Genomic DNA, 128326 nt, shown 5'->3' with positions numbered 1-128326 from the left:
TTAAGAATCGAGCGAATACTGTAGAAAATTGTGTTTCTTGGTGCCAAAGAATAAAGAATAATGTCTTTCAGCATTATAAATCCAAAATGTGAGTATCTTTAAGCATTATTAAACCTTAGCATTATTATCAGGCTGTATAATTATGAACTTTCCTTTGTCATAACTGGTTCACATGTAATAAATAAGGTCCATAAAAGAAAGTAACAGTGTTAATGCTTAATAGGCTACGAAAGTGATGACATCACATTCTAAGCGGGTAACCATGAGAAAGGGGATTACTTTCCAAACAACCGGTGTCAGGTTATAACGTCGAAAAAAGTTATTTTGTTTCCGTGTAAACGCTGTAACTAACTGGTTTAATAGGTAAGTGAGTGTGTGTTACTAATCGGTGACCCTTTAAGCAGTGAAAAGACATGTTGGGATGGCTGCAATGTGGTTTAAATTGCCAACCATGTGGTATGTCAGCCATCCTTAATGCTATAATGCTTGCAGTCGGGAGCACAGTACGTAACAATATTCAAATGCCCCATGGACGGACAAACCGAATAATTAAGCCTCTGTTTAAAAAAAACGCTTAAAAAACATTAAAGGGAAAAAAGGGGCAAAATGTTTCCCAGTTTACCCAAAACCTCAGCCTAGATCTGCCCTTGGGATTTGGTGGAGCCGATTGCATGATTTGCGTAGGACACCAGTTGCTGGCAGCTAGTCTAGGGCCGCCCCTGCATAGGTAATCCACCTCCCCGAGAGGCAGAGAAGAATTCTTCTGTCAACCTAGCGCTGTCTACAAAGGGACTTAGGTTGGCTTAACAATGCCGCTCAGGGGGGTGGATTTTTCACACCCCTAACCGACGTGATTTTCTAGTGTAGACAAAGCCAGAACCTCCACTCTGCCCCACAAATGAAAGATGTTAAAGCCACAATCTGGTGTGCAAAGCTTTGGCTTAGTCTACACTTAAAACTTATACTAGCATAGCTATGTTGGTCAGGGCTATGAAAACCATACACTTTAGCAACCTAGCTCTGTCCACAAAACCCCCAGGGTAACCACAGCTGTGTGACAGAAGAGTAGTGCTTCTGTCGGCCCAGCCAATGTCATTTGGGGAGGGGGTGTTCTTACACTGGCAGAATGCCTCCTTCTGTCCACATATCTGTGTCTACACCCGGGGCTATGCTGGCATAGGGTCTGTAGCAGGCTGTGTCCACACTACAGCGCCACAGCTGTGCTTCGGTAGTGAGGACACTTCCCCCGTCAACAGAAGGGGTTTTCCATCAACGTAGTTAATCCATCTCTTCAAGAGGCAAGTATTGTTTCATCGACCTAGCCACATCTACACATCTAACTACGGTGGTCAGGGGGTGACATTTTTCAAAGCCCTGAGCAACATAGCTAGGTGAATTTTAATTTTTAAGTGTAGACCAGGCCTTAGGCATCACCCTAACTATACCGATATAAGCTCTATGTATCTCGTTCAGGTGGGTTTATTATGTCAGCATAGCAGGGGAGTTACATCGGCAGGAGGAGCATTTCAGTATCTACATTTCCACTGTTTTGTTGACAAAAGCTGACCCTTGTTGACAAAACTGTGTAGTGTAGACAAGGCCTTAGAGTATGTCTACACTACGGAGGCTATACCAGCATAGTTATGCCGGCATTGTCTGCTAGCGTAGACACAGCCTACACTGGGCTTTTTCTGTAGGGTCATGTCTACATTACAAACCTTGGTCAATGCAAGTTACATTGTTGTATAGCATATGCATACTTGCCTGCTTGCATCGGTGCTCAGCGTAGTCACCAGTAGTGCTTGTGTCAGTGCACAGTGTGGTGCACCACCGGTAAGTATCCTAGTATGCCACGTGCCACCATCTGGCGCAATGTCTTCTGGGAAGATTTCACTACATGTTGTAGGATAGAAATAACTCACCAGGGATCTCTGGGAGCTAGGGTTCAAGTTCCCAGCATGCACCTTCATCCATCCCATAATGCCATCCTTATGCCATAATTGTTGTGCTTTTTTTTTTTAAATCCCACAAACCCAGCCCGCACTGTTTTGTGTCCACCATCTCTGGGGGGAAGTGTGGAGCCTGCACAGCTATGTACTATTCTCATGAACGTTGCAAATACAGAACATACAATCCTCTGGTACTATCAGAGCTGCAGGAAGAACCGAACAGTTTCTTCAAAGACAGTTTGTTGAGGGACATCGCGAAAAACATTTCAAGGTTGTTGGTGGCATTTATGGCGCAGCTGCAATAGAGGGCCCGAGAAACAAGCAGTGACTGGGGGGATCACGTCATAATGCAGGTTATAGCACCATAAGGTTTTGTTCAGATGCGAATATTTCAGAGTTACGAACAACCTCCCTTCTCGAGGTGTTTGTAACTCTGAGGTTCTACTGTACAATACAAACTCCTAACATAAATTAACCAAATGGAACTTGAAATTTAGAAAGGCAGCAAACAATTCTGTCCATTTCAGGGCACAGCTGCAGTCCATTTTGGCTACACATACATGAACTATGAGAGGCATGGTTGGCGTATGTGAAGCTGTGGTTGTCCTTCCTGTGCGCCATTGATGGATCTAATAGCCATTGATGGACCTATTCTCCATGAATTTATCTAGTTCTTTTTTGAACCTTGTTATGGTCTTGGCCTTCACAATATCCTCCAGCAAGGAGTTCCACAAGTTGACTGCGCATTGTGTGAAGAAATACTTCCTTTTGTTTTAAACCTGCTGCCTATTAATTTCATTTGGTGACCCCTAGTTCTTGTGTTATGAGAAGTAGTAAACAACACTTCCTTATCTACTTTATACCAGTCATGATTTTATAGACCTCAATCATATCTCCCCTTAGCCCTCTCTTTTCCAAGCTGAAAAGTCCCAGTCTTATTAATCTCTCCTCATACGGAAGCCGTTCCATATCCCTCATCATTTTTGTTGCCCTCTTCTGAACCTTTTCCAATTCCAATATATATTTTTTGAGATGGGGTGACCACATCTGCACATAGTATTCAAGATGTGGGCGTACCGTGGATTTATATAGAGACAACATGATATTTTCTGTCCTATTATCTATCCCTTTCTTAATTATTCCCAGCATTCTGTTAGCTTTTTGGACTGCCCCTGCATATTGAGTGGATGTTTTCAGAGAACTATCCACAAGGACTCCAAGATCTCTTTCTTGAGTAGTAACAGCTCATTTAGACCCCGTCATTTTATACCTGTAGTTGGGATTATGCTTTCCAATGTGCATTACTTTGCATTTATCAACATTAAATTTCATCTGCGATTTTGTTGCCCAGTCACCCAATTCTGAGAGATCCTTTTGTAGCTCTTCACAGTCTGCCTGGGTCTTAACTATCTTTAGTAATTTTGTATCATCTGAAAATTTTGCCACTTCACTGTTTACTCCTTTTTCCAGATCATTTATGAATATGTTGAATAGGACTGGTCCCAGAACAGACCCCTGGGGGACACCACTATTTACCTCTCTCCACTCTGAAAACTGACCATTCATACCTACCCTTTGTTTCCTATCTTTTAACCAGTTACCAATCCATGAGAGCACATTCCCTCTTAACTCGTGGCAGCTTACTTTGCATAAGAGCCTTTGGTAAGGGACCTTGTCAAAGGCTTTCTGAAAATCTAAGTACACTATATCCACTGGATCCGCTTGGTCCACATGCTTGTTTACCCCCCTCAAAGAATTGTAGTAGATTGGTGGGGCATGATTTCCTTTTACTAAAACCATGTTGACTCTTCCTCAACAAATTATGTTCATCTATGTTCTTTATTATACTTTCAACCAGTTTGCCCAGTACTGAAGTCAGGCTTACAGGCCTGTAATTGCTGGGATCACCTCTGGAGCCCTTTTTAAAAATTGACATCACATTAGCTATCCTCCAGTCATCTGGTACAGAAGCTGATTTAAATGATAGGTTACAGACTACAGTTAGTAGTTCTGCAATTTCATGTTTGAGTTCCTCCAGAACTCTTGGGTGAATACCATCCAGTCCTGGTGACTTATTGCTGTTTAATTTACCAATTTGTTCCAAAACCTCCTCTAATGATACCTCAATCTGGGACAGTTCCTCAGATCTGTCACCTAAAAAGAATGGCTCAGGTTTGGGAATCTCCCTCACATCCTCAGCTGTGAAAACTGATGCAAAGAATTCATTCAGTTTCTCCGCAATGGCCTTATTGTCCTCGAGTACTCCTTTAGCACCTCGATCGTCCAGTGGCCCCACTGGTTGTTTAGCAGGCTTCCTGCTTCTGATGTACTTAAAAATTTTTTTGCTATTACTTTTTCAGTCTTTGGCTAACTGTTCCACAAATTTTTTTTTGGCCTTCCTAATTGTATTTTTACACTTCATTTGCCAGTGTTTATGCTCCTTTCTATTTTCCTCACTAGGATTTAATTTCCACTTTTTAAAGGATGCCTTTTTGCCTCTCACTGCTTCTTTTACTTTGTTGTTTAGCCACGGTGGCTCTTTTTTGGTTCTCTTACTATGTTTTTTAATTTGGGGTATACATTTAAGTTGAGCCTCTATTATGGCGACTTTAAAAAGTTTCCACGCAGCTTGCAGGGATTTCACTTTTGGCACTGTACGCTTTAATTTCTGTTTAACTAACCTCCTCATTTTTGTGTAGTTCCCCTTTCTGAAATTAAATGCTACAGTGTTGGGCAGCTATGGTGTTTTTCCTGCCACAGGGATATTAAATTTAATTATATTATGGTCACTATTACCAAGCGGTCCAGCTATATTCACCTCTTGGACCAGATCCTGTGCTCCATTTAGGATTAAATCAAGGCATCTGCCTCTCCTGCTGGGATTCATGCCTCTTTCTCCATTTTCTCCTGTCCTTTCTGTCCCGCTCCCACCAGGCCCTTTGTTCATGGTCGGATGCAGCACGAGCTGGTGGGATCCCGCTCAGCGTGTTCTTCTTAGTCCTCTTTTTTTCTCCTCCGCATCAGGCTCCGGCATGCTGCAGGTGTGGAGGGGACACCCCTCAAGGATGCAACAGCAGCAGCTACAGATAAAACAGACCCAGGTACCGTTGTAGTTATTGTCGGTTGTTGGCTGCACGTGTGTCCTCTCTCTGTGCTGTCGCGGCTCTGGCCAGGTAGCCGACCTAGCCGAACTCAATCGAACTGCCCAGAAAGACCACAGACTCAGTTTAGTGGCGAAGGCACTCGGCCAATTTTATTGATGAGAAAGGACAGTACTAGCACCCCAGAGCTTCTACAGGGACACTAATACATGTATGACCATGACCAAGGACCGGATTAGTCAGTGGCAGGACTTTCCACTGCCCCCTAGGCCAGATAAACGGTTAAGGCGAGGCATGTCAACATTTATAGACTGAGACCAGCAATCTGGGATAAACAATTTACGTACCACCTTACGTGTTTCATGACGCATTTGTAACCTCCCTTTTTACCTTTCTCCAGTTTCAGACAAAACGTCCCTACTCACCCCCTGTCTTTGTACTTTACTCCTGAGGTTTCAGACAAAATATCCCTCTTCATCCCTTCTGTTAAACCAGCTTATCATGTGCCAGGTGGGGGTGTTCTCGTGCTGGAAGCTGGTTACCGACTCGGTGTGGTTTGGCAATGCTAGCAATACCAGTTCCGACTTCATGAACCAGACGCTGATTTGCAGGCAAGCGTCTGCTTTTGTCAGGGCCTGACTTTTGCTGATTTTGGTTCAGGCCTCAGGTCTTGTACCAGGCCCATGCTTCAGGCTCTCTTTCTACTACGTTAAGTTATAATCACAGCAGAAAGTGCAAGTTTCAAAACTCCCCTCCCTTATTCCCATAAAATGTTGTACTCAGACATGATGCTGATTGTGATGATCCGCTTTGGAGCGCCTCTCTCCAGTCCCTGCCATGGCAAGTACAGCCTTCCAGGGGCCAGGCTGCAGGGAAAAGGAAGAGGGCAGTATGATTTTTGGTTGTATGAAACAATAACATTTTGGTCCCTATTTCTGCACTGAAACTTGGCACGGTTTTCCACAGGCAGTGGTGATTTTAGCTGATAGCTCGCTCCTGAGGTAACAAAGGCGCAGCTTTTTCTCCAAACTGCCTGGGTTTGTGTGTCACTAGCCTGTTCACTGCAATGGTGCCAGCTGAATTCATGGCCGAGTGGCATGGGAAAGTGTCCTACTGCAGAGGAAGAAATAAGGCTGCTACCCTAGAAACCTGTGGGAGAGGATCACAGATTACTTCAGTGAAAGTTTCATCAAGATCTGTCAGGAGGCTGCATGGGACATCCCTGTGTACATAAACAACCCCTCCCCTGCCTCCCCTAGCCCAGCAGAAGGAAAAGCTGACGCCAACTCTCTTTTGTTGTACCTCTTCCTCTTCTCATACAAGTAAAATGATGAAAAGTTGATACCTGTATCTTGGTGACTTGGAGCTGGGCTGGGCACCATCTTTACATTGAAACATTGCTAGGGAAAATGCATGCACACACTTACACAAGGTTTCTTCCCCTTCAGCAAGCTCATTCATGCTTGCCTGATGGGACTGACTAGACCAGTGGTTCTCAAACTTTTGTACTGGTGACCCCTTTCACATAGCAAGCCTCTGAGTGTGACCCCCCACACCTTATAAATTAAAAACACTTTTAAATCTATTTAACACCGTTATAAATGCTGGAGGCAAAGCAGGGTTTGGTCTGGAGGCTGACAGCTAACGACCCCCCATGTAATAACCTCGTGACCCCCTGAGGGGTCCCGACCCCCAGTTTGAGAACCCCTGCGCTAGACTGTGGCAGCGTCTCACAGTGGTGCTGGCTCACAGCAAAGCTGCCTTCCCACTGGGTCTCCCCCTCTTCCTCCCACAGCGGGTGTCTCTGTCTCAGGCTCCTCCAAGGTATTTATGATGGCCTGCGGGTTGCAAATAGAGCACGCAGCTCATTGTAAAAACTGCAGGTCTGCGGCTCACCACCAGGTCGATTGTTGGCCGCCCTGGGCACAGGGTCTGCCCTCTGCAGTTCCTTTGCTTTCATCCGGCACTGCTACAGGTCCCTGTTGTACTCCTCTGTCTGCATCCCCCATGCAATCTGCCCACAGATATCCACAGTTCCATAGCTCTGCTTGCACCCCACAGGCCCAGGAGATCCAATAGCTCCAGTCTGCTCTAGACCAGAGTGTGTTTGGAGAACGTAGCCAGCATGCTCAGATGGGCAATTGCACACAAAAAGGGTGAGCTGCTAGGTATGCTCGCCCAGCTGGGCAATCAGGAAAAGGCATTTCAAAAATATGTGGGGTGTTTTAAAGGGACGGGGCACAGGGGGAGTTGCTTCCAGTTTCTGTGGGCTGGGCTATGGAATTCACAATTGTGACCAGAGCAGCCACTGTTGGACATTGTGAGACAGCTCCTGGAGGACTGTGCCTTTTTGCACTTAACTTAAACCTGACTTAAGCTAAATCAAAATAAGTTGCTCTTAAACTGAAATAAAAGCGTCCACAGAGAGGTCTGCAGCGATTTAACTCAATCAGTTTCAGACAAAGCCTTAAGTTTTCTTGTGTAGACAAGACCTTAAACCGTAGCTTAAAAAGAACCAACTTCTCTGGGCCCTGGAGTTGACTGTTCCCCACGGCCACTTGAGCAGAGCCTCCGAGTTGCTGCGATCAGCTGCCAGGTGCCACCCGTTGGTTGCATTCCACTTCCCATGATTGCCAGGATGTGACAACACACGTGGATTATTCAGAACAACTCCAGGGGATGCTTGTCATGCTCTAGACGAGGGTTTTTCAATGGGTGGGTCACGACTGTCCTGGGAGGTCAGGAAAGGCCAGCAGTGGGGTCATGAGGCATTGAAAATGTTACTACAGTCTAAACCAAAGAAAAGTCTCGCTCCCCTGATCCCGGCCCTTCAAGATCAAGTATTCTCCACCCTCCCACACATCAGTTCTATATGCTAACGGTAGGTCTATGCTTAAAACCCTGCAGCAGTATCACTTCAGTGTAAATACTCACGACAGCACTGGGAGGGGTTCTCTCCACGCTGGATAATCCACCTCCCCGAGAGGCGGTAGCTCGGTCAACAGAAGAATTCTTCCATCCATCTAGCCCTGTCTGCACTGGGGGTTGGGCTGGCATAGCTACATCTCTCGGGGGTATGGATTATCTCTAGCGTGGAGAGAAACCCTCCCACCCTGCCAAAGAGACCTAGTTTTGCCAATGCATGTTCTGCATGCAGGCCAGCCCTAAGCATGGTCAGAAATGAGACATTTTTTATTGTTATTGGGGAGGTTGTGCAATTTGTTTAATGTGAAGAGGCTGAGAAACACAGCTCCGTACAAAGACTTTAAACATGTTTAATATAATATCAGACCTGAACAATTTCCTTTGTTGTCTTGCTGCCATCACATATGTCCCCACCCCTTATCAGAGCCAGGTACTACAGCGGAGGAAAAGCCAGGGAGCTCTCTTTTCCAAGCGTAGCCCCAGAGAAAATCTCCCGTGCAGAGGTGGCTGAGGGGCACCCAGCATGCTATAGAAATAGCAGGCTACAGATGGAAGTGGCAGATGCTGGTGGAGAATGAAGTGGGGTAGCAAAATGACCATCACATCCTTGAGAGCTGAGGACTTACCCATGGGAAGCATATGGATGGGGTCCCAGATTCCCAGGAGAGGTGGGGAAGATGGAGTGAATAGGGGGGTTCAGATATCTCCCCACCCCCAATAAAGTGCCTGAACCCCCCAAGGGCAGGGGAGTGACTACATTTGGAGCAGGTGAGACACTGTTATACCAATAAAATAAAAACAAGCAGGATCTTATTAAAGGGAATAAGGCAAAATGCCACATTTATTGTGAATACAGAAAGAATCATAGTAAGCAGTTAGTTATAGCTATAACATTCCATTCAATTTCGTATTTATTCACACATTCATTCATACACACACACACACACACACACACACACACACAGAGGTTCTGCAAGGTTGTTATCATAGTTACCAGCCTTAGAGTTGCTCGTGCCAAGCCACTGGCCAGGTGGCCTGGACACAAGGAGGGAGCAGGGCCTTGTCAGATGCTCATCTGATGCTCCTGGAAGTTGGTTTGCAGAATCAGATCCCAAAGTTCTCAGTTTCTAGAGTCCATTTTTATAGGAATTTACTTATTCCTATTCATTCCTATGGGAATTGCTTCATCATAGAATCATAGAATATCAGGGTTGGAAGGGACCTCAGGAGGTCATCTAGTCCAACCCCCTGCTCAAAGCAGGACCGATCCCCAATTAAATCATCCCAGCCAGGGCTTTGTCAAGCCTTTGTCAAGTCAGCAGATGGCACATTCCTGACAGCTCCGTGCTGCCAGATGTTATCTTGTTCTTGACTTCTCCCATCCTTGAGGCTGTTGGGTGGATTCCAGTCTGCCCTCCGGGGGTCCTCGGGTTATTTCCACTTGACACCTTCTTCGGCCCATCGACACTGGATTCTTAGGCTGACACCTCCCTGATAATTCATTTATTATCCACACCAAGCATCCATCCACATACATCCTCTATCTCTATTTTAATCACAATTGTTAAAAAAGCGAAATGAATACAACAAAAGGGCGGGGAGTCTCTGTGTGCTGTTTCTGTTGTTAGTTGTTACAAATTATCGCTTTGAGTCTCTCTGTGTGAGTAGTTGTTGTTACAAAGTATTGCTTTGAGAACAGACTCTGTCTTAGAATGTACTAACACAATTAGCAGCTTGCAAGTTTCACACAGAGAGGGAGAGAAACAGTAAAAATAAAAGACCAAAACCCAAGAGACCTCTTAATTAGTAATACCCTGGAATTTAAACTATGGGGAATCAAACTCATTTGTGATTTTAATATAGAACTTTAATATGCTCCAACATAACAAGTGGTCTGGAAAGTGAGACAGAAAGCAGAGTGGCAGCTTCTCAGACAGGTGCCTTAGCCGAGAGCCCACCAGGACCCAGAGCGTTCCCATCCCAGCATCAGGTGTCAGCAGCAATGGGATGACGTTGCAGCAAGGAAGTGAAGGAAGAGTCCTCAGGGCAAAGCAGCTGCTAGGCGTGGAGGGACAGACACCAGCCCTCGGGGAGTCGTTCCCACTTCACTTCCCTTCCTTCTCAGACCATTCCTTGTAGCCACCTGCATAGTTACGGGCCCTGCAGAGACAGGAGGTGACATGTGGCTTCAGAATAGGAGATGGGAGGGACTATCCACAGCTAGACGGACCCACTGCCTCTGGAGTGGAAGAGTCAGACCCAGCCCAGCTGTGACTGCCCAGGGGCCAGAAACCCAAGTGGGACCAGAACATCAGAGCAGGAGCTGTGCCCAGAACTTTGAGAAATAACCTGCCCCCGCACAGGGTCATATGGATGAATTTGAAGGGTCCCTGAGGAACCAAGGTAGCTGTGGAAACATCCCCTATGGGGTTAGCTAGGAATTATTCTGTCCTCTCTCTCGGTAGCTAACCAAAACTTTGTCTCTCTGGCCCTGGTGAGAATCTGGAGTATCACCATCCCCTCCAGGGGGTTTAATCTGGAATACACCAGTATAAGCAAGATCGGTGCTGAGGGATATCTGAGCCCTCTCCTTCTCCCCCAGACCCAATGATTTCTCCATTAATAACGCTATACGTGAGAGTTTAGGGGGGCACTCAGAAGGGCTGGAGTCCATAGGACCCAGGGCATTTTAAGCACCCTACAGCCCTTGCCTCCAAACCCACAGAGTCCGTGGTACGCTCACAATCTCCCTGAGGGTCTGGTGACCCATGATAGAAGAGCCCGGGGGGAGGGGCAGGCTCACTTGGCGTAGCCGAGGGTCATGGCGATCTCTGTGGCCTGAGCCCCTCTCCTGCCCATCTGGCAGTGGAAGATCAAGTTCTCGTCATCCATCCGTGGCTTGTCCACACCATACTTCATCTTAAACGTCTCAGGGTCCATCTTCAGGGCTTCCTCGACTTCTGCCACTGGGTGGGGAAAAGAGAGAGAGATGATTGCGATCAGCAGTGCTGGTGTATCACCCTGGGAAAGGGTGTGTCACATCCCCACTAGATGGGGATGTGACACTAGCTAGTCCGCTAGAGGATAAAAGCCTACTGCTGCTACTAGCTGATGGAGTTACTCCTTTAGCTCAAGTGGTAGAGGTCTGTATCTTGATGCTGAAGTTGCGGAGTTAACCCCTGCTGATGATGATTGTGGGTGATTGCTACACTGCTCCATCAATATAGGCGATGATGCTCTTATGCAAGTCCCACATGCTTTACAAAGGGATACAAGCTATCACTTTTCGCACTTCTGAAATGCAGCACCCTCTGTGGTGGAACACAGCAACTGACCAAGACATGGAAACACTGCACGTCCATTTAGGACAAGAAGTGAAGTAGAAGCCTGCATCCGTTTAAAACCATCAAGGTAGTTTAAGGAAGGCGAGAACTCTCCGAGGTGGAATTTGGCACAGGTTACATCCTGTTTAGGAGTGCTAGTAATAATGTAGAATTCAGGCCTGTATTTTTACCTGAGATACTTTGCCCACTTAATTTTTGATACATTTATATTCTTATTAATATGTGTAAACAAAGGACAAAGACACTATGCATGTTGCTTCTGCCTAGCTAGTTAGGTTTGTTAGTATAATGGGAACAGATAAGAACAGATAAGAACAGTTAAAGTGTTACTGGGTATAATGAAAGTATAATATACGAGCACACACGTAAGACTGTCTCAACTTCTATCTTAAGGCAAGGTCAAACAACCAATCGGGAGGGGCAAGAGGGGATTGGGGGAAAAAGGTATAAAACACTAAAAGACTAAAAAAATAAAATGCCTGTCCCTGACCGTAGCACAACCTCACTCCTTATCCCTCCCATTGAATACAAAAGAGGTGGGACAAAAACCCCAGACTCATGGCCCCCAAAACAGAACATGACCATAAACTGTAAGGGGTGGGACCCAAAGCGTGCAGTTCAGGTATAATTCTGTCTGCTAAAGTGGGGAGAGAACGGGACACTGGGAAACGAGGCTCTGCAGTGTCAAAGTTATTGACATGCTGGCTTAAAACTAACCCCAATAAACATTACATTGCCTGCACTTCTGGTCTGCTGCTTTCTGTCTGCGTGACAAGAACCAGGGGAGGGGGTGAAGGGAAAGCCCTCTAACACACCCATCTCCTTGTGCACACATAGGGTCTTTAATGATCCAGCTTTGGCCTCATGTCACTTCCCCAGCACAGCACCCCTGGCACGCTGGAGAGCAGGGAGGAAAGAGCGCCCCCTGCTGAGTTACTAGTTCCACTTTCTCCAGCGCTCTAGTGCTACGGATCAGGAACGATGGGCCTGAGTCCTTGCAGCTGACCTGGGGCTGGCTGGCTCAGCCCTCAGGCAGGCTAATGAGCCCAGCTGAGCTGTGGCAGAATCACCTGATTGGCTGGCTCTTCCATTGGCTGCAAGGAGACTACGGATCTGCATTTAAACTCAGGGGCAGGTCACTGACTCCTCCATGCTTCTGCCCACAGCTGCGATCACTTCTGTGCACACCTTGTTTCCAGTCCTGCTTGGTTCCTGACTCCAGCTTTGACCCTGGGCTCTGACTCCTGGTTCCTGACTCTGGCTCTGACCGCTAGGCCTGACCGCTCACGGTCTGTGAAACTACGCTTTGCCCTCTGCAGTGGGGGGCACTCCCTCTACATGCAATCGAAGCCCTGGCTGCTGGCACCCACAGCAACCCCTCACCTGGAATATTGACTGAGTTGGCGATATGGCCGTTCGCCACCTCTCCCGGCAACCGCACATCGATAATCCGAGCCTTCCCGCCGGTGACCAGTGCTTTCATGTCCTTGTGGGAAATGACATTTCCTTTGTGGAAAACAGAAACCAGCAGTCACTTCCTTCGCTCCCCTCGCAAGGCTCCTCCCCCAGCAACCAGGGCAAACCCCTCTGCTCCCCCCATCACAGGGAAGAAGAGTCAGCGGGTCATCCACAGGCTGCAGCAGACCAGCCCCTCACATGATCTAGTCTTCTCCCCGTGTGAGATGATTCCTAGCTACACCAAGGCCTGTACAATGCTCTCTGTGAGAAACTGCCCTTTATACTCCTTTACACCACCAGGGCCACTGCTGTGTAAAAGGGGCTTTGTGTAAATATTGTGACAGATATGACAATCTCTTCGGCAAAGCTGGAATTACGTTAAACCCGACCGATTTAAGCTTAAGTATTTGGGGAGTCCAGGGTATTGACAATGCCATTGTTTGTGTGCTATTGTGGGATTGTACGGCACTTCTCTGGGAGGATAGCCTTGACTAATGCAATTTCTGGAAGATATTAGAAACTTAGGGGACCTTTGGGACAATACATGGGAAGTGGATTTCGCAGGAAACACTTGGAGGCTTAGGGAAATGTAAATGATCCACCTCCATCTATCCTTTAGAAGCTGGACTTTGAGCAGAGATCTGTTGTCTGGTGCATTTCCTCTTCCAGGTCATTTCAAATAACTCAACTGGATAAAGGAGTGACTCTCAATGTTCTCTTCTGAACAAAGAGCGTGATGAACTTGACACAGTAGGGAAACCCCTGGGTGGGGCTAGGAAGGGCTGCTCCTATCAGAGCCTACATTGGAGGGGGTAATCTCTGATAAGTTTATTAGCAGGTCTGTAGGTTTTTTTAGTTGTTTTTTCATATGTTTTCTCTGCAATGCTTTTACCTTAATTAATAGGCTCGTGTAGGAAGAACTGCAGTTCCTAATTCATGGCAGCGCTGAGCCCCGGCACCTCCGGGCTTGGCAATTCAGGGCCCCGGCACCTCCGGGGTTGCTGCATTAGTTACTAAAGTAAAAAAAATTGCTCGAGCTCCAGCATCTAATTGCTTCAGCCCTGGCATCTCTTTCATTACAAATTAAGCACTAAAGAACCAGGCGGTAACTTACACTTGAAGCAAATACATTGTTATTAGTCTCTGAGGGAAAAGCCAGCAGGCCTGCTTGGACAGACTAACACAACACAGGGAAGGCAGGGAGCTACAGCAGCCTGGAGAGACCCCAGCCAGCAAGGAGGGAGACCTGTGTCTCCACCGAAGAGAGATAACAAGATAACAACCGGGGGAGCTGGAAGTCAGAGCAGGCGCCCTTGCTGAGCCAGTGAGGTGCAGGTGCCCTGAACCGTGACAAGATTCAGGCCCCTTGTCTTTAGTAGGAGTCACTTCTGGGCAAAGTCCGGCCCCTGCAAGGCAATGGCAGAGTCGGGTTGTTCCTTTAACCATTGATTTTCCAGACACAGGATTCATTTGCTCCTGACATGATGGAGCAGGGTTCAGGCTGTGCAAGACACCGGGGGGGTTGGGGGGATGTGCCAAATTCTGCTCTTGTTCACACACTGTAAAGCTGGGTGCAACCCCTCTGACTGCTGCGGGCTGTGTCCAAGGGCAGAGAGAGAGAGGTGCTAGAGATGGGCCTAGATACAGAGCATGGAGGTGAATTTTCCCCACAGCTGGCCCTGGGCCTGTAGACACGGCCTCGGCCAGCACTGAGGGTTATTACGGGGGGATCTCCCAGCATTGCTCCAGCACCTGTGGCTTTGTCTTGACAAGGGGGAAAGGTTTAAAAAAAGCAAGGTGGTAGCTCAGCCCATTTGAAACCCCACCCAGTGTGGATGCAGCTTACTACCTCCACAGTCACATCAGCAGGTCGTGCTGTAGTGTAGACCTTGTCTAGTCAAGGGGCTCTGTCTACCCACACGAGTTGTCCCAGTTTAATGATGTCAGTCCAGGAAAGGGAATAAGTCACCCCAGTATGAGGCACCCTCACACCAGTATAACTGCACCCGCAACTGGGATTGTGCCAGTATGACTATCTGTAAAAATAAAAATCACACCCCCACTCCCGCACCACCTCACAGCAGTTATACCAGGACGTACACTGCATAGATAGGAAAAAAACACTGTTTTCCCTATTGAGTTTAGCTCAACAGAAAACCCCATTTAGCACCAATGTAGACACAGTCTAAAGCCTTCAGCTCAGTTTGAATAGGTCAAGTTACAGCCTCAGCGTAACGCTCCGTATCTCAGGGGACACCCTATACCCCCATGTTCATCTTTATAAAATGATTGTGTGGTATCCAATGCAAAGTTTGTTTGCAGAAGGCTTATGATGCACTGAGCATGGATGTTATAGTCATTGTTACAGTAATGTTATAGTGAGGTTATAATTTCATGTATATAGTTATGAGGCTGAAAATTTATCCTCATGGCTTAAAGTAAGCCCAGGCAAAAAGTCTCCAAGAACAGAAAGACAGTTCACACCTCATCAGGGCACGTATGGGACAAACCCAGCCCAGCCTCACAGGAACAAAGGATGTTGGACTAAGCAACAACAAAAGGATCTATTAGACTCTCCAGTGAGTCACCCCTCCTTCCTTTGGTCAGTTTGGGACTGCAATGAGGTAATGCTCACCTGACTGGCGCTGGGGGAAGCAAAGGGAAGAGGGAAGAAAGAACGTGATAAAAGGGAGACATGTTTGCCATGCTCTCTCTCTTCCACCTACAGACATCACACCAAGCAACTGAAGCACTGATCAAAGGGGAGAGCCTGGCTGAAGAGCAACCAGCCAGCCTGTGATGAGAAGCATCTAAGTTTGTAAGGGCCCTGAAAGTGTTAAGATCATCTTAGAATGCGTTTTGCTTTTATTTAATCTGACCAAATCTGAGTTGTTATTCTTTGATTTATAATCACTTAAAATTTATCTTTGTAGTTAATAAATCTGTTTATTTTATCTGAAGCAATGCATTTGGTTTGCAGCATGTCAGAGACTCCCCTTGGGATAACAAGCCTAGTACATATCAATTTCTTTATTAAATTGACAAACTCATATAAGCTTGCAGCATCAGTGGGCATAACTGGACACTGCAAAAAGGAGGTTTCTGGGGTTGTGTCTGGGACCACAGATATTGGCTAGTGTCATTCAGCTGCACAATCCAAGGAGCAGCTTACATGCCAGAGGCTGTGCGTGAACAGCCCAGGAGTGGGGGTTCTCACAGCAGAGCAGGGTGAGGCTGGCTCCCAGAGTCAAGGATTGGAGTGACCTAGCAGATCACCGGTCCAGATAACACCAGAGGAGATCGTCACACTCAGCTTTAACCCAACCAGTTCAGCATGTGCTACAGGTCAATTGCTTAGGCCTGATTAGACTGTTAGACGAGTTAGTTCGACTGAGCCAGGTAACTCGATCCAACATCCCACCTTTAAATCCTGATCTGGACACGGCCATAGGAGAATATGCCACCGAAAGCAGCCCTGCAGTCACACCCTACGCACGGTCGTGATAAGCTTTGTACAAAATGCCGTGCAAGGTCTCATTTGAAAACTGATAACTTGCTGGTTAATGACATGGTGAAATGTGTGTGGCAACATTGTCAAGAAATCCCCGCAAGGAGATTATTAGCACACCTTCAAAACTATCCAGCCCTGCCTAGGCAAGAGTTTTTGAACAGATCTGTCCTCAGAGGAATGAGTGTTTACATAGAAGTAATAAACAGGGTCCTTGAGACAGTCGTGGGGGAACAGGCAGGAGACAAAGCAAATTTAAACCTCAGCAAATGAGTAGAAAGGGCACACAGTCTCCTTCGCCCCCAAACTCCCGGTCGGTCGCCACCTTTACTGTTTGAATAAACTTTGCTTGGAGGAGTAATCGTCAGAAGATAGATGGGACTATAAAAGAAAGGGACAGAGAACCCCGAGTTCTCTCTCTCTCTTTCCACTAAGACAAAGGCACCAGCACCTTCTGGCCTGGGGGAGAGATCCTGACCAAGGAAAGGATCGGTCACCATCTGGCTGGAAGACTGGGGGTGAGAAAGGCCATCTTAACAAAGCCTTGAACCAAAACTTAATCTAGTAAGCTTTAGAGGGACAAGGTGGGTGTGTTATTGGACCAACAAGACCTGAAGAAGAGCCCTGCGTAAGCTCGGAAGCTTGTCTCTCTCACCAACAGAAGTTGGTCCAATGAAAGCTGTTACCTCCCCCACCTTGTCTTTCTACTATCCAGGGACCGACCCGGCTCCGACACCGCTGCATACACCAATGGAAGATGAAGTTTTCACTTTTATTTGCTTGTAGCCACCTCCAGCTTTATCGCTTGTCCTTGAATTCACTTAAAATCCCATCTTCTTTTGTGACCAAACTGGTTTTATTTTTTAATCTCAACCAACCCAGTTGGTTTAATTTAAACTGAACTGCTCGGCAAGTCCAGTGAAAGTAGCAAACTGTTGAATATTGACTGTACAGGAACAACGCAGCATTAATATCTGAGCTGTCCAGGAGAGGTCTTTGCAGCGCAGAAGACAGGCTTTTGGGGAAAATTCAGGACTAGGAGTCTGCTGGCGTACTAAACCAAGGCTGATGGAAGCCAGAGTGTGACGGGTGCGTTGCTGGCAGGCTGTTGGATCAGGGCTGCAACTATAAACACACTCAAGGTGTGACTTGTAGGCTGGTTGGGAGCAGCCCAGGCTGGGAGCTACAACAGCAAAGCATTGTGAGGCAACCCCAGGTTGCACAGTAGGTGGGTGACACAATCCCTGACTGGTCTGGATTCTATCCTGGGATCATAGGAACATTACGGGCAAAACTGCATCTACACTGGTGTTAGACGGTGTTTCAAATTGAGCTTGTTACCCAAGGCAGCCAGCCCCATTTATAAAAGTGCCTTTTCCCCTCGTCTGGACAGGTGTACCCTCACAGGTATTTTACAACCGGGTTATGAAGCCTGGCTTTGCACAGGATTAGATGAGGTGACCGTCTACACTCGTGCCACCCCTCCCACCCCCCAATGGCCATGGCAACACACTTCTCCTTATCTCTGGAAAGCACCCAAGGAATGTTATTGTTTCATTTAAAAAGCCAAATAACTCAAAGCTAATTACTAGTTACAGCAGAAAACAGCAATTCCTAGCCATGGGTGATGCAGGCGACCGCTCAGTGCCTCTGATTCTCCACGGTCATTACTTACTGGCGGGATCTCCCAGCTGGAACATACAGCACACTTGTGTGTGTGTGTGTTTGGGTCCCAACTTAATGAGCCCGCTCCAGCCATGTGCCTGCCATGAATGCACTCACCAGCAGAGCCTTGCAACTGGACCCAAACCTGACTGAACCTGACTTCCAGTGTCAGGGTTGGGTCTGAAAACAATCTGACCCCCTGGGGCTCAGGTCTGGCAGTCTCTGATCATCTCCTCCCACCTGTGGGGTGGGCACGGTGGTGCCTGCCAGCCCCACTCCTGCCAGCCTCTGCCACTTGGCTGTGCTGCGTGTGTGCCGACAAGTCACAGCATCTCACTCTGCCACACCCACAGGGCAGCAAGGCACTGGCGGCCGGCAGCAGCAGGGGACACAGCCACATCTGTGCTAAAGCCACAGGCCGGAGACCGGAGACAGATCAGAGGCATGGGAAGCAGGAAGGCCCCACCAGACCAACCTGCAAGGACGAGGTGGTCATGGTGCTGGCAGAGGTTTGGGGAGAAGCATCAGGTTCAGGTTAGGTGGAGTCTGAAAATGACTCAAGATAGGTTCAGGTCAGCTGAGCTTTGAAGCTATGCCCTTACCGGGGCTAGGATCTGAAGGGGTGATGTTAGCACCTTCACTATTAAGTTCTAGAAATCTAGACCAGGCAGTGTGCTGGCTTTAACACGTGTTAGGCTGATTGCATTAAAGTTTAGGAGGGAGGCTAGGGTTAACCTCAACCAGCTAACATGTGTTGAAACTACAGTTTGCACTGTCTACACTAACATGCGTTAGCTGGCCAATATATCTTAACTAACACACTTTCTTTCCTAGCGAAGACAAGGCCTAACTCGGCCAGTTTCACACACACACTGCTCTCTCTAGAAAAGACGTTTTAAATGTGTTAGTGAATACCATGCCTGTCGACTCTAGTCTAGACAACAACAGTGTTGCATTAAAAAAAGAGCAGGAAATTTACACTCAAAATGTAATTAAATGGTTTACAAAGCTTCATTTTTACAGAAGAGTTTAAAAAAAAAGTTTGTCTATGAAAGTGGGGAGGAAAGAGTGTGTTTGGGGAGAGCAGTGAATACGAACAAAGGGCTAGCTTCTGAGAGAGCCCCACATCAGAGAGCCCCAGGGTTCAGGCACCCACCTGAGAAGTTTAAATCCTTTCTCCCCCTCAGGTGGAGGGGGGACTTGAACCGCGGGTCTTCCACATCCCAGGTGGGTACTCTAACCGCCAGGTCAAAAGTCATGAGGGAGGTCGTTCCCCTCCTTCTCCAGGAGCTCACCTAGAGGGGCCCGATCCGGCACACCAGGTCTCAGCACACTTATGGGATTGGGCCCTGCAGGGGAGTTAGGTGGAAGAACCCCCTTGTGCATCACTGGGGGGCGGAGGCGTCCGGACACCTAGCGTGGGGCTGCAGCGCACGTGCCTAAAGGCAGAAATTTAGGCACCTAGGGAACATTTATTGCACAAATTTCTGTGCTAAGGAAGTCTAGGCAGAGACCTCTGAGTGGGGGCTTTGTGACCCAGCCTGGCCTGACTGAGATTTAGGCTCCTGAAATGGCAGTTTGGTGCCTAAGTACGTGGGTGAATCTAGCCCCACCGCCATAGGGAATGAAAAAGGCCCTGAGCTCAGGGGGATGAAACGGATGGAAATTTACAGATTCTCCTCGCCCACAAAGCCTCGTGCTGGCCCCCTGCAAATAACACAACCGGCCCCGGGTGAGCGGCTGAGCAGGAGTCTGCAAGGTCGTTACAGACGGTCCTGTCCAGCCCATCCGGGGGGTGCGGGGGGGGTGAACCAAGGGGCGGGGGTCCCAGCCCCCCACCCAGCCAGGATCGTGCACACGCGATTCCCTGCCCGCGCTGCTAGGGGGCAGCTGCCTCCAGGGCTCTGCCCCCCTCCAGGCCCAGCTCCTGGAGGCCCCCTCTGGCGGCCAATGGGGGGGCTCCGTTACCTCTGTCCATGCCGCCCGCCGCCGGGGTGCTGCTGATTCGTGCGAGCCGCAGGGACCTGCCCGCCCGTCCTAGGAGCGTCTGCAGCCGACACGCGGGCCGGCTCGGCGGCATTGCTCCATTCACCGGGCGGGGCGGGGCGGCAGGCACCGTCCACAAACTCCTCTGCCACCCCGGCAGCGTTGGTGGCTGGCCAGGTTCAATGCCCCGCCAGGGACAAACCACCCCCCAGAGCGGACCCGATCCTGTTCCCCCCACGGGACGGGAGACCGTGGTCATTTTCCTGTTGGTTTGGCTGGCAGCCGGGCTGGGCCCCTCTGGGAGGCTCTCGGGTGCTGTGGGCCAGGAAGAGACCAGAGCGCCATGGGGCAGAGCCTAATAATGAGACAACAGGGACTGATCCCCCCCCCCACACACACACACGCTGCCCCCCCCCCGGGTTCTCTCCCAGCCGTGCAAGGTGGAATGATGGACACCATCATTTACACGAGCATAAACCCAGTGTAACCTGCTGCAGTCCTGCTTCCGATGTGCTGAGCCAGGGAATGGGGACTCTGGCCCTGAGTCAAGGTGGAAATCCTGACGGGAATTTTCAACCGAGCCAAAGGGAGTTAGGCACTTAAGCCCCTTTGAATCGGGGCTGTTTACTTTTTGGTGCAGGGATTGTCTGCTGTCCTCTGGTAGGATGGTGATTGGCACTATGGGGGCCTGGATCTCGGTCGGGGTCTGTGTGTCGACCAGCACTATGGGGGCCCAGTTCTCGGTCGGGGCCTGCGTGGCGCCCGGCACTACGGGGGCCCGGTTCTCGGTTGGGGTCTGCGTGGCGTCGGGCTCTACGGGGGCCCGGTTCTCGGTCGGGGTCTGCGTGTCGACCAGCACTACGGGGGCCCGGTTCTCGGTCGGGGCCTGCGTGGCGTGCGGCACTACGGGGGCCCGGATCTTGGTCGGGGTCTGCGTGGCGCCCGGCACTACGGGGGCCCGGTTCTCGGTTGGGGTCTGCGTGGCGTCCAGCACTACGAGGGCCTGGATCTCGGTTGGGGTCTGTGTGGCGACCAGCACTACGGGGGCCCGGTTCTCAGTCGGGGTCTGCGTGGCGTCCAGCACTACGGGGGCCCGGTTCTCGGTCAGGGTCTGCGTGGTGTCTGTCACTACGGGGGCCCAGTTCTCGGTTGGGGTCTGTGTAGTGTCCAGCTCTATGGGGGCCCGGATCTCGGTCGGGGTCTGCGTGGCGCCCGGCACTACGGGGCCCGGTTCTCGTTCGGGGTCTGCGTGGTGTCCAGCTCTATGGGGGCCCGGATCTCGGTCGGGGTCTGCGTGGCGCCCGGCACTACGGGGGCCCGGTTCTCAGTCGGGGTCTGCGTGGCGTCGGGCTCTATGGGGGCCCGGTTCTCAGTTGGGGTCTGCGTGGTGCCCGGCACTACGGGGGCCCGGTTCTCGGTCGGGGTCTGCGTGGCGCCTGGCACTACGGGGCCCGGGTCTCGGTCGGGGTCTGCGTGGCGCCTGGCACTACGGGGGCCCGGTTCTCGGTCGGGGTCTGCGTGGCGCCTGGCACTACGGGGGCCCGGTTCTCGGTCGGGGTCTGCGTGGCGCCTGGCACTACGGGGGCCCGGTTCTCGGTCGGGGTCTGCGTGGTGTCCAGCACTACGGGGGCCCGGTTCTCGGCCGGGGTCTGCGTGGTGTCCAGCACTACGGGGGCCCAGTTCGGGGTCTGCGTGGTGTCCAGCACTACGGGGGCCTGGATCTCGGTCGGGGTCTGCGTGGCGTCCGGCACTACGGGGGCCCGGTTCTCGGTCGGGGTCTGCGTGGTGTCCAGCACTACGGGGGCCCGTTTCTCGGTCGGGGTCTGCGTGGCGCCCGGCACTACGGGGGCCCGGTTCTCGGTCGGGGTCTGCGTGGTGTCCAGCACTACGGGGGCCCGGTTCTCGGTCGGGGTCTGCGTGGCGCCTGGCACTACGGGGCCCGGTTCTCGGTCGGGGTCTGCGTGGTGTCCAGCTCTATGGGGGCCCGGATCTCGGTCGGGGTCTGCGTGGCGCCCGGCACTACGGGGCCCGGATCTCAGTCGGGGTCTGCGTGGCGCCCGGCACTACAGGGGCCCGGTTCTCGGTCGGGGTCTGCGTGGCGCCTGGCACTACGGGGGCCCGGTTCTCGGTCGGGGTCTGCGTGGCGCCTGGCACTACGGGGCCCGGGTCTCGGTCGGGGTCTGCGTGGCGTCGGGCTCTATGGGGGCCTGGATCTCAGTCGGGGTCTGCGTGGCGCCCGGCACTACGGGGGCCCGGTTCTCGGTCGGGGTCTGCGTGGCGTCCGGCACTACGGGGGCCCGGTTCTCGGTCGGGGTCTGCGTGGCGCCTGGCACTACGGGGCCCGGGTCTCGGTTGGGGTCTGCGTGGCGTCGGGCTCTATGGGGGCCTGGATCTCAGTCGGGGTCTGCGTGGCGTCCGGCACTACGGGGGCCCGGTTCTCGGTCGGGGTCTGCGTGGCGTCCGGCACTACGGGGGCCCGGTTCTCGGTCGGGGTCTGCGTGGCGTCCGGCACTACGGGGGCCCGGTTCTCGGTTGGGGTCTGCGTGGCGCCTGGCACTACGGGGCCCGGGTCTCAGTCGGGGTCTGCGTGGCGTCGGGCTCTATGGGGGCCTGGATCTCAGTCGGGGTCTGCGTGGCGCCCGGCACTACGGGGGCCCGGTTCTCGGTCGGGGTCTGCATGGCGCCCGGCACTACGGGGGCCCGTTTCTCGGTCGGGGTCTGCGTGGCGCCTGGCACTACGGGGCCCGGGTCTCGGTCGGGGTCTGCGTGGCGCCCGGCACTACGGGGGCCCGTTTCTCGGTCGGGGTCTGCGTGGCGCCTGGCACTACGGGGCCCGGGTCTCGGTCGGGGTCTGCGTGGCGCCTGGCACTACGGGGGCCCTGTTCTCGTTCGGGGTCTGCGTGGTGTCCGGCACTACGGGGGCCCGGTTCTCGGTCGGGGTCTGCGTGGCGTCCGGCACTGCGGGGGCCCGGTTCTCGGTCGGGGTCTGCGTGGCGCCCGGCACTACGGGGCCCGGTTCTCGGTCGGGGTCTGCGTGGCGCCCGGCACTACGGGGCCCGGTTCTCGGTCGGGGTCTGCGTGGCGTCCGGCACTACGGGGGCCCGGTTCTCGGTTGGGGTCAGATCTCCCCTAGGCTCTGCTGGAGTAATATTAATGAATGCTGAACAATTAGACTTTAGAAAATCCCAGTTTAGACCCACCCCTCGGCACCGTTACCGGGGGTGTAAAGTGAGTGACCCGGGCCGGGTGAGCGCTCGGCCCTACCAGCCCCCCAGCCCTGCAGGGGAGGGGGAAGCGGTGTCAATCCCTCCCCGCGGGTGCTGTATCGTCCAAAGTCGCCTTCGCCGTCTACGTTTGCAGAAGGGGTTTGGAATTTTACCCCTGTCCCTGAGGGATCCTCGCCCTGGCCCTCCCGGGGGCCCCGCCTGCGCGAGGCGGGAGAATGCGGAGGAGCAGGTTCCTCCCGCGCGCAGCCGGGCCTTCGGGTCGGCGCCACCGGGGCTGGTCGGGCCCTGGCTCTGGCGGCCCGCGGGCTGCTCTGTCTAAAGCAGCTGGGGCCCGGTATTACCCGAGCCGGGGGGAGCTTTGCACAGAAGAGCTTGGCCCGGGATACGAGCCAGCTCCTGCTAACCGCTTCCTGCATCGTTTTAACTGAGCCGCTGCCAGCAATAGCTCGATAAGGAGCGTGGGCTGGTCCTCGGCACTCCTGGGTTCTAGTCCCAGCTTTGCTGCGTAACCGGGATAAAGCCATTCCCCTCTTTGTGCCTCAGTTTACCGTCTCACCCTTCATCTGTTTCGATTGACTTCGTTTGGGGGCAGGGACTGTCTCTGTGCAGCGCCAAGTACCAGGGGTCCCCCTCTCTGCTGGAGCCCAGACCTGCTCATGTTATACAAATAATAATCCCTGGCTCTTATCAGTAGATCTCAAAGTGCTTTACAAAGGCTGTAAGTGTTCTTATCCCCATTTCACAGATGGGGAAACTGAGGCACAGAGCAGCACAGCGACTCACGGAAAGTCACCCAGGCAGGCAGAGGCAGGGTTGGGAATAGAACTCAGGTGTCCTGCTTCCCTGTGCTTTAGTTATGGTCAGTGCGGGGAAATCTGAGAACCCCAGCTGTGCCCTAACCTCCCTTGTAGAAACTGAGAGAGCCAGGTAAAAAAATGAACACATCAGCCTTCGCATCAAAGCCAGGCATGTTAGGGAAGGGCTGGCCCTTTAAACAGGCAACAAGAAGGTTGGCAAGTGGTAGAACAGAGGACTGGACGGCTAATGGGTTCCAGATACACATTTATCTATCTATCTCCGTACACCCTGTCTATCTATCTATCCATCTATCCCCATACACTCCGTATATCTATCTGATCCCATACCCCCCCATCTATCTATCTATCTATCTACCTATCTATCCCCTTACCCCCATCTCTCTCTCTCTCTCTCTCTCTCAGTGGTTCTCAACCGGGGTACACATAGCCTTGGGGTATGCAGAGATCTTACAGGGGGTATATCAACTCATCGAGATATTTGCCTAGTTTTACAACAGACTACATAAAGAGCACCAGCGAAGTCAGTACAAGCTACGATTTCATAGACAATGACTTGTTTATACTGCTCGATATATTATACACTGAAATGTAAGTATAATATTTATATTCCAATTGATTTATAATTATATGGTAACAATGAGAAAGTCAGCAATAGGAAAAGGAGGACTAGTGGCACCTTAGAGACTAACCAATTTATTTGAGCATAAGCTTTCGTGAGCTACAGCTCACTTCATCGGATGCATAGTGGCTGTGACACTTTTGTATTTCTGAGTGGTAACCGTGTTAGTCTGTATCAGCAAAAAGAACGAGGAGTACTTGTGGCACCTTAGAGACTAAATAATAATAATAAATAAATTGGTTAGTTTCTAAGGTGCCATAAGTACTCCTCGTTCTTTTTGTAAGCAAGTAGTTTTTAAGTGAGGTGAAACTTGGGGGTATGCGAGACAAATCAGACTTCTGAAAGGGGTACAGTAGTCTGGAAAGGTTGAGAGGCACTTATCAATCAATCAATCTATTTACCTTCCTATGTAAAGCATTCATAAGGGCTGAGGTTTTCTAATAATTGGTCTTTCATTACAATTACTGTGTAATTACCTACCATGCACAACAGAGCAGGGTAAATAAGACTCAGGTCTCTGTGTATATAATGTCTTCTGTAGTTTCCACAGTATGCATCCGATGAAGTGAGCTGTAGCTCACGAAAGCTTATGCTCAAATAAATTGGTTAGTCTCTAAGGTGCCACAAGTACTCCTTTCCTCAGGCTCCAATGTTACCAGCTTTGCCCGTTACTTTGGGGTACGCTCATTTATTAGGGTTACTCTTCTGGGGGGGTCAGGGGGGTTTCTGTAATTCTATCAGTGTACTGCTTATGTCACTTGTGTTCTCATATGGAGCTCTACTTCTCCCTATTGCAAGTCCCTCCCAATGGAGCCTGCAGGACCTAGGTTCCCAGAATCTCAATCTGTCTCTCTCTCTCACACCCACACCCACCACCACCACCTCTGAGAGGACCGGGTTAATCAGCACTCCCAAGCTGATCCCTTATGTCCCTGGATGCAGCAGGCTGGGTCAAGCAGCATTTCCCAGCTGTTACCCTCATACGTCCCAGGTTCAGCACGTCCCGATCCCCACTTTCACGTTACAATTGTTCTGGGCGTAACCCACTTGATGAGCAAACCCCACAGGATGTTTGGTCGCTGCAGGGATCTTTTCTCTTAGGTACGAGGAGCGTTGCTGCAGAGTGAATGAGGAAACCAAAAAACACCCACGAGGAGGGAGAGAGAGAAGCAACCAGCTTAATAATGAAAGTTATTTATTGCCAGGTGATATCCATACAAGGTGAGCCAAACAAAACAGGTTTCAGAGCAGCAGCCGTGTTAGTCTGTATTTGCTGTAGCTCACGAAAGCTTATGCTCAAATAAATTTGATAGTCTCTAAGGTGCCACAAGTCCTCCTTTTTTTTTTTCCCAAACAAAACAGTTATAATATTAAATCTAACTTACAGTTGATTATACAAGTCATGTTTAGAAAACTATAACTGATCACACACGTCAGGGTCAGAAGGCTACACCTAGAGAGAGAGCGAGAGAGAGCTGGGTTCTGACCACTCCGTGAAGCTTGAATCGATCGGGGGTCCCAGGTGGTGGTAGTAGCTGAGGGTCCAGAGTGCTGGAGACAGGCAGAGCCCCCAGCACGATCAGTCAGGAGAAGATGAAGTCCCAGTGGAACTGATGCAGATTTTGGATCCAGGCATCAGAACACTTACTTCAGCGTGGGTCGGGGTTTTTGTAGGGAAAGAACAATGGTTCAAGGGAGAACACTAGATTTGTTTATGGGTAAACTGATGGCTCAAGAGAGTATGCCAGAGTTGTTTTGTTCAGGGTAGACAATAGGAACTACTCATTCCTGGCTATGGGCAGTGTTCCTTCCAGGGAGCTCACAATGCAATTAGGCAGCTTCAGTATTTTGGATACCAATAAAGGATTTATTACTAGAATTGGTCTGATAACTGCTGAGCTGGGTGTGTGCGGGCATGGGTTCATTAACACCTGGAGCAGAGATCCCCCATCATGCAGTGCTTCCTTGCTTTTCTGGTCCCAGAGTTCAGTGCGGTTCTTGCCTTGGAATTTCTGTTCTCCATTCTGTATGCTAATAGGGATGCCTCCCTGTCCCATTTTTAATGCAAATGAGGCTAAGGGAGTAGCCTTAATCCTGTCACCCTTGTCCCAGGGGTTTAGGTGAGTCTCCCACGGCCTTTTCAGTTTTTCTTCTGATCGGTTTTGGTTCAAGCAGAGGCTGTGGGTGGGGGTGTCCTTCATGAGTCAGACAGGCTGGATACTGCACCCTGGTTCCCCAAGAGCACAGAGCTGACAGGTAACACTAAAGTTAAGTATACACTAGAATTTTTACTCCAGTGTTCGCTAAATGCTAATCCAGACACTGATAAATGTTGGGTCAAGTCACAGTTAGGCCTTGTCTGTACCCAAACGTTGAACTGCTTTAACTGTAGCAGGCATAGGCACCGACTCCATGGGTGCTCCGGGGCTGGAGCACTCATGGGGAAAAAATGGGGCAGCCCCCCTATCAAAACCTCCCCCTTCCCACCAGTGGGCCCTGCCAATCAGCACTTCACCGAGCCTCCCACCCGCCACAATCAGCTGTTTTGCGGTGTGCAGGAGGCTCTGAGGGGGGATGGGGAAGAGTGAGGACACGGTGTGCTCAGGGGAGGGACGAAACAGGGCGGGAAGAGATAGGAGCAGGGCAGGGGTGGGAAGAGGCAGGAGGGGTCTGGGGGGAAGGCATTGAGTGGGGGCAGGGCCTGGGGCAGAGCCAGGGGTCGAGTACTTCCCAGAACATTGGAAAGTTGGTACCTATGGTAGCAGGGTACTTAAAGTGCTTCTCTGCTGTGGGTGGTGGAACGCACACCTATGAAGCATGGGTCATGTCCCCCTCTAGTGGCTGTTCCATATGCAGGATAACAGCTTACTACCGCTGCCAGTAAAAAACTCAAGTGGGAGAGGCTGAAGGGTGCAGGGGTTCAAACGCTGCTGCTGACCCTTCCTCTTCCTCGGCAAGTTTGCAGATGACACTAAACTGGGAGAAGAGGTAGATACGCTGGAGGGTAGGCATAGGATACAGAGGGCCCTAGACAAATTAGAGAATTGGGCCAAAAGAAATCTGATGAGGTTCAACAAGGACAAGTGCAGAGTCCTGCATTTAGGAAGAAAGAATCCCATGCACTGCTACAAACTAGGGACCTAGTGGCTCGGCAGCAGTTCTGCAGAAAAGGACCTAGGGGTTACAGTGGACGAGAAGCTGGATATGAGTCAACAGTGTGCCCTTGTTGCCAAGAAGGCTAACGGCATCTTGGGTTGTATAAGTAGGGGCATTGCCGGCAGATCATGGGATGTGATCGTTCCCCTCTATTCGACGTTCCCCTCTATACCTCATCTGGAGTACTGTGTCCAGTTTTGGGCCCCACAGTACAAGAAGGATGTGGAAAAATTGGAAAGCGTCCAGCGGATGGCAACAAAAAGATTACGGGACTGGAACACATGAATTATGAGGAGAGGCTGAGGGAACTGGGATTGTTTAGTCTGCGGAAGAGAAGAATGAGGGGGGATTTGATAGCTGCTTTCAACTACCTGAAAGGGGGTTCCAAAGAGGATGGATCTAGACTGTTCTCAATGGTAGCAGATGACAGAACGAGGAGTAATGGTCTCAAGTTGCAGTGGGGGAGGTTTAGGTTGGATATTAGGAAAGACTTTTTCACTAGGAGGGTGGTGAAACACTGGAATGCATTACCTAGGGAGGTGGTGGAATCTCCTTCCTTAGAAGTTTTTAAGGTCAGGCTTGACAAAGTCCTGGCTGGGATGCTTTAGTTGGGGAGTGGTCCTGCTTTGAGCAGGGGGTTGGACTAGATGACCTCCTGAGGTCCCTTCCAACCCCGATATTCTATGATTCTGTGACCCCTGGTGAGTTATCGAACACATACGCCAGAGTTCGGCCTGGAGAATTGGGAATGGGATGCCGAGCATTTCACCTCCATGTCTGAGGAGCTCCCCTGACAAAAACCACCCTTGCAGCTGGCACTGAGTGTCCCCCACACTGGCATCCTCAGCGGGGAGGTCAGGAATGGCCTGATCGAAGGAAAGTCATCCCTAGGGGGGTTCCCTGCGGTCTAGGGGGACGGTGGGATGGCCTGAAAGACCCTGGTGCTGGCACCTTAAATCCACATTGACAGGGCCCTGGGTCCTATACGGAGGGACTCATGAGATGGCTGTTACAGGGGCGGGTCAGGAGGAAACTTCCCTTGCAGCAGGTTATCCTGGGGTCTCTTCCATGCTGGCGCTGGCCTGGAGGCAGGATACCGGGCTAGATGGGCCCCTGCTGTGCTCCACTCTGGCAGTAACTGTCCCTGTTCTCTTTCTGCAAGGTGTTAGTGACTCCCCATTAAAATGGGGGGGGAGGGAACTGGGCCTTGGCAGCTTGCCTGAGAAGCGGGGGCGGGGGGGCACCGCCGCCTGTGCTCATTTCCATTGAGCTATGCCTTGGATTCGGGGAGAGGGAGGGGACTAAAGACGAGTTCAGAAGGGAACGGACAGAGCGAGGCAGCCGGCAGGGAACCGAGCGCAGCATGGGATGGACTCGCTGAGCTAAATACCACAGCCATGGCCCCGAGGGAGAGGACCAGACCCCGCAGCCACCCCATCGCCCCCACCAGCCTGTGGCTTCTCCACTGCTACCTGTCAGGTACCCTGCGGGGGGGGGCAAGGCTGGGGGCACAAGGGGAGTCACCCAGAGGGAGCGAGAGAACATGGAAAAGAACAAAAGGGAAACCAGATGGGACAAGGGAGAGGGGACAATTCCTCCCCTGGCCGGGATGGTGACTCCACACATTCACCTCCTGCCCCTTCTGGGCCCGATCACTACTCGGGTCAAAGCCCCTGCAGACTGCGCTCAGTGGGGTGAGCAGGGCAGCCAGGGGCTGGACAGAAGAGGTTTCGCCCAGCGGTTGGGGTGGGGGGGTCAGCCTCGGGGGCTGGGCGCCGGGAAGAGACATGGAATGGAAGTCCTAGAGCTAGGTGCCAATCCCAGATCTTTCAAACCCCCTCCCCCATGCCCACAGCCAGGGATCCCTGCAGCACCATGCAAAGAGCTCTGTCTCTTCCCCTCGGCCGCCTGATGCGAGGGAGCTCTGGGTTAACGCTTTCAAGAGGCATGAGCAAAGGTGTCGCAGGTGAGCAGAGGGTGGCACAGGGTGCCCCGGTGGGGTCAGAGAGGTGAGACCTCTGGGAACTGCTGTCCGATGTGCAGTGGCATCCTGGATGCCAGTGCCAAGTGGGAATAATACACTGTGAGGGGCTGGTTGTGCCCAGCTGGCCCAGAGATTAGGGCACCAGGCTAAAACCTAGGAGACCTGGGTGCTAGTCCCGGCTTTGCCACAGACTTTTTGTGTGACCTGGGGTAAGTTGCTTAGCTTCCTGTGCCTCAGTTTCCCCTGTGTGCAATGGGGATAGTGGCCCTGCCACACGGAGGCGTGGGAAGATAAATACGTTGCAGAAGGTGCGGTGCTTAGACATTGCGGTGACAGGGGCCAGATAAGGTCCACAGATAAAAGCGCCGCCAGGTGCGTCTACACTACTAAGAAACCCCCTGTCGCTGCGTCTCAGAGGCAGAGTCAATGGACTCGGGCCTGCAGGGCTCTGGCTGTGGGGCTGAAAACAGCAGCGTGGACGGACGTTCCCACTCGGCCTGGAGCCGAGGCTTCCAGACTCTCCCCCTAGCTGAGTTCCAGAGCCCAGGCTCCAGCCCGAGGGGGATTGTCTGTGCTGCTGAATTTCACCCTGCAAGCCCACGTCCATTAACCCAGCCTCGGAGGCTCGGCACCGTGGGATTTTCTTTGCAGCGTAGACGAACTCCCAGTGTCTGCTCCCCCAGAGAACGATTCCCCAGAAAATCAAAGATCTCGATCGTCCTCAATTTTCCTGCCTCATTCTCATAGTCTGGGCAGCACGGCATGGTGTCCTTTGCACTGCAACGGTCACCCAGGGCCCTCAGAGGGGGCAGCGTGACTATTGGTTAGAGCAGCAGCGGGGGAGGGGCTGGGAGTCAGGATTCCTGGGTTCTATTCCCAGCTCTGGGAGGGGAGTCACCTAGTGGTTAGAGCGGGGCGGGGGAGGGGTGGGCTGAGCACCTGGACTCCTGGGTTCTATTTCCAGCCCTAGGAGGGGAGGGGAGTCTGAGAGCAGGGCAGACTACAAATCTGGACTCCTGGGTTGTATTCTCACCTCTTTCTTACCCCCTTGTGTTAACGTGGGCAATTCATGTAATCACCATGTGCCTCAGTTTCCCACATATCAGTTACCCTTTGAGCCCTCCAAGTGGCAGATCTGCATCACTGCCTTGTGTTACCAGGCTAAATCACGGTCCGTCCATCACACCTGCCTGGCGCCTTAGAGCTGCCGCCGTGCAGTGGCCTTTTCTAGGCTGAGAGGTTTCTTTGTTCAGGGCTGCTGGCATAGGGAGGGAGAGGGGGTGTTGATGGCACCCCCACGGGTGTGTGGCCAACCACAAACCCATCTCCCAGCAACACGCCAAGGAGCACCAGGGGGCTGGAGATGACCAATGGGCTGGGGAGGGGCGGGAGCCCAGCTGACTGGAAGCCCAGCGGAGCGCCCTTTATGGACACTGGAGGGGAGGGCAGTGTGGAATAGCGGTTAAGGCACAGCCGGGTCACTCAGGGTGCCTGGGTTCTAGTCCCGGCTTGTGGGCGAGTCGCTTTCCCTTCCCTGAGCATCCCCGTCTGTCACATGGGCCGGCAAGCCTCCCCCTGTGTGCAGCTGTCTGGGAAGCGCTTGGAGATCCTTGGGGCTAAGGGCTCTGAGGCAGCACGGTCTTTCACATGGAGGCCTCTATTGCTCCCACCTGGAATGGACAGGAACCTCACATGGGGAGGGGGGGGCGATCTTTCCAGGCTGCCTTTATGGGCCCAGTGCTGGTGTTTGCTGCACTGTGCTGGGGAGGGGCTGTCTTAGCCAGTGGGCACCTTAGTGAACAGGCCAAGGCCCCTCAGACATGGCATCGCTGCGGCTGCCTGTCCCATGGCCCCTCACACAGCGCTTCCTAATTAGTGCCAATTACCCTGAGGAGTTGTCATTCCCCCCCTTCCCCCCATGCCTCCCTTAATTATCTGGCATGGGAATAGGGCAGGCAGATGGTTCCCACTTTGTGCAGTTCCCTGGAGCAAGTGACCACAACAATCTCCCCCCCCCCCCCCCCCCCCACTGCAGGACAGTGCCCCATTGTTCAGCCCCCCATCTCCTGCATCCAGCTGAGATTCCCAGCCTGGAGCAGGTTAAGCGGGCTGGAGCTGATGGGTGACTGGGCTCCAAATCGCGCCTCCGGCCCCGAAGGGGTTAACCCAGCCAAGCTGGGAGGGAGGCAGGACAGGAGATAAATCCATGTTAATTACCGAGTGGGACTAATTACTATTGATGGTTCATTGGCAAAATGAATTGGCAAAACATAGTTGCCTGGCGCAAGCCAGACAGACACATGGACTGCTGCTCCAGATGTATTCCAACTCCTCAGTCCCGAAATCGTGCCCCAACTCTCTTGTGCGCGGCTGCCCCTTGCGTGTGGCTTTGGGACAGCCTGGTCGCTCTGGCTTGGGAATCCCCTAGCCAGCCTTGGGCTATTTCGGTTTCCCTGCAATTGGCCCAGCCTCAGCCCTGACTTTCTCTTCCTCACGGTTTCTTCAGCTGCTCCCGAGTTCCCAAGGTTGGAGCAAAGATTCAGCCAGGGTGAAATTCCCCCTCGGCAACCGGGGATGGGCCCCACGTACCGCTAGGCCCCATGTAACGCCCAGCTCTGCCCGGGGGGACCCTGCGTGGGTGAGAGCTGCGTCTCTGGGAAGCTGGGTGGCTAATGCAGGCAAATGGGGAATGGAGCTTTACATGGACCCTTTGTTGCGGGATCGCTTTGACAGTCCTCACGGTAACAAGCACTGGGCTGGCGCAGGCCGGATGCTAGAATTGTTCTGGCCCAGCATGGCCAGGAACCGTTCCTGTGTCCAGTTCTAGGCTGTGCCAGCCTCACCCACTGCTCGGGGGTGTCGGGTGCCCTCACACCGGAGGGTGGAGGCTGTTCCAGCCCCTTTCTGTGGGACCTCGCTGTTTCAGCCACACAGGTCATTAGCCCTGGCAGCCATCATTAGCTGGCAGCCATCCTGGCTGGGGGAGCTTGTCTGGTTTTCACTCCTCTGGCTCTGAATCTTGGCCAGGCTCCCAGCTTTCATTGCCAGGATCCTCCCTCCTCATTCCACCCGTTGTGCCTTTTCCAGCGGTGGGCGCAGTGAAGGTGTCGGTGGGCGCTGCCAGCATCCAGGTGGCGAGGGGTGGGAACACACTTCTGCCTTGCAACTTCCACACCACGGCCTCTCTGAGTCGCCTCAACATCATCTGGACGGTCACCCCGCTGGTGGAGCCAAACCGCCCCCAGCAGGTTCGTGGAGCATGGCCCTTTTCATTCCATTGCTGGAGGGCGGTTAGCTTTGGTATAGTCAGGGATCAAGGCCCCAGTCAGGGATCGGGGCCCTAGGATGTTGCGCACTGTCCCTGCCCAGAAAGCTCACAGCCTAGGATGGTGGCCAGACAAAACTGGTGGGAGAAAGCAATGGAAGAGAGGGGGCGTGAAAGCCATGGGCGGGGGGGGGGGGGGGGGGGGCGGAAGCAGGGGAGATCAACATACAAGGTCAAATGAACTTGAGATGCCCAGTAAACAGCAATCCGAGTTCACCAGCTGCTGTCAAATGGCAGAGTTTTGCAGGCATCGCAGGAGAGAGGAGCTGTTGTGAGTGCGCTGTGCAATTTCTCAAAACTGGGGCACCATTAACCTGTGGAACTCCTTGCTGCAGGATACTAGTGACGCTAACAGTTTCGCAAGGTGTTGACACACAGGAATAATAGCAGCAGCTGCAGGCACACTGTCTGGATAGAACAATGAGGCAGATTTCAGGGTGGAGCTCGCTAAGGAGTCATGGGGGAGTTCTGCTCCCCTCCCCTGCTCTGCCCTGCCCCCATGGGGTACTGCTGCATAGCTGCTTAGGAGCATTATATGGAGAGGGCAATGAGCCACCTGCCCCTCTCTCATACTGCAGATCACAGCCTGGCCTCCTCTTTCAGGCCACTAACCTAAAGAGTAACTTTAAAAGCAGCCCCCTCTCCCCGTCATGAGGGGGAAGGCAGTGCTGGGGCAAAGGTGCTGCCTGGCAGCACCACCCTAGGATGCATCCTTGAACAGACCCCAGTTGGGCTTCCTCCCCAAGGGCCGTGCCTGTTCCTCTGCAGTAGGCCCAGCCCTGCTCCTGCTGACACTGGGCTTGACACTAGCCCCTCCGGGTATAAGAACATACAAACGGCCACTCTGGGTCAGACCAATGGTCCGGCTAGCCCAGTATCCTGTGTTCTGACAGTGGCTACTGCCAGGTGCTTCAGAGGGAATGAACGGAACAGGGCACTTATCGAGTGAGCCCCAGAGCATGGGGTTGTGTCCCTGATCATCTTGGCTAATAGCCATCGATTGACCTAGCCCAGCTAGTTGGTGGCAGCAGTGGGATTTGACATAGGCACTCCTAGCTCCCAGCCCAATGCTTTGTCCACTGGCCCACACTGCCTCTGCGAGTGCAATGGAAGTGCCCTGTGCTCAATGAGGGAAGCAAGGGGAGATGTCTCTGGCTCATGGCTGGGTTCTTCCCTCCCTTCCCCTCCACCCCAGGTCCTGGCCTATGAGCAGGGAGAGGTGGTGGAGAGTCTGTCCCAGTACACGGGCCGCGTGGGCTTCGCCTTCCCGCCTGCCCAGAGTGCCACCATCTTCCTCAACGAGACGCGCAGCTCGGACAGCGGGACGTACCAGTGCAGCGTCATGAACCCACCCGACAGGGACACGCCCAACATCGGGGTTATCCAGCTCACCGTGCTTGGTACGTCTCGCCCTCATGGGGAAGAAGCCCCGCCCCCCCAGCATCCCTGCCTTTACACTGTCTATTGGGTGCTTGTCTGAATATGTCCGTGTGTGTGTGTCCAAGTGCATGCAGGTCTTGGGGTGTATCCGTCTGTCTCTGTGTGTAGCTCTTGGTGTGTGTGTCTGAGTGTGTATGTGTATGAGTCTTGGGGGTGTGGTTGTGTGAGTGGGTCTGCCTGAGTGTGTGCAGATCTTGGTATGTCTCTATCTGTATGTCTGTGCAGCAGGGGTGGCCCTAGACTAGCTGCCAGCAACTGGCGCCCCCAAACCCCAAGTGCAGATCCAGGCTGAGGTTTTTGGTAAACTGGGAAACATTTTGCTCCTTTTTTCCTTTTAATGTTTTTTAAGCATTTTTTTTTAAACAGAGGCTTAATTATTCGGTTTGTCCGTCTGTCCGTCTGTCTGACTGTTTCTGAGATCAGATAAAATAGAGACACGAAATTTTCAGAATAGATTTCTATATAGCAGCTAGATGATATTTCAGTCTGATTTCAAATAAAAATGCATTAAAAATGTTAATTTATTATTACGAATCCAAAATCATCCATTACGCTATCCTGCTTTAACTGCCATTACCACCACATCCAATAGAGAAAGAAATAAGAAAATATTTACAATAAAAACACTCTGTGCTCTTAAAACATGACTTTTCTTGCTTTAAGTTTTGAAAATTCAGTCACTCGTTCTTTTAGATCCAGTTTTCCCGCTATTTCATGCTCTATTGACATGGTGGCAAGTCCAACAAGTCTCTCTTGCACCATCGTTGAATGCAGAGATGTTTTTATCAATTTTAGCTTTGAGAAGCTACGTTCCCCACTAGCCATGGAAACTGGCAAAGTTAAAAGAATGCGTAGAGCTATAAAAATGTTTGGAAAACTATCTGTGAGTTTATTTTCATAAACAAACTTCAGTACTTCTTTAGGAGTGGAATGTTTCTTAAGTTGTCTTGAGAAAGCCTGAAGCTCACTACACAAATCTGTAGCATCAATGTCTTTTGAATTTTCCTGAGTCAATGCCGACACCAGTTTTATACAAAATTCTCTTATCTGTTTTGCTGTTTTCTTTTGCAAGCTGTGGATATCTTATAGAAAGCCAAATAGTAACTCTAGCTGCTGCATCTGTTGAAATCTTTCGTCAACTGAGTGAATAGCAATATCAAGGACTGCGAAGTAGAAACTCACTTTGAATCTTTGTTTCGGGTTCTGAATGGGTGTGTCTCGTCTTTCATACCGAAGCTGCTGTTCCTTTTGCCGAATGCAAACTGGCTCTGGTTCAAATTCTGTCGGAATGTCTATTTCTTCAGCAAGCTCGAGAGAATCTACCAGTGTTCTTTTGAACCCTTCATCACTTCTGAATTCCTCCAGAATATTTTTAGTTTGGTGCAGTTTTTGAATAGCAGAATGTATGTTCAAGTTCTTTTCCTGAAGCTAGTGAGGTTACTAGTGAGGTTAATCTCGAAAAGGATATTATACCACAAAATGAGTGAAGTCACAAATTTGAACTTGAAAAGGCCATTTGCAAGAGCTTCTGCATCTGAATGTGCCGTATTGCCAGATGATCCGGTAAAGAAATCAGAAATTTCAATTGGGGCATCATAAATGTTTCCAAGTTCATAGCAAAGAGGCTTCAAAGCATCAACGTGACTCTCCCATCTTGTCTGACTAAGTGGTTTCACAGTTAGAGAATTCACATGGCAAGTCAGAATCTCCCAACGGCATGTTGAGCCTGAGAAAAACACATAAACACGTTGCCTCCAAACAGCATCTAGCAGCATCATTGACAACCAAATTCAGAGAGTGCGCACTGCAAGGAACGAAAAAGGCCCTAGGATTGATTTCCATCATTGTCCTTTGCACACCTTTGTCTTTACCCTTCACGTTACTCCCATTATCATAGCCTTGGTCACGTAAGTTTTCAACAGATAATGACATTGTTTCAAGCTCTTGTAGAATAGTTTCAGTCATAAATGCTCCAGTCATCTCCTTCAGTGGTACGAAACCCAAAAAATGTTCCTTTATGAGCACTTCAACATTATCTTCATCTGCAGACTTTTCCATATCCACAAAATGAATGATCATCGTCATTTGTTCAACATGACTCGCATCTGGTGTACAGTCCAGTATTATTGAAAAGTATTTTGCAGAATGGTCAGCTTCTACAATTTTCTTTTTAATGACATTTGCTAGGATTTGAATCAGTTCATTCTGCTTATTTTTTCCGAAGTAATGAACCTGTGTTTCATGATCAGTTATTTTACGTAGACGCTCCTTCATGACCGGATCAAACAAATTTTAAAAGTTTCCATTACCTGGAATGTATAATTTTTAATTTCTACCGTGGCCACAGAATGCTAAATTTTGCCCACCGAGAACTCTCACTAAAGCAATCAGACGCGCTAATATTAGTTGCCAATAATCCCCTTTTTCCTTGATCACATGTAAATTTTCTTCATCGATAGTTTTTCCTTTTTTCAATCGTCATTCAAGTTCTTTCCAATTTTGAAAACATTCCAAATGTTCTGTACTTCTTTCACGTGAAGAGAGAATTGAAGATATGTTTTTCCAGTCCTTCGAACCATTTTCAGTAAGTGATGTACCAATTGCTTGATTTCTAAACAACTTGCAGCAAAAGCAAAACACAGAGTCCTTCAACACTGAATATTATAACCAGTTTTGATGAATTTCTTCCCCATTAATGAGTTTCCTCTTGTAATGCTGAGCAGAGAATTTTCTTTTATTTCCATCCTGAGGGAAGGGAAATTCATGAACTTGTTCGGGTCCATGTTCCACGAGTATTTGCTGCACATTGTTATCACCTCTGGGCCATGAAGCTGAGTCCCCATACTGTAACTTGTTTGTAACTTCCTCATCCTTTCTTCCTTCTACTTCATTTACTTCAATTTCTGCATGTCTCTCTGAAGGTGAATGAATTTTCTCCACTTCCATATCAGTCTGATGCTGTGAGCTGCCTTCATCTAGAAGTAAAAAGAAAAGGAGTACTTGTGGCACCTTAGAGACTAACAAATTTATTTGAGCATAAGCATAAGTAAGTTTCCATCATCTTGAGTTTCCAAACTGCTTTTCTGTGGATGTGAGCTACCCTCATCTTCAAGTAATATACCTGCATCTTGATGTTCCAAACTGCTTCCATGTGGATGTGAGCTAACCTCCTCTCCAAATAAAATTCCTTCATCTGGATGCTGTGAACTGTTTCCATCTTTATTTGGATTACGGAGAAGATATTTCAGGGAGGATCCCTGCTGTTTTGCTTGGTCCTTTTCCTTCTCAGCTCTTCGTTTCTGATACTCAGCTCCTGAGGGTTTTCTTTTTCCTCTTTCTGCCATGGGGCTTTTGAATATTGTTAGGTACTGGGCTCCCGACTGCAAGCATTGTAGGGTTAAGGATGGCTGACATACCACATGGCTGACGATTTAAACCACATTGCAGCCATCCCAACACGTCTTTTCACTGCTTAAAGGGTCACTGATTAGTAACACACACTCACTTACCTATTAAACCAATTAGTTACAGCGTTTATACGAAAACAAAATGACCTTTTTCGACGTTATAAGCCAACACCGGTTGTTTGGAAAGTAATCCCCTTCCTCACGGTTACCCGCTTGGAGTATCACTTTCGTAGTCTATTAAGCTTTAACGCTGTTACTTTTCTTTTATGGCCCTTATTTATTACGTGTGAACCAGTTATGACAAAGAAAAGTTCATAATTATCCAGCCCGATAATAACGCTAAGGTTTAATAACGCTTAAAGAGACTCACATTTTGGATTTATAATGCTGAAAGACGTTATTCTTTATTCTTTGGCACCAAGAAACACAATTTTCCACAGTATTCGCTCGATTCTTAACCATCTACCTGCGACGTGTGTTAAAATGACCGTTTGACATGTATCAACTCGCGAGATCTCCGCTCTACATGAATTTCTGGCGATGCGACCTTGATGTATGTTCGAGTTAGGTGTCACAAGCATTGCAGCTCTTGCCACTGGCGGGTGTGTTTCATTGTGGCTGAATTACTGCTTAGCAAAATTGTGGAGTGGGTCATCTTGAAAAAAAAGTCACTAAAATATTATTTATTTTTGCAGTAAATAAAAGATTTGACATATTAATAAATTATCAGAAATGTAGAGAAATAAATTATCATTCCTATTCCCTCCGTACGCGCACAGGAATAGAAATAATGACATCTTCGGTATTTTATTTGTATTTTTTTCATCTTTTTCATTTTGTTTTCTTTTTTACTTTTTCCTCGAACTTGGCGCCCCATTTAACTTGGCACCCTAGGCGACCGCCTAGTTCGCCTATATGGATGGGCCACCCCTGCTGTGTAGATTGGGGGTGTGTATCTGTCTGAGTCTTGTGGTGTGTGTGTCTGAGTGTGTGTGGGGGGGAGGATGGAGTGTGTGTGTGTCCCAGTGTGGCTGGGAGTGAGTGCTAGTGTGTGTGTGTTTGTGCACCTATCTCAGTGGGTGCATGTGCCTGTGTTTGCGCCTCCGCGTGTGCGCACACATCTGAGCAGCTGTCTGGGTCTGTGTTGTGTGCACACTTTGTTGTGTGCCTCTGTGTTACGATCTGTGTTAGCAGGAGATTTAGTGTGACGTGTGCACCTGGGAGGAAGGTCTGTGTGTGAGCACGTAGTGGTGTGTGTGGTGCCTTGGTCTGACTGCTGGGGGTGTGTGTGTGTCTGTACCATGAGGGTGTTGTCTAGGTATTGAGTGTATATATGCATGTGTGTGTCCTGTGCAGTGTGTGTGTGTGTAGGAGAGAGAGTTCATGTGCACTGAGTGTGTGTCCTGTGCAGTGTGTGTGTGTAAGAGAGAGAGTGCATGTGCACTGAGTGTGTGCCCTGTGCAGTGTGTGTGTGTGTGAGAGAGAGTGTGCATGTGCACTGTGTGTGTCCTGTGCAGTGTGTGTGTGTGTAAGAGCGAGTGCATGTGCACTGTGCGTGCCCTGTGCAGTGTGTGTCTGTGTGTTAGAGAGTGCATATGCAGTTTGTGTGTGTGTGTGTGTGTGAGAGAGAGAGAGTGCATGTGCACTGAGCGTGTGCCCTGTGCAGTGTGTGTGTGTAAGAGAGAGTGCATGTGCACTGTGTGTGCCCTGTGCAGTGGGTGTGTGTTAGAGAGTGCATGTGCAGTTTGTGTGTGTGTGTGAGAGAGAGAGTGCATGTGCACTGTGTCCTGTGCAGTGTGTGTGTGTAAGAGAGTGCATGTGCACTGAGTGTGTGCCCTGTGCAGTGTGTGTGTAAGAGAGAGTGTGCACGTGCACTGAGTGTGTGCCCTGTGTAGTGTGTGTGTAAGAGAGTGTGCATGTGCACTGAGTGTGTGCCCTGTGCAGTGTGTGTGTGTGTAAGAGAGAGTGTGCACGTGCACTGAGTGTGTGCCCTGTGCAGTGTGTGTGTGTGTAAGAGTGTGCACGTGCACTGAGTGTGTGCCCTGTGTAGTGTGTGTGTGTAAGAGAGAGAGTGCACGTGCACTGAGTGTGTGCCCTGTGCAGTGTGTGTGTGTTAGAGTGCATGTGCACTGAGTGTGTGCCCTGTGCAGTGTGTGTGTAAGAGAGAGTGTGCATGTGCACTGAGTGTGTGCCCTGTGCAGTGTGTGTGTTAGAGTGCACGTGCACTGAGTGTGCCCTGTGCAGTGTGTGTGTGTTAGAGTGCACGTGCACTGAGTGTGTGTCCTGTGCAGTGTGTGTGTGTTAGAGTGCACGTGCACTGAGTGTGTGCCCTGTGCAGTGTGTGTGTGTTAGAGTGCATGTGCCTGAGCCTCTTGGTCTCTAGTGGCTCTTGGTTTCTAGCTGGGCCAGCCCATCCCCCAGCTCTCTCACTGAGCGTCACAACCCCGGGGCTCTCAGCAGGACCGGCTCTAGGCCCCAGCGAAGCAAGCATGGCACGTTTCCAGGGGCGGCGTTCCGGCCACCCTTTGGGGGGGGGGGCAGTTGCGCTCTCGGAGCTGCGCCATTTAGACGGGGCGAGGGCGCTGCACCCCCGGCCGCAGCGGGAAGGGGAAGCCCCAGCCCCGGGATGCTGAGCTGCCAGGGCCCCGCCGCTACCTGGGGAGGAGAGGGCAGGTCCTGCCGGGGAGCTGGGGCTGCGCTGCCTTGTGCCACCCCTTATATCGGGGCTTCTCTGTGCGGCCGGGCAGGGGAGGGAGGAAAGCCCCTGCTGGCGCTGGGAGAAGGTGATGTCGCTCCCTCCACTTCCCGCGCCGCCTGCGAGCCCCAGGCCCACCTGAGTTTGGGGCGGCAAAACCTAGAGCCGGCCCTGGCTCTCAGTAGCTGCTGTGGGCACTGGGCAGCCCGTGGGCCCTGGAGGGACGGGGGTGGGGGGAGAGACTGTCCTGTCCACAGCAGGTCCCCCTGACAGGGTGCTGGTCTGTGTCCCCGCAGTGCCCCCCTCCAGCCCCGAGTGCTCCAGCGAGGGGAGTGGGGAGGAAGGGGGGGACATCCGCCTGTCCTGTGCTGTGCGGGAAGGCGTGCCTGCCCCCACCTTCAGCTGGGAGAAGATCCCCCCCGACAAGCAGCCCCTGGTGATGAGCTACACAGGTACTGGGAACAGTGTGGTGTGGGGGAGGGGTGCAGCATGGAGTGGGGCCTGGGTCTTATTATCAGGGACCCACCCCTGAGCGTGTGAGCCGCACATGTACCTGTGCCATGGGTCGCGTGCCACAGTGCCTACGTCGTGCACACAGGGCAAAGTGGCGTGCACCGTGTAGCACCTGCCACATGACAGGCAGAGTGTGCCAGATGCCATGTGACGGGCATCCTATGGCAGAAGAAGCCAGTGGGGAGTGGGAGGGGGGTGTCTAGTGGCTGGACCCACAGAGAGGAGAAGAGTCTTGTCCCACCACCGGCTGGGCAGCCGTCCCCTTAGCCCATGTCCTTGGCCCCCCAAGGAGCTGGGTTCTATCCCCGGCTCCCCAGCTGACGCTCTCTCGTTTGTCCCCTCGCTCTCCGGCTGGCGGGGCAGAGGCGCGCCGGGCCCTGCTGACCCTGCAGAACCTGACGGCCGCCACCTCGGGCCTGTACCGCTGCATGGCCTCCAACGCGCTGGGCTCCAGCTCCTGCGCCCTCCAGCTTCGCGTGCGCCTGGGTGAGTCAAGGCCGGCGGGGAGGGGACTGGATCCCACTCATCAAACGCTGGGCACTGATTGGACACTCAGCAGTGCCGGTGCCCAGTTGGAGAGCTTGATCCAAATGAGCCCTCTGATTGGCTACCCGGACACCAAACTGGTCCCAGCTGTGAAGCCAGCCCAAGTGCTCCGGCCATGGCTTGAGGCAGAGCATGTCCCGCTGGAGACAGCTGCCCACAGTACCCCACCCCGTCCCTGGCGTAGGGCCCTTCCCTGGTTCACTAAACCTGGATCAGATCGGAGCAGCTTGCATTTGGGGCTGAAGCTCCAAGAGGGGAGATGCTCGCACCCAAAGCCAGCATCTCTGTGCCTCTAAATCCCTGTGGCTAACGGCCAGGCCTGGTGGGAAAGGATCCTTGGGAAGGTTTCTCTGTCAGAAAGGGCTGATTTGTTGACAGCAAAATGCGTCAATTTTGATTCTATTTCATTCTGGGAAATGAAACGATGCAAATGTGGAGACGGGCAAGGCGCTCCAAGTTGGCCGTCTCGACTTTTCATTTCAAAGCCACGTTCCGTTTCAGGATTTCTTTCCTTGTACAGTAGTAGGGGGGACAGGAAACCTTTTTAAATAACAAAATTGGAAGGAAACATTTTGATTAACCCAACAGCGTCTTTATTCCGGAATTTTATTGCCTGGGAAATGTTGAAATTGTTCATTTTCGTTCTGCACTGGAAATTTTTTTCCAAACTTGCGGAAAATCCGATTCCCACCCATCTCTGCTGACAAATCCAGCACTGGGGCCGTCTGCTTTGGCCGGTCCAGCTCCTCTGCACCCCCTGCTACCACGATCCGCCTTCCCTGCCACCTGACCATCTGGGCAGCAATTGGCCGCCGAGCCGCTGGTGACCTCTTGTTGGTGTATTTCAGCCCCGCAGGGCACGCTGGGCATCGCGGCAGGCATCACCATCACCCTGACCATGGGGCTGGTGCTGCTGGCTCTCCTAGCCCTGGTGCTCTGGTTGCACCACCAGAGTGTGCGGAAGTGGCCGGAGGAGGAAGTGGAGGATTCATACAATGAGATCAGGTGAGCTCAAAGGATGGGTGGGGGGAATGAGGATGAGAGGAGGGGTGAAAAGAAGGAAAGAGGAAAGCAGAGCAAAGCGGGGAGGGGGAGGCGTGAGCTCCACTCCAACAGGGGCACGTAGCTGCTTGATCTCCAGGGGTTCAGAGGTCTTGGAAAAGGGCGGGGGCAATATGGATGCTCTTCGAGAGACAAGGGATTAGACTGAGCCCCGCTACGGCTCCTCTTCAGCACCAGCCGGATTGGGGGTACTTCCCCTTGCACCTCATCTATTACAATGGCTGCTGTGCACTGCTCCAGAGGTGGCTGCGTTTCAGTGCTGGGTAAAGTGATTCTCGATGTAGGGCCTAAGTCACATTTACACTAGGGCCCCTACACCCCACTCTAGCATCATAAAAAGGCCCCCGTTACCCCGAGTAAATGAGAATTGGGCCCCTAGGGGGACAGTCTCAGAAGAGCTCAGAAACGCGGAGGGCTGAGCTCTTGAAAGTCTGGCTCCACTGTGGTCGTAACATCCTTTAGCGCCGTGCAGGAGGCAGTGGCAATAGGTTCGGGGTGCTGGAGCCGTATCGGCTACCCAGAGGGATCGAAATTCACACGTCAGGCTCCAAAAATCCTGAGATTGTCCGAAAAAAATATGCGCTTTTATAATAAATGTGTGGTTCTTTTCCTCCTGATTCCTGAGCCATTAGAGGGCACATTTCCTGGCTTTTCCTTGAAACCAGCCCTTTTTGTAAAACAAAAGCCCAGAGTGTCCCGACCACAGGACTTCACGGGAAACACCAAAGAGCTGAGAGTGCTTTCCACGCTCAGTCTGTGTATTACCATGGACAGCGAAAAAAAAAATCGCACCAGAGCCTCTGTACTGCCCATCCCTGCTGGGAGTGCCTGGGAAAGTCGGTCGTCTGGATTTTCATTTAAACAACAGCCTGGCAGCTAGGCAGGAGTCCAGGAAGGAGCCTGCTCTGGGGAGCCAGGACTCCTGGGTTCCCACCGGCTAGTGCAGGGGTTCTCACAACACACTTTTTGGTGGCTTCAGAGTGTGGCCACCAACCCTTGCTGGTGGTTGCTCTGACAAACCGTCTCTCTGTCCCTGCCTCCCACGGCCCTTCATCGAGAGCCGGCCCCGGGGAAGATGAGTCCCAGGCTTTCTATGCCCCGGCCAGACGGGAGCGGGGGAGCTTCCCAGGGGAATGCCCTGGCGACCGAAGGCCGCAGCCGCCTCCGCTGCCAAGGGCTGCCTCCAGCACCGTGCACGCTGGTCCCACCTGTCTCCGGAGGTGCTGCCTGGAGCCCCCAGGAGCTGTGTGGTGCACGGTGCCAGTCCCTGCCATCTGCCCTTGGCAACGGCTCTTCCGGAGCAACCGCTGGGGGCTGCAGGGGAGGGCTTTGCTCCCCGTCAATCTCCACCCATGCTTTGGAGGCTGTCGTGGCTGCAAAAACCTCCACTGGTGGCCGCATTTGAGAAACGCTGAGCTAGTGACTCTGGGCAAGTCAGTTTCCCCACCTTTTGCCTCAGTTTCCCCTTCAGTACAGCGGGTGTGACAATCCTGTCCCAGTGGCCTGTCCTGCTATGGAGTGTGTCTGTGAAGGGCTGTGTGCATGCTTGTGAATACACGCACACACAAACACACACACTGTGATTACACCTCACGGTGGGAGAGCTCCCCAGGTGGAATCTCTGGGGCAAAAGCAGCTTTTAATCCAGTGTTTAAAGTCTTTGCTTCCCCCTTCTGTGGAAGGCTGGCCAGGATCAGCCTGGCTCTGGGATTTCAGTGTGTTGCCTGACTTTGTGTTGAACTGTTTGCGAAGTGGCCTGGCTGAGACATGCACTAGGGACAGGAAGAGCAAATAACAAACAGGGGTAAAGCAAATGATACAGGCTGGATGCAGGATTCCGGGAGGCGGGGGAGCGTGTCTCCGGCCTGTACCATGCAGGCGGTCAGACGAGATGGTCAGAGTTGGGCCTTCTCTGGCCTTAACATCTATGGCTCAGTTACCTCCCTGCTGCTGTTTGCAGCCTCTGCCCTGTGTTGCCAAGTGAGGCTCATGACATGTGTTTTTCTTAAAGCCCCAGCAGCCGGAGTCCTGTGATTTTTTAGGGGACACTGCTCAGCTTTCATTGGGGCAAAAAAGTAAATTTCTGGCATGGAGAAAAGCTGGAAAATGTGACCCCGAATGGCTCAAAATCTACGAACAAAACCTGATGCAGATGGTTTAAAAAAAATTCTATTATTATCATTACTTATTAGGTGTATTCCGGTAGCACCTGGGATCCCCAGTCCTAGACCAGGCCCCCTTGGTGTCAGGTGCTGAACAAACACAGAACAAAAATACGGCCCCCTTCCCCAAGGAGCTTCTAATCTGCAGGGAGCAGGGTGGGGTGTTAATTGGGGGCGCTCTCCCCTTGCAAGCAGTGATGACCCCAGTACTGTGCTAGGGGAGCGAGGTTGGGGGGGTACAAAGTATAAGCCAAGAGCCAACAGCTGGCACCCGACAGACCAATGGGGGCATACGACACCGGTCAGCACGCCAGGCCGTCCTCTCCACCCAGCAGCAGGCCAGCCGGGGACAAGTGTTTTGTGGAGGGCTTTGGAGGTGACTGATGAGGGTGCTTTGTGGGTATTTAAAGGGAGCATCCTCCATGTGAAGCGGGCAGGAGGGGAGCGAGCACAAAGGGGCTTGCTTGAGAAATCTCACCGTTTTGAAGCAGCTGTGATTTTTTTGGGGGGAAGGGGGATGTGATTTTGGCACATGTGGGGGGTGCCAATGCTGCTGATTCAGGGATCGCTGTGGGAGGTGCTCTGGCTGGTGCGAGCCAGGACTCGGACGGCGTCACGCTGGGGCTGTCTAGCCTTGGCAGCATGACTCTGAAGCGAAGGAGGGGCAAGGTGCTGCACGGGGCGCTGGCTGGTGGCGGGCGATTCTCATCCACGCGCCTCCAGGAGCTTACCCCCAGCAAGTCCTTGACTTGCTCCTTGAAAGACGTGATAGAGCTGGGGGAGGGACGTCCAGTGATGAGAGCCTATCCTGGGCCGGGGGTGATGGTCAGTCCAGGTTTGATTAGCAGGGGTCCTAGGGCGGATGGCTTTTAACAGGCCACAACACTGCACAGCTGTTTAGGCCAGGAAGTGAGGCAGATGTGTCCAGGCCGCTGAAAAGCAGGGGGAATTCGGGCACAGTGCCCCCACTGAACCCCTTACAGCACAGCACCTGCCCCCTGCAGCACAGCACCCCTCACCCTGCCCCCTACAGCACAGCGCCCCTACTGCCCCCCTCCAGTCCCTTGTTTTCCCTTCCCAGTCACTGGGCCCCGCTGGTTATATGCTGCCGTCATGCCCAGGGCAGAGGCTGATGCTGCTGTGCACAATGTCTCCCCAGAGTCGACAGCCTCTCACCGAGGCATCTGCTTGTGGCCAAGACCCTCTCCAGCGACATCCCCATGGCCAACCAGGCTGCAAAGCCCCTCTGGGTCTTCACCAGCTCCACCCCCAACACCACCTACGCTAACTGCCAGCGCAGGCTGGGTGAGGGGAGTCAGGCAGCGCCGCCCAGGGGGCTGCGACAGCCAGCATGGGCAGTGCCCCACGGCAGGAGGAGGAGCAGCAGCAGCCACTCCGAGGAGTCCCTGCCAGGCAGCCAGTCGGAGGAGCCCGCCTGGCACCCTTCGTGCCACCGAGAGCCAGCCCCAGCCAAGGCGCTTCCCCCCAAGCACCCTGGATTCCTGGTCTAGGGGCAGCAGGTCCAATGGGCACAGAAATTGCCCCGGGGGGGGGGGGGGGCGATGCCAGCAGCCAGGTCTCCCTGGGCAGGCACATGCCTTTGTGCACATGCAGCAGCCTTGGGCCAAGCTGCTCCCACCTGCCTGGCTCCAGTGGGTGCTCTGGACAGCCCCACCCTGCCATCAACCCCCCCCCCCCCCCAAGCCAGCCCCGTGTCTCTTGGCACTCAGCCCCCAGGCCCTTTCCCTTGGGCAAAGCCCCCGCGCTGGATAGCCCCACTCTGGGGAGGCAGCCGGCCAGCCCCGCAGCCCAGGGGCCAGGCAGGTGGCAGCCCTGGAGGCTTCTGCCTAGCACCCAGGTCACATAGAGGCTGGGCAGAGGCAGGATTAGCTTCCCTGTGCTGCCCCCGCACGGCTTCAGGAGCCCCCCCCCCCAATCTGGCCAGGCAGTGCCCCTCCGCAAAGCCTGCTGCCAATGCCAGATCAGATGGGAGCAGTGACCTCACCTGGCCTGCACCGTGGCATCCTTGCCTGGCCCCTGTGTCAGTGCCCTGGCCACAGCTCAGCCCCCCAGTCTGCCGAGCAGCACCCCCTACTGCTGAGGGGCCCTGTGGACAGGCTTGAATGCCCCAAGGCCTGGCGGGCTAGGGAAGGGGACGAGCTGTTTGGGTTCGGAGCATCCCCTGCCTCGGGCTCGCAGTTATTCATGGGTAAAGGCTGGAGATGCTCAGGTGATTCAGGGCTGAACTAAGCCCCTTAGAGGGGACAGATTCTCCCAGGGCCAGGGTCAGCACCACCTAGAAACTTGCCCCTTTGAGGGGGCTCAAGCTGGGCCCCTTACATCACAGGTCATTTCTGAAGATCTTATCCTGAGCACCCCCACTTCCAGTGTAGCCCCCATGCCTAGGCCCTAGGCAGGGGGCAGGAAGCATGAAACCACAGAGGAAAAAAAAGAGAGGTGTCTGCTCATGGGGCAAGGGAGAGAACAGAGGCGGCAGGGGATCCCCAACATTCAGGGGGGTTGAGGGTCTGAAGGATGTTTTTTATTCCCCCCCCCAGGGATGCGCCAGGACCGGACACTGGCTACTGTTGCATGCTTGGCTGCTGCCTGGCTCCCATGCAGGGGCTGAGGAGATCTGTCCACACTAAGAGCCCGAGTTTTCCCGTAGTTAAAGGGCCCAGCCCACTTCTGGTACCCAAGTCAGCAACACACGGAGCCTGCCTGCACGGCAACTACCCCCCCCACCCTTGGCGGTTGGGTGGCAGAGACAGGCGCCTCACTGTGCACTGATGCCATCACTCTCCCCGCGCCCCCCCCCCCCCCCCCCCCGGCATCACAGGCACGGGTAAGGTCCCATCTAACCGTAAACCAGAACTGGGCATTAACCCCACCACAGCAGCAGCAGGCCCCAAGCTTGCCAACCCGTGGGCACATGCCCAGAGCCACCAGCTGCCTGCAGGACAGCCCATGGCCCCCAAGGCAGATTCAATAAGCAACACTGAGCCCACTCCTCCCCCTCAGAAGGGCTGTGGGAAAGTCACACCTCCAGAACTCCAGTGTAAACGGGCCACTCTGCGCCCTTCCCCTTGGACGCTCAGGGGTTTAGCGACTCCACCAATGCTCAGGAGGTCCAGCCCAGCCCCCTGGTGTTCTTCATTCTAGCCCCCGCAACCCAAATGTCACCCTCCAAAAGAGGGGCTCTTCCCCCTCCCCTCGCACTGCATAGCTCATATCCAGCACCCCCTCTTCAGGAGTTATGGGACATCCTCTTGTGAGCCTTTAGGTGGCAGGAGGGAATCAGGTCCTACAGGGGGACCCTGCTAGGGGCAGTTCTGGGGCCTGTGCACTGCAGATTAGTGATCGCAGTGACCCTTCTGCCCCCCCCCCCCCCCAACAGGTGAGCTGGCCCTGTGTTTCAGTAGCCCAGCCCTGGGGGCTTGAGGGGGTAGCAGCAGGGTTCCCTGCCCCCTCTCCGGTCCACCCCTTCCAGAGCTGGATTGGGGGGTCCCTGCCAGTGAAATAAAAGCAGCATCACATGGAAAAACAAATCACTATTTTTATTTATTCTGCTTTTTAAATTCAGAGAATTAAAAAAAGTCAGAGGCCAGCAGAGCCAGGCAGTGCCAGCCATGGAAGGGGGGTGGAGGGGCAGGGCAGAGCCCTGCTGGGGCAGCTGCTGCCCACGGTACAGCGCCATCTGCCTCCCCCACAGTGAAAGGGTCAGTGGCTTGGCTGACAGTGCCCGCAGGGAAGGCCAGCTGGAGACAGGCTACCGCGCTCCAGGCAGGAGGGCCAGGGCACGCCAGGGGAAGAGCAGTGTTTCCCCAGTGCTGGTAGCTGCCCTCCATGGCACATGCTCAGACAGGCCAGGCTGGGGGTGGTGAGGGCGCCAGGGAGGAGCACATGGGTGGGGGCGGGGCTCCGGGAGAAGTGGCCCTCTCCCTGTAGGAGCAGGTGGGGGAGCTGAGCGGGGCTGGGGAGAGGAAAGGGGTGAAATGGGACAAAGAGCGTATGTCAGTGCCAGCTCCAGCGGTGACGAGGACGTGACAGCACACGGGAGAGGGGATGCACGGGGCTGATGGGTGGACGTGCTACTGTGCAAGCCTGAGATTGTGTGCACATGCGTGGGAGAGCTACCGAGGGGAGACGTAGCAGGGGGCGAACACAAGCATGCGTGGCATCGTGACTAGGCGCAAGCCCTGCCTGGCTGCCCACAAGCGGGGGCCACGCCGAGAGCAGAACACCAGTTCGTTCCACTACAGCAATGAAAATACTTTTAAAGAGACAGCGTCAGCTTCTTTATTCAAACCAGCTCCGCCGGGGAGGGAGGCAGCAGGCCGAGTCTCTGGCCCAGGCTGGGTGGGAGCTCTAGGGGGAGGCAGGGCAGGCTGAGGCTCTGGGCCAGGCTCAGGGGGAGCTCTGAGGGGAGGCACGAGCGCTGGTTTCAGCCCCAGGACGCTGACACTGCTGCTTTCGGGTCTGTACAGCAAGAGTGAGGCGCTGCAGGTCAGGAGCATCAGCAGGCGAGAGCTGCCTCCTGCGGGCAGTCGTGACTGGGGGGGTCCCTCCTCGCCTTGTGCCTTGGCAGACCCCGAGGCCTGGGGTTCAGCCGCTCCCCCCACGCCCCTCGCCAGTCAGTGGGTGTCGTTCTTGATGATGATCTCCACCCCGTGCTGACGCAGCTGCGCCCGCAGGATCAGGTTCTTGTTCTTGAGATCTTCCACCTGGAAGGGGAGAGGAGGTCAGGCTGGGGATCTGCCCTGGGGTGGGCGCTGCCTCCTCAGACAGGGCTGGAAGTGCCTTCCCCGACCCACCCCCTACAGCTGTCCCGGGCGCACGGGGTACAGGAACAATGCTGGGCTGGCTAGCCTGGCACAGCCTCTTCCTCTCCTGTCCTGGGCCTCAGGCCGAACATACCCTGCCGCTGGGCAGTCTGGGCTGCAGGTGGAGTCCAGTCCCTGTGGCCCATTCAAGTCCTTGGAGCTGCCAGGCAAGGAGGCCAATGACCAGCAGATTCAACAGGATCAGGGCAAAGTCACCTGACCCTTGGCCACGACACACCAGGCAGGTGGCCGCTGCTCCCAGCCCCCCTCCAGCTGGGCTGGATTGGATCTGTGGCCGAAAGGGGATGGCTGCCCACAGCACCGGCGGGGCAGCGACCAGCAGCAGCCCGTGCTCACCTGCTGCCGCAGGACGTCATTGTCCATCTGCAGCTGGTCGAGGCCCTGCAGCTCCTCGGAAAGGCGGTGGTTGCTCTGCCGCAGCTCCTGGATGTAGTCACAGGCTTTGGAGAGGATCCCTCCCTTACTCTGCAGAACAGAGACACAGCTGGGAAGGGACGTGGGCCAGAGCAGCAGGACGCCGCCACCGGGGCTGGCCTCGGCCCCTGCTAAGCTGGGGTTTCCTTACCCCTTTAACCAGCGCAAAGCCCTGTGTGGATGCTCCCATTCTCCCCTTGCAGCTTTGCTTAATCCAATCAGCAAGGGGTTTAAACTAAACTGAAATAAGCGTTTACACTGGAGCATGCACCGGTTCAGCTAAAGTGGCACAAGTCTGTGTGCGCGCGGCCTCAGAAACCTCCTCGCTGCATCTGCCCCTTGCCAGCCCCACTGGCCAGGAGCCCAGCTCTCAGTGACAATCACCCTACACAGGGATTTGCTTCGGCCCAAACTCGGGAGCAGACAGGAGGGTTTTTGCACAATTCACCCTTTGGAGGAGGCTTCTCCACAAGTTCTAAGCACGCAGGAAGGGGGCTGCACTCGAGCAGGACCATGGCCATGCTAGGCTGAGGGCTGGCAGGGGACGGGGCTGCACAGAAATGTTTGCCTCCCAGCTACAGTTAGGTTGTAAATTGGTTTCATCACAGCAACGCAGCCCCATGTGGATGCAATGAATATGATTTACCCCGCACCCCAAGCGAGCTAGTGCTGCTAGGAATCAAGTGACACTAGACTGACAGGAGCCGGGCTGGACTGAATTCAGAGTGTCCAGGCAGGGATCAGCACCTGTTGAAGTCAGTTAGCTTCCCAGCCCTTAGTTAATCTGCTACAGTGGGTGCGTAGGCCGGGCTGGATTCATTGATCCCGATTCCCTGTCACCTGGTCCCTTTTGCAGTCATTTACAACAGCGCAAAGTGAGTGTTGCACACAAGGGGCAAGGGCCAGTCCTTACACGGGAGGCGCTGAGGGCAGAGCTACTCACCAGCCTTTGGCGCACTTCGTGAGCACAAAGGAGCACCTTGAACACACAAACCACCGCCTGGGAATGGGGAGTGGTGGAGGTGGGGCAATGCTGTAGGAGGGGCATGAAACGGTCTTGCTAGGTAGCCCCAAGCCCAGCACTTTGGTGGGGGAGGGGAGTTACTTCCATACACTGGGACCCAGAATCCTCCTCCCTCCATCACTCCAGAGCCATCTGGGGCTTAAAGCAATTCTCCTTCTCTTCAGCTGGGCGTCTCTCTCCCGCTCACCCTTTCCGCCCAGCCACATGCTCGGCATGAACATCACCCTCTGCAAAGCGCTGCCCAGCCATCCGCAAACGCCTCTGGGCATGGACCTTCCTGCCCTTGTGCAGGGAGAGCGAGGCAGAGACGTTGCGTTTCCTGGCCCAGGGCCATGTCTGCCTACTTCAGGGACAAGAGTCAGTTGCTGCTTCTTACCCAGCCAGCCTGGCCATGGGGGAGGGAGCTGGAGGGGCAATCCCCTCCCTGTCAGCCCAGCAGAGGCAGCCTGGCGAAGGGGGAGGGAATTGGAGGGGTTTCTGCTGACAGCAGTGAAACAGTGACTGTGACCTTCACAGCCAACATCATTAGGGTTCAGTGTTAACATCCCATAGGGATGAACAGGGCAGTTGATGGCCCTGGCACCAGCAGTTCCCTCTAAGAAAAGCTTCTTTGCACGCTCGAGGACTCGAGATTTCAGAGCTGTTTTTCAATGAATCAGGCTCCAGAGCACAGTTCTGCACCATCAGCACAGAAAACTGGAGGTACATGAGCATCTGCATAACATCTGAGAGCACCAGGGCTTGTCAGTCTGAGGCAGATTTCAGCCAACGACCTACCCATAAAAGGCCTCTTCACAGCATCCTCCAACCACCTGCTCAGGTCAGGGGCACTACTGGAAGCACCTGGTTCTAAAGAGAGGGGCTGAATTCGACACTGGCAAAGGGAAATGCAGGCAATGCAGTTTGGCCCCCTTATGCCGGCCCCTGGACTGTGACCAATTCTTCCGGGGGAGGCTCCCTTACCTGCCCTGACTTGGTGTTCTCCATGGAGCAGTCTGGGATGATCTTGGAGAGCTGCACAATCCAGTTGTTGATCTTGTCCCTGCGTCGGCGCTCCACTGGGGTGGGGAAAGAGGGGATGGAATTTCAGGAAGGTTCCCGGCCTCTGGGACTGCAGATAGCTACCCTAATCTAAGCCCAAGTTTCTCTAGAGAGAGCTGTGCCCTGAGGGCTGAATGCGGCCCTCCTTGACAGATATCTCCACACCCACCCTTGCCATGGCTGGAGGTGGGATCCTGGGAGGAGAGAGAAAATGGAAATGGGAGTACGGGGGAGAAAAGGGTCTGGTGGGGGTTGGATTGCAGAGGGGAAGGGTGGAGAAGGTAGGATGGGGGCTGGAGATGGGACCCCAGGCTCGTTGGGGTGACACTGCTAATTAGGCTCATTAGGACAAAGAGCCCAGTGAGTAGGGCAGGAACCCTTTCCCTTGCTGGGATGTTTCCATGTCTGGTGCAGTGGGAACAAAGCCCCCTGCCTGGGGAGCAGGCACAGCTGCTTTGTGGTGCTGGGAGAACACGGTCATTGGAAACCCGGAGCTGAGGTTAAGCTTAAGGACCCAACCCTTTGACAAACGCGCAACGCACAGGCCAGGCACCCAAATCACCTTAACTCTGCTCCTGATGCCCTTAGGCTGGGGGAGGAACCTGAGGCACCATGTCTGTCTAGAAGAGTGGTTCTCAACCTATTTACCATGTGTTATGTAGGCCGAACCCAATACTACCTGAGGATGTCACGTGGGCCGCAGCTGTGTGCTGATGGGCCACAAGCGGCCCATGGGCCGCAGGTTGAGAACCACTGGTCTAGAACATGCCGCGCCACGTCCCTGAAGGCAGACACTGGAGTCCTTTACCTGGGATCGCAAGCGCTGCCCTTCGTACAGCCTTATGCTGTGTCCGGAGAGCCGAGGGAGAGGCTGATGAGACCTGAAGGGCCCCAGCCCCTGCTCTTCACTAGAACGCCCTGCGCTGCCAGTTACACTGGGAGCTGGGCACGTACACTTACAAGCCCCCGGGCCCACCTTGGGGCAGGAAGGCGCTACCTTGGGAAGGGAAGCCGGCGCGACAGCAGAGAGCCTTCTTTATTGCTGTAGTACCCACAAGGGCAGCGGCTCATCCAGATGTCCTCCGAAAGGCCTCACGCTGAAAGATGCTAGGGATGGGACGAGGACAGAAGCGTGGCCACATTTAAGATGCCCACAGCTGTAGCCTGAGCATCTTCAAACCCTTGCTCCCAAAGTACCATTTTACAGGGAGCCTGCAGAGGTGGAGAACATACGGGGTTTTCAGGGTCAGCCCTAGGTCGGAGGGGAACTACTAAGGGATGGCTGGAGGCAGAGTTAAGGCCTGTTTGGGTGCCCTACCTGTGCACTTCCAGATTTCCTGGGCTGATAACTACAGCGCTCCCACTGACAGGTGCTTTCCATCTTAACAGAGCTTTTCCATCTGGGTGGGAACAGATAAAGAGTTAACCAAGGGAAACCGCTCCTTACATCTACTTCTAAAGGCAAGGTTCCCCTCGGATCTAAAGCTGCCATCAATGGAGGACGCCCCAAACTTTCCCACCCCCCAGGGCCTCTGCCCCTACCTTCATTGTGTTGTGCTCGGCGTTTCTCATCCCGGGTCGTCCGAGGAGCTTCGGACTTCCTGAAAAGCAAGCAACCCCACCAGACAGTGTAACGCAGAGGCTCAGCACTGAACAACGAGCCCCATGTCACATCTCAAAGCGCTTTCCTCAGGGCAGAGGCAACATCAGCCCTGTTTTACAGGGTGGGAAACTGAGCCAGGGAGTGGTGTAACGACACACAAACAGTAAGTCAGCGGGACAGCCAGGAACAGAACTGGGAAATCCCGACTCCCAGCCCCATGGAACAGCCCACAGCTGCTCCCCATAGCTGTGGATCAGAACAGAGACTCCCACTCTCCCCACAAATGGGAGACATAAGAAAGAAGGCTACTAGGGAAGGGGGAGGAAAGCAGGGTCAGAAGCCACGCATGGGGCTGGACAAACACTCACGGAGAGTAGGGGTGATTCCTGGGTGCGATAGATCTCTGAGCTCCGCCCTGCAGAACTTCCTGGGGTGACATCATCACAAAGAACTGCCCTGAACAATTGGAAACACAAGAGATGGGATCACAAGGGGAACGTTCCCACAAGATAAGAGAAAAATCCGCATGCATGGGGCGAGGGAGCGCTGCTGACCCATCTCTGGGGTGACCACACTGGCTTCATGCGCTGCCAGCATATCTGGACACAGGAGGGAAATGCATCTGCAGCACTTGCTCTGGATGCAACAAACAGGGCTTGAACCTCTGGGTTTAGGGGACGCTCAATTTGTGGCCTGGTTTTGGGAGGTACCAAGCAGCCACAGCTCCCAGAAGTCAGTGGGAGCCAGCAATCCTCAGTACCTCTGAGGCTACAGATTTGTACGGGCCAGGATTTAGGTCTAGGAACAACAGTGGACGAACGGAGCCAAATCAAATCAGCATTGAGGTGTCTTCTCTGAATTTAAACAGCCCCATTACTGGGAACAGCTTTGGGGAGAAGCAGACAGTGAAACTGAGAGGAAGCAAAAGGCAAACTGACCAGTTTAGAATCAACATCCCAGCATAAAGCAAGTGAAGCCCTACTGGGGCAGAGTGACCCCGCTCTGGTGTTCTCTGTGCTGCTGTTAAGGGGAGGAGGTCCCAGCTCTCCAAGGCAGCCTCCAGGCTGAGCAGCCCTGCAAGCTGGGGAGTCAACGTTCACGCCACGCCAAGGAAGCCCATCAGCGTGGTCAGGGCAAAAGTCCGCACCGCCAGCATCAAGAACCCCACAGCTAACCCACGCCGGAGCAGGCTGCACAAGTCACGGGAGACAGGCCCCGAGAACGCAGGCTGGGTGTCCCAGCCCCGAAGTCATCCAACCTGTACCAGTGGGTGTGGCCTGCCCCAGGAGGGCCTCTGAGTTCTGGGTGGTCACCACCGCGGTGGCTGTGGTCCCCGCACCAGCGGAGGTGCTGGTGTCTGCCACGGCTGTCGTGGGGAAGTACGTGTAGTGGGTCTCCGTGGCTGTAGCTTCTGTCTCAACAGCATCTTCGCTGGTAAATGCACCCTGGATAACAGCCTGCAGCAGAGAGGAGCGAAGGAGAGCGAGATCTAGAGCAGAGGTTCCCAAACTGTAGGGAGTGGGTCCCCAGGGGGCATGACGGGGTTATCACACTACAGGGCTGGTGTAAGGAGGGGGCTCTGTCTGGCCGGGGAAGCAGGCGTGGCTCTGTGTGGGCGATCTGAGCTGTCCAGTTAGGCTCCCTACCTGTCTCACTGCCACAGCCCCCAGGAGGCAGTTCCCTTCCTCTGCCGGGGAGGCCGGTGGGGACTCTGAGTGGGGAGCAGAAGTCTGCACCCCAGAAGTACTGACCCCCAAGCCAGACACAACCTCCTCCCGACCCCAGCCCTTCAGCACAGCCCTAGGTACAGAGCCCTGCGTGCTGCCCCTGCCGACAGAGCCCCGCCATCCCTCCTTCACTGTGGCCCCAGGGCACAGAGCCCCACGCGCTGCCCCTGCTGACAGATCCTCTCCCCTGCCAGCCCCAGGGCCTCCTGTGCCCCCGACTCCTCCCACTGGACGCAAACAGGGTCGTGCTGAAGGATTGGGGTCTGGAGGGGAGCAGTTCCCACTGTGAGCAGCCTTCAACTTCCCCTCCTGAGCCCAGCCCTTCAGCACGACCCCTCCGCTTCCCCTGCGTAGTGGGGAAGCGAGGTGGGCAGGAAGCTGGGTCCTGGCAGCTGAGACCCCCCTGACCACTGCAGGGAGTGGCTGGCTGTGAGGGGGGCGCACATGGGACATGAATTTCCAAAAAGGGAAATTCAGAAACAAACCATTGGGAACCTCTAATGTAGAGCGACCCCTCCTCCAGAACCCGTTTCGCACAGCTCAGTGGACGGACAGCCCTGCGGACCGTAGTCATCTATACGCTCGCAGAACGGATAAGGCTGGGGCAGGGCCAGGGCTGGTGTCCTGGCCCCCAAGGGCTCCTCCTGCCCTGGAGGGATTCCTGCTGGAAGGGAGAGTTTGGGCTACATGGCCCAATCGGTGCCACAAAGAGCTGGGCCAAGAGCCACAAACGGGATTGTGACCACTCCCTGGGAGAATGACTTGGGGTAACACTGACCTGGGCCAGACTGGAACTGGGAGCTGAGGGGTGAAAGGCTCCATGTCCCATGCCCTGCCCCCCAAACCACCCCAGCCCCCAACACTGGTTAGCCATCTGTTACCAGGGTCTCTGGCCTGAACAGGGGAGTTATCAAGGCCTGGGATAGACGTGATGAGCCCCGAGTGAGCTGCTGTACAGGCCTCGGTGCATTGGCACCTCCCCAGCCTGCCACGCACCTGCAACGCTACCTCCTCCTGTCGCCACGGCGGCTCCTTCCCAGTGCCACTCACCTGGGTCATGGACTGTGCTGCAGGATAGCCGCTGATGGCGCCGGTGCCCTCCGTCTGCCCATCCAGCTGCCCCTCAGCCACCTGTATCACCCTATACATCACCTAGGGGAGAAAGCCAAGAGGCTGTTCGCGGCCTGGGTCTCATTGTCCGGGATGGAGAAAAGGCAGCCCTAGGACCTCCCCCATCTCCCCTCTGCCCTGCAGTGACACGGACAAGAGAGCAGGGCAAAGGGAAAGCCCTGATTACCGCATGTGCGCGCACACTGGCCAGAACGCGCCCGCGCCCCAGTCACCCTGGCTTCGCTATGAACACGCAAGCAGCCACCTACTGCTGAACCTGTCCGCTGGCCTCACAAGCCCTCCTGCCCCGGGGTCTCAGGTCCCTTTGTAAGGCAATGGGAACAGAGAGCAAGGATGGCAGGCTGGGGCCGACGGCCAAAGCCCCAGAGCCCTGCAGCGGCATTACAGCACTTAACCAGAATACACCCCCTGCCCGTAGGGATGGTCCCTACTCAATCCCACTGCTGCCCAGCCCGAGTCTCTGTCAATACACTCCATGCCCAGTGCCAATCCGGCCATCAGTCTATCCCGATGTTCGACCCAGCAACTCCAGTGCCACGCGAGGCTGTTCACAGCCCAAAGTCGCAGATGGTGGTAGAAGCCTAGATGCCACTAAGCCAGCATGGGCAGCTGTCCCCATCCTCATCTTGGGACGGGGTTTGTTTCTGCGCCTGGCCACAACTAGTTGGTGGCTACCTCGTTTGCACAGATCATTAACCAGGTCACCCCGGGCCCATAGTAGGTGCCTGTAGACTGCAGCCAGACTCCCTAGTGACCTCAGACAGGGCCTCAGACTTCCTTACAGTGCCAACCAGGTCTGGCCAGGGAGACGGTCTCACTCATACCTGCCCTCCCATTCATGGCCATGCAGAGCCCCTCCCTGCCCCTAACACCTGGGGCAATGCACGACATGGCAGGGTGTAACATGCTCTTTTATCTGCCTTTCATGCAGAGGTGGGGAGCGCTCACAGCTCCTGACAACGTCCAGAGGAACGGCAGAGGCTCAGCACAGAGCATCAGGCCAGGGACATTTAGCTTTTCTGGAACTCTGCATTGTAGCCCTCGCTGCTCCTCTCTTTCCCCTGCCCATGCGTCTATTGCCTGGTCCCCTCTTCCCACCCCCTAACTGCACTGGTGGCTACCCAGGCACCTTGGACATCCCAGAATCAGGAGGCACAATTCCCCCACTTGGTGCACTGTCCCTCCTAGAGGTGCAGCAATCTGGCCCAGAGCAGATGCAAACGAGAGGCCTAGCCTGGCCTAGCTAGACTGGAGACTAGGTTCTTGTGCACTTGGGTTTGCCCACAGAGCTGCAAGCTTTCCACGCTGGCTCGCATATACCAGCATAGGGCCAAGGAGTAAACATGAGGATCCCAGCGTCTGTGTTTCATTTCTTCATCCTGCACCCGCCCCAGCAGGGCATTTCCAGGTCTAGGAAGAGTCACCCCCACCCAGCCTGAGCGTGTCTCCCCCCAGGAGATAAAGGAGGGGGAGCTATTCGCAAGAAGGAGGCTGGAGACAGCTGCTGCTGCAGGGAGACCGTGCAGGCGTACCTGAGTCCCGCCATTCTCTGTGCGAAAGACATACTTGATGTTGGGGTCGGAGAAAGTGGCCGCCGACTGGATGCTGGCAATGGCAACGCTGGTGGGGTCTTCGCCTGTCGCCACTGCACCTTCAGGAAAGAAAACAGAGGTGCACATGCCAGGGAAGAAATCGTCAGGCAGCAGCCACGGAAGGTTCCCCACCCCCAATGCCCTGTCCTCGCCAGACAGTTCCCAGCTTCTATGACAGGTCCTGATCTGCTGAGGCCAACAGCTTAGCAAGATGCAAGCAGGACCAGCCATTTCTCCGGAGATCAAGAGTGAGCAGCATTTATGCTAACAGTTCTGGAAGGATATTAAACCTCATGCTTCTGTCTCTATTAGAGACCTAATGTGGGGGGCAGATTATCCCACCTCTGCTACAGCCAGGTTCTTACATCTGAAGCAGCTGGTACTGGTCTCTGTCACAGACCAGGCTGGCACTCCTAGGGGACCGATGGGTTCCAGCTGTGATAGCAATTCCACCAGGATCTGCAACCTCCCCTCCCCAGCCATCTGAAATCACTTCACCCAGCCCGCCAGACAGCCGTCAGATGGCAGGGAGATCCCGGCACCTCCAACCTGAGCTGCATTGGAAACGGTGACACAGCATCACCAATTCCCTGGGCACCCCACCCTGGGCCTCAACACTGAGAACAACAGTGCCGAACTGTGGCATTTTCCTAGGCAGAGCTTTGGCTGCAGAATGCCATGGGGAAAATCTCCCAAGGCTGGGGATGGAGGTCGCCCCTCACCTTCCTGGATCTGCACAGTGCCCTCTTCAGTCTCAGCCGCTTTCTGCTGTCTGCAAAGGGAACAAGCCACCAGTGAGGACAGAACACAACAAGGCTTCCACGGTGGCAGCTGGTGACATGGGGTCAGTAACACAAGTGCTCTGAAAAGCGGAGCCCCAAGTGGAACGTGATTAGCCGGAGGGGGAATAGACTCGGGGAAGAAGTCAATGACCGTCTTTTCTGTTCCACATCTGGGTCGGCTACAGTGAAAGTTACTTTTTTTTACTGCTTGTGTTTTTACATCAAAAATTCAGGTCTTGTCTGCCCAGAAGACTTTCTTGGGTATGTCTACACTGCAATCAGGAGGCGTGACTGCAGCATGCGTAGGCTTAACCATGCTAGCACTGGAGCTGCGTGATTAGTGGCTACGCTGTTGTCTGTAGCCAGTTTGCTGGATCCAAGCAACCTCAGGTATGTCTACACATGCTGTCCCGATTGCAACGCAGACATACCCTCACAGAGAGCTCATCAACTGAGTCAAACGAGTGAAAGTTGAGCCATTGAGAGGGGAAGGGATCTGGAGACCACCTGTTCACAGTTCTGTAGTTGTTATTGCTTATTGCAGGTCCGTGGCAGAGTAACATCTGGATAAAGACACATCTGTCTCTCCAGTACTTACCCCTTCATCTCTTTGCTCTGTTATGCATCAGAAGAGCAGGTCTTGGAGTCTCCCTTGTGCCTCTCACTTCACAGCCTCGTTTTCCAAACCCTGGGGGAAGGAGGAACACAGATTCTCAAAGGCAGGGGCCACACAGTGAGGACTGACAGAACTCCCTCTCTACCCCACACTCTTCCTCCAGTCAAGAGCCTCTAACTGCCTGGCAATCTCTACTCTTGGGTGCCCCACACAGAACTGCTCGCCTTTCCTTTTTAGCCTTCTTGCTGCCTCCTCTGAGTGGAGATATTGAACAATCCTTCGACCGCTCAGCCTCACAAGCTGGCACCATTTTAGACTCTTATCTCCTTCTCCCTGGGTATGTCTACACTGCAAAGTTGTCGACAAAACTTTTGTCTTTCAGGGGTACTTAAAAAAGCCCCCTCACGAAAGACAAAAGACGCAAGTGGCAGTGTCAACGCGGCTTTATCGGCAGGAGGACTCTCCTGCCGACACAGCTAACGCCATTCGCGGGGCTGGAAGTATTTTGTCAGCAAAAGTACTGACAAAGAGCGTTTACACATGCTGACTTTTAGCGACAAGGCTGTGTTGACACAGCCTTGTCGCTAAAAGCTGCGTGGCGTAGACAAGCCTCCTACCCATATCCAGCTTCTTACTGCACCCAGTCACTTCTCCCTTGACACTGCCGCAGTCTCTCCCAGCCTGGCTTAAAGTAACCTTCTCCTCTCCCCCGCCAGCCTATTCATAGATTTAAGGGTCATTATGATCATCTTGTCTGGCATCCTGTATAACTCCAGCCAGAGAACATCACATGGCGCTTCCTGCACCCAGCCCAGTATCTTGGCTTTGCTTAGAAAGACATCCAGTCTTGACTTTCAGATGATGGAAAACCCATCACATCCCCAGGACGTTGTTCCAAAGGTTAATTCCCCTCACTGGTAAAAACATGCACCTTATTTCTAGTCTGAATGGGTCTAGCTTCAACTTCCAGCCATTGGCACCTGGTTCTGCCTTTGCCTGCTAGATCCAAGAGCTCTCTACTCTCAGATCTCTTCTCCCTGTGTAGATACATATAGACCAGTGGTTCCCAAACATTTTCATGCCACAACCCTCTTCGGGATCACCTCTGGCAATGCGATCTCCAGGCTGGGCCCAGGGGTTGACAGCGAGCCTACCAGGGGTGCCCCCCAGAAGTTTCTCCATAATACACTGATGGGGGAGGCAGGAAGAAGGCCAAGTCTTAACCCCAAGAGGGGGAGACCCTAAGGGGGGTTGGGTGCTGGAGTGGCTAGCTGAGCTGAAAGAGGCATTAGGGGTGTTTGGGAGTGTAGGGAAAAGGACTTGTTGGGGTCAGGGAGAAGGGGGTAGTTGCCTGTATTGGCCAGGCTTGGGGAGAGGCACTGATATCAGGTGCAGGAAGCGCTGAGGTGGACGGAGGGTGCATACTCATGCCACAGGCAGCTGCTCAGCCTGTCCCAGTACCAGAGGTGCCTGCCTGGCCCAGACAGTGCCAGGTACCAGTAGCTGCTGGGGGAGAAGGAACAGGGGATCTATGCATTGTCCCTGTCACATGGTGCTGATTCTCCTAGCCCGGCCCTCTACTCCTGCCCCATGCAGGAACACTGGGATGGGTTCCCCCTGCCAGGGGATCTCACCAAAATGACCTCGAGGAGTTACCCTTTGAGCCTCCCCAAGGGCATTGGTGCCTCTCCCCAAGCATGGCCGACAAAATGGTACCCACCACGCATGATGTGTGTACGGATGTGGGCACCACACAATGCCACGAAGGTCTGGCACACCCACCCCTCCGTAGATTTTCAGTGTCTCACCACCACCCCTTGGTATCCTTTGGGTCACAACCCATAGTTTGGGAACCCCTAAGAGACTAATCAAGTAGCCACTCAATCTTCTCTTTGATAATCTGAATAGATGGAGCTGCTTAACTTTCACTGTAAAGCAGGTTTGCCAGGCCTTGGATTATTCTTGTAACTCATTTCCGACCCCCCATCAATTTTCGACCTCCAGGTCTGGTGTCCACACTTTAAAAAGAACCCACTATTCCTGAAATAGTCTCAATAATGCCACAGACAAAGTTACCACCACCTGCCCAATCCTTCCCAACATTCCCCTGCTTGTACAACCAAGAGGCACATTAGCGCTCTTTGCCACAGCATCATGCTGGAAGCTCATTTTCCTTGGTTTCCACCAGGATCCACAGGCCCTTTTCAGCGCCTCTGCTTTCCAGAATACATCCCCCAAATGTAGGTAAGCATGACCTGAGTTCTTTGTTCCTAGATGTAAGACCTTCCATTGGGCCGTGTTAAAATACATGATCTTTGCACTCAGTTTACCAAGCAATCCACATGGCTCTGTGTACGTGACATGTCAGTGATTGCCACTCCATCAACATGTATGCCATCTGCAAACTTGATCAGCGATGATTTTATATTTCCTTCTAGAGTGTTGACAAAAATAAGAAGCTGTGCTGGGCTAAGACCCAATCCTGCAGGGTGCCACTAGGAACCAGCCTCATCTGATAATTCCCCATTAACAAGTACATTTTGAGATCTATCAGTTACAAGCTTTCACCCCCTTTACCACGCGCTACTTTTATCTTGTATGGAGCTCAGTACCAAATGATGTATGTGTCCAGTGCTCCATGGTAAAACCATCTTCTCCTCCTGCCTCCTCGAATCCCCTTGAATGGCTTTTACTGTGTCAGCCTTCTCTTCCACTCGGTGACCCTGCACCCGCTCACCCTCCACACACCTCCACTCAGTGACCCTGCACCCGCTCACCCTCCACACACCTCCACTCGGTGACCCTGCACCCGCTCACCCTCCACACACCTCCACTCGGTGACCCTGCACCCGCTCACCCTCCACACACCTCCACTCATTTCCTTCTGCTCTGCCTCCTTCTCCTCCTCTTGGTTTTGCACCTTCTGTGCTACGCTACCCCTTTGCTTAGGGCAGCTTTCCCTCTGCCATGACTCCTTCCTGCTCACATTGTCCCAGACCCAAAGTGTTCTTCCTGCCAGAGACAGGACACTGTTGTGTGCTCTGAGCAACACGACAGACAATTAGAGCTATCTAGTAATAAGGTTCCTGTTATACCCGAAGGAGACACCTTTGGGGGCCTAGATCATTAGCAGTAACCCCATCACCTGCCTTACTTCTATCTTATCCCCATCACTCACTCTTCAGCCAAGGATCTTCAAGTGCCTTATAGACAAAAGTCTCCCTGCACCGCACAAAAGAAGCAGTTCCATTCTCTGCTACAGCTGCCTCCTGTTCTCACACCCGCCACCAGCCCCCCCATCAATCCAGGATCCTCCTCCTTGTTTTTAACACCCTCTGTGGACTTGCTCCATCTCACTTCCTGGACCATGTCTCTCCGCTGCCACTCCACTGCTGATCTGACTCAGGCTGCCTCTGCCACCAGGCGCGAGAGTGCCTTCCCCTCTGCAGAACCTGTCTCTCTCCACCTCACTGACTCCTCAGCTTGTTTCAAATCTCAGCTGAAACCATCTCAGCAGAGGCTTCCAAAGCTGCCTCAGGGATTTGGATGGCCCTTAGTCCCCACTAAAATTAACAGCACAACTTTGTCCCCTCTATGCCCCCCCCCGCTATCTTTTTGTGCGACTATAATTATTCAGCAGAACCTGCTTCCACTGCACTCAGGGTAGAGGCCCTCTGGGGATCAGGCAGCCAAATAAAAGCCCCCATTTGTTTCAGCATATACTGATTCTGGGATAGCCAAATCTCGGCTTGAAGTGAACTGAAGTAACACCATAAGGAGATCTCACTGCATCTAGCTGTGAGAAAGCCCTTGGAATACACATAAATACACCTCGCCTCCCCACAGCCTTCACCTCGCCATGCTAACACACACAGAAGCTACAAACTGCCTTGGCTTCATTAGGAAGCTACCACAAGTTAGGAACACACCTTATTTCCAATTGAAGACATGCCCCAAATGCCCTGCTCTGAGCACCAGAGAATACTGCCTCCTTTTACAGTCTGCTCTCAATTCTGCAGGCTCCCCGTCTCCACAGAGAAATTGGAGCAGTAACTCAAGCGTCCCCTCTGCTCCTCATCCACCCGGCTCCCTGGCGCGTCTCTTTAGAGCTCTGTTTCTCTTCTCCTCCTATTCAAGTGTTTTAGTTGGCAGCTGCCTGGGCCGCTGTTTATTTTAGGCTTCTTGCTTCCATGTTGCATAACAGGGATCACCCTTGCTCAGTGTACTCTGCACATGAATCATTCATTAACATGCCACTAACCAGGGAAATGATTGATTTTACCCTCCAGCTGGCTGACTCTGGAGTCTCATGGTTTGTTGTAAGGGCTGTTGGGTTCCCAGCCCCAGCCTTGGAGAGAGGATTTTAATATTGAGGGGCGGGGGGCACGACCAGCTTTTGGACAGTGCTGGGGAAGGGAGATGAACCGACTCGCTGGATGCCGAACCCCTCTGGTTTAGCAGCAGGAAGGTGACAGCATGGACGGCAGTTGTGTCCCTGGAAGAAGCAGCTGTAGTTGATTAAAGAAGGGCCATCTCCATGACACCATTCATTGCTTGGCCCTTCAGCTGAGATAGCCAACAGGGGGCCGATAACATCAAATGGGGCAACGTCTGCGAGGAGGACACGAATCCCACTCAAAAACAGGCTGAGACTCAGCATTCCCATCAGCAGAGGTGCAGGGTGACTGGTGACTAGAGCACCAGCGTAGGACGTGGGAGAACTGGGTTTAAGTCCCTGCTCTGCCACAGACTTGCTGTGACACCTTAGGAAAATCACTTAGCTCTGTTTCCCATTGGTACAACAAGGATAATAGCACTGCCCTGCCTCACTGGGGGATTGTCAGGATAAATTGTGAAATGCCCAGATACTAGAGTATTGGGGGCCAGATATGTCCCTTAGACAGAGGATGTGTCACACAGTCATTAGATGGAAAGAACTTAAGAGGGTAAAGATTGATTTAGCTTAAGTTGGCAAGGGGTTGATGCAAGCTAAAAATCAATCAAATCAAATTGAGAGCGTCCCCTCAGAGTTCTGTACGAGTTCACTACATCAATTCAAAACCAAATACTAAGTGAAACCACGACGCTTTGTGTTTAATCCCTACCATTGTGAGGTTAGAGTTTATCCCAACACCCTGAGCCAGTTTAGTGTCTTGAAGAAAAGGATCAGTCTGGCCCCTTAAGTTACTGCTGCCCCTACCACAAGCAGCAAATGCCGGTTCCAAGGCTGTAACAGAAACCAGACAAAGAAATGTCCCTAAACCTCTCAAATAAGATCACTACAATGGGAATGGTCACCCCAGCATGCAGATGCTCACTCTAGGTTTACACTGTTCAACTGTCAGGGGACAGGGACAGGCCATATTTTTTCCCCAAACTGAGGTACTGTAAAAATAAACTGTGAAGGATTTGGAGCTGCCCTGTGATAATTGATGAATACTGTATGTTGGTCCGGTTATTGGGGTGTTTACATGACTTTGGGCTGGTCTACACTGGGAACTTACATCGGCATAGCTACGTCTCTCAGGAGCGTGAAAAATCCACAGACCCTGAAAGATGTAGGCCTGGTCTACACTACCTGGTTAGGTCGACGTAAGCTGCCTTGCGTCACCCTAGCTACGGAAGTGCCTTTACTTCAGTTTGGCTCCTGCCAATGTAAATGCCTGTCTGGGCTGATTTAGTAACACCACATCCCCAAGCAGCGTAGAGTCATGGTCGATGTGTCAACACAGTGTCAGTGTAGACATTGGATTGCTTCCAGTCGACTGGTACTAGCTTTCAGGAGCCATTTCACAATGCCCTACACTGACAGTACAATCAATACAAGCGCTCTTGGTTAGGACACACACTGCTGACACAAGAAGCGAAGTGTGCACACACACAAGCGATCTAAAAACAGCGGTGGCTCGATGCTGATGTAAATTAGGTGGACAGAATTTTGTAGTCTAGACATATCAGTACTATGATGACCTAGCCACTGGTGTATGGTCCACTAGGTTGATGGAAGAATTCTTTTGTTGATCTAGCTACCGCATCTTGGAGAGGTGGATTAACTAGAGCGATGAGAGAATGCTTCTTGTCATTGTAGTGAGCACTGAAGTGCTGCAGCTGTGTCACCGTAGCGTTTTAAATGTAGACATACCCTTACCTTGCTGGCCTTAAAGAAAAAACACCAATATCCGGAGACGGGATCAAGAGATGGCAACGCTGTTAGGAGGTCAGAGTAGATGACCTAGTGCTTCCTTATGACCTTAAATTACATGAAATGTTTCCAGGAAACATTTATAATAATCCCCTGAAAACATTTCATCCCACAACATCAATATGCCCCTGGGATGCTGGCAAGCCAAACCTTGAAAATGCAGTTAACTAGAATCAGAAATTAAACTGACTAGTTCAAGTGCATTGTCCAAGCTGGGTGGGAAAGGCAGTAAGTTAACTACAAGCAAAAGGGAATGGAAAGGCAATACTGCATTTTAAAAATTCCACTTTAACAATCTAAGGTGTTATCAGTGAGAAGTTTGCAGATAGAGGCAAAAGGCAGCTTCCCTTTAAGGAATGGATCTAACAAAACCATTGGCTTGTCCTGTTTCTGTGTTCTCTCTCTGGTGATAGTTTGGAATGATCTTCCACAGCTGGAAGAAGGAAGTATGAGCAAGCGAACTAAAGTATCTGACAAGAAGTTTTTTTCTTTAGCCAACTCACTGAACAGGAAATAAATGACCATTAAAGTGAAAAGCTGGAGCATATTTTGTAAATAGACATTTTACTGAAGAAGAGGACGCTCCTGTAGTGTTAAGCCTTATTTTTTTTCTAATGCTATTGTGGCAATTTAAGGGATAGACCCAGAAAAGAGACTGATGTGGCACTTTGTTTTAACTCTAAGATCCCTGATGAAAGGAGCCTCCTGGATCTCTAGCTACAAGACATCCATACTGTATATGGATTCCTGATGAACATGGATTCCTTCCAGCTCTTACACCCATAATAAAGACAAGGCTTGAAAAAGGTACCAGTCATCTAGTAGTCCGAGAAAACCTACTAGCCCAGAGGCTAACATAAGAGAGGGGATGGCACTGGCAAGATCCACAGGTGATACCTGTGGAAGGGTCCAGCACTTCTACCTACCATAGGCAATAGATAGGCCTGGGGGCGGGGCTGAACTCCGTGCTAGGCATTATAGGCCCAGCTTTCGTTCAGAGAATGTTCCCAGCTCTTTCAGACACAGGAAAAGATTGAAAACCTGACCAAAGCATAAGTGATGCCTGCCTGAGTCCGCAGACTCCCTGGAATAAGAGCCAAGAGGGGTGAACTGTCCCATTCATCTTAACTGCAAAACCTTTGACATCACAGAGAAAGACAGAGCCCCATGTGAAGTGTGCCTAGGGTCCCAGAGTGGGCAGCAGACAAAGTCAGGACCCCAGGGTTCTAGTGCCAGCTCTGCTATTCACTGGCTGTGTGACCTTGGGACAGTTATTACATAAGAACGGCTAGACTGAGTCAGACCAAAGGTCCACCTACCCCAGTATCCTGTCTTCCGACAGCGACCAATGCCAGGTGCCTCAGAGGGAATGAACAGAGCAGGTAATCATCAAGTGATCCATCCCGTCACCCATTCCCAGCTTCTGGCAAACAGAGGCTGCTAGGAACACCTGGCTAATTGCCACTGATGGACCTATTCTCCAGAAACGTATCTAGTTCTTTTTATAACCTTGTCATAGTCTTGGCCTTCACTACATCCTCTGGCCTCAGTTTCCCCATCTGTAAAATGGGGATGACTGCACTCACAGCTGTAAAGCCCCTTGGGATTTATGAATGAAAAGCTCGGTATAAATCAAATGCTACGTGTGCTGACATTGCTACCAGCTTTTTGTGCCACCTCCAGCTAGGACCAGAATGTGTGATATATTTGCAGTCCTGCTTTCCAGGGGAAACAGAAGGAAGGTGCTCTCTTCTTCCCTCCTCCTGCCCCCGAGATTCAGGACTATGTGGGGTAGCAGGAGGAGAAGGTAGCTCTAGAGGATGGAGGTCTCTGCTACAGTACCCCTACCCAGCATCTTTTTGGAGTTCCCCTTTCCTGTACGCCACCTCTAGTGCTACTTCTGCTCATAACTTTTCCAAGCGGCAGATGTGACAACACAACTCGTCTGCGACTACCACAGGGCTCGGCCAACTGCGTGAAGAGCGACCAGTCCCATTAATTTCGCTCCAATACTGCTTGGGCAGGCTACAAGCTGCGACAAGGACAAGCTGCAAACCCAGGCCAACACGACTGCTGAGGATTTCCTCTGCAGCCAGGACCAAAATCATTCAATAAATTAAACATAAAATCGTGACCTCAAGAATTCTACAGAGGTCGATGCCTTTAGCCTCTCTCACCACCCTGTTCTCCAGGGAAAGCTGCTAACTCACCACCAGCAAGCAGACTTTGCCAAGCCCCGGACACAGATTATCGTTATTAATTATTGTTTGTACTATTGTAGCACCACATTTTAATATGCCGAGGTGTTATGAGTAGGAAGTTTGCAGTCAGACGTTAATAAATGGTTTGGTAACTAGACACTATCATTTAAGGAAGAGACCAATCTATCAAACAATTGATAGCCCCTCAAATAAAGACTCTGCAGAAGATCCAACTCTCAAAGCCGTATTCGCTCTGCAGCCTAACAGGAGTGAAAACTCATTGCTACCAAGCCAGTGGACATGGCTCAGAGATGCAGAGTGGTAGAGAAAGGGTGTGATCTTTTTTAAATTCACTTTTCCATCTTCCTTTCCTCATCTCTCTCTCCCCCTCACAAAAAAACCCCCCAACATTTAAAAAATAATCTTTACCTCCCAAGGGTATTTTGTTATTTACATTTTTTTAAACAAAGCTGAAGTTACAGAGTCAACTTCAAGGATCACACAGAAACATGAGTTTGTCACCAAAATCATTTCAGAAGCGAAAACAAAATCTTAAACTTAAACTTCTGACCCCTCACCTTCTGTTTCCTTCAATCATCTCTCCCCACTTGGACACTGGATGACAGCTTCACTTTCACATTCTTGATAGTGCAAGGCTTGGGGTTCAAACAGGACAGGGGAACATCTATTTACCTTTGAACAAATGTTTGCACTCGAACTTTTTTCAAAACACTTGAAGGCATTTCTATTGGGCCCAGGCTTTTTTTTTTTTTTTTTTTTTTTAAAGTTATGGGCCAAGTTTAACATAGCAGCTGTTTTGTTTCAACAGCAACAACTTAAATGCATGCAGAAGCTAATCTTACCACAATATCTATGCACTAACAGTAAAAAGTTCCTCGGCAGAAGTCTGTCAATATTCTTGCTAAATAAAAACAACACAGCCAGTCGGGCACTCACTTTTGTGCACCTTGCGTGCGCGCACACACACACGACTGATTTATTTTTAATGTATCAACAAGCAGCGCATGATTAGTTTAATAAATTAGGCCCTGATACTGCAAGGAGGCCCCTTACACCCAGGAGGAGCCGCAATGCTCACTGTAAGAGTCCACCCATGCAGGGCAGATTGCAGGATCAGGGCCTTAGATATTTGGAAGACTTTCCACTGGTGCTAGTACAAGGATATTTTAAATGAGCCTCTTGTTGATTCAGGGAAAGTCCATAGAGAGATTTGTTTGTAAAGCTCTCAAGTTTAGGAGTGTGCTTAGAAGGGTTAAGTATTATTCACCTCTTCCCTCTCCAGTCTAGAGCTACTGCTAAAATCATCACCAGCAATCTGCTGCTGTCAACACCTACCCCCACTTCACTGGATTCTCTCACCTGAGTCAAGTTCCACATCCTCACATTTAACACTCAACAGGAGTGTGACACTGGCTATATCTCTGCTCTTCCCCTGCCTCTGCATTTTCTCTCACCTGCTCCCTTTGTCACCTTCTCCCACTCCTGGCTTCACATATTTTCCATACCACTCCCTGTGCTCAGACCAGTTATACATGCAAAGCCCCTCACCTCTCCGCTTTCAAACCCAATTCCTGTGCAAAGCCTTCCAGTGCTGGTATCTTCACCACAACAACACTGCACAACATGGCCTGAAACTGTCAACTTGTGCATTATATTGACCTAAGACCTGATCTACTAACAAAATTGCACTAAACACATTTTTTAAAAAACTGATTTAGTTAAACAGGAGCAAAACTCCGCATAGACATTTTAAATTTGATTTAAACCTGGTTTATGTTGCTTTAGCTTGTGTCAGTAAGTTTATATGCACAAACTACACAGATATATTGGTTTAACATTGGTTATAAGCATTACATGAGGATTTACATCAGTTTAGCAGTGAAGATTGATTAAACCAGTGCAACTTCTGCAAAAGACTATAAGACCTTGTTTGCACACAGAACCCAGATCAGTTTAGAAGCCAATTGCAGTTAAACCAGTGTAAATCCTTTTGTGGACACTTCTATCACTTTAAAACTGGCTGCGTGGTTTAGCTTGCATCTGGCTGTTTCCTAAAAAAAGCTAAACCAATATAAACCAGGTTTAAATCACTTTAAGAGCATCTACACAGGGTTTTGCATTGAATTTAAATCACACCTTTAGTTAAACCAGTGTTACTTTGTGTTTAGAGCAGCTGTAAGCTCTTTGTCTGTTTTGTGTTTTCAGCAATCTAAACATTAGAACAGAAAAGTAAACTGTATGGGAGGCCCACATAAAAGGGAAACATAAATGAAGCACAATCATAACAGATCGCCCCTGTGCAAATCTGGATGTCATGGCTGCAAGAGAGCGCAAGCAGCACCCTGCGTATTCCCTGCACGCACGCACACCATCTCACCACAAAGACTCAGCACAGAAACGCAAACAGTTCTATTCCCCCAGCGGGGGTGGTGGTGAGCGATATGAGATAACAACAAAAGCCTTTATTATTGTGCATGGAGGAAACAGGCAGCTAAGCAGCTCCTGATAAGATGTGGCTGATGAATGACTGAGGATTACAGAGAAGGAGGGTTCAGGTTCATCAGGTTAGTGTTAACAGGGGCACTCAGGGGAGGGGATGGACCAATCACACCTGGCAGGGGAGGAGAGAAGAGGTTTGGTGTCTGACATGCACCAGACAGATTCCCCAATAAAAGCTTCCCTCCAACACATGTAGGAATTCAGCCAGGGGACAGAGACCAGGGAGGATGAGGCCAGGCCAGTAGCACTAAGGCAACAAGCTATGTCCGTTGCTGGTGAGGATACACTGGTTGTACTGGGACCTCCCCTGCTTCTCGCATTCAGATGTTCGGTTCTAGTCTATCCAGGGCCTTACACCCTGTTCATCACCGCGGCATCGATGCCCAGAGCTCTTCAGAGCAGGGAATGGGCTCGCAGAGCACCTAGTACTGAGGGGGGTCAGAGGACCACCCCCATAATACCAGAAGGGAACTGAGGGGGCCCTATGGCCTCTCACAAAAGGGGGCAGTCAGGGGGGCTACAGCACACTTGGGGCAAAGGGGGCAACGTGCCCCAGCCAGGTGACAGGGGGCTGCAGGAGGAACGAGGGACTGCACCCCTCAGCCCCAAGGGGTCCCCAACCCACCGCAGTCCCGGGTGCAACCAGCACCCCCCGAGACCCTAAGACGGGAGGGAGGGAGGGAGTAAAGCCAGGCCACCCCCTCCCCCAACTTAAGTCCACCCCCGGCCCGGCCTGTACCCCCACCCTCGGGCCACCCCCAGTCTGGGCATCTCCCAGCCAGCCGCCCCCCGGCCCATTCCCCATCAGCCGGGCCACAGGGGCCGAACCGCGCCAGCGGAGCCCCGCTCCCCACGGGCCCATTACCTGTTTTTTCCCTTTATCCCTCTTGCTCTCTCACCCCCTTTTCTCTCCATGGAGCTTTGCACATGCGCACTCGCCCAACGCACCCTCCCCCTCCACCGCCGCGGCTGCCGCCATTACCGTGCGGGGCGGAAACAGGGCGGTAACCCGGTCCCGCCCCTCGCTGAGCCGCCGCTCGCCGCCATCTTAGTAAGGGGCGCTCTGCGCAGCTCATTTCCCCCACCCTCCTCCCCGCCGCCATCTTAGTGCCGGGCACCTTGCGTCAGGGCTCCCGAGCGGACGCCATCTTAGTACGTGCCGTTGTGTTCCGTTGCTTCCGGCGGGCGCCATCTTAGTTCAGTGCGCTCTCCAAGCCAACTTCCGGCGGGGGCTCGCTTAATGCCCCCCGACTTCCGGTGGCGGGGAATGCCTTGGGCCAAGAGGCGTCTGGCAGGCGCCATTTTGGTTGAGGGCAGAACACAGTTCCGGTCATCTTTGCTAGGGGCAAAGGGCATTCCGGCCCCCAGGCTGCCCCTTGGCTCTCGTGGGCCCCTGGGAGTGGGGTTCGGTTACTGCCCCCATATAAATGCCATAGCTCGGTGGGGACTTGGGGGTGTTTTACTCCCCTCTTATATAGAGTTGGGAGGGTTTAACCCTCCCCCCATTAGGGTTTTACTCCTCTTTCGATTTGGGGGGTTTCACCCTTCACCCGCCATTAGGGTTCCCCCTGCACCCGCTAGTGACTTTTTTTTAAACCTTCTCCCCCGTATTAGGGATTTTACCCCCTAGGGGGTTTTTTAACCCTCCTCCCCCCATTTGACGTGGCTTCTCCATTTCTGGAGATTTGCACCCACGGCGGCCCGTTCTGTGCTCCTTTGCCAATCCCTTTGGGAGGGACCTCCCGGGTACTACATCATGCACCCATGGTCGTTTTCTGCCTCGTGTCCTCCTGCCATCAGCTTTCCCTTCCCGTGCCCGTAGGCAGGCGGCAGGCGGCGCCCACCCAGCCTCTTAATAGGGTTGCCGGGTGCCCGGTTTCCGACCAGAACACCCGGTTGAAAAGGGACCCTGGCGGCTCCGGTCACCAGTGCTGACCGGGCTGTTAAAAGTCCGGTCGGTGGCGCAGCGGGGCTAAAGCAGGCTCCCTGCCTGTCGTGGCTCTGCGCGGCTCCCGGAAGCAGCAGCATGTTCCTCCTCCAGCTCCTAGGCGTAGGGGCAGCCAGGGGGCTCCGTGCGCTGCCCCCACTCCAAGTGCCAGCTCCACAGCTCCCATTGGCCGGGAACCGCAGCCAATGGAGGCTGTGGGGGCAGCACCTGCGGATGGGACAGCAGCGCCCAGAGCTGCCTGGCCGCGCCTCCAAGTAGGAGCCAGAGCGGGGGTCATGCTTCCAGGAGCTGCCTGAGATAAGCGCCGCCCGGAGCCCTTGCCTGAGTCCTGATGCCTCTCCTGCCCTCCAAACCCCTCGGTCCCAGCCCTGAGCATCCTCCTGCACCCCAAACCCCTCATCCCCAGTGCCTCCCGGAGCCCGCACTCCCAACCAGAGCCTCCCTGTGCTTCAACCCCCTGCCCCAGCCTGGAGCCCCCTACCACAGTCCGAACCCCTCAGCCCTAGCCCGAAGCCCCTTCCTGCACCCCAAATCCCTCATCCCCAGTCCCACACCAGAGCCCACACCTCCAGCTGGAGCCTGATAGTTTTAACACTGCTTGCCCATAGTAAAAGTTTGTTTTTCACTCTCCGTAACATATAGGGGAGGGGGGTTACGAATCCCTGACAGGGGTAATTGTTTATTTCTCTGTGGATGTAGAGCATTTTTCACTCCCTTTATATATGGGGTTTTATTTACTCCTTGGAGGGTTTTACCTCCTGCCTGTAAAGTGTTGTTGGTATTTTTTTTTATATCCTCTACTAAAAGGATTTGCTTACTTCCCCTTTATATAGGCAGTGTTGTCTAGTGCTAGAGCATTGGACTGGGACTCAGGAGATCTGGGTTCAGTTCTGCCTCTGATGTGCTGGGTGACCATGGGCAGGTGACCATGCCTTCCTGTACCTCAGTTTCCCCATCTGTAAAATGGGGATAATGTTACTGACCTTGGCATAGGAGCTGGCCCCTGAGCGGGTGAGGCACCCAGCCTATCTGTGAGAGACTCCACTAAGGGGAATGAGCCAACCCAGATCTACCTGTGGAGAGTTAATAGCCTCACTAGCTGGGCAGGCAGTTAATTAGATAAGAAGCTGTTGGGCTTATGAGGACTCCAGGAGGAATTTAGCCCCAGAGCAGAGAAAGGTCCGGAGGACAGAGACTATTTAGGGGAGCTGGTTCGGAAGTGACTCCCAGTGGCGTCTCACCTCGCTGGAGAATAGAAGTTTAGGGAGAGAAGAACGGGTTTCCAGGCAAGGGACCAGAGCAGCCCAGGAGAACCAGCTGGGCGTGGGACCTCCTGGGGGAGGTACCGGGGTCTGGCTCAGCAAGAAGAGACTGGAATCTGGCCGAACACCCAGCAAAGGCCCAAGCTCAAGGCAGGGAATCCAGCCTGAGCGTGCTCTGTGGCTAGAGGGGTGAAACATAAGACTGATTGTCCCAGGGCGGTGGGGGTCCGGTGGAGTAGTTGCATGAAGCGTTCAGTTATGCCTTTGTGTTGTGCTTTTTCATTAAATAAGTGAGTTCCTCTGAAGAGGACACTCTTTAATAGTGGAAACCCTGCGTGGACTTGTTTATGCACCAGGTGAAGGGAAACTGAGGCAGGAGCTCACCTGTAGCATTGTGCCTGACCACAGGGGGCGTGCCGGGGGACCACCCCCACCGCCCTGGGACAATCAGTCTTATGTTTCTCCCCTCTAGCCCCAAAATAGATCTGGTTTGGTTTGGCCCCGGACCAAAAAATAAATCAAAACAAAACCAAAGAACTGCTTGGCTTGAACCAAAACTGAATATTTTTATTTTTTCTCACCAAAGCAAAACAAATTGTTGGTTTGGTTGGTTCGACCCGAAATAATTGTTGTCGGTATTTGGTGTTTCAGGTCATTTCAGGTTGTTTTCACCCCTTTTGCTGTTTTCGTTTTAGGAACCAGATCAGCTAAATGAAACCCTGTCTCGAAACAAAAAGTTGAAACGGTGCCTTTCCAAATGAACGGTTTCCACTTTTTTGACCCCCCCCCCCCTTTTGCCAAACCTCTTTGCTCAGTTCACCTGAATTCATTCATAGGTTTGGTGCCCTGAAAAATGCATTTTTCAGCAAATTTACTATTGCCCCCCCTCCCACATATCCATCCTGCTCTAATAAGGACCCCATCCTAAAATCCAGACCCGAGTACCGAGGTAGGGTCTGATTCTCATTTATACTAATGTCCTTTTACTCCACTGTGGCAGGGCCTTAAAGTGGGTGTATGTTACACTGGAGCAGGGGTAGACAAGCTGCTCGTTGGTGGCTCTGTTCCTGTTTCTGGGCTGAATGCTCTTCCCTTCCGGCGTCTTCAGGGGAGGTTCTGCAGGGGTACATTGTGTCTCCCCTCCTGTTCGGTAGGAATGTGGGGCCGGGGGGAGGGCTAGGAAGAAGGGATGGGCTGCAGTGCCTTCAGGATGCTCATGATGCTCAGTATCTGATCTAGCCAATGCTATTAGCTGTCTAGCCCAGGGTTTCAGGGAGATGAGAGCGAGCTGGCTGAAGCTCAATCTGGATCAGACTGAGGTGATGCAGGTAGGATGGTGAAAGCAACTAGATGGGAAGGTGAGTCTAGTATCTCCCACTCTGACCAGGGGCCTGTGCCCACCACCTGGGACCCAGGGTTCACAATCTTGGGGGTCATAGTGGATCTCCAGCTGATAGCAGCGAGGCCCAGGAATGGTTTTTCCCCTCTGCACCTGACCAGGAGATTGCAGCCGTTTCTTCCAGGTGCGGGGGCCACGCAGCGTAATCCACATTTTGGCCAGCTCGAGCCTGCGTTGATGCAGTGTGCTCTCCACGGGGCCACGCCTGGGGCCAATCTGGAGAGTCAAGCAGGTGCAGAATGCAGCAGCCAGCCCCCTAAGCAGTGCCGTTTGGGGGCAGCAAGTCACTGGTGCGATGTGATCTGCACTGATTGGTGTCCAGACTGAATCTGAGCTGCTGAGCTTGGTCGATAAGGCCTCAGTGGGGCTGGGACTTTGCTGCCAGAGAGACCATCCTTCCCCACCGGCCTGAAATAGCCCAGGTCTGTTGACCTTCAGGGCCTGCTGCAGGACACATCTGTTTACACCAGCTGCTGCAGAGGTGGGTGGGAGAGGCATCAGGCGAGGGCGGCGGGGTGCTTGGCGGACGATCTCCTTTTGTTTTTCTCAATTATAGCAGGGGTGACTAGAGCCTAGGACAGGGCTGCTTTGAATTTTTTTTGTCTAAACCTAATAATCTTTTCCCTTCGCCTTAAGACTCCTGCGCACTGCCAGAGGAAGGGGAACAGGCCTGGGTGGAAGGAAATGAGAATCGGGCCCATCGTTTTTAATACCTCACTCCTGCCCCACAGTCCTCACCTATTCCCGTGCCGGGCTTCACGTAGTTCTGCTGAACCTTTGGGGAGCCTAGCTCCTGTCCAACCAGCTCAGGGGAAACACCTAACGCCCGGCCTGCGTCACTCCTTGCTACTCCAGTCTGGCTCTCCCATGAGCACTTTGGCCCAATGAGACCAAGCACTGGCTCTGATCCTGCAATGGATCCAGGTGGGGAGGCCCCCGTGCCCATGCAGAGCTCCATTAAGTCAAACAGGGCTCAGCACGGGGAGCTGGGCATGTGGAGCGCCTTGCAGGATCGGGGCCCGAGTGGTTTTGGTGAGGCGAGCCAATGGGGATGAAGGCCCCAGCCCTTACTGGGTTGGGCATGGGGAGTCCAACCCCCACCCGCCCCCCCCTCAACATGCACACATTTTCAAATCAGACAGGATTTGAACCCAGCTCTTCGCCTGCAGAAGGCCCAGCTGGCGGCGCCACTGGCCTCGCTTTTTGAACTCATGTCGTCTGCACACGCTTTAAAGGGAATGAGCCCTTTGTTCATTGTATCTGCAAGGCACGACATGGCCCCGTTCAACCCAAGACCTGCGGTCTCTGGATTGCCCATTCACGAGGACTCAGCAGCACAGGGCCAGAGGATCTCGTTTTAAAAGCCACCACCACAACCGTGCAGATTTCTTCCAAACTATCTTTATTATCCCATGAGGGTACAGTAGCTACGAATCATTGTCAAACCCAAACCAGCTGCCGTCTCAGATTAACAAGGGTCTGGAGAACCCAGAGAGACCAATGAAATAAGATTACTAATGGAGCAACGCAGGGAGAAAAGTGAGTGGAAACCCAAGGACTCGGCTGCCCCTTTCATAGATGACAGCCAGCAGGAGGATGGATGTTAGAGGTGGACATGGACTGTACGTCCCACCTAGCCCATCAACCAGCTAATTCCGCAGATTTTCTAGGGCTTTAGGCAGTGTCCTTGCACAGAAACCTGCCATGTGCCCAGAGAAGGGGGACAGGCTGGGCTGCAGAGGTGCAAGATCCCCTACATATGTGCTGACCGTGCCCTGGAGGGAGCATCAGAGAGGAGTCCAGCCACCGATGGCTGGTTCATTCTTTGGCCTCTCTGTTGAGCCTGGCGACCACAAATAAGAAGGCCGAGCAGGGCCAGTGGTTTCTCTGAAATTACAAGGAGCTGGCTATAAACAGCTGATTGTCCTACATTGTTTCAGGAACAACCAGAAGCCGTTGCCGTTATGTTACAACCCGCTTGGGCGGGCTGCAAGTTTAGCAATGAAAGGTTCTGTGACCTACCAGGCTGGTCCCTGCAGCCTTCTTGATCTGTTTATTTCCTAAAAGCAAAAGATGAGATGTCTGCAAAGGGGTGGGTGAGCTAGGAGCAAGATTGCTGTGGTTTCAGCCCAGTGCCGTCTCTGGAGAGACCCTCTGCTGCTCTTGTTTTAAAAGTCATGACCCCCATATCTCCAGGGCTGGTGTTCCCACCCCCGGGGATGGAGATAAGAGCTGGTGACCTTGCTCAAAGGTGCTGGCCCTCTGTAGCTCCCAGTGACCAGTGGGTTTTGTGAGTTCTCAGCACCTTGGAGAATCGAGCCTCGAATTATTCACAGGAGCACCAGCCTCGTGGCTTTCCCCACCCACCCAATGCCAAGCTGAGCCAGGTTCAGCCCTGGTGGAAGAGGATCTAGCTGATTGGAGCAGACATTGTTCTCTTCTGCGCTGAAGATGAACATCACTATTCTGGAGGAGACGCAGAGGGAATGGCTGGCTCAATGATTGTGTCTGAACAGCGTTAGCTCTGGCTGAGGCCCCATCGCAGTTTGGAGGGGCTGTCTCGGAAAGCAGATCCTCTCCCCTGAACCACACGATGTTTCTTCCTGCTGCACAACCCAACCCTCCCAGCCCCGGTCGTCCGGTGCCAGCCACCCGGAGCAGGGCTGGACTCGGAGCAGCGGGTGCAGGATGGTGCGTTAAGGCAGTAACCCACGTTGGTTGAGATTTGGCAGCCCACCAGTCAATGAGCATGGAACCGTCCCCGCCACTCCCTCACAACTCCTCCGACGCCCCGCAGTCCCTGATTTCAAAACCCAGCGACCGCCGCTGCTGCGGGAGAGGCCCTGCTGCCTCTTCCGTGTCCGACGGTCGCTGGCCGAGCCTGGGCATGCTCAACCTGCTCCTTGCTGCGGGCTCCTGGGCGAAGGGCAGTGGCTCCTGGCCAGGCGCCAGGCACGGTTCGCAGGCCGTGTCAGGCAGTGGCGGGTGCTTGCCCAGAGCCAGGGCATCTGGCGACAGTAGCACGCTGGTGCAGCTCAGCGGCCTCAGGGAGCGCTGGCCCACAGGCTTTAGGGCAGGCCTGGGGAACGGCGGGGGCTTCTCCATCTTGGGAGTGCCGTGCATCTCCCGACCATCCCCCACGCAATAGGTCTGCATCCTCCGAACCGGGGCTTGGGCCAAGTGCCTCTCCTTGGCCAGGGCCACCGCCGTGTCGAAAGACATGCTGCCACCGTTACGCCAGCTGGTTCGCCTCTGCTTCTGGAGGGAGGTCTCGGCGGGCTCACGGCTCTCTGTGCCGCTGGGGCACTTCTCCAGAGCGCCGGGCGGGGGAGACTCCTCGTTCGACTCCATGCCCTCTGCGACTCGGCAGCACCCACCCAGGCTGACAGGGTGCGACTGCCTCTGGAGAGAGCCCCCTTTGCCCAGGCCGGTCTCCCCACCACCGGAGCTCTTCTCCGAAGCAGAGAGCTTGGGCCACGTGGACGCTTCACCTAGGTGCATATTCACGGTAGGAGGCATCCTGGCAAACTGGGGCTTGGGGGGCACTATGGGGACGGACTTCACCTGCTGGACTCGGACGGTGCTGGAAGTGACTCTCATGGGGGCGCTCCCGTCAGGGCGCACCCCGGCTGGCATGTCAGGCTCGGGGAGAGCGGGAAGGTCTGTGGGGTTCAGGGGCCCAGATTCCAGGGGAAGGCTTGTGGGGCCACTCCCCAGCGATGGGGAAGCGTCAGACCTGGATGCAAGATCCGAGCTAGTCTCAAGCAAGGGAGCAGCCTCAGGGCCACTCTCATACCCAGGGGTGATGGAGGCTTCATGGCTTGTCCCTAGCAAGGAGATGGAGGCCTGGGGACCATTCTGATCCAGGGGGGCAGCAGTGGTCTCAAGGCCTGTCTCTAGAAAGGGGGCAGTGGACATGGGGCCACTCTCACATATGGGGACAGCAGGGGGCTCGGGCCCCGATCCTGGTGAGAGGGCAGGGGTGATCTTCATTGCAAGAGGCTGAGGTGGGGCCTTTCCATTCTCCGGCTGTTTGGGCACTGGCATGGGAGGAGCAGAGCCCTCTTGGCCCTCCTGCACTCTCACTTCCTCTGGGGCACGTCCATTGGCCTCCTGGCCCTGAGCACATGGAGCCAGCTCTGTCTCCCGTTGCCTCGGGGCCTGCACCTGCTCATCTCCGGCATGGCTGGCTTGGGCGGCGTGGCCTTCGCTCTCCAGAGCCCATGTGCCCTGGTCCTCCCCAACTGGCGCTACATCAGTGGTGGGCTCAGTTCTGGGTGGGCCAGGGCCTGCTTCCAGACCATCGCCCCCTGTCACCTTTTTGTCTTCTTCTCGCTGGCCGGCTGGGCTGGGCTCCATGGCTGTTCCCTCAGCCCCCTCCCCTTCGAGCCCCTCTGGCTGGTGAAGGGCACCGTGGGGATCTTCGGCGGCCTCCTTGCTCCGACGTGGCCTGGCTAGTTCTGAAGCATGAGGGCCATCTGGCAGAGGCACCTTGGTGCTGCTGCCTTCTTTGGACGAAGAGGAGCCGTTGGTATTGCTAGGTAACGGCCCCTCAGAAGGTCTTGGGGGCTGGTTGCTCAGCATCTCTTGAGCCATTTCGCCACCCAGCGCACTCTCTGGGAGAGGCACGTCCCACCCATGCTGCGCCCCGAGCTGCTGCAGCTTCTCTAGGTCGGCAGCTAAGGGGCTCAGGTCATCGTAGGCGCTCAGGAACGCGTCCTCGGAGTCCGTCTCCTTGGAGAGCTCCTCGGTGTCGGAGCAGCTGGTGGCCATGTAGTACTGCTCCTCGTTCATGCACTCCTCGATGGAGAGGTACTCCAGGGGCGGCTCCACTGAGAACTCCAGCTAGGGATTGAAAGCACGCAGAAGGCTGGTCACACCATGACTGCAGGCGCTGTCACTGGCACGAGCGTGGCCTTGATTTGGCAGATGGAGGTTTTAACAGCCTCCCGTTTCCCTGGGTGGGCACGGCTGGCACGGTGTTCTCAGCCAGGGCCCCTCCACTCTGCATTCACTTCCCCACTGGGCCTGTCACAGACAGAATTTGCCTCTCTGGTTTCCCAGGCTTTCCTGAGAGTGGGAAGGGGCAGCTGGGGGTCTTCAGGGCAGGAGTCTTGCCTCCTTCCCGAGCACCCTTTGGGTGCTACAGAGATGGCATTTAGTAATGAGGGGACAGCGTTCCTACAGGGCGGCTGAGACAATGGGCCAATTTGTACCAGGTATGTAACCTGTAATTAATGTGCCTACAGGAAGCAGTAGCTGCATAATACAATCTATCCCCTTCATCTGGAGTGTCTGTCTGTCCATCTCTCTAATCTATCCATCCTCCTACTCACCCCTCTGTCTGTCTGTCCATCCCCACACAGTCCTTTAGCTGTCCATCCAGCCATGTCTTCCTTCTTCTCCAGCACATTCCTCTATTTATCCATCCCCAGTCTCATCCCTCTAGCTATCCATCCAGCCATGCCTCTCTCCTCCCTTCCTCCCCATACATCTGCCTGTCTGCCCATCCTCACACCCACCCCTCTCTGTCTGTCTGTCTATCCTCATACACACCCCTCTAGCTTTCTGTCTGTCCACCCCCTATCCTCATACACACCCCTCTAGCTGTCTGTCTAGCCATCCCTTCCCCTCTTCCTACAAATCCTAGCTCACTGCTGCAGTTTCTAATACACGGCTGGTGCTAAAGCCAGAATCTAGATTTCAGCACGACCGGGAACTTACGTTCATGAACCTGCTCTCCATGAAGTCATCCATTCCTTGGAAGCCATCCAGCATGTCCCCAGCAAAATCGGAGGTGGTCTCTTCCAGCAAGCTCTTCTCTGGCTGGTCGCCTTCTGTGCTACAGTCCTGCCAGGTGTCCTGGTTGTCGAGAAATGAGAAAGAGTCCTGCACCTCCATGGACAGCCTGTTCTCCTCTGAGTCCAGAGCACTCGCCGGCTTTGTATCTGCTTCAACAATTAAACACAGAAGATGGATTCAGCGAGGGGTCCCCGCAGCCCTTCTAGCTGAAGGGGGTGACACGGGACGAATGTTCCTCACAGGGCTGGACTCCAGCCCTAGGCCCAGGAGAAGACTAGGCCTCCCTGCCCCAAGATTGTTCTACAGCAGCCAGGGAATCAGCCATCACAGCCAGTTACCATGGCAGGAGTGGTACCGAAGTTACTGTGAACTATGCCTATGCGGTGTGGCTTTCTGTCCCCCTCTAGCAGGGACTAGGCCAGTTTAAGATTGAGGAGCCTGCTGCAGGCTTGGCTAAGTCTCTTAGTTCATGATGAGCTTGGAGGTCCCAGATTCGATCCCCACACTGACCAACCTGTGCAGGCTCATCAAAGTTACGTTACCTAGCGTTTCCTTTCCAAAACAAAACCTGATACTAGGAACCACAGGCAGAGATGGGGAAGCCCTCTCAGGTCCAATTCTGCTCCCCCGCCCCCAAAAGGCCTGCAGTAGGATTGTTGACAGGCTCTCAGCTGGGCCTAGCTTCTGCACAACACAGCAGACTTGGGGCGGCATCAAAGAAACGGTCCCAGCTCCCTGATTCTCGCCCGTGATACAAGCCAGAGCAGCTTGGAATCTGCTTTAACCCGTGCTAGCTGGGTATGGTTTAGTGCCCAGGAGATGATACACCAGGTGGGGATTGCTGGTGCTCTTCCCACAGCAACACGCTTCCTCTCACCTCAGTATGCCCCCTCTATGCCCATGGCTCTGGGGTGGGAGGTGTAGGAGCCAGCTGTGGCTGTTTGTACCTGCCGGCGACTCAGCCAGAGCAGGAGAGTCATGGGAGGTCTCCACTCCCTTTCCGTTGCCTAAGCAGCTCACTGGGTGCAGATGAAGGCAGAGAATCACCCCAGCATGTTCTCTAGGGCTTTGTCCAGTCCAGGCTTAGCCCCAGAGGGATGGGGCTCCCTCCACTTCCCCTCGGAGACTGCTCCACCGGCCAATAGACCCTCAGTTGGGAGCGACGGGGGGGGAGGGGGGATTCTTTCTTCGTGTAACTAGGTGAAGAAATGCTACTGCAGTCCATGGAGCTGCACCCCTTTACACCAGCAGATAACTTGGCCCAGCTGCAGATTTAACCTAAATTCCCCCTTTTTTAACTTCGTCAGGTTCACAGGCCAGCCCAGAATAATTCATCTCTGTCTCCGCCGCACCCTCCGGACGCTTGGGAGTGTTGCGTTATCTCCAGGTCTCTGCGTGCTCGAGAACAAGCTAGCCCGAAATTCAGCAACAAGGTCCCTGGATTTGGGGAGGTGCTCCTGTGCAGCTGGCTCTGGCACCTGTAGCAGCTTCATTTAAATATCCAAAATCTGAGGGTTTTTTAATGAAATATGTAAATGACAAATTGACCAATGGTGCAGCAACTCACGCCCGCTCCTGGGTTACGTATTGTGAAATGCAGCGGGATTTATTTTACGCCATTCCCGACCCATTGGACGCAATGCAGATTTTGGTACCCACAATGCCTAAATGCTTTGTCGCAGCTGCCGGGAGGAAGCTGGGGGTTTGAGCAACTGGGCTGGCAGGAAGGGAAGAAAAGGGAAGGCGTGTGAGACACAAAGGGGGAAGGGAAGTTTGTAGATGTTAAGGTCCGAATGGACCATTAGATCATCAAGTCTGATCTGTAGAGTTTCACCTCCTTCCTCCTGTATTGAGCCCAATAACTTGTGGTTGGCTAAAGGATGTCTCCCAGAAGGCACCCGCTCTGGATCCGAAGACATCTCGAGCTGGAGAATCCATCACTTCCCTTGGGTGCTTGTTCCGGTGGTTACCCACCCTCACTGTTAGAAATTTGCCTTATTTCTAACTGGAACATGCGTGGTTTTAACTTCCAGCCACTGGGTCTTGTTATGCCTTTGGTTGGGGGCGGGGGGCAGGAGACCATTGGGACCTTCAACAGAACCGGGAGCCTTGGCTCTTGGGGGGCACACCCTTGGCCAGAGAAATCCAGTTCAATGTGGGCCCAGGGCATCAGGAGTTCTGTGCTGGAAGGAAGCTGACCAAGGGAGGGAGGGAAGGAAGGAAGGAGACACCCAAGAGAAGTGACTAGGTCCAGATCCATTGCCCTGAAGTTCTGCTCAGCTTCTCCTGTGCCTGATTCTGGATCTGCACAGTTAGAAAATTGTTCCTACGAATCCAACTGAAATCTCCCTTGCTGCAATCTAAGACAATTCATTCTTGTCCTCCCCCTTGTTGAATGTAAGAATGGCCAGACTGGATCAGACCAATGGTCCGTCGAGCCCAATATCCTGTCTTCCAACAGAGGCTGATGCCAGATGCTTCACCGGGAATGAACAGAACAGGGCAACTATTGAGTGATCCATCCCCTGTCGACCAATCCCAGCTTCTGGCAGTTGGAGGTTTAGGGACACCCAGAATGTGGGTTGGTTCCCTGACCATCTTGGCTAACAGCCATTGATGGTCCTATCCTCCAGGAACTTACCTAATTATTTTTGGCACCCAGGTATATTTTTGGCCTTCACTATGTCCCCTGGCAACGATTTCCACAGATTGACTGCGGTGTGTGAAGAAATACTTCCTTTTTTGTTTTAAATCTCCTGCCTATTAATTTCATTGGCTGACCCCCGGGTCTTGTGTTATGTGAAGGGGTAAATCCTTATTCACGTTCTCCGCACCAGTCATGATTATATAGACCTCTACCATATCCCCCTTAGTCGTCTCTTTCCCAGATTGAACAGTCCCAGTCTTCTTAATCTCTCCTCATGCGGAAGCTGTGCCAGACCCCTAATCATTTTTGTTGCTCTTCTCTGTACTTTTTCCAATTCAAAATATCTTTTATTGAGATGGGGCAACCAGAACTGCACGCAGTATTCAAGGTTGGGGCGTACCATGGATTTATATAATGGTGTTATCATAGAATATCAGGGTTGGAAGGGACCTCAGGAGGTCATCTAGTCTAACCCCCTGCTCAAAGCAGGACCAATCTCCCATTTTTGTCCCAGATCCCTAAATGGCACCCTCAAGGATTGAACTCACAACCCTGGGTTTAGCAGGCCAATGCTCAAACCACTGAGCTATCCCTCCCCCCAAAGGGAGGGATAGATATGATATTATCTATCCCTTTCCTAATAGTTCCTAACATTTTGTTAGTGTTTTTGACGGCTGCTGCACATTGTAACCTATCACTTAAATCACCCTCTGTACCAGACGATGGAGGGTAGCTAATGCAACATCTATTTTTACAAAAGTCTCCAGAGGCTATCCCGGCAATTCCGGTCCAGTAAACCTAACTTCAGTACCTGGCAAATTATTTGACACTAGAGTAAAGAACAGAATTATCAGACATACAGATGAACACAATACACTGGGGAAGAATCAACATGGCTTTAGCAAAGGGAAATTGTGCCTCAATCTATCAGAATTCTCTGAGGATATCAACAAGCATGTGGACAAGGGTGATCCAGTGAATATAGTGTACTTGGACTTTCAGAACGCCTGTGCCAATGTCCATCACCAAAGGCTCGTAAGCAAAGTAAGCAGCCATGGGATAAGAGGGAAGATCCTCTAATGGATCAGTAACTGGTTAAAAGATAGGAAAGATAGGGTAGGAAATGGTCAGTTTTCACAGTGGAGAGAGGTGAATAGTGGTGTCCCCCAGGAGTCTGTACTGAGACCAGTACTTTCAACATATTCATAAATGATCTGGAAAAAGGGGTGAACAGAGAGATGGCAAAGTTTTCATATGATACAAAATTACTCAAGATAGTTAAGTCCAAAGCTGCCTGAAGAGTTACAAAGGGATTGCACAAAACTGGGTGACTAGGCAACAAAATGACAGATGAAATTCAATGTCAATAAATGCAAAATAATGCACACTGGAAAAAAATCATCTCAACTACACATACGAAATGATGGGATCTAAATTAGCTGTCACCACTCAAGAAAGATCTTGGAGTCATTGTGGATAGTTCCCTGAAAACATCATCTGCTCAATGCTCTGGGTGTCCCTAAGCCTCCAAAAGCTAGGATTGGATGACCAGGGATGGATCACTCGATAATTGCCCTGTTCTGTTCATTCCTTCTAGCATCTGGCATGGGCCACTCTCAGAGATATGATACTGGGCTAGCTGGACCAGTGGTCTGACCCAGTCTGACCATTGTTATTTGAACGCAATTGAGCAGGTGGGAACAAGGAGGCAGCTAAGCACCCCCATCACCAGCCCCGAAGTGTCATGACCCACAGGTGGCAAACCCAGGTCTATAGGAGTCCTGGGAAGGTCATCAGGCTCCAAGCCTTCACCCAACCAGTTAGAGGCCTCACCTAGAACTGGGAATCCCTGAAGCCCAGCTCAGCTAGAAGGCTCTACTCCTGGGCCCCAATTGGTGGAACACCAGAGCTTCTGATTGGCCCACTGCCCCTACTTAAGCAAGAAGGCGAAACAAGAAGTTGCCTGTACACTTGGGCTCTGCCCCGCTTTGGATTGCTCACCTAGTGTTACCCGCTCTTGGTTTCCTCCTGCGGCCTGACTCTCCGTTCCTGACCGGGCCTCTTGGTTCTGAACCCTGGCTGCTGTGGGGACCCAGCCCCCCACCCGATGTTAATCACTAAGCCCAGCTGCCTATGTCCCAGCCCTAACACTAAGTGCTCTGTGGACACAGGTGGTTTGTGGACCACCGTTCGGGAACTGCTGGCCTAGTGGTTAAGGCTCAAATTCACAAAGGACTGCAATGCGTGCTTGAGTTTTGACTCCAGCGGACCTACTCACACGTTTAAAGCGAAGTGTATGCTCGAGTGCTGTCCTGAAATGGGGCCTGCCACACCCGCCTGGGATTCAGAAGACCTGGATTCTCTTTCCACCTCGGCCGCAGATTAATGCTCTGTCTGCGCTACGGAGACCATCCGGCAAAGCCCTCTAGCCCAGACGTCGCCCACGCCGGCAGACGGGGTTTTTAACAGCACCACTAACGACACCAGCTACATTCCCAGAAGCCCTCTTTCCCTGACCCCTTAATCAACAAGGCTTGAGCTGCACCACACATTTTGCCGACATGGCGATGCTGGCTAGGAGCCTGACCAAAAATCACCCGCCCTAACTGGTGTAGCGGTGCCAACAAAATCCCTGGTGTAGCCGCACGTACACCAAGAGAAGAGTGCTTCTGGAGGTGGTGAGGCTGAGTGAAGAACTCTTTTTGCCATCTAGGGGGCTTTGCCGGCATGCCTGTAGCAGCCAAGGCTCCGTAGAGTAGCCATGCCCTCACTGCGTCCTGGTGGGCAGGTCATGCCTCTGTGCCCCTACATGGGGATAGCAAAACCAACCCCCTTAGCCCAGAGGGCTGTTATCAGGCGTCACTCATGCGTGTCTGGGAAATGCTTGGAGCCCTCTGGCACAGGGAGGTGCAGAAAGACACAGCATTGTTATGCTTGACGGTCTCTAGGTCCAAATAAACCCTCAAACTCTCTCTGCTGCCCCCCTGCCCCCAGGACACTGTAGCTAGCTGTGATACTGCTCTGGCCCCCGGCACCGCTGCAGCTGAGGCAGGAGCAATGGAAGTGCCCGAATGTGGGAGGGCCACTGGCGCCCGAACCGTGGCCCCGCCCCCCCCCCACGCGGAGCCACCGCCCCAGGCCCTGCCCCCACACCGCCCCTTCTCTTCAAGCCTCTGCCTTCGTGCCCCCCGGGGCCCTGCCTCATGCTACCTCTTCCCCCCAAGACTCTGCCCCCCGCTCACTCCTCTCCGCCCCTCCCCCGTTACTCTCCCTTACAGCTGGTAAAACGTGCAGTGGCCATGTCTCCCTGGTCCCCCCTGTTCCAGCACCCCTCGTCTAAGCCCCTCACAATCTGTAGGGAATTGATCCTCGCCACTAGAGCCGAGTGGATAATTGATTGGTCAGGGTGGGGGCTGAATCTGAAATAAATTCCCATTCCAACCTAACCTGAAATGCTTTGGGTTTTTCCTCCTCCAAACAGAACAGCAGCGAGCAAAGGAGTTTGGGGGCTGAATGAACCACTTTGTTTGACCTGAAACGGCTTGGTTTGATTTTTGTTCTGGGGTGTCTTTCACCTTTTTTAAATAACTAAAGCTAGCTTTCAAAATGAAATTGTTCGGTTTGACTCATTTGCATTTATTCAACCAAAACTTTTTGCTGACTGTGACCCCGATTTGCAGATTGTTTCGGTGCCTGCCAAAGTACGTGCGTGAGGGGGTGTGTGAGGGGGGGTTGGGCACATTTACTCTTCTCTGCACACAACCCCGCCGTGAGGTAGGACAGGGCTACTGTCTCCATTGCAAAGAGAGGCACAAAGTGACTTGCACAAAGTCACCCAGGCCAGGGAAAGGAACATTGGCCTCAGAAGTCCCAGGCTGGCACGTTAATCACTGGTCGAGCCTGCCACTCTGCACAGCCGTGCCGTTGGAGGAGCTGCCGAGAAATGCAAACTCGCCAGGGCTGGGCAAATGTCACAGTGGAGACTGGAAGCTTGGGGGGGGGGGCAGGGGGAAGGCCAGGTGAACCCCTAACCTACTCATGCAGCGGTGGCAGAGGAGGAGAGCGGGAGAGAGGCACGTTCAGAAACAACATGGGGTAGAGGAAGGGAAAGTTCCCTAATTACGCCCTGTGGGTCTGAAGTCTGGCTGCCTCATCACTGACCTGCCTCAACTCAGAATGGGGAAGTGAGATGCAACGAACTGCTTCAGAGGGCACGTCACCTGCCTCTCCTCCCACCCACGCCTGGGTGGCTGTTGATTCTGTTGTGTACTGTGTGTGCTGGGCTATGAGCTCCCTAGGGCATGGGCTGGCTCCATGATTTGCGTGCACAGCACCTAGAACTATAGGGCCCCGATCCCTTTTTGAGGATCCTTAGACACTGCCACAGCAGAGCAGAACGCAGCCTGCATGTCAACATAAAGACGATCTGACACTGAACTGGACCCAAGTTTGGGTCCCAGTCATAGGTGCCAACTTCCCCTCTTTCCTGTGGGTGCTCGACCCTCCTCTGCCCCCTCCCCCGCTCCACCCCTTCCATGAGGCCCCGCCCCTGCCCCGCCTCCATTCCAACCCCTTCCCCAGGGTCCTCGCCCCAACTCTGCCCCCGCCCTGCCAACATTCCAACCCCTTCCCCAAATCCCCGCCGTGGCCCTGCCTCTTCCTCTCCTCCTCCCCTGAGCGCGCCACGTTCCCACTCCTCCCCCGCCTCCCAGAGCATGCTAACACTGCCAAACAGCTGTTTGGCGGCGGCTGGGCGGGAAGCGCTGGGAGGCAGGCGGAGGAGCGGGGACGCGGCGCGCTGAGGGGGGAGGAGGAGGTGGGGTGGGGGGTGAGGGGAACTTGGCTGCAGAGCACCCACTAATTTTTCTCTTCCCCTGTGGTCCCAGTGCTTTTCGCAAAGTCTAGGGTTCTGGATCCAGGGCTCTCATTCAGGCCGACCTCTAGTTCTTAACAATCTCAGATGTTCCTCCTCCTAACCGCGAGGTGAAACTTAAAACCACAAGTCCAGGTGAAATTTAAAAACACAACAACTGCTGGGGTTAAAAGTCTAATTCAACGCCAGGAGCAGGAAAGTCCTGATTACCCATCCGATTCCCCTGCAAAATACAGCACGATAACACATGCAACCAATGAAACACAAGGCGGGAGCAATCCAGCATCAGAACCAATTCTCACTGGCTGAGAGCACCCCGCGGGCAGGGCACTTTACAGCTGATGAGAGCTGCTGCTTCTTACTTTTATAGCTGCCACCCTACATGTACAGCTGCTTCCCTGTCCGAACTTGAGCTCAGGTCCCTGTCGAAGCGGATGCCCTCACAATACTTACTGCACCAAGAAGCTCCCAGTTCTGCATTAGGATGCCTCAGGGCGGTGCCAGAAATTAGTGCTAGACCATTTGTTGCAAAGAGGGTGGTGATCAATTGTTCTCTTGAGTTCAGGAGAAGGAGGATAGGCTTAAACTGCAGCAAGGGAGGTTTAGGTTAGATATTAGAAAAAGCTTTCTAACCCTAAGGCTAGTTAAGCTCTGGAACAGGTGACCCAGGGAAGCTGTGGAATCCCCAGCCAGGTGATTTTTAAGAACAGGTTGGACGCACCCTTATCAGGGATCGGCAGGGTTTACACGATCCTGCCTCAGCACAGGGCGAAGGACGAGACGCCCTTCCAGCCCTCCAGTTCTCGGATTCTACAATGTCACAAGTACGCTCACAGCTCGAGCCCTGCACGGACACAAAATTTGTATCCGCATCCAATCTGTGATGCGCAAACATGGTCCACAGCTATAAAGCGGAGAGCTGCAGATTTGCAGGGCTCTACTTACAACCCCAGTGCATCAGCTGCTGCAAAGAGAAACGGAAACCTGAACTTGGCCCCGGGCAGGGGGAGAAGCTTGTCAGTTTACCCATAAAATCTATTTGCAATTTTCACATTGTTGCACATTTTGGACTGAGGAGATCTTAAAACTCAGGTCGATTTAGGCTCCAAAATGCAGGAGTTTGGTACAAAACACAATGTAAGAAAACCCCAAATCAGTAGTCACATTTCAATTAAATTTTCGGTTATTATCGTTTTTGTTTAAATTCCAATTTAAAAACAGTTTTTCATTTGGATTTCACCCCCCTGTGGAGTGTGCGACCCTGACACTGAGGCACTGTGCTAGCTCCGTGACACTCAGACTGACACTCGGGAGCAGCAAGTGGCTTGTTCATGTGGCTCCTGCAGCTCTTTGCAGCACCTGATATTAAAACACGGGGTGATTTAATTATTAACCCGTCTGAGTTATTACCCAAGCAGGATGCTTTTACCGTGTTAGTTACCAATTGGAGAATACTTGGTCAGTCATTTTGCTGTGCGAGTAATATATATATATAGTAAATGAAACCAAGAATTCACACTCCCGTGGCTCTTTGGGGTAATGTTGATCACTAATTTGGCTCCTGAACCACTGAGGTCTGAGTATCACTGCGCTCACATAACCCACTGGCCAGCATGTATTACCAGCCTTCCCGGCTCTATGCCTGAGGATGCGAGTCTGTTACCAGCCCGTATAGGCCGCCGTAGGTCTTTCATTCAAGCTGTAGCCACTCCTGATGCCAGCTCTGGAGATCCCCAGTGCCTCACACCAGAAAGTGAAACTGACGCGTCTGTCTATTTCGCAGGAAGGATTCAGTGGTGAAATATATTTTAGACTTCAGAAATTCTTTACATTTCTTTCTGCCCCTTGCACAAGGAACGGGGGTTTGTACGGCGCCTGATGCTACGGAGCACTATGGGAGCGGTTTTCAACCTGTGGTCCACAGACCTCTGGGGCTCTGCAGACTATGTCTAAGATTTCCAAAGGGCTCTGCACCAGTATTCAAAATATTTTAGGGGTCTACAAATGAAAAAAAGGTTGAAAACTATGTGAAGATGCACTACGGTAATAACAATAATTTATAAGAGTTGGGGAATTTTTCATCTTTAATTTGACAGCGTCCCTATTCGTTCTGTTATTTTTTGCTTTTTAGGTTATTAATATTCTAAGGACCATTCAATCCCGAGAATGATTTAAGGATTAGCAAACCTGCCTTGCAGTGATTGACTCCAGGAGCTCCATCTCTTTAGCTTAACAAACAGAAGGTTAAGGGGTGACTTGATCACAGACTGTGATCACCTACACGGGGAACAAACATTTGATAACGGGCTCATCAGTCTAGCAGAGAAAGGTCAAACACAATCCAGTGTCTGGAAGTTGAAGCTAGACACATTCAGACTGGAAATCAGGTGTGCATTTTTAACAGCGAGGGTAATTCACAGTTGGAACAATTTCCCAAGAGGGGTGGTGGATTCTCCGTCACGGACAACTTTGATCATGACTGCCTGTTTCTCTAAAAGAGCGGCTCTAGGGATTATTTTGGGGAAGTCCTTCCCAGGCCACAGGGGGTGTTTGGGTGCCTGCAGTTTATTACCCCTCATCCTTAGAATTCTCTAGCACTTTTTCACCTATACACTTTACAAAGCTGGGTCAGCATCATTGTCCCCATTTCCCCAAGAAGGCGGCTGAAGTACGGATTGGGGCCACCCAAGGGGCCAATGGCTGAGCTGGGTATAGAAAGGAGGGATGAAATGCTGGTCCTCAGGGGAGTTGGGATTTCAATAGGGCCACGACTTCAGACTGGGTCTCCTGACTCCCCATCTCATGCTGTGTCTACCTTTGGAAATTCAACACCAAGGCCCAGATCTTCAAACATCAGTGGGTGTTAAGTACCTAAACACCTTTGAGGATCGGGAGTGACTGGGCCAAAGTCACCTAACAGGTGAGTGGCAGAGCTAGGGATGGTGGCGGGATGGGACATGACAGGACTCTCCCCTCAACATGGACCACGCCTGCAAAACAGATCCGAAATCAAACCAGCTGCTTACCCATGTGATCTTCCTTGGCGACGGGGATCTTAGCTCCCAGCCGCTCCTCCGCTTCTAGCTCCTTGGATGACCTCTCCAGAGCCTCCTTGTCTAAGGGGCTGTAGTTCAGGGCCGGGCACTCCAGCCCCCGGGTCAGGCGGGACAGAGAGATGTTGGAGGTGATGTGGAAGGGGACAGTGACCGAGAAGGGGACGGAGATATGGACCCCAGCGCACTTCTCTGCCCGGTTCTGCGCAGTCTTGGGCGAGCGGCCCTGTGGGGCGCCCCCCACCAGCGAGGCCCGGCCGGCCTTGGGGGTCGTGGGCTCTGATTTGGCACTGGCTTCGCCCTCGGACTCCAGCGTTTGCTGCCCCTCCTCGCTCTTGAATTTCCCATCAGGGTACTCGTCCGACTCCAGGAAGCTCTCCTCCCGGGAGGAGGGGCTGTCGAAACTCTCGCGGCGCTGAGGGGCCTGCTTCTGTGATCTCTTCCTGCCCAGCCTGGTGTTGTCTAGATGCAAAGAGGGAGACAGATCAGAGACCCACCCCACATTCAGGAATCGGGTGGGTGCCCAAACTGAGGGGCACCAGGGCGAGAGACTGCAGCTGCCCTGCTCCGCCTGCGTTGCTAAGCCTCTGTGAAAATCGCGGTGTCCCAGACTGGGTGGGAATCGTGACATGAGCCCAAGGCTGCCATTTCCCCACGATTCATTGCAGCAGAAGAAGCTGCACAGCAGCCGGAGCCGCCGGCACAGGGAATGCAAGTCGCCCCATGGGGTGGCGGAAGCGGGCATTCGTGCACGCCTGTGTGACGTTATTGACTTGAACTGGGACCGTATAGAACATTGTTGCAACCAAGGTCCTGTAGTGGCACCAAATCTTGTATAAAGGGGGTCAAATAAGGTGTCTAAGATGAGGTTATGGTTTGCTGGTAAGGATTGTACTATCTGTTTGCATGTATCATTTTTGTATTTAAAGATATAAGTATTGGCTCTATACTGTCTGTATTGCAAACTTATGCTATGCTTCTGGGTGACACCCCAGCCAAGTTGGTGTCAGCTCTGCCTAGCCTGCTTGATGGCCCATTAAGGACCATCAGCTATACAAGTGACCCACTGAGAGAAGGCAGACACGCCTCGTGACTCAGCAAGGTATGCAGGGACCTGCCTGTGGACAGAACTCTGAGGTTTTTCCAGGCCACGTGAGGGACAGCTTGTCCTTGGGACAAAGAAAGACCACATGGCAAGAGAGTATAAAGAGCTGCTGCAGATCCTCCATCTGGTCTTCAGTCCTGCTTCTTACCTCTGGAGGAACTTTGCTACACTGAAGCTTTGAACCAAGGACTGAATGACCCATCCCAGCTAGGGATGTTCTCCAGAGACTTAATTTGAACATGCAGTCTATTCCATCACTGCTATAAGCCTGAACCAAGAACTTTGCCATTACTGTGTGTAATTGATTCCATTGAACCGATTCCAGCTCTCATCTGGATCTTTTTCCTTTTATGAATAAACCTTTAGATTCTAAAGGTTTGGCAGCAGCATGATTTGTGGCTAAGATCTAATTTGTATATTGACCTGGGTCTGGGGCTTGGTCCTTTGGGATCAAGAGAACCTATTTTCTGTTACTGGGGTATTGGTTTTCATAACCATCTGTCCCCACAATGAGTGGCACTGGTGGTGATACTGGGAAACTGGAGTGTCTAAGGAAATTGCTTGTGTGACTTGTGGTTAGCCAGTGGGGTAAAACCAGAGTCTTCTCTGTTTGGCTGGTTTGGTTTGCCTTGGTGGGCATAGAAACCCCAGCCTTCGGCCGTAACTGCCCTGCTTTAAGCAATTTGTCCTGAATTGGCACTCTCAGTTGGGTCCCGCCAGAACCAGCCTCGTTACAGTATCCTGCCGACTATGCCACTGTAATTCCCTTAGCAGCTCCACGTGAAAGACTGCGGGGGAGGAAAGGGGGGATGGTCTTCAGCTGGCCCCTGCCAGGCCAGGATGAGCCTGAGGAGCCTGCCAAGGCAGATCAGAGGGAAGTCCATCAGCGATCTCTGAACTCAGGGGCACTAGGAAGCCACCGGGCTGTCCTCCCACAAGGCCAGATTCAGACTGGGTGTGAGCAGCTGCAACACTGGGGGAAAGGAATGGATTTGCACCAGATTATGGTGGGGACCCGATTCTCAGTTACACTGCGGCCCCTTCGCATCACTCCAGCAGAGCCGAAGGGGCCTTCAAGGGAGTGTGACTGATTTACCCTCACTGGAAGGCAATTGTGTAAAGGGGCGTAATGCCAATGGGGATCAGGCCCCAGGTCTGAATTTGACCCCCTGAAGAGGACTGAGCCGAAATGGGGAGAGAAGCAAAGGCTATAGCTAGGGTTGCCAACTCTCTAGGATTGTCCTGGAGTTATGTCACGTGATGAAACCTCCAGGAATACGTCCAACCAAAATTGGCAACCTTCGCTATAGCAGATCCCCAAGCATACAAGAACCAGTTGGACTGCGGAAGGCAGGGCAATTTCCATCAATATTTTGGACAAACTTCACTGAATGATATTCAACCTTATCAACTGATATTTCGGTGTCCTAGGAGCTGGTTGTATTAAATATGCACATGTTTAGGTGTCAGTGGGATTGTACGTAACTTGTCTAGGAGTCGTGGCTCTTGTTATGAGCTTCAAAGGACTCTTGAAACCAATGGGCTATGAGAGAAGCGAGCTGTTTGGTAAGTAGGTTTCCTAGGTGATACTTGGGAGGAAGGGAATGCAAATACCCACCTCTGGACCTGACCTTTGGAAATTTTGCCCTGGGGAGGGGAATTTTGTCTACAAAGGACCTATTCCCAGGATCAAAAGGCCCAAATGGCATAAAGGAGGAACTCAGATTCATGGGACTCTTGTTCTGAGCAAAAGGAGTGATGAACTTGTAGCCATGGGAAAACCCCTGGCTGGGTTTGATGAACTGTTCCAGCCAGAGCCCTTGCTGGAGTTGCGGGGGGATCTCTGGCTATTAGCATGCGGGTAGGTTCTCTGATTGTTTTTAATATGTTTCTTTGTAATGCTTTTCCCTTACGAATAAACATACTTGCTCTGTGGGAGCTTAACTGTGGCAATTACGTTGTTTACCGTCTCCGAGGAGAAAAGTAAAGGAGCCCGGCTTAGGCAGTCTGACTGGGCTGGGGAATTCACAGTGTAGGCGGGGAGCCGTGCAGACTGGAAATACCCTGGCCAGGAGGGAGAGGAATGCGCCTCTCTGCCCAAGAGGGGTGACTCCAAGGGAGCCGGAAGCGAGACAGTGGGTGTCCTTGCTGGACCACAGAGGGGGATATAGACAAACACCCATAAGTAGGGGCCCTACCAAATTCACTGACATGAAAAACGCGTCACGGACCGTGATATCTGGTCTCCCCCGTGACATCTGGTCTTTTGTGGGCTTTTACCCTCTACTACACAGATGTCACGGGGGGGAGACCAGCATTTCTCAAACTGCGGGTTCTGACCCAAAAGGGGGTTGCAGAAGGGTCACAAGGTTATTTCAGGGGGGTCGTGGTATTGCCACCCTGACTTCTGCGTTGCTGTCTTCAGAGCTGGGTGGCCGGAGAGCGGCGGCTGCTGACTGAGGGCCCAGCTCTGCAGGCAGCAGCGCAGAAGTAAGGGTGGCAATCCCATGCCCCGCCATCCTTCCTTCTACCCTGCTGCTGGTGGCGGTGACTCTGCCCTCAGAGATGGGCTCCCGGCAGGGCCGTCCCTAGCCATTTTGGTGCCCTATGCAGCCCCCCCGCAGGGGTGTGTGGTCCCAGGCTTCCGTTGGGTGGGGAGCTCATCCCAGGCCTCCACGGGGGGGCAGGAGCAGGCTTGGGGGGCATGGGGGAAACCGCCCCCCAGCACTCACCGGCGGAGCGGAGAGTGGGGCCGGGTCGATCCACTTCCTGCCGCTTGGTGAGTGCAGGGCAGGCACTCATGGGGCAGCGGGAAGTGGAGTAACCTGGCCCCAGCCCGCTCCGCTCTGCTCCCCTGGCTCCCAGCCTTGGGGGACAGGGGGAAACCGCCCCCCAGCACTCACTAGTGGTGCGGCTGGGAGCCAGCAGCATGGAGCAGGCTGTGGCCGGGTCACTCCACTTACCGCCGCCGGTGAGTGCAGGTCGCCCGACCCCTGCTGCAGTCCTCAGGGGAGTGGGGGCGGAGCAGGGGCGGAGCTGGGGCTTTGGGGAAGGGATGGAGTGGGGGCCGGGCTGGGGTGGAGCAGGGTTGGGGCCCATGGGGAAGAGGCGAAGCAGGGGCTGGAGCAGCATGCAGCTGCTTAGGGCACCAGGAAATTTGGTGCCCCAATTTTCCTGGTGCCCTACGCAGCCGTATGGGTAAGGATGGCCCTGGCTCCCGGCCTGCAGCCGCCGCTCTCCAGCAATGAAGGCAGCGCCGCTGCCAGCAGCAGCGCAGAAGTAAGGGTAGTAGTACCGCAACCCCCCCTGCAATAACCTTGCAACCCCCCCCCCCGCAACTCCTTTTTGGGTCAGGACCCCTGCAATTACAACGCCGTGAAATTTCAGATTTAAATAGCTGAAATCATTAAATTTATGATTTTAAAAATCTTATGACTGTGAAATTTACCAAAATGGACGGTGAATTTGGTAGGGCCCTACCCATAAGAGGTGGTCGGGGGAAACTGAGTCACGCCTTAGCACCGGAGGATGGGCTCGACGGCCTCCCGAGGTTCCTTTCAGCCCCGCAGGTTTACAACTCCCCAGGATTTCTCCACCTACCATCGTTCGCATCCGGCATGGAGCTGAGGGAGTCCATGCTTTTGGCCGGCCGCAAGCTCATTTTAACGGATTTGTCGTCTGCAAAAGAAATACAGTACACAGCTGAACAGGAGCGACCGTCCATCAGTGGACGGAGAGACTCTCCGGGCAGGTCTACACTGCAGCCGCTACAGAGGCACAGCTACAGCGCTGCGGCTGTGCCACCATGGTGCCATAGCGGGGATGCTTCCTACAGCGGAAGGGGCTTTCCGTCGCTGTAGTTAACCCAGCTCTCCGGGAGGCGGTAGCTAAGGCTACACCGGGGCTCAGGTCGACCCAACTCCGGTGCTCAGCGTGCAACATTTTTCATAGCCCTGAACGACGGAGCTGGGCCGATCTAGTTCGTTAGTCTAGACCTGGCTTGAGCTGCCAGCCTGTAGGAGCACCCCTCCCCACAGCACCTCACAGACCCAGAACTGTGCAGAGGAGACCCCCCCCCCCCCCATGCACACACACAAACTCTGGAGACCGTATCGATTTCCTCCAAGTGTTGGATGAAAAATTATCAAAATGTTTTGTTTAGACTTTATCCTTTTAATTGCATTGGACTGAATTCTATTGCATTGCATTGCATTCTATTACATTGCATCATATTGCATTGCATTGTATTCTGTTGCATTGCATTGCTTTGCATTCTATTCTATTGCATTGCACTGCATCGTATTCTATTGCACTGTATTGCATTGCACTGCATTGCTTTGCATTCTATTGCTTTGCACTGCATTATTATAACACTGAAACAAGTGCATTCACCTTATCAGAAAGAACCACTTGGATATTTCCAAACCAATTTTTTTCCAGACATTTTGGTTTGTGGGGAATTTTGAAATTTCAGCTTTTCCTTCAGACAGAAGGAGATTCTGAAACGTGGGGATTTCCCATGGGATGGACACTCCGAGTTCCAGGCAGGGCTATTCCTGTTAGCAGAGGCCAGTCATCAGGAGAAAGGCCCTTGTGGAAAGTCCAGCAGTTGCCTGAGGAGAGCGATCATAACCAGCAAGGAAGGGAAGAGCCCCCCCGAACGCCAGATCCAATTAACCCCTCATTCTCCACTCCTGTAGCCTGCCGTTTCCTCCCTTGGTTCTCTTCCTCCCCACCGCGTACCTTTCTCCTCTGCCTTGGCCAGCTTGCGTTTGGAGTCAGTGCTGGATCTGCCCAGGTTGAAGATCGACCGCCATTTCTTTACCTTCAAGGAGCCTTTTCTTCTGTGAAGAATGGCAGAGCTTAGAACTGCACCCACAGGCAGAGGGCTCCAGTGCAGAGCGAGCCCATGTCTGCGGGGTGTGGGTGTGTTTGCACCACTGGGCCCTGTTGGGTGGGACATGTCACAACTCTCCGTCATGGCCTGTGCGGGTGGTCTGCGTGCGCTCCCTTGTGGGCTGTGTTAGGCCAGCTTCTGTGTATCTCTGACCCTTTCACGGTGTGTGCATGGGCACATGCGTGGGTATATTCACTGTCGCCCTCTAGCGAATGGAGCCTGTCAGTGCTACTTGTCTACAGGCAGGGCTGGCGAATCAACCAGCTCTTTGCCCAGCAGGCACGGACCTGTGATTTCCATTTCTCCTCCCGTGTGCCCCAGTCTATACATGGTCAGGGACCATCCTCCTGGGGAATCAGGTGCATTAGCGCACAGAGGATGTGTGAAAGCATCTAGCGCTTGATGCATTTCCTAGTTCCAACCCCCCCACCCCGCTCTCAGGGGCCGATCTGCATCCGGGGCACCAGGGATTAAACCCAGGCAGCTGGTAAAGCCCAGACGGAGAACAGAGGGGAGGGACGGGGCCCGTACTTGTGGTCGTTGAGCTCGATGATGGTGTGGTAGGGGCGGATCTGTGGCGGGCCGTCTCCCTGGTTCAGCATGGCGGGCAAGTTGTAGGACATGGTCTGGCAGTCGGGGTGGACTCCTGGCAACCCCAAGCCGGACAGGAGGAGGGATTTCCGGAGGCTCTCGCGGTCACTTCCTAGGACAGGGAAACAAACACCCGGATGATTCAGCTGGAGCTTGCGGGGCTGGGAGTGTGTGCCAGCAGCTGCCAGCAGGGAGTCTCGGATCCAAAGACAATCACAGATCTTGTTAAAGCCAGTGGGAGCCAAGTGCCTGCCTTCAGGCTCAGGGGAAGGAGCCGCCCAGCCCCTTAAGGGAGTAAAACCAGCTAGAGACAAAGAGAGCGACCAGCCAAGACACTAAGCCGCATGGCCAGGCCGGAGCTAATGCAGGTGGCTAGTGGGGCTGAGGATAACTGCTGCAGGTTGTGGGTGTTGGAGGCAAAAAAGCCAGGAGAGGCAGTTGTGAGTATGATACTGAGAGGAAGTGAGAGGCAGTGATTCCTGGGCACAGAGCGGCCGGAGGAGCAGACATGGGGATTTCTGAGCAAGGAAACTCCCTGCTGTTGGTTGTTTCTCCTGCGGCAGGAGTCTGTGGATGTGCTCTGTAAACAAACACGATTCCACTAAAGAATATCCCTGCTTCATAGCACCGATCTCTCTTCCTATCGGAAATAGCCCCATAAGGCCCCGAATATTGGCAACCCCCTCGGGCCAAAGGGGCAACACCGCCATGAGCTCAGAGGCAGTGTGGTCCAGTGGCAAGAGCACTCAGCTGTGTCTCTGGGAGACCAGCTTTCGCTTCCCAGCTCTGCCACTGATCTCACTGGGTGACCTTGGGCAAGTCACTGCCCTGCCCTGTGCCTCAGTTTCCCCTCCCACTTTGACCTGTCTGTTCAGACAGCAAACTCTTTGGGGCAGGGACTGTCTCGCTGTGTATCTATGCAACGCCTGCCATGATGGGATCCTGATATCGTTGGGGGCCTCTAGGCAGCTAGTGTAATATTAGTAACATGTTACTGTTTCATACTTCAGTGGCTCTTCTGGGATCCCTCCAATTTGCTTCAAGAGGCTGAGGGGCCAGAACCAGAACAGATGAGGAGGCAGATACTTGCCATGCCCACCAGGGCAGAGGGGAGAAGATGAGAGATGGAAAGATATAGCCAGGCTCTGGTGGCTGAGTAAAATCGCTCAGGTCCCTGCCTCTGTGTCTGCATGGAAGGGGAGGGTTTCCCCACCCCCAAAGCTGGGGACCGATCAGGGTATCACTGGGCACATTAACAGCAGTCACCCTCTCTTGGCACCCAAGGTGGGGTGACGCCCATGGGTGCTTGCCCTGGCCATACTTGGCTCCCTCTGCAGGTGCTGGGTGTTTCACCGCTGACTGCTACAGGAGCACGGCCAGGCCAGTGCAAGCACTCTGAGACGCCCTGTGTATGCTGATACCCCGAGACGCTGCCCAGGCCCAAGTAATCGTCCATGTCCTTCTCGACCCCAGGCGGGCGGCCTGTACCAGCAGCACGGGGGTGGGGAGGGCAGAGTCCCAAACCCTGATCTCTCCATGGGAGGGTGCTCACGGGGGAGTGTGCATGCTGAGTACCTGACTAAACCCATGTCCAGCTTTGGCGGCCAGGTACTGCACAGGGCAGGAATGCACAATGCCTCTGCCAGCCTGACCCTGGCTGGGAGAGGGAGCTTGGCATAGTGCTTAGGATACTGGCCTAGGGCGTCAGGAAACAGAGATTCAATTCCCCACTCTACTGCAGACGCCCCATGCCTCAGTTTCCCAGCTGTACGATGGCTATAATAGCCCTGCCTCCTAGGGGTGTGTGTGGATAACTCCATTAAAGACAGGGAGGGGCTCAACGCTAAGGGGAAGGGGGTCACAGAAGTACCTTAGGGTATGTCTATATGACAATGTAAGGCCAGGGTTTGAGCCCCCCCCCCCCCCCCCGCATCTGTCTACACACAAATTGCTCAGGACCATGGAGGGTTCAAGCCCGATGGCTCTGCAGTGTAGATGCAGCCCCTCTGGGAGACAGCCCGACTTTCTTCCTCCTCAGGACAGTCGAGTGTTCCCACAACAGGCCACCTTTTGGGAGGGCACTCGGGAGTCTGGGATACGGGTGGCTCACTGGTCTAGGGCCTGCGTCATGCAGCGTAGACACAGGAGCCCCAGGTCGGGACCCAGGGTTCCCCCGACCCGTTCCTAACCTGGGGGTTACACACGAGTGCAGCCACTCAAGCCCTAGGTTAACGAACCCAGGCTCTGTGAACTCAAGTTCTGCTAACCCAGGGCTTACGCTGCCGTGTAGACAGACCTTCGGCTAAAGAGTAGCTAAGGTCCAGATCCCCACAGCTTGAAATGCCTAACTCCCCTTCATTTCAAGGGAAGTTAGGCACCGACATCCCCAAGAGGAGCTGGGCCTGCATTCTCCGAATGGTGGCAGGACGGGCGCTCTGCACATGACTGCAGCCAGGACTCCAGCCCCAGTGGCCAGTCTTCCCAGGCCCCAGTGTCGAGAGAAGGGCTGGGCTGGTCCTGTGGCGCAGAGCCAGATGCGGCAGGGCCTGCCAGTCACCTCTGCCCGGGGCAAGTGACCTGGGTGGCGCGAGGCCCCCAGAGCTATCGGGGCTCAGCGCCAGGACAGGGCACCAAAGGACCTACCGCAGAGAGGGGCGTCTCTGAAGAGCTGCTCCACATGGGTGAGGATGAACTCCACGACGATGGACTGCACCCGCACCTCCATGAAGGCAGCCGTGCCGTTGAACCCAGAGGCCTCGATGTCCTTAGACCTGGAGGGGAGGGACGGGGAGGCGTGGCTGAGCAGGTGAACGCTGCTGGAATCCGGCCTGCCTCTTCCCCTCGCACTCTGCCCGTTCCCTGCCACGGGGCAGAGATTCCAGGCAGGGGGGCACCCTTTGGCTTTGGGTTGGGGCTAGCGTTCTGCTAAAGGAGACCTGGTGCGCGTGGGGAGAGGAGCGCAAAGAAACGGGTGCAACTCGCCTGGGCGTTTGGAGATCACGGGTTGGTGTCTCGGGGGAACGTGGCAAGAGGGGGATGTCCTGTTAAAATGGTTTCCTCTCCCCTTCCCTCGCTAGCTCCCCCCCACACCCATCTCCTGTCCCTATCTGCTCTCCCCGGCCTCACTTCCTCCCCATCTCACCGTCTCTCCAGGCTGGTGTCACACTCCATCCCCGTCCCTCCCAGCTCCAGGCTCTATGGCACCGAGGCTGGTCCCCTTCCCCCAGGAACCCTCCTCCCTGCCTCTGACACTGCCTCAGCGTGCACAGCGTGACCAAAGCAACAGGCGTCCCTGGCGCCCCCTGGCTCTCACCTGAGCAGGTTGGGGGCCCAGACGATGGCCAGGTTCCTGGCATGCATGTTGGTCTGGGAGCTGTAGGAAGCCATGTGAACCAGATGTCTCATCAGAAACTCCAGCGTCCTACGGCAGCCAAGGCAAGAGAAGGAGACGCTCACATGAAGACAGGACGGCACGGGGGGGGGGGGGGGGGATTCAAAATTCTGGGCTGGAGACCGGTGGCACACAGGGATGCCAGGCGGGATCAGGCCCATCTAGCCCAGTGTCCTGTCTCTGACAGCGGCCAGCACCAGGTGCAGCCGGGGCAGCTGTCACCACCACACAGCAGCGGCTGTGGGACAATCTGCCCCCATGGTCCCACCCTGGGCTCCAACAGTCGGAGATCGGTGATCGCTCTGGATCAGCGTTGCTCAAACTGGGGTCCTTGGACCCTGGGGGTCCCTGAGGGTATTCCAGGGGGTCCGCGGGTACCGCTGATCAACTCCTCCCCCGCCGTCCCTCAACTCCTCCCCCTCCCGCTATTTCCCAGAGGCTACTGAAGCCAAACCAGGAGATTTTAGGCGTTAAAAGTCCAATGGCCAGTGGGGCTAAGGCAGGCTCCGCGCCGCTCCCAGAAACGGCTGGCACGTCCCTGCAGCCCCTGTGTGGGGTGGGGGGGGGGGCATGGGGTCTCTGCACACAGCTCCCGCCCCAAGCGCTGACTCCGCAGCTCCCATTGGCCAGGAACTGCGGCCAATGGGAGCTGCAAGGGCGGTGCCTGCGAGCAGGGCGCAGAGACTGCCGGCTCCCTGCCTAGGAGCCACTGCTAGAGCCCACACCCCCTCCCGCACCCAAACTCCCTCCCAGAGCCCGCACCCTGCACCCCCCCTGCCCCAGCCTGGTGAAAGTGAGTGAGGGTGGGGGAAAGCGAGCGACGGAGGGATGGGGGATGGAGTGAGCAGGGAGCAGGAAGAGGTGGAGCAGGGGCAGGGCCTGGGGCTGAGCAGGGGGTCTTGGGGGGTCTCCGAAAAATGTTAAGTCAAAATGGGGGTCCTCAGGTTGCGAAAGTTTGAGAACCGCTACTCTGGATAGTCCTGTTGCCCAGATCCTGTCCAATCCCCCTGGGAATCTTGTTGAGCTCTGGGCATCGGTGACATCTTGTGGCAGTGAATTCCATAGGCCGATAACATGATGCATGAAAATGTATTTCCTTTTATCAGTTTGGGATTTCCCATCTTCCTGTGTCATTGCCTGTCCCTTGTGCTTGTGTTATGAGACTGGGCGAATGGAAGCCCCCAGTCTCCCTTCTCTAGACTATTCAGTCCCCTCTCATTCATCCCCTCTCTAAACTAACAGGGTTGACCTCGTCAACACTTTTCATAGCAGAGTGTCTCCAGGTCCTGGATCATCCCATCACCTTTGTCTGACCCCTCTAGTTCTGCGCTGTCCCGTCTATGGTGGTGAGTCCAGGCCTGCACAGTACTGGACTGGCGGCGCTGAAGATGGCATGCCCTGTTTATCCACAGGACACACAGCCCCTGGTTTTTACCCGAGCCCCTCAGCTGGATCCTGGCCAATGGCAAATCCCCCTGGCAGAAGTTGTGGAGTGGCTCTTAAGGGACCACATACCAGTGGCAAAAGTTAAAGCAGCCCCTAGGCTGCTCTAATTTGCGTCAGGGCTGGCGCAGACCAGCACGCTGACCATGGGGCCAGACCCACTCTGCAGCCTGGTGCTGAGCGAAGGTCTGACACAGGAGAGACTCTGGCCCACAGAGAGTAGCAGCCGTGGAGCCAGGTTCCCTCCCACTGCCTTGCCAACGGCTATCAATCCAGGCCTCGGCCCTATGGGCTGGCTCCACCTCGGTGACGTCTCTACCTGAGCCAGCTGAGGGCGAAGGGGGCCATGGGCCATCAAGACCCCGGCGGGGCAGACCCAGCCTCAGCTCCTGGAACATCTGCAGGCTCCTTTCCAGGGGCCAGCAGGAGGGGCGAGGCCTGGCTGGAGAGAGGCTGTGCTCGACATTGTCCTAGCTCCACTCCAAGGATCAAACTCCCGCTCACCCCGATGGAGGCGGACGCTGAGCGCAACGGACAATGCTGCCAAAGTGTGGGGAGCCCCCCAGCCTGCCGATCAGCAGCCGTGCTGCAGGGGCTGGCCACAGAGAGGAGAAGCCGGCCTCTCCACTCCCTGCTTGGCCAGAGAGCTCCTGGGCAACCCCGCTGCAGGCTCCTCTGACTGGATGGCCAAGGGGCTACACGGGCTGCAGGGGAGGGCAGGCTTTGCTGCCGGGGCACTGCAGGCCGAGAGCCTCAGCTCCCCACTGGGCGACGTGCCCCCCCCCCGTATGATCTGCAGCACACGGGGGGATCAGCCAGAGCTCTCGGGCAGAGGGAGGGCCAGAGAGCAAGGGGCTGAGGCTGGGGCAGTGTGTGGCTGACCCAGGTGACTGCTGTTGATTGTTGTGACCGATATCGGGGTTGGGGTAAATTAGTCTGGGACCAACAGCCAGCGGAGAGCCCACACCACAGCTGGTGAAAGGCACCTGACCGGCAGCCTGGAGAGCGCAGGATAAGGGCAGGCCAGGCAAGCGTGTTCCATCCCAGAATGCCCCAGCCCTGACCTGGAGGGGCCACCCTGGGAGCAGAAGGGGAGCTGGGTCCCCCATGCCCTGTGCCCTTCCATCTCCAAAACTCAACGGTTTTTTGTATGGCTGAGCCCAAGTAGCCCTGCCCTGCCTACCCCCGAGGCTTTTGCTCACACATCACGCTCACTCTGAGGGGTCCTGGGGTGGGCGGTGGGGTGAGGGTCACCCCCTCCACCCCCAGTACCTGTAGTGTGGGGATGGAAGCTCCTTCAGCACCTCTTTGATTTTCACCAGCCGTCCCTCCTCCATCTGTATGGCCACAGCATCCTGAGAGAAAAGCAAGAGTCATAAGAACATAAGAACGGCCAGACTGGGTCTGGACCAGCTAGCCCCATATTGTGTCTTCCGACAGTGGCCAATGCCAGGTGCCCCAGAGGGTATGAACAGAACAGGTAATCATCAAGTGATCCATTCCCTGTCACACACTTCCAGCTTCTGACAAACAGAGGCTAGGGACACCATCCCTGCCCATCCTGGCTAATAGCCATTAATGGACCTATCCTCCAGGCACTTATCTAGTTCTTTATTGAACCCTATTATAGTCTTGGCCTTCACAACATCCCCTGGCAAGGAGTTCCACAGGTTGACTGTGCATTGTGTGAAGAAATACTTCCTTTTGCTTGTTTTAAACCCGCTGCCTATTAATTTCATTTGGTGACCCCTAGTTCTTGTGTTATGAGAAGGAGTAAATAACACTTCCTTATTTACTTTCTCCACCCCAGTCATGATTTTATAGATCTCTATCATATCCCCCCTTAGTCGTCTCTTTTCCAAACTAAACAGTCCCGGTCTTATTAGTCTCTCCTCATACAGAAACCGTTCCATACCCCTAATCATTTTTGTTGCCCTTTTCTGAACCGTTTCCAATTCCAATATATCTTTTTTGAGATGGGGCGACCACATCTGCACGCAGTATTCAAATGTGGGCGTACCACGGATTTAGATAGAGGCAATATGATATAGAGAGAGGAATCCAGACTTTTCTCTCCACTCCCCCTTCTCAGCCATCTCTCGCCAGCGTCCTCACAGCACATCCCAGGGTGGGGTTGGGGCGGCTGCAGGGTCCCACCAAGCCCAGCCCAGCCCTGGACCAAGGACAGAACCTAAGGTCGCCATGACTTTAGAGCAAGGCCATACAGAGCCTCACACCCGCTGCCCTGGAGCTCTGGGATCTTTCCTGTTTTCCGCTGATCCATCTCTATCCACTGCTCTCTGATCCAGAGACATGACCCAGGGCCCCCTGTTCCCCTCCATGGCTCACACCAGCCCGCCCCAGCCCTAGGGGAACCCAGCTGAGCTCAGCAAGTCACTCCTATGGATAAGTCTACACTGGAGCTGGGGCTGTAAAGCTGCCAGAATATACTCCAGCCCGGGACTCCAGCCAGGTACCTGGACAGCTAGCCCCTCCTGCCGTCCATGCTGTCGCAGCCACGCTGCTATTTTTAGTACGCTAGCTTGTTCAGAGCTAGCTCGCGTACGTCTGCCCGGCTGGAAATGACACCAGCAGCTCTAGTGTAGACACACCCTTAGTCACAGGGGAGCCAATTTCGGCTTGGGTTGAGAACAAGGCTAAACAACCCAGCCTCCAACTGCTGCCTCTGGCGATGTCTGTTCCTCCCAGACGGGATCCAGGTGATTCCTGAGGGTCAGGGGCAGCTGAAAACGGAGGAAATTGGGGGTCCAGGTTTGGCAATGGAGCAGCAAGTTCTGTGGCTTTGACTGCAGCCTCCACCACCTCCAACCCCCTTCCAGCAGCCAGGGCTCTCCGGAGCTGGCCAGGCCTCTCCGCCTCACATGGAAAATGGCACCCTGCTGTTTGTGCAACGATGTGACAGCAAATGCCCTGCCCCAGGTCCCAGGAGACGCTCCATCCACTCCCAGCCCCGGCAGGCCCAGCCCCGCTTCTCTAGAGAGGACACGAACACCGTTATTTTCATTTGTATTATGGGGCATCCAGAGGCCCCAGTCAGTCTCGTCCTACTGAAATCCTTGTTATTAATCATCCATAGAATCATAGACTATCAGGGTTGGGAGGGACCTCAGGAGGTCATCTAGTTCAACCCCCTGCTCAAAGCAGGACCAATCCGCAACATTTATTGACTAGCGATCATTTCTATGGCACCCTTGGGAGCAGCCTGCACAGAGATACCAGCAGGGATTGAACTCACAAACGTTAGCCCCAAAACCGAGAGAGTCAGTAACAGATGGTTACAGTCCCTAGCACTGGCCATTAGAGGGCGACATGATCACACCCAGGGCACCAGCGACACATGGCCCTCTGCAGTGGTTTGAACAGGCCAATGTGCAGACTCCCTGCACCACAGCGTCCATTTCCTCTGCACTCCACGGCAGAGAGCAGCGCCCCTAGGGCAGGGGTGGGCAAACTACGGCCCGCGGGCTAAATCCCGCCCACCAGCATTTTAATCCAGCCCTCGAGCTCCCGCTGGGGAGCAGGGTCTGGGGGTTGTCCTGCTCCGCCTGGGGAGCAAGGTTGGGGGCCGCTCCACGCAGCTCCCAGAAGCAGCGGCATGGCCCCCCTCCGGCTCCTACGTGTAGGGGCAGCCAGGGGCCTCCGCTGTGCACGCTGCCCCTGCCCCAAGCGCTGCCCCTATAGCTCCCATTGGACAGGAACCGCGGCCAATGGGAGCTGCAGGGCTGGTGCCTGAGGAAGGGGCAGTGCGCAGAGCCCCCTGGCTGTGTCTCCACGTAGGAGCCAGAGAAGAGACATGACGCTGCTTCCGGGAGCCTCTTGAGGTAAGCAGCTCCCGGACCTGCACCCCTGGGATGCCCCAATCCCCACCCCCACCCCAGAGCCCACACCCCCAGCCGGCGTCCTCACCACCCCACTCCCTCATGCCAGCCCGGAGCCCCCTTCTGCACTCTGAACTCCTCATATCTGGCCCCACCCCGGAGCCTGCATACCCAACCAGAGCCTTTGTCCCCTCCCCCACCCCAACCCCAACCCCAATTTTGTGAGCATTCATGGCCCGCCATACAATTTCTATTCCCAGATGTGGCCCTCGGGCCAAAAAGTTTGCCCACCCCTGCCCTAGGGGCTAGGATAACAAAGGCTGTGAAGGGTGGTAGTTCTAATGGCTCAAGCATACCAAGGGCAGAAGCAGAATTACATCGAGCAGATGAGCTTCCCAACATTAATGCCACCAACACAGTGAGACATACCATAAAGGTGTCCTCAGAGCCCTGGAGTCATGACATAGAAACCTTCCTTCAAGCAGGAGGTCGATATATTGGAGAGGGTTCGGAGAAGAGCCACGAGAATGATTATAGGATAAGAAAACCTGCCTTATCGTGAGAGACACAAGGAGCTCAATCTATTTAGCTTAACAAAGAGAAAATTAAGGGGCAACTTGATCACAGTCTGTGAGTACCTACTTGGGGAACAAATATTTGATAACGTGCTCTTCAGCCTAGCAGAAAAAGATCAAACACGATCCAATGGCTGGAAGTTGAAGCTAGACCAATTCAGACTAGAAACAAAGCACACGATTTTAACCGTGAGAGTAATTACCCACTGGAACAATTTACCAAGGGTGGGAGATTCTTCATCACTGACCTTGTTTAAACCAAGACTGGATGTTTTTCTAAAAGCTCTGCTCTAGGAATTATTTGGGGGGAGCTCTCTGGCCTGTGTTACACAGGGAGTCAGACCAGATGATCACAATGGTCCCTTCTGGCTTTGGAATCTATGAATCCCTCCTTATTATAACTGGTTTTGCAAAGGGAATATTCTCTGATTATTTTCTCCATGTTTTAGGATTTTACAATGGCCTGAGAGAGCTCATTGCCGGTTAAAAAACAAACGTTCTTTCCTGCGTTATGCCTAAGGCCTACATGATACACAGCATCAGTAACTCACAAAGTGCTTTACAGAGGCACTCAGGATTATTAGCTCCCATTTTAACAGAAGGGGAAACTGACTTACCACAGTTTAGCCCTTAGCAGGGCCAGGACTAGACCCCAGGTTTGCCGAGACTCATATTGATTTCCTAGCCACTAGGCCAGCCCTTGCTTTGTGCTAGCTGCGCTCTCTGTCTACTTGCTGCATTTCCCTTAGACTGTAAGCTTTCGGGAGCAGGGCTTGCCTCTTTGTTAGATGTGTGTGAAATCTGGAGAACACTCATAGAATCATAGACTATCAGGGTTGGAACAGACCTCAGGAGATCATCTAGTCCAACCCTGGGCCAATCCCCAATTTTTGCCCCAGACTCCTAAATGGCCCCCTCAAGGATTGAACTTACAACCCTAGGTTTAGCAGGCCAATGCTCAAACCACTGAGCTATCCCTCCCTCCCTGCCTCTGGCCTGCTGGATAACCCTGGGCACTGTTCCGTGCCTCGGTTTCCCCATGTGTAAAATGGGGATACTGATCCTGACCCTCCTTTGTAAAGCGTTTTGGGATTTACAAATGAAAAGCAAATAAGAACCAAAGATGATGAGAATGAAGATTAATATCAGGGAAACAACATTAAACATAGCAAAATAATTTCCATTACTGCAGGGTCTAACTGCCTGTGGTTATTAGAATGGAAAGAATGTTAAAGATCACATGGACTGTCACTGTTCATGCCGGGCCGTGGCGTTTTGCGTTTCTCTAGCTCAGCTCACTGAGTTTCACTTTGGGGTCTAGGCAGTTTCAGTTTCCAGATCACTCGCCCAATGAGCGTCCAACTGTTCCACATGGCAGGTCACATTTGAATAGAGTCAGAAATTCTAGATTCATAGGTTCCAAAGTCAGAAGGAACCACTATAATCATCTACTCTGACCTCCTACGGGCCATGGGATTCCCCTGAACTAATTCCTGTTTGAATTATAGCTAGGGCCCTACCAAAGTCATGGTCAATTTCACGGTCATTGGATTTTAAAAATCGAAAATTTCATGATTTCAGCTATTTAAATCTGAAATCTCACGGCGTTGTAATTGTAGGGATCCTGACCCAAAAAGGAGTTGGGGTCGCAAGGTTATTGTAGGGGGAGGGGGATTCTGGTGCTACTGCTACCCTTACTTCTGCGTTGCTGCTGGCAGGCCACTGTCAGCAGCTGCTGCTCTCCAGCTGCCCAGCTCTGAAGGCAGTGCAGAAGTAAGGGTGGCAATACTGCGATCCCCCTAAAATAAGCTTGTGACCCCCCCTGCTAAACGCTTTTGGACCCCCAATTTAAGAAACGCTGGTCTCCCCCATGAAATCTGTATCATATAGGGTAAAATCACACACAAGACCAGATTTCATGGCCCAGGATGCGTTTTTCATGGCCATGAATTTGGTAGGGCCCTAATTATAGCCGATCTTCTAGAAAAACCTCTAATCCTGGTTTTAAAATTGCCAGTGATGGAGAATCCACAACCCTTAGGAAATTGATCCAATGGTTAATTCCTCGCACTGTTAAAAATTTACACCTTATTTCCAGTCTGCATTTGTCTCATTTCAACACGGAGCCCGTGCCATCTGATTAGCACAGCCACAGCTGTGCCTCAACTTTTGGGGATTTTCTTTCCCCCCAACATGAACATTTCAGCAAAACCAACACGAATTCGAGAAAACTTTCAGTGGCGCAGAATCTGCATAAAATTTCTCCCAGTTCTAAGCCTAACCCCTGCATAAGAACATAAGAACGTCCACACTGGGTCAGACCAATGGTCCATCTAGTCCAGTATCCTGTCTTCCAACAGTGGCCAGTGCCAGGTGCTTCAGAGGGAATGAGCAGAACATCCTCTGTGCGATCCAAGCGATCTATCCCCTCATCTATTCCCAGCTTCTGGCAAACAGGGGCTAGGGACATTTCAGAGCATGGGTTTGTATCTCTGCCCATCCCGGCTAATAGCCACTGATGGACTTATTCTCCATGAACTTATCCACAGTAGAACCTCAGAGTTATGGACACCTCGGAAATGGAGGCACAAGCCATAACGGGATGCTCCTCAGGGTGGACTGCTCGGAGCGGGGGCTCTGGATCTGAGGCTCCCCTCATAGCAATTGCTGGGCCCTTTCAGCAGGACCTAACTCAATCTGATTCTGTCCAAGAAGAGGACGCCCCAGCTATTGTGGGGCATTTCACTGGGAAGAAAACTTACCCACAATCTCATCTGTCCCACAGCGGCAAGGGCTGCCCTTTCTGTGCTAAGGCTCACATCTGCTAAAGCACAGGTACTGAATGGAGCATGCACCCTGCCCACACGTGGGCCCCAGGGGAAACACGGAAACACCCTGATTTGCACACGCAAGTCAGAGCACACGCAGCTTCACCTACGCCCTGCTAGGAATTTGCCTGTCAGAGTGCTGCGGGGACGGGCAGGATGCCAGCTGCCAATGATTTAATTCCCAGTGCTTCACCGCTGTGAGGACCAAGGCGGACGTGAAATTGCCACAGCTGGTAGCCAAGACTGCTGGGTTCTGTCTTCACTGCACTATAGAGGCTGTTGCTCCCATCCACACACAAATCATCTCACCCCAGTTTGGTGGTACATTAAACTTAGGCTAGCTGGCACAGCTGGGGTACAGACTAAAGGCTGAGTGAGGTTTTCACTGGGGTTAGTAACCTGCCCACTTTGGAGTGTGGACGCAGGCTAAACCTCTTGAGTGCTGATAGCCCTCCTGCGTAGGATGACCAGACAACAAATGTGAAAAATTGGGACGGGGTGGGAGGTAATAGAAGCCTATAAAAGAAAAAGACTCCAAAATTGGGACTGTCCCTATAAAATGGGGACACCTGGTCACCCTACTCCTGTGTCTTCCCACAATTCCCCCTGTGTGCCCAGAAGGACAGACAAGTTCTCCCACAATGCACCGGGAGCAAACCACTGCACTTAGTACTCACTGCCACGCTAAGACCCGTGGGGTTCCCCCCAGGCAGCCCCCCAGCGAGGGTGACACACAAAGGGGAGTACAGAACAGGGCAGACACAGGCACTCGGGTCGGGCTCTGCAGTGCGGCTGCTCGCTCCGGCACTAGGCCGAGCCCAGGGCTCAGCCCCGGGTGCTGATCACTTGAGTTAGCACTGTGGCGGAGACATCCCCGGAAGGCAGATTGCAGGGCCAGACTCACAGCAAACTTGTCGTAGAGCTGGTAGGTGAGCAGGGGGTTGGGGAGCTCCCGGAAGTAGGCTTTGCAGAGGGAGCTGACACAGTGGATGTCCTGCAGATACACATCTTTGTTGAGATCGGGGCAGCGGTCACTGTCAAACTCCTGCCTGCGAACCAAGAGAGGGAGGAGAGTGATTGCACTGGCGGGCCTGGGGGAGATGAGACTGGGGAGCAGCTAGGGTTGCCAGCTGAGGTTGGACGTATTTCTGGAGGTTTCATCACATGACATCATCTTTAATGAAAGATCTGTCTTTGATTCCTGGAGACTCCAGGACAGGAGTGGCAGAAAAGTGGGGGGGGGGGGTAGGGGGTGGGGGGTGGGGGAGGACTGGTGCCCGAACCGTGGCCCTGCTACTTCCCCCAAGGCCCCGCTCCCACACCGCCTCTTCCCCCCCCCCCAAGACCCCTGCTCGTTCTTCTCCATCCCCTCCCCCGCGACCCTCGCTCACCCTTATGACCGGTAAAAAGCAGGAGGGTCATGGCCCCCTGTCCCTGTCCCAGTGCTCCTGCTCCAGGACAGCCCTGGAGGGTTGGCAAACCTAGGAGCCTGTGTTCACATCAGGGCTCCATGGGCCACATGCACAATCCACACACAGGCAAGGACACCCAGACCCAGTCCCCGCACGCCACTGGCTGGGGCCAGCCAAGTTCCCCCTGAGCCCTAAGACCTTGGTCCCTGTTTCTCTTTGGGCGCATCACACTGGAGCTGGCGGCGGGCGGGGGTCGTATCCAGCTTGGGGAGACATACCTGCTCTCATGCTGTTGGAGCGAGTGCACTAAAACTTGCGGTGGAGCCGTGGTGGGATGGACTCCCTGCCCTACCCACCAGCTCACCTGAAGCCCTAGGTACTCGTCCCGCAGCTCGTTTTAGTGCGCTCGCTCAACCCGAGCTGGAAACGACACCGCCAGCTCCCATCCAGAGGCCCTCTTTGCCCTGTAGCGCTAGTCACCAAGCCACGGCGTGACCGTCTCCCGGGACACCGGAAGCCACGTGAGCGAGTGCAGAATGCAGCTGCCCCCCGTGGTGTGAGTCCCCAGGGTCATGTTGCACCAACTGCCCCAGGACTGCCCAGGCTCCCTGTCTGCTCCGGGGGCAATTCCAGGTGATGACGAGGGGTCTGTCTAGACATGTCGACATCCCCGAGCTAGCTTTAATGTAGCTAGCTCGGGCCCCAGAGCAGTGAAACCGCGGCAGCACGGGCTGCACAAGCCCACCTGAAACTCTGGGTAATTGCCCCGAGGTAGCTATGTCAAAGCCAGCTTGGGGCTATCTACATATGACACAAAGGCCCGGTGGTGCCAATGAGCAAAGCGTTCCCTGTTCTTTGCAAGAAACTCCTGTCTCCGACCTGACAAACTCACTACACCTCAGACACCACTCTCATGGTATTTATCCACCAAGGGTAGCATGTGAGGTCTCTACTGAAAGCTTGTAATGTAACGATACTCCTAATCATTTCGAGATGTGCGTACGACTGATCATTAAGGAATAATGGAACTATATTGAAAACTGCGCCTTGGAGGGAAGTGGAGTCACCAGGGAATCATATGTCTTGGTGCGGGCCCGTTCCAGTCAGAGGAAGATGTTGCCCCTCGCTGGCTAGGCCATGACACAATGTATTGCTCCATTGTCCGCCATCCCAACAACCCAGAGAAGTCAATGGAAAACCATCAAAGGTAAACTATACACACTAAAGCCACGTGGAGGTGAAAAGGAGCGTGATACTGCCAGGAGGTCGCTCCATTTGGGAGTGAAGGCAAAAGACTGGTTAAGACACTCTGCAGCCATTCACTGGGGAGACGTTTTGTTGGGTGGGGAATGTTTCAGGAAGGATTGGACCCCGGCTCCTGGGAAGCCACCCAGTTCTGCAACCATCTGAATTCTGCAGGGGGAAACCTACTTTATTGGCTAGGAAAGGGAACTATTAATAAGGGTGGGATCCAGGTCCCGTTTTATGATGTTTTGTATTGTAACCATCTGCTTCCAACACTCACTCTTCTTTCTAGTGAAACCTCTGTTCTTTCTTAAATAAACCGTCTTTCGGTTTATTAGAAGTGGGCACAAATGCTGTGTGTTATACAGGAGCGATGATTTAAGGTAAAACTGGTAAAACTGGGTGCACTGCTTCTTTGGGGGTAGAGGATCTGGGATTTCTGTGAGTAGCCAGTGTCGAGGGCTGGACATCACAGGGGGACCCGTCAAGCTGCCGATGCTTGAAGGGGATTAAGGGATTGGGGTGCACTTCTTGTTAAACTGCATAGCCTGAAGGACAGCGCTTGAGTGTCTGATGGCTGGTGGTGGTTAGAAGCTTACCCCCAGCTATCACTAGAGGCAGGGCATAAGAAGGTGACTCACAGACCAGGGTACCCCGAGAACCGTCACAGTACCGGTCACATGCCGGGCCTGGAGCTGGGTGAAAATTTTTCAGCGGAGCAGTTGTCTGTCAGAAATTGTAGTTTCATCAAAATCTAAACATTGTGTGGGAACGTGTCAATTTCAAGGACATTTTTGATGGGAAAAAGTCAAAACAAACCATGTCAGCTTCCTTGTTTCAGTAGGGAAAAAGTGTTTCATTTCAACATTCCCATTTCACTTTGATTTTTACTTTATACCAATATATTACTTTGTATCTATATGATACTCCATAACTAATATTATATTACCGGGCAGAGGTTTTCAAACTTTTTTCATTTGCGGACCCCTACAAAATTTCAAATGGAGATGCGGACCCCTATGGAAATCTTAGACGCAGTCTGCGGACCCCCAGGTATCCACAGGCCACAGGTTGAAAACCACGGTTATAGGGTTTTGACATTATCCAAAAGAAAAAATGTTACCTGACTGAAACCTCAACATTTCAACAGTAGCAACACAAAACATTTCGCTGGCTCCAGATTGGGGTTTTTTTTTAGACTTTTCATCTGAGGGAAATTTCAAAATTTCAGCTTTTCATTCCAATTCAGACCAATTTTGAAATGTCAGAATTTCCTGTGGAACAGAAATCCCAGTTCCCAGCCAGCTCTAATGATCTCTAAAGCCCTGCAATGTCTGGGACCCAGTTCTAACTGTGCTTCGTCCCCACAGTTCAGATCAGCTGGGACTCAAATAACAGGCCCTAGATTTGCATTCTCAGAGGGGCTGTCTTAGCTTTGCAATCTGCTTCCTCCACAGCTCTGCAGGAGTCTGAGTCTGTTTGACATTCAGAGCACAGGGTAAAGGTTTGGCTCTTCCCCCAGTCTTTTGTCCTTCGGGGCAAATTTGAGGCTGATCTGTATTTTACTGCTGGATGTGAGTTTTCCAAGGTTGAGAAGACCTGCAAGTGAGGTGTGTTGTTTTATGAAATACTGTTCAGTGCCTAGAGGTGTGTTATGGGAGATTTCAGGGAAGAAAGAAAGAAAGAAAGAGCTCAGCACCTTTAAAAATTCCTAGATCATAGAGTTTAAGGCCATTAGAGCATCTTGTCTGACCCCCTGTATTACACAGACCAGAGCATTTCACCCAGTTACCTGTTTATTGGGCCCAATACGTTGTGTCTGACTATGGTGTATCTCCCAGAAAGGCAGCCTGGCTGGATTTGAAGACATCAAGAGATGGGGAATCCCCCACTTCACTCGGGAGTTTCAAACTGGCCCTTTTAGGCAGGTCCCTAGATGTGCATGTAGGAGCTTTGGGCACCCAGCTTTGAAACGTTCACCCACAGCTTTTAATGAAGGGCCCCTCAGAGCCATGTGTTGTGTCACAGATGCCACGAGTGTGTCAGACACAGCCCCCCCACTTGTCCCACACACATGCGCAAGTGTCCCCTCCAATCAGAGGCATTTTCAGCCCCTGTCCTTACCTCAGCTTCTGGATGTTTGAGGAGACCCCGGAGAGCCTGTATATCCCGTCCACAATGCCGTGCTGCTCGACAAACTCGGTGCAGCTCCTCAGCACCTGGGGGACTGGGGGGAGAGAGGAGAGTCAGCCGGAGCTTGGCAGCAAATCTGGGGGGGCAGACTAGAGCCACGAAATGGCCAGAGCCCCGAGCTCTTCTCTTCTGGAGCGGGACAAGTCTGCTGCGATGTCCCCCTTTCACTCCTCCTCCCCAGCAGAGACGCATGACGTCTTGCTCTCAAGTGGGCAGCTGGGGAGGAGTTTCCACCTCTCCGGGCCTCGGGGCCCAGCCACAGCTGTCAGACCCACGCTGATCTCCCAAGGGAGGTTGGATTCTCTAGAGGGGTGCAGTAGCAGCAGGCAACCACCAGGAGGAGACCACTACCGTGGGGCTGTGGAGTTAATGAGGAACAGCTAATCTGCTTTAAATTGACACCTGACCTTACTCCAGATTAATTTTCCTGTGTAGACAAATTCCTGGCTGCAGGAGCTCTAAGAGGCAGCTGCCCAGGGCATCACAGCAAAAAGGCCCTGGCTGGGAGAGCTCCAGGGGCAGTCACCATGGAGCCAGTGCTGAGCCGGGGCTGGGGAGTTTCTGCCCCCAGGCTCCCCGAAAGGCAGACACTGCTCCAATTCAGTCCTGTGCGGCAAGGGTGGGTGGCCCCCCAGAATCCTTTGTTCTGACTGTCCTGAGCCCTCCTTGCAAAGGGTTCTGGGAAGCATTTGGAAAATAACCGCCCCTGCCTCACAGGAACCAGCAGACCTGGGGGGCACCCTGCTGGATGAGGGAAGGGGGCCGGGGGTGGGGTCTGGAGATGGCTAGCAGGGAGAGAGCAGCAAGTGTTCACGGTTCACCCCCGCACCCCAGTCCCTGCAGTCCTCGGAGGCCAGGCCTGGGAGCAGGGTTCCACGTGGACTGTAGCACCTGTCACACCTGAGCTCAGCCACCCTAGCGGGACCTGCCTGCCTCTGCCCGGGGCAGCCTCACAGTTCTCAGCCATGCACGGCTCCACTCCCGCACAGCGTCTCCCTGCTCCAACACCAGGGCTGCTCCTGGGGGGTCTCATGGCCTCACTGGAAACCCGCTGCTCCCCGCCTTCTGCGTCCTGCGCTGCATGGGTTGAAGGCTGTGTGTGTGTGTGTGTGTGTGAGACCATCGCCCCCTGTTGGCTGGGATTAGAATGGCATGTCCAGGCCTTACAAGGCTAAAGGATGACATTAGCTACTCTGTGTGCGTGAGCGTGACCAGTCACTTACTTGACGCTGTGCCTCAGTTTCCCATCTGTGTAATGTCCATTTAGATTCTTTTGGGAGCTGTCACTTATATGTATGTGCAGCTCCTAGCGCCACAATTCAGTTGGGGCCTCTACCATAAAATAACTAACAAATTGTAAAAATGTACTCATTGCAATTACCATGGAAATGCATGGATTCTGTCTTGCGCTCTGCATCACATGCATGGCTGTACCTAGGGTGCAGACCCCTCCCTAACCCCCCCAGATCCTGCTTATGGGGACTTTTCAGTACAGTGGATGGGCATTAAGTGAAAAAGGAACAAATCTGCGTCAGCTGGCTTGGTCTCTGGTTGGGGAGATTTGACTGGGTGGAGTCACCGGCCGATTTCATTTCTTCACCACACACAGGAAATGAAATGCACTCCCAGCGTGCGGCGTGAAATCGCTGTGCTCAGCCAGCGTGCGCGCGCGTGTGTGTGCTGGCAAAGGGGCTAGCGACACAAAAAGGGTGAGACACCCGTTACCTTTATTCAGAAGTTGCATTGACTCAGCTTAAACCAGTTTCAAAACCCTTTCTAGTTAAACTGGTGCAAATTCGTGTGTGGATGTTCTTGTATCAGTTTAAAACTGCTCACAGCGGTGTTGTGACTGTACATTTACCAGCCCAAGGTACCCCAATATGTCAGGTTTAAATCAATCTACAAGCAACCACACACAACTGTGCACGAATTCCCAGTTTCGCGATATTTGGTGTCTTAAAGCTCCAGCGGCTGGAGTCAGGGGATTGCATGAAGATCTCAGCTTTCATGCAAAAATTCCTAGGTTCTTTAGGCCTCACAGTTGCAGAGACAAGCTGGAAAATGTGACCCCTGAAGTCGGCAAAGAAAGAGACCCCACAATGTATTCTTTTTAAAACCACTGCCTGATTTTGAAGCCGATCTCAAGTTGTTTTAGTGGCCAGGCTCCTGACTTTTCAACGCTTGGGGTAGGTGATCCTGGAGCTCAGCACTTGTCTACACTCAGACTGGAAGCAAAAGAACTAGAGCAGGTGTCATCCCCGCTTCTGGCTGTGTCAGACCCAGCCCGCGTGTGGAGACTCCCGGCTTGATTCTGAACATCTTAATTCCATTCATTTGGGGCTGATTTTTTACCAATTTCAGATGCCGGGGGGGGGGGAAGCAGGGCCACGGAACTGTAATCCAGGATCCTAGATCCAGCCTCCCTTGGGGGTCCCCACGATCCCATCCATCCCCCAGTTTAGGGTGGCAGTTGCAGGGACACCCATACAAGAGATGTCTTCTGGGGGCCCAGCACTAGTTCTGATGCTCCCTGCCTTAGACGGCTTTGGTTTGTCCCAGAGGAGGGAGGGCTCTGCCCCCACCCACCCAAGCTGAGGGATCTGTGGGGGACGACGACACATAAAGACCCCCCACCCTGTAGCAGAACCATGAAGGGGCTAACCCCACCCCCCAGTAGACACCCTAAACATCTCTCCCCCAGCGCTCATCCTAAATATCTCCCCCCCCCCCCAGTGCTCACCCTCCTGGGGCTCACCCTAAACTCCTGCTCCACCAGGTGCTCACCCTAAACCTCTGCCCCAGAACCCACCCCAAATATTTCCCTCCAGCACCCAATTAAGGCAACCTGTGACCACAGCCTCAGCACTTCTGCCCTGTCCTGTTTGGTTTGCAGTATCAGGAGCTACCTACACAAGAGATGGATTTGTGGGAGCCCGGCCCCCTTTCCTCTCCGGGCACCCTTGGGCCTCCTGCCTCCACAGACCAATAGCCCCTGCCTTAAGCAGGTGGGGTCCTTCTCTGAGAAGGGAGGACACGGTGCCTTTACTCGCAGAGGACTTTGGGGTGGGGCAGGCTGGAGACGTGACCCCAGCAGAGCCAAATGGCTGCAGAGCGGATCCCTGCTGTGGTTGTGACATTAGGGGCCCCAAAGCAGCAGGTATCAGCATTAACCTGTTGAGCTGCGTGGGGCAGCACCCCCCCCTCAGAGCAATGGGCTTAGGCTCTCTGCAGACGCAGGCCGCATCGCTGTAGCACTTACACCAGGTCACACGTTCAAGCTTTTCTTTGTGGCCGTAAGGGTCCCCTTTGTGTCACCTTTTCGAAAGCAAGCACTCTAGTCTTATCACATGCCTTTGGGAGCTGGGGCCCCAAACCGGGGCCTGCAGTGACCATACCTTCACCAGGCCCTGGGCGAGAGGCTAGATCTGGTTGTTCTATGCCCGCAGCCAGCTAAAGGGGATCCCTCTTTGGTGCATGCAGCAGGGGCCTAGACCACAGAGCTCTGAGTGACCATCCCTGTGGCTGGCTGTTACCACATAGACGGAGTTTTACACCTGCCACCTTGCAGCCGCTGCCTCTGCAAATGCCCACCTACCACCTACTCTTCCGAGTGTGTCAGTGAGCTCGGAGGCCCTCCAGAGCGGGCGGGGCCAGAGCCCAGCACCCCGGGCGCTCCATCGCCCACAGCTGCGATGGCCACGCTGCGGCACGTCGGACCAGCCGCTGTGATGACCGAGCAGCTCAGGCATTCGCGGCCGCGTGAGCTGCGGATCGCTGGATGGGCTTCGCGCTAAGAACCAACGCAAGCTGATTTCACAAGGCGCATGCCAATGATCTAGACAATGAACAGATGCCATCTAATTGCGGCCAGGGCATGACTTTTTGCCTGCAACATTTCACTTCAGAAGTGGCACTGAAGGAACACCAAGCGATCGCCCGCTACCATCGTCTCTGCAACAAGAGACAATCAGGGCAGAGCGAGGCCTCTTATAACCTCTAGCCCTCCCCGCCGCCCCCGATCTCCTCTCTCTGGGCTCATCAGCTACGTAGGGTTGACCTGGTTAATACACAGATAAGGGAAAACCCAAGGTACTGCCGGAAGTGGCGGCTGTGACTTAGAGACGTATCCTTTTCTTGTTCTCATTACTGAACTGCTCCCTGGCACGGTGCTAGGGGAACCATCCTCTGACTGAGGTCCTGGCCACTTCTGTAGGTTTGACATTCCATGGCCCTGGGCTGGTCACTTTTTATGCTCATGTCCTGCCCACATTTCAACTTGGGGAAAGAACATTCTGGTCCCCTACGTTTCCCCCCACTTTCAGTTGGGCACAATATTCCCCACCACCACCTTCTAATTCCAGACTGCCGTGCAAGCATTGCCGTGCAGCTGTTCAACCTTCCACCCCAGAGGTGGCTGCATTTCCTCTTTGGGTGAAGTGCTACTTGTATAGAGTTAGGCCCAAATTGTCCAAAGTGCCCGCTGACACAGTTTGGGGGAGCCCAGCGTGAGACACAGAGGGTCTGGTTTCCAGAGGGGCTGCAAACCCACTACCCCCATGTGGAGTTGTGGGTGCTCAGCGCCTCTGAAAATCACATCTTTCTGGTCTCACGTTGGATGGCCCAAAACGGATACCCCATCTCAGTGGCCGCTGCTGTTGTAAACGCTGGTCTTTGAGGTCACTTGGGGCATGACAGTCTCTCTCCTTAGCTGCTTCCCACTGAGGAGCATGGAGCCATTAGCATCCCAGCGAGGGGTTGTAATTCACAGTCCAGGACCTGATTTGTCTACTGGAAAGCACTATCCACAGGATGACTGGCACTGTGCAACCGGACCTTCGACGTTAATGGTCTGGACTTGCTAGTTCATGGGAACTTGGGCCTGGAAGGAGCCCAGTTCCTGCTATCAGAGGCAGCCACCTCATAGCAACCCTTCAGGCTCCATCTCAGAGTTAGTTAGGTTGTTTGCCCCCTGCTCTTTCCACCGGGAGGCTGGTCCAGAACCTCCCCCCTCCGCCGGTTCTCATTTCCAGCCTAAATTAATTCCCGGAAAGTTTATCCCCATTTGTTCTTGTGCCAACTTTGTCCTGTGGCTTTAACAGCTTTTCTCCTTCCCTGGTGTTTTTCCCGCTGAGTATTTATAGACAGCAATCGCATCCCCTCTCCTAAACCAGCCGAGCCGGTTGAGTCTCCTCTTGTAAGACAGGCCCTTTATATCTCTGATCAGCCTAGTTCCCTTCTCAGCACCTGGGATTTCCGAGGTCGTCCAGGGACAGGAAACAGACATAGGTGGAGTATCAGGGGCGTCTGGGCACAGATGAGCACCTTGGAGTGACAGCAGACGGTGCCCTCCTAAGCTACCCCTGATCATATCACTACAGGTCAGTGACTCCTGATGTAGCCGACCTGCCCATTCGAGAAGCGGTTTAGCAACAAGACCAGCCTGACATTAAGAGGCAGAAGCTCCCCTGCCTCCACCCCAGGCACGCGCTGCCGCTGACCATGCGTGTGGCGGGAGGAGAGGATAACGCTCGCTGAGCAAAGTTCCTGGTGCACCAGCCTCCTGCAAAATGTGTTTCCTGCCCGACCAGGTGATTTCAGCTCAGGCGGCCTTCCTGGAAAGTGACTAACAGCTGCGGGCTCTGCCCTTGTGGGGATGGGGAAAGAACTGGGAAGCCACTGCAGGGCGGACACGCACTGATTCCCACACCTGCTCCCACTCAGGATCTCCGGCAGCCCGGGACGCTTTGCTGGGTCTGTCACGGAATCCGGGATCCTGCATCCACCCCCCTCAGTGCTGCCCAGCAACTCAGGAGCAGACCAGAGTTACTGCAACGTCAGAGCCTTTGCTGCAACCTGATGATCACATCTGTGACCCGACCAGTGTGTGACCAGGCGCCTGGCTCTTAACCCCTGCCTCTTGCTGCTCACTTGCCAGGGGATGACGAGAGGCCAGAATAAGCAAATTGAGGAGCCTAAATCCAGATTTAGGAAGCCCACTATGACTAATTAACACCTGGAGGCTCCAACCGCAATCAGGGGCCCCCACACACTGAAAGACAGCCTCCTGCCCCAAAGAGCTCACAGTTTCAATAGACAAAGTGTGAGAGGGGAAACTGAGGCACAGAGAGGCCATGACTTGCCCAAGATTGCATAGCTGGTCAGCGGCAGAGCTGGGACTAGACCCCCTGAGGTGTCTGAGTCTGGTGCTGCGTCCATTAGACCACGCTGCCTTTGTGGAGCTAAATTGAAATCAAAATATCTTTGAGGATCTGGGCCACTACAGGGGGAGATGCTGCAGGCAATCAGGAGAGGGAGTGATAGGTGAAGCAGTCTGGCTTCCAGAGGCGCTGGGTGTAACCCACTGCGCAGGGCGTGGCAGGAGACCTGTTGGATCCCTAGGGGCTTTGCACAGGGGTTTCAATAGCACCCAGCGCCTCAGGAGAGCTGCTCGGGAATTTCTCAACAAATGGTTTTTTTCACCGAAAAATGCAGATTGGTCAAAACCAAAACTGGCTCATGGGCCAGGGTTGGATCCGCCGAGTCTCCCAACGGGAAAAAACCTTGAGGAAAGCTGCCCTCAAACGGCCAGCAGGGTCTGACATTTTCAAAATGCACCAGGCCAGTTTTCTGTCTCAAAGGGACTTTTTGGTTTGAAATTTAAGCTAACATGACCAACAGAAAAAAAGGTTGAAAAGAAGGTTGAAATCCAAATGAAAAATGTCTCCTCTGACCCGACAGGAACAAATTCACTTTTTTCACTCATGAGAATTTCCAAGATTTCGACTTTCCGTCCCAGTTCGAGAGGGGAAAACATTTCAAAATCACCAGAGTATTTGTGGGACGGAAAACTCGTTCCCACCCAGCTCTGCTAGGGGGCCCCAGTCCTCTGGCCTTTCCAGCTGCACAGACACACCTGCCAGCTCTGGAGGGGCCTGGCGCAAGTCCCGCTGAGATGACGGCCATTAAAAGAGCTTTCACAGCTCCCAGCTTACAACGACAGCTTGGGGGAGGGATAGCTCAGTGGTTTGAACACTGGTCTGCTAAAACCCAGGGTTGTGAGTTCAATCCTTGAGGGGGCCACTTAGGGATTGGGGGCAAAAATTGTGGATTGGTCCTGCTTTGAGCAGGGGGTTGGACTAGATGACCTCATGAGGTCCCTTCCAACCCTGGTATTCTATGATTCTAAATTGGATCCCTTACCTAGCTGCCTGTGGCTCCTGGCTTTGCCAATGTCAGCCTTAGACGCCCTGTGCCTCAGTTTCCCCATCTGTAAAATGGACATAGCCCTAATCACCCCCTTTTAAATGGGTCTGAATTCCTCAGGCAATGGGCACTGGGATGTAACTGCAAGTTAGCATGGTTCTAGCACAGGCATGGCTGCTGGTGACAAGACATCCCAGCATGCAATGCTCTAGCCAGCTCAAAACAGCCCAGCCAAAGCAATGCATGTTGGGATACCTACCACTTGACCAGCTGCACCTCAGCATTGGGTCTGCTCCACTTCCCATGAACACCTGTGGGTGTTGCTCTCAGGCTGTGGGACAGGGCCCTGTGGGGCACCCCCTGTGGTAGCCCCAGGTCCCTCAGCGTGTTTACTAAGCACTTCCACTAGGGCCTTGCTTGCATTTCCTTTGGCAGCTCCCGCTGTTGCTCAATCTGCAGTGATGCAAGTGCCCTTGTCAGCAAGAGCCCAGCAAATGCAAAACAATCAGCATGATTCATGCCTCCACCCCCCTCTTGCTGTGCATTGAGCTGCCTGTTCTGCCCAGTGGCCGGGCCTGGCACCCGCTACACAGAGCCAACTTCCTGTGTGTAACATGCGGGCCTCCTCCCCATCACCACCCTGATGCCACCTCTGCCAGAACCGATCCTGAGAACCAAGGGGTGGGGCAAGGACATTGAAGTGAGGGCTACATCCCCGTGGGGTGCCAGGGGCACTGCAGGGAGGGCTCTATCCCTGTGAGGTGCCAGGGGCACTGTGGGGAGGGCTCTGTCCCTGTGAGGTGCCAGGGGCACTGTGGGAGGGCCCTATCCCCATGGGGTGCCAGGGGCAGTGCTGTGTGGGCTCTCTGTGGGGTACCAGGGGCACTGCAGTGAGGGCTCTATCCCCGTGGGTGCCAGGGGCACTGCAGGGAGGGCTCTATCCCTGTGCGGTGCCAGGGGCACTGTGGGAGGGCCCTATCCCCATGGGGTGCCAGGGGCACTGCTGTGTGGGCTCTCTGTGGGGTACCAGGGGCAGTGCAGTGAGGGCTCTATCCCCGTGGGGTGCCAGGGGCGCTGCAGTGAGGGCTCTATCCCCGTGGGGTGCCAGGGGCACTGCAGTGAGGGCTCTCTCCCTGTGTGGTGCTAGGGGCATTGCAATGACGGCTTTATCTCTGTGGGGTGCCAGCTCTCCCAGGACTCTGCCCCTCACCCCTCCAGCTCTAACAGGGGAAGGGGAGCTGTGTTGCCCATGCCAGGCCCAGCCTCCAGCCCTGGCACTGGCCACATCACCAGCTCTGAAAGCAGCAGCAAAGATTCTGTCTGTTTTACCTTTGGACTCCAGACCAAGGGGCTCCCTGGGCACTGGAACCCCGTGGTTACCCCACAGAGCATGCCAGCCTCCCTGCCAACGGGCCCCAAGCTCTGACAGCCCCTAGGGAGGGCAGGGGTCCCCCGGGGCTGGGATGCTTTGCTTAGAGACATGGCCCATGGCATGTGTCTGTTCCCTGACTGCAGGAGCCTGATTCTGGGATCCAGGTTTCGAGTGGGATTGTGGGAACGCTGCGATTCTACATGCCAAGCTGGCTTGTACTGACTGCTCAGGGCCGGCCCCATACCCGGCACGACGGGGCCCTGTGAGGGCTCAGGGCCAGCCCCATACCCGGCACGACGGGGCCCTGTGAGGGCTCAGGGCCGGCCCCATACCCGGCACGACGCGGCCCTGTGACGGCTCAGGGCCGGCCCCATACCCGGCACGACGGGGCCCCGTGAGGGCTCAGGGCCAGCCCCATACCCGGCACGACGCGGCCCCATGACGGCTCAGGGCCGGCCCCATACCCGGCACGACGGGGCCCCGTGAGGGCTCAGGGCCGGCCCCATACCCGGCACGACGGGGCCCTGTGAGGGCTCAGGGCCGGCCCCATACCCGGCATGACGGGGCCCTGTGACAGCTCAGGGCAGGGCCAGCCCAACGCCCGGCACAACGGAGCCCCGTGACTGCTCAGGGCCGGCCCCATACCCGGCACGACGGGGCCCTGTGAGGGCTCAGGGCCGGCCCCATACCCGGCACGACGGGGCCCTGTGAGGGCTCAGGGCCGGCCCCATACCCGGCACGACGGGGCCCTGTGAGGGCTCAGGGCCGGCCCCATACCCGGCACGAAGGGGCCCTGTGAGGGCTCAGGGCCGGCCCCATACCCGGCACGACGGGGCCCTGTGAGGGCTCAGGGCCGGCCCCATACCCGGCACGACGGGGCCCTGTGACGGCTCAGGGCCGGCCCCATACCCGGCACGACGGGGCCCTGTGACGGCTCAGGGCCGGCCCCATACCCGGCACGACGGGGCCCTGTGACGGCTCAGGGCCGGCCCCATACCCGGTGCAGCCTTGATTCAAATGATAAGTGAAACCAGGATTCTGCAATACTGGCTTAAAGCTGCACCTGGATGGCTCCTGCCCTGACCCCTGGCCCATCTGCCCAGGCTGCTCTCAGGCAGCAAAGCGGGAGGCTCAGGAACACGCCCAGAGAGGCTCCTTGCAGAGGCAAGCGGATGTTCACAGAAAGCCGCTGCTGCACCAGCCCAGCCCCACTGCCGGCGGCGGGGATGGCTCTGTGCTGGAGACACCAGCCCAGCAGCACTGGGGTCCCCGGGAGGGTCCCCACTGAGCAATGGGTCAGCACCCAGAGAGGTGTCTCCTGGCCCATTCCCTGCCGCAGCCCCATGGAGAGCAGGGGCGGAGGGTCTGCCACCGGAGGAGCGCACCGCCCTTACCTTCCTGGCCAGAGTGCTGGAGGTGCTCCAGCAGGTCACACCCAAAGACCCGGTCCTTGGCTGCTCCTTTCCGTTTCACCTTCTGCCGGGCTTTCATGGCGAGAGACATGGGGATGGTTGGACCAGCCCGGGGGCTTCCAGGCTCTAACACACAAGCCCCAGCCCTTCCCGCTGCTGGGACCACCTGGCCCACATGGGGCGGGGCGGGCCAGTGAGGAAATCCTCAGCCCACGGCCCCTTTGATGGCTGCCATTCACCGAGCAGCCCTGGGGAGGTGTCTCTTCCTCAAATCCAGCCCATGGTCGCCTCTACAGCATCAAACTCTGGCTGCCGAAATCTTCGCTTGGGCTGGATCCAAACAAGAAATCAGTCCAGAGAGAGTCTGTGGCCTGGGAACAAAGCCCCAAAAGCCCAGCCCCAGGGTGTGGGGAGCCCCCAGCCGGGCGGCTCAGCAGCGGAAGCAGCACCCAAGAGAGGAAGCTGCCGAGGCCCAGGCCTGACGTAAAACTCGTTGCACCGTTGCACTCCTGTTCGCTGTCAGGGCTGGGGATCGGCACCCGGCAGGAAGTGAGTTCTGCTGCCTCCAAGCTAACTTCCTGCCCAAGCATCTTCAAGAAACCACAGGGCGCAAAACAGATACCGCACACACACAGACCCACCCCCCCGGGGTCGCACACACGCCCATGGACGGGAATCCAAAGCTGGCACACATGGATTCACACCTACAGCCCGTCAGCCTCAGACACACAGAGTCACTCACCCATGCATTGGCTCCCATGCACACATGGACTCACACAAACATGGACTCGCACACAGATTCACACCACCCACCCACCATGGAATGGGATCCAGATCCAACACACGCAGACACACACACAGCCACATACAGAGAGTCACACATGCACACCTTGGAAAGGGATCCAAATCCAACACACACACACACACCACAAACACAAGGGATCCAAATCCAACACACACACAGTCACATACACACACCTTGGAGAGGGATCCAAATCTAGCACACACCCCCACAGACTCACACACCCAAGTTTTGATGTGAGTGGTGTCTTCTCATCTTCTTCTCCCTCGATACCAAATCTGTGGTCTTAGACTCCTGCCAACGCTTCGTTAGCTTGGGAGAGAGGGGTGCTACTGCAGGCCACCTCCTTGGATGGAGCCCCTGCCGCCCACCGCTCGGTTCACTTCCATATCGGGAGAATTGGGGATGGTGCAATCCCTGCATGTACCAATAGGGGCGCCCTTAGGAACCAGTCTTCGCGTGGGTCACCAGGCCGCGGCACTGGGTGCTGTCAGCGTGGAGACCCCAAGGGTGGACCCTTTGCACTCTCCACAGGCAGGAGAGCATCCCTCAGCCCAGGCAGGGTTCCTGCCCGGTGGGAGGGGAGTTTAAAGGCCAGCAAGGCAGGTGCTAGTGAGAGGCAGGTAGAAATGCATTATAAAGGGCCTGCAGCTTTCTCATCGCTTTCGCTCTCATGCCAATTTCACAAACTCCCTTGGAGTGAGGGTGGGAACAGCAGGTTTCGACACACGCCCGCCTGCCCCCACCACTGCCGTCCCTGAGCCCCAACGCAGGAGCTGCTCTGCCTTTCCGGAAGCCGAGGGAGGCTGGCCCAGGTCCCTGTTCTCAAGAGTTTCCTCAGTTCCCTTTACAGCGCTGAGGGGCTCCCACGGCTTGTGTCGCAGCGCAGTCCTCCAGCGCCAGCCTCCCCTCAGCCCCTAGCCACGCATGCTGCACACCTGGAAGATGCTGCATGGCGCAGGACACGGATTGGCTCTTCCAACAGCATCGACTTGGGCTTGGAAGGAAACATTTCCATTGGCCCTGAGACTTTGACACACACTGATACACAGACACAGATACTCATATACAGGTACACACACACACTGATACACACACACACACGGATACACACACACACACACTGATACACAGACACAGATACTCATATACAGGTACACACACACACTGATACACACACACACGGATACACACACACACACTGATACACAGACACAGATACTCATATACAGGTACACACACACACTGATACACACACACACGGATACACACACACACACTGATACACAGACACAGATACTCATATACAGGTACACACACACACTGATACACACACACACGGATACACACTGATACACAGACACAGATACTCATATACAGGTACACACACACACTGATACACACACACACGGATACACACTGATACACAGACACAGATACTCATATACAGGTACACACACACACTGATACACACACACACGGATACACACACACACACTGATACACAGACACAGATACTCATATACAGGTACACACACACACGGATACACACACACACACACTGATACACAGACACAGATACTCATATACAGATACACACACACGGATACACACTACACACACATACACACACTGATACACAGACACAGATACTCATATACAGATACACACTGATACACACACACGGATACACATACACAGATACTCATATACTAATACACACACACACTGATACACATATACAAATACACACACACAGGTACACACACACTGATACACATACACAGATACTCATCACATATAGATACATACACACACAGAAATACTCTCATATACAGACACACAGACGTAGATACTCTTATACAGATACAGACACACACAGATATATATACATACACACAGATATATAAACATACTGATATGCACACAGATACACAGATATATAAACATACTGATATGCATACAGATACAGACACACACAGATATATAAACATACTGATATGCACACAGATACACACGCACACACACACAGATACTCATCATATACAGATACACACACACTGATACACACATGCACACACTGATACACACATACACTGAAACACAGATACACACACAGATATTCATCATATATAGACACACACACTGATACACACACACGCACATGGATACATACACACACACAGATACATGCCCATGGACACACACACACACACGCACATGGATACATACACACACACACACACAGATACACATATACAGATACACACACGGATACATACACACATACACAGATACCCATCATATACAGATACACACACATACTGATACACACACGCACATGGATACATACACACACATACTCCTCATATACAGACACACACACACACAGATACACAGATACATACACACACAGATACTCATATACAGATACACACACACTGATA

General features: G+C 53.6%; 4 protein-coding genes across 23 annotated transcripts; 1 reads left to right on the top strand and 3 right to left on the bottom strand.

Annotated features, from left to right (window-relative positions):
- Positions 1 to 9827: 9827 nt before the first annotated feature.
- Positions 9828 to 20081, bottom strand: TSTD1 (thiosulfate sulfurtransferase like domain containing 1). The gene is made up of 4 exons (XM_037883244.2): positions 19919 to 20081; positions 12703 to 12825; positions 10779 to 10941; positions 9828 to 10135 (listed from the first exon to the last, which is right to left on the bottom strand). Exons 1-4 carry the CDS (start codon positions 20028 to 20030, stop codon positions 10081 to 10083), a joined length of 453 nt encoding a protein of 150 aa, XP_037739172.1. The 5' UTR covers positions 20031 to 20081; the 3' UTR covers positions 9828 to 10080.
- Positions 20082 to 29153: 9072 nt separating this feature from the next.
- LOC119564215 (immunoglobulin superfamily member 11) lies at positions 29154 to 46780 on the top strand. Its single transcript, XM_043535576.1, is given in 11 exon segments — positions 29154 to 29235; positions 32828 to 32988; positions 34261 to 34465; positions 40904 to 41059; positions 41484 to 41606; positions 42515 to 42671; positions 46050 to 46375; positions 46378 to 46442; positions 46445 to 46489; positions 46492 to 46695; positions 46697 to 46780. Coding segments are annotated over 11 exon segments (1608 nt in total).
- Positions 46781 to 48426: 1646 nt separating this feature from the next.
- On the bottom strand, positions 48427 to 71729 carry USF1 (upstream transcription factor 1). 17 transcript variants are annotated; one of them, XM_037882843.2, is made up of 11 exons: positions 71706 to 71729; positions 59647 to 59736; positions 58989 to 59038; positions 58207 to 58325; positions 56594 to 56695; positions 55075 to 55273; positions 54185 to 54272; positions 53756 to 53814; positions 52136 to 52230; positions 50071 to 50199; positions 48427 to 49614 (listed from the first exon to the last, which is right to left on the bottom strand). In XM_037882843.2, the coding sequence occupies exons 2-11, from the start codon at positions 59652 to 59654 to the stop codon at positions 49525 to 49527; spliced, it is 939 nt and encodes a 312-aa protein (XP_037738771.1). In that variant the 5' UTR covers positions 59655 to 59736; positions 71706 to 71729; the 3' UTR covers positions 48427 to 49524. The 17 variants fall into 17 exon arrangements, with proteins under 17 accessions (XP_037738771.1, XP_037738767.1, XP_043391239.1 ...); XM_037882839.2 differs by lacking the exon at positions 71706 to 71729 and adding an exon at positions 71570 to 71704; XM_043535304.1 differs by lacking the exon at positions 71706 to 71729 and adding an exon at positions 71570 to 71704 and having other exon boundaries at positions 55081 to 55273.
- Positions 71730 to 76581: 4852 nt separating this feature from the next.
- Positions 76582 to 125616, bottom strand: ARHGAP30 (Rho GTPase activating protein 30). Of its 4 annotated transcripts, none has more exons than XM_037882983.2 (12): positions 125060 to 125616; positions 115022 to 115124; positions 111145 to 111289; positions 104271 to 104353; positions 101478 to 101585; positions 100808 to 100935; positions 98105 to 98276; positions 97420 to 97520; positions 96277 to 96354; positions 91545 to 92033; positions 80921 to 81147; positions 76582 to 80041 (listed from the first exon to the last, which is right to left on the bottom strand). In XM_037882983.2, the coding sequence occupies exons 1-12, from the start codon at positions 125166 to 125168 to the stop codon at positions 77969 to 77971; spliced, it is 3816 nt and encodes a 1271-aa protein (XP_037738911.1). In that variant the 5' UTR covers positions 125169 to 125616; the 3' UTR covers positions 76582 to 77968. The 4 variants fall into 4 exon arrangements, with proteins under 4 accessions (XP_037738911.1, XP_037738912.1, XP_037738914.1 ...); XM_037882984.2 differs by having other exon boundaries at positions 97420 to 97517; XM_037882986.2 differs by having other exon boundaries at positions 80921 to 81144; positions 125060 to 125605.
- Positions 125617 to 128326: the final 2710 nt, after the last annotated feature.

This window comes from Chelonia mydas, chromosome 24 (assembly GCF_015237465.2).
Source record: "Chelonia mydas isolate rCheMyd1 chromosome 24, rCheMyd1.pri.v2, whole genome shotgun sequence".
NCBI lineage: Eukaryota > Metazoa > Chordata > Testudines > Cheloniidae > Chelonia > Chelonia mydas.
The sequence above is the reverse complement of the archived record's forward strand: the minus strand, read 5'-3'. Positions and strand labels throughout refer to the sequence as shown.

Excerpts from the sequence above, each read along its gene's own strand:
- TSTD1 (XM_037883244.2), bottom strand. The coding sequence starts at position 20,030 with ATGCCGCCGAGCCGGCCCGCGTGTCGGCTGCAGACGCTCCTAGGACGG. Across the intron at positions 12,826-19,918 it reads GGCGGGCGGCATGGACAGAG|GAAATGTCATTTCCCACAAG; the intron begins GTAACGGAGCCC and ends TTTTCCACAAAG. Across the intron at positions 10,942-12,702 it reads CAACTCAGTCAATATTCCAG|TGGCAGAAGTCGAGGAAGCC; the intron begins GTGAGGGGTTGC and ends TTCCCCACCCAG.
- USF1 (XM_037882843.2), bottom strand. Across the intron at positions 50,200-52,135 it reads AGAACACCAAGTCAGGGCAG|AGTAAGGGAGGGATCCTCTC; the intron begins GTAAGGGAGCCT and ends TCTGTTCTGCAG. Across the intron at positions 49,615-50,070 it reads ATGACGTCCTGCGGCAGCAG|GTGGAAGATCTCAAGAACAA; the intron begins GTGAGCACGGGC and ends CTCCCCTTCCAG.
- ARHGAP30 (XM_037882983.2), bottom strand. The coding sequence starts at position 125,168 with ATGTCTCTCGCCATGAAAGCCCGGCAGAAGGTGAAACGGAAAGGAGCA. Across the intron at positions 111,290-115,021 it reads TCAAACATCCAGAAGCTGAG|GCAGGAGTTTGACAGTGACC; the intron begins GTAAGGACAGGG and ends CTTGGTTCGCAG. Across the intron at positions 96,355-97,419 it reads GGCCAAGGCAGAGGAGAAAG|ACGACAAATCCGTTAAAATG; the intron begins GTACGCGGTGGG and ends TTTCTTTTGCAG.